This window comes from Pomacea canaliculata, linkage group LG5 (genome assembly GCF_003073045.1).
Source record: "Pomacea canaliculata isolate SZHN2017 linkage group LG5, ASM307304v1, whole genome shotgun sequence".
NCBI classification, from domain to species: Eukaryota; Metazoa; Mollusca; class Gastropoda; order Architaenioglossa; family Ampullariidae; genus Pomacea; species Pomacea canaliculata.
This window is the reverse complement of record NC_037594.1, coordinates 1-143,770: the sequence shown is the minus strand read 5'-3', so window position 1 is coordinate 143,770 and position 143,770 is coordinate 1. Positions and strand designations below refer to the sequence as shown.

Below are 143,770 nucleotides of genomic sequence, written 5' to 3'. Positions count from 1 at the left end.
ATCAAAAGAAAAAACATCTAAGACGAGGCATAACGAGGTTCAGACTTCCCGTCAGTCCATCAACTTTCACAAAGGCCTGAGATCCAATAGTAAGCAGCAGTGAGTGGTGCAGGGTATAACTTCCGTAACCGCTTTAGGCTACTTTCTGCACACTGCCACATGTCACTGACCCTATGTATATATCACTGCCACATGTCACTGACCCTATGTATATTTCACTGCCACATGTCACTGACCCCATGTATATATCACTGCCACATGTCACTGACCCCACGTGTAGATCACTGCCACATGTCACTGACCCCATGTGTAGATCACTGCCACATGTCACTGACCCCATGTATATACCACTGCCACATGTCACTGACCCCATGTATATATCACTGCCACATGTCTCTGACCCCATGTATATATCACGGTTTTTCTCTCCTTTCGGTCATGTCACTGTGATATGATAGCTAAGTATGGGGCGGTAGTGTGGTGCCGCACTCTTGCTTCCCCACAAGTCGACCGGACACGCGGCCAAACGAACCCGCGCAGAATAGATGAATAGCGACTGATCGTCCTTTTGTCAGTCGGAAGAAAGGATCGAACGGCCGGTATGAGGTTCCTAAGGGAAAATGGCGATGGACGCGTGTAAGCCGAACAGGTGAGGATCATAAACACTGCAGAACAAGACAGGTCTTGTCAAGTCACCAACCTCAGGTAACCATGCAGGTAGAAATGTGGAATAGGGGTGTGAAGCACGATCTCATCTCAGGCACGATTTTGGATCGCCACACCCCAACGGTTAGAGCCTGTTACAACTCTAGTGAGGAGTAGTTGTTTTGGGTTCGGATCTCGCCTGGGTTCTTTCTCTTCACGCGATAGGCCTGGATGCTTTTCTGTGACAAAGTTAGTTGCTAACTCGGCATAAAACACTAGTCCCCCTACCCACTCTTCTCCACACGGTCACGTGACCTTGTAGTTGGACATGGTAGTAGATTTCTTTCAGGCGTGGTGGGTCCAGCATTTGTTTGCACAGATGTACAATAATGTGAGAATTTCATGTACTTTTTTTTATAGAAATAATCCAAAAGGAACCCCATTTTCTATCATGGAAGACAATGGCCAGTGACATTTAAGAAAATTACTCCGCCTTATCCTCCCATATTTTTACAGTCTACCCACCTGTAAAGATCCTTCTTAAAGTACTAATGAAGTACAGTTTGTTTACATACATTATGACTGGGGAAAGCTCGGTGCAAGATACGGTTTCGATCAATGTGAGTGAAAACCACGTAGAGACCTGTCTACCCATATCATCATGCACAAAAAGAGGTCAAAATGTGTGTTCACAGATACACCTGCTTAGTATGATCCCACCTGCTCCACTGGCTGAGGCCTTCACAACGGAAATGTATCCTGCACTATCCTGACGTCTGTGATGTTGACTTCTTTATGTCTATGATGATGTTTGTAGGTATGTATCGTCATAGCAGAAAAATATGTCAATGCTTGACCACCAAGGCTTTTCAAGCTGACGCAGTTGTCATGTTATGTGAAAACTTTGCCAAACTTGATCTAACCTTCGTCCATATTAGTCCGGGGTAGTCAAGACTTCTGGTAACTGCAGGTACTACAATGAGTACAGGTAGGATAGCTGTTATTTTAGGACATGTAGGTACTACAGTGAGTACAGGTAGGATAGGACTTTATAACTGTTATTTTATGACATGTAGGTACTACAATAAATACAGGTAGGATAGGACTTTATAGCTGTTACTTTATGACATGTAGGTACTACAGTGAGTACAGGTAGGATAGGACTTTATAGCTGTTACTTTATGACATGTAGGTACTACAGTGAGTACAGGTAGGATAGGACTTTATAGCTGTTACTTTATGACATGTAGGTACTACAATAAATACAGGTAGGATAGGACTTTATAGCGGTTATTTTATGACATGTAGGTACTACAATAAATACAGGTAGGATAGGACTTTATAGCGGTTATTTTATGACATGTAGGTACTACAGTGAGTATAGGTAGGATAGGACTTTATAACTGTTATTTTATGACATGTAGGTACTACAATTAGTACAGGTAGGATAGGACTTTATTTTACTGTGCATGCCCATGCTGACACGTGTGACATATATATGACTTGCAGGTACTGCCCATGCTGTGACATATATGACCTGCAGGTACTACAATCAGTACAGGAAGGGTGGACATGGGAGGTTATTTGTCCTGCACTATGTGCTCCATCGCTAGGGTTGAAGGTCAGTGGCCTCCCCATGCGACTGCCGCCGACAAACCAGGTACAAATGATCTCACAAGGATGTCAGCTGGGGACAATGACCGACATAACAAGGCACGTGATCCTGTAAGAAAGCCAGACAATTGCTGACCTGCTATGTGCAACTTCTCCCTTATTTTCTCTTTCCTTTCTCTCTCTCTCACACACGCATTTCAAAACATTTTGTGGTAGCTGGTAGCTGGAACCCATGTTGGCCTTTATAATTCAGACGACTGCGGTATGTGGCTATTCCCATAACAAACAAAGAAAATCAGTAATAAAGAAAAGAAGGCAATTTCCAAGCCTACTTTCGTGAATACTTTTCTTTCGTCCAAGTCATCAGCATCTACAAGATGGCGCTGAGAGTACAAGGTGCATTGCCGCCGTGCCGACGTTGGCTGTCAGTCGTCGCAGGTAACACCATGCTGACCTAATACCACCGCGATAGGCAGGGTAGACTCATTCTCCATTCTACCCCAACCGCCAATTAATTAACAGCAAAAGCTGGGGATGTCAGCAGGCAGTTGGAGAGTTGCCCGTGGAGCATCGAATTAACCTGTACTGTCGTCAGCCAAGGTCAACACTGGGGGCGTGCCAGCAACGGGTGGGGGTAGGGTTGGGGGCAGGCCCGTTCTTAGCCCCCGCGGGGCCCGAGGCAAAGGGCATGTGCGGGGCCCTCACGCCACGGCTGACTACACTTCCATATGCCTAGTTACCATATCAATCAAAAGCGCGGGGCCCTAGGCAGATGCCTCGTCCGCCTGCCCCTAAGCACGGCCCTGGGTGGGGGCGTACGCCTTGTCTAGAGAGCTTAACCCTCGCTTCGTACCAACAGACCGACGCTTCACTGTACGAGCACCGACCGACCCACCAGTCAGCTTCATCCTACCAGCTCCTGCACAGCGAACTGAACATTCCCCAAGCTCCAGTAGACAGCTCCTGCACAGCTAACATTCCCCAAGCTCCAGTAGACAGCTCCTGCACAGCTAACATTCCCCAAGCTCCAGTAGACAGCTCCTGCACAGCTTACTGAATATTCCCCAAGCTCCAGAGCCTCCAGTAGACCTCTCTTTTCGTCGTCAAACTTCAGTAGATAGCTTGTTTCCTGGCTTGACTAGGAGAATGCCAGCGGCCCTGTTATACGACTTGTAATTTTCGGTCTCGGTATCAGCGTGTCCAGCTGCCCACCACTGCCCACCACTGCCCACTGCTATGGACATGTTTGCCTCTGAGGCTCTTTGTGTGTTCGGGTGGGGGATGTCTACCGCTGTCCAGTTCCTACGTGTGGGCGTGTCTGTCTGTCTTTGCCGATTTCCTACTCCATGTGTGGGCTTGTGTGTTTGTCTCCGCCCAGTTTTTACTTCAGTTATATCAGTCTGTTTGCCAGTCAGAGCTTATATTGACCGCTACTTCTGACGTCATCAGATTGATCATCGCTACTCCCTTCAACCCTAATGTCAGTGTCTTGGCGTGCTGCATCTCATGTCATCTGATTGATCATCACTACTCTCTTCAACCCTCGTGTCAGTGTCTTGGCGTGGTGGAGAAAGCGCCGCCACCCATCCTCCCCAGCCCCTCCTTCAATCGCTTTTCTCCAAGTGACTTGTGGGTTGTTGCGTTAATGATGTTGTTTGACGACACAATCAACAATCTGAGAGTTACCGGCCGTCATCGCTGTCAAAACCTTTCAGTCCTTCTAGAAATCAACACAAACATTCAGTCAACAGATCAAACATTCTTCAGACGCGTTTTCGCTTTAGTAACACCGAGGACTCGATTATGAGAAATCCTTCCGCGTAAATGACAAGAGATGTTTGTCCGAGCCTTCCGGTTTAGTTGATATATAGTTCTGTGGTATGAAGGAAGACTTCTGTAAATGACAAGAGATGTTTGTCCGAGACTTTAGTACGAGGGAAGATTCCATGTAAGGGCAAGGACATCTGCTGGCGACACCATTTTTGTTGATGACTGCTGCTTTCAGGAGTCGATTTGATATCTATCAAGTATGATATCTACCGTTAAATATAACAGTATGATTAAAAAGTGATATTTTACACTTACATAAGACATAATGTTTATGAGTAATAGTACGCATTTATCTCATACATAATAAAGATCATGAGTCAGTAACACATTACACGACGATTTTGAGCACAGTGCTTGTGTCTACATAAAGTGTTACACATTTATTGGGCAGTTTAACGTCTGATGTCACTTTGTCATAAGCCAGACTGTCAGAAGGTGCAGTGTTCACTGAAATTCCACAGGCACACCTCCCCGAGCTGTGAGCGGAAGGCGCCTGGCATGCTGCAGGTTATGTCTGTCTACTGGCACACAGCAGATGAGCTCTCCTGGCACCGGAGGCGCGGTGTATACATACCTGCGGGGCTGTGTTTACATTGATGTAATATGCCCTCTCTGTCTGGCTTGTAGAGCAAGCTGCTGGAGATGTGAGAGGCACAATCTACGCAGTATCACATCCATCGCGCAAAGACTTCCTGTAGGCCATGTAGCGCCTTGTCTGTATGATATGCTGCCTGACACATGGAGTGTAAGCTCACCTTCAATGAGGCTTTCTTCGGTGTTCCACGCTGGATTAAAAAAAAGTGAAATCAGTTATGTTCTCTTGAACACAGTGAGAGAACGAGTTATGTTCTCTTGAACACAAGGGAGAGATGTTTTACTCAGTGTTATTGCTGGCTTTGTCAAGACATACAATCGGCGAACTAGACACGATAAAACATCCACAAACACCAACACACTCTCTCTAATACATCCCACACATTAATCGATCATTTCTACGTCAGCAACCAAAACAACATTATCAAAGTATGTGTACCACCTAATGGCTGCAGCGACCACTTCCCCGTGTGTTTAATGTTATGAAAACGAGGCATTGACATTTCTAGAACTACACACACAAGTAATTATAGTTGTTGCAGAAACTTTGTAGAATCGGAGTTTCTTGCCGACCTCAACAGCTCTCCATGATATAATGTCTACAACATCATAGACCCCCAAAACAGCCCTTGCTCACTGGCACGACCAGTTCCCTGCTTATATACAACAAACACTCACCGCTGGTCACCAAACGGGTTAAATACTTCTGTAAGTCCGCAAGGCTCAACCATGAACTCCAAAACACCATTAACGTTAGAGCAGCGGTTCTCAACCTTTTACTCGTGACCCCCCTCCCCCCCCCCGACGAACAGATACGTCGCGCCCCCCCCTTCCCAGCAATGTAAGCTAATTTCACTAATACCGGTATAAGACACTTTAAAAAAATGACCACCTTCGCGCCCCCTTGTAAGCACAAACCTGTACTATCACACGGTCTACACGCTATACTTTAAACCAGATAACAGTTGAGAATTGTTTATCTAAAAACTGAGCTTTGTTTGTAGGCTCCTATCGGAGATTTGCCAGGTTTTTTATGGAATCTGCTGGATGATACATTTCTGTATTACTGTTACCTTACATTACTAAAGGAGCATTCGTGAGACTGCCCAGCATCCTTTGCATCATATCAAAAGGAGGCAGAACCATCAGCACTCGACTCCTTTCTGCTGACATCGACTTAGTGGCAGCAACAAAGAACAAGAATTGTTCCAAGCCAACCTCCGATGCAAGCTCACGTGAAGTAAAGAGGTCGTGAACTCAGAGAAATTGCAAACGTATGACTCAGAGCATCACTGACCTTCCCACCATCACAATAAATGGAGGTTTTCGGATATATGGCATCAACCCAGAAAAGAAGGACAACAACAACAGAGGTTAGAGTCAGAGTTGGACAACAGTTCCAGACTACATGGAATATGGAGAAACACATCAAAAGATCAACTTCGGGACCAACTGAAAACTGTACAAGAGTCTGGCATTGTCCGTGTGTTGGCAGCGAACCAAACAAAAAAATTATGAAGTCTTCAAGATGAAGTCTTCAAGATGAAGTGCTTCGAGACTCCCGAGCACAAGGCAGCAGAGCTCACACACAACCAAAAGTTGTCAGGGTTTAGTCATGTGATGCGCAACATGTTTTGCCAAGTCTTTCCTTCAAGGCACGTGGAAGAGATGTCAGGAAGGGTGGAAAACATATAAAATCTAGTGTGACACGGCAGTGAACACCTCAAACAAGGTGTGTGACAAGGGAGTGAAGACATCAACGACCGCGCTACTCCCTCCATGTAGCAGACAGCACAGCGGGGTAGACTGCCCCCGTTTGTCGGCTTTGTCCTCCGTGTGACCGTGGAGTGAAGGGACGAGCATAACGAGCATAACTAAGCATAACTAAGCTCTCACACTCACAAATCGATTGACGAGGTCGATGAAGCTTGGGTGACCTTGAGGCCAGATGACCTGCTGACGTCACAGGCAGGGTGTGGGGTACCCGTTATTGCTGCTTTGTTGAGAAATCTTCACAACATTGAGATCAATAACAGCCGTCCAGCAACTGGCACATCCTGCGCTGACGTCAGAGCTAATTTTAGAACCTTCCTCTCTCCCCTCAAGTCGAGTTCCAGTCTTGTAGCTGTGTGTGTGTCAGACGGTTGATGGCTTCTTTACAAGACTGGTCCAGCTGTTCGGACCGTTTATCTCTTTATCCCATTCATGCTTTGTAAACTTCTGACATGTTGGTCTCTTGCGTTAGGTTTTGTACATGTCAGACTCTTTATTGCAGCTGTATACACTGTATTGCGAGCCGTTTGTACATGTCAGACTCTCTTTATTGGAGCTGAGTCTGTGTATACTACAAGCCGTTTGTATAGTGAAGTCGTTTGTACATGTCAGACTCTCTTTATTGGAGCTGAGTCTGTGTATACTACAAGCCGTTTGTATAGTGAAGTCGTTTGTACATGTCAGACTCTCTTTATTGGAGCTGAGTCTGTGTATACTACAAGCCGTTTGTATATTGAAGCCGTTTGTACATGTCAGACTCTCTTTATTGGAGCTGTGTCTGTGTATACTGCAAGCCGTTTGTACATGTCAGACTCTCTTTATTGCAGCGGAGTCTGTGTATACTACAAGCCGTTTGTATAGTGAAGTCGTTTCTCAGAAAGCAGTGCACAAGTGAAATGTCACTACAGACATTTTTATTTAGGGAGAAGAACGCTCTATAGCTGGACAGGTTTTATTTTAACCATCGTTAAACAATTGTTTTAGCAAATACTAATTATGTTACCATCGGGACATATCAGTCTTACCCTGTTCGTATGATGGTTTATGATGTTCTGTCGACACTTTGTTCTATTGTTCTCCTTTTTCTCTATCCTACTGTCCTGCCTTTCTGCTTCTTACTGTCTTGGGACTCGATGTTACACCAAGATATTGTCAGAACACAATGATAATTCTTTATGTTTCTTACTGTCTTAGGACTCGATGCTACACCAAGATGTCAGATGCACGTGCTGGACCAGGTGAGAAGAAATGAGTGCTTTGTTGAGAGAGGAAATGAGCTTTGTACTGGTTGTCTGACCAACTCCCTCTTGTACTTGTCAGAGTTGTGCCGACTGCGCTGTAGCGAGGAAAAATAGCAGGTGAACTATCAGACCCAAAGATAAGGCGAAATCCTGTTTGTGAAAGTTTTTTCACAATCTTGTCGAAGAGCAAGAGGAAGATATTTCAGGCTTCTGTGGTCTTTGAGAAGCGCGATGGCGGAGTAGCGGCCCTGTATTGGCAGAGTAGCGTCCCTTGCTTTGGGTCGTTCCTCGCTTCTTGTCAGTCGGGCCTAATCTGATACCAGGGCAAATTTATGTTGTATAAATCTCTTGGCTTCTGACCCTAATACGTTCTGGCTTAGTCTGGCACAGCGACCAGCACAGAAAACGCCTGTCTTGTGGGCATTTCCGGGTTTTGCTCCAACGTCTGTATCCGTCACAACGGCTACGTCTGTCTTCAGGAGAGGCTTACACAACATCGCACAAGGTGGACACGTTTCTTAACACACACACACAACATCTCACAAGGGTGGACACGAGTCTCAACACACACACATCTCACAAGGGTGGACACGAGTCCCAACACACACACACAGAGCATCGCGCAAAGGTGGGCAGTTTCTGACATACACAAATCTCACAATGGTGAACACTTGCTAGTATGCACATCATGCACAAAGGTGATGTACAGAAATGGTTTCATTTCCCGCCTCACATGGCATTAAAACAAAGATGTGCAGTTTCTGACATAAATATTAAAATATTACAGATGGGTTGATGGTTTTGAACTAAAGAAAACTATAAACTATAAATTATAACTATATCGCCTGTAGCCATTTCCCGGACCACACAACGTCGACTAAAGGTGGACAGTTTCTGACAAAAACATCAAAATACAAAAGGGTTCACTTTTTTAGACATAAGCTAATGCAAACACAAACCATTTCTGGTGTCTTCAAGGACTCCTTGACACATAATTTGAGCAACGACCAACCGATTCTGATATGTACAGGCCGAGCAAGTGAGTTCTCTCATGCACACCGCACAAAGAGGATATAAAGTATCCCTAGCATACAAAGAGCCACCAATTTCATATCAAGAGCTGGTCTCCAAGTGTGAAAGAGGCGAACGACAACAACAACAAAAAAAGACAAAGAGCTGGAGCTGGAGGCAACTTCTGGCATGCACCAATTTGCCAGAGATATGTTTTGCAGAAAATAACAGATCATTCAACGGCCAGCCAGAGACAAGAGACAGTGACACAGGCAGAGACCTAGCATTTAGATACAAGCAGTAAGGTGGGATTGTCTTACATAGCTATCAAGTGACATGGGATGTATTTAGGTGTTAGCTATAGTGACACGACATGAGATATAGTTAAGTGTTAGCTGGTAGTGAAATGACTTGAGATGTAGTTAGGTGTTAGCTATAGTTACATGAGATGTAGTTAGGTGTTAGCTAGTGACAAGAGATATAGCTAGGTGTTATCTAATGAGTGACATGAGATGTAGCTTGTGTGTGAAACAAAAGATGAGACCAGCCCGGGCTGCAGGTGTGGATCTGATCCTACCGTCTGAAACTGTGATTTTCTGCGTGCGAGGTCCAAGCTCGGTGTCGTCAGATGTCAAGGCTAATACTACAGCAAGTTTCACTTTGAATATAGTCACAATACACCCAGTAACATTGCAAATGTGGTCAAACTGTAAGTATAGTCACACCGCACTCTGTAACACTTTGATAATCTGTTCTCATTGGAACGCCACTGAGCATGTAAGCGGACCACGGAGGTCAGCAGGTCACGTGGTCCACATCACTGACAGCTTGCCAGAAGGATCAGGACAATTAGTGTTGCTGAGGATCACAGTATGACAACAGTAACATTTAGTCAGATTTTACCTGCTGCTGCAAGTCGCAGAAATAATAATGACAAAGGACGACGATGATGATAGGATGGAAACGTTAACTGTGATGACAGACGACAACGAAGACGATGATGAAGATGACGATCACGACGACTCTTATGTGGTTGTTAGGCCACAGTGGGACTTGTTGCACAAACAAGATGTTTAGATGTGTCCGACATTATTTCTGAAATGACCTGCGCTGGGGACAACCGCCTGACATCTGTTTATCGCGATTTCTCTCAAAAACAAGAACTGCGTTCTTTGAAAGCCTTTATTAGCTCCTCTGCTTGACCACTCTGATATCTAGACTACTTTTTCTCTCTCTCAGTATGTGTTTGTATATGTGTTTGTAAGTGGGTGTGTTTGTGTACGGTTGTAATCTTTAATGTGTGATGTATGTGATGTGTGTTTGTGTGCACGTCTTTGTGTGTGTGTGTGTTTTTTTAAGAGCGAAAGAGAAAGAAACGCCAATTTAACTTTGGACTCATTTGTGATTAACAGTCTAAACTGTTATATTTTTTGTAAAAGTCTATACAATATTTAATTTGGCCGTCCAGGTTAAACACTCTCTAGTGACCTACCTTCCTGTTTCTCCCTACTTTGAGAAATCCATGCCACCCATATAATATGTAAAGCCGCACTATGTTTCAAGAGAAATGAGTTTTTCTCCATTCGTCATATTTTGTAGAAGGGTTGCTCAGTAAAAAGGATTACAGGTGCACGGACTCAGGTAAAGTCCGGCATCTCAGACACATAAAACATTTCTGGCATCAAACAAAAAAACTGTTGTATCCTTACTTCTAAGACACGGCACTAGCCTCATCTCCAATAGTTTACTCTTACAACAAACAGCAAACAGTTTCTTCAGAAGCAGTGTCACGAGCAGCCTAATGGTGATTCCTGGGTATATTGTATCTAAAGTTTACATGTGTTTAATTGCATCGTCAAACCATTACTCTTCCTTACTCAAATAATTACAGTTTCTAGTGACAATAACAAGCTTTCTTCAAGTGCACACACAGGCTAGACCTGAATACTAACCATTGAACTAATGTAACACTGCAGAAATAGCTGTATGTGCACCTGTGTCTGAGAGAGAGAGAGGCAGGGGGAGTCTGGTAAAATATCAATACGTAAGCTGAAATTAAATAATATAATCTATAAAAGGGAAGCTAGACACAGTACGTAGCACTAAGGCTGTCTGCTTGTTACCGAACTTTTCTGCTGGTGGCAAAGGTCGCACCTGCACGCTAGGATTATCATACCCTCCCGTTGGCTCAAACACAGAGGGAGACAGTTGGTGCAAGCATGCAAGTGCCAAGGTGCGACTGTTTGTGTGTGAACATTGTGCAGTCATTTTTACACGATAGAGTCATTTAATGAATGTCTGTGCAGTTTTCAATTTATGTCTGTACAGGATTCGCTTGTCAGATGTGTTATATTTCGTGTCAAACACGTCAAGATGTGTCGGGTGGTGCTAGAAACAAGAAAACACCGGAAGAGTCAGCAGGACGACATGGCGCTTCATGCCTGCTCTCAGATGACCGAGGTCAGTACAGATCTCTACACACCTGCTGGCTTTCTGAAGCTCGGGTGCCATTGCATCACTCCCGCTGGCAGGTACTCGCCGGCATCACATCATGGCGGCACCAGTGCGATAGCGCCCTCGTCATGACGTCAGCCTTTCCGAGAGCAGAGGTAAGAACTGCAGATAAGGCCATCGCTCCAGAGATTTTATACACAAGATGATGTGTACAGGTATTGCTCGTTCGTTGCTGTGCTGGATATAAGACTACCTCAGACGCAGGGATGGGAAGTAGCTGTAGTCTAGCTACAGCTACTGTAGCCGGCTACAAATTTTGTAGTTTGTAGTGTAGCCGGCTACAAATTAAAAAAAATAGTTTGTAGCCGCAGCTACATTTTAGAAAGTTGCCGTAGCTTGGCTACATGTTGGCTACTGTCACGACCATTCGTCGACAGCGTGTCAGCAAGACGACGACAGCCACTGCTCTCACTGCTCGGTGTGTTGACAGCCAGACACCCACGTGTCTCGCACGCTCAGTAACCGCAAGTACAGTGGAACCTCGGTTAGCGAACGCCTCGGATAGCGAATATTTCGGTTAACGAACAAAAATTTCGTGAAAAGTTTGTCTCGGATAGCGAACAAAATTTCGGATAACGAACAGCCACGTGAACCTCACGTGACCGACCACCATGTCGTCATTCGCGCTCGCGACACAGTTACGATCGGTCGTTCCTTGTCTGTGTGCATCCTTCTTATTTAGTGATTTTCGTGCTTTATTTTAATAAGATAATCCTCAATAAAGGCTCCAAAGAAGATTAAGAGCAATTAATAGTAGTGAGGTAATGACAAGGAAGCGGCCAACAAATGAATTGAAAAAGGAAATTATTTCAAAGTATGAAGGCGGCATGCGTCTGTCGGATATGTGATGTCGTATTACCGAAGAGTTTTACAAAAAAGGCAGAAGGAACAGACACTGGACAAGTTTTTACCTTTAACCTCAAAGCTACAGAAAAGGGAAGTCACCCCCGATTTTATGATGTCACGTGTGCTCATGGAGGGGGAATCAAAGCAGTAATTCCACCCCTTCCTCCCCTCACCTGTTTCCAACCACGCCTTCAAAACGGCAAGTTTTCTGATGTTTTAATGCTTTCGTTAATGTTTTTATGTTTATTTAACTCCATTTATATTGCATTCTAACTGTTCTCATTAAAACATACCTTTATAGCCTGTAACTTTCAAATATTAGCGAGTCAACAGGGGCTGGGAACCAATTAAATCTATTTCCTTTATTTCTTATGGAAAAAATTGTTTCGGATAACGAACATTTCGGATAACGAACAGCTTTCCAGAACGGATTAAGTTCGTTAACCGAGGTTCCACTGTACTGGGTCGTCCACGTGGCGGGAGCGATTTGCCAGGTATTTGGTTTCCTTTGAAAAACGAAGATGGACTTACCCATCAATTTCGAGCCTTACTTGAAATTCTTTACATTTTGTGAAGCAACAGAAAGTGGGTATACTTTCAAATGCAAGAATGGATGCGGCAGCACGAAAAAGTACTCAACGATCAAACACATCTATTTGCGCACCAACACCGTCTTGCCAAGCAGTGCTGCGGTTGAGAGATAGTTCAGTCTGGCAGGACTTATCATGACAAAGCTGCGCACTAGGGTGACAGACAGCAACTTCGAGGCCAAAGTTCTGGTCAAGTTCAATTCCATGAAGGACTGAAAGCATGTAGACTTGTTTTAACAGTATTCACAAATTATCAGCACTAAGTCAAAAGTTTGTTTTATACCTTTGCATTTTGTTGTTAATACAGTCAAATCTCCCTACTATGCCACCCCGCTACTATGCCACTCTCGGTATTATGCCACTTTTGCTCGGTCCCGACTATAAATTCAATGTAAAAAAACATTTACTATGCCACCCCTACTCTCGCTACTATGCCACTTTTTTTGTGACTGTTAAAAGACACAAGTTGTAAAATTCCGCGCTGTGCTCGATTACTATACTGTATGGTAGTGTGGGACATCGCAGTTAGTGGGGATGGAACATAGCACGCACACAGGAGGGTGGAGGCTGGCAATGTGGGGGGGGGGTGGTCGCTGGCGGGTGACAGCCACGTGACAGAGGGAAGGTATGAGGGGTCGACTAGCGACAGGATGCAGGTGCGCGGATGTGGTTGGGAGGGGTGGAGGATGAAAAGGTGAGGGGGAGAATGAGAGGAGACAGCTAGCGAAGCCGACGATTCTTGAGAGCTTTGGACCAGACCTGGGCAAAGGTCCTCTCTCTGACCGGCCCGCCCGCCAGTATATATATACTATACATACAGTATTGGGTAAACTGAGTTAACTATATTAGTCCGGCCCTCTAAAACCATCCCAATTTCTCATGCGGCCCCTTGGGAAAATTAATTGCCCACCCCTGCTTTGGACTGACAGGTAACCTGAGCAAATAAAGCCGTTTTTACGAACCCTCTCTACTATGCCACTCTCGCTACTATGCCACTTTTGCTCGGTCCCGGTAGGTGGCATAGTAGGGAGATTTGACTGTATGGAGTTTTTGGTGGTCTCAGATCAGAATAAAGGTCAATGTATATAAAAACCAGTTCTTGTGTTAGCAAGTAATAGTGTTTTGTGTGTATGTTTGATGTTTGTGTATGTTGCTACAGCCAGCTGGATACAGCTAACTTGTTATATAACATCACGCTTTTAAAAGTAGCCAAAAGAAGCTGACTACATTTTAAAAGTAGCCAAAAGTAGCTGGCTACTTTTTGGAAAATTGTAGCTGTAGTGTAGCCGGCTACATTTTGAAAAAAAGTAGCTGTAGTCTAGACGACTACAAATTAAAAGTAGCTTGCCCAACAGTGCTCAGACGTAGTTATGGCCGGAGAGCAGGCTACCTCGGAGGTATTATCTGCTTCTTCCCATACGGTTAATACGTCAGAGGGTACACGGACTTTTCGCCGACGGACGTTTCGCCGCCGGACGTTTCGGAGCCGGACGTTTTGCCGATCGGACGTTTCGCCACCGGACGTTTCGGAGTCGGACGTTTTGCCGACCGGCGTGTTCAACCGCGCCGACGTTTTCGGCGCGGGACACTTCATTTTCGGCATTTTCACGCGGGACCTTTAGCCGAAGTCAAGTGTGTGACGTCCCTTAGCTCACCACATTGTTCTCTCGCATTGTATCAATGTATCAGTGAACTCTCTCTCACTATCCCTCCTCATGTGAACCGTTAGCTCACACATTTCTCTCGCCATTGTATCAATGTTTTTTCTCAAAGCTGTTGCGCATAATCTGTGACAATCAAAGTGAACTGTCTGTGAAGTCTGTGTGTAAAATTTGTTTGAAATAAAGAATTATTGTGTAATCTAGTAGTTACTTTCATTCTTTGAGAAGTAAGTAAGCTCTCTCTCTCTCTGACATAATGCGGCGAAACGTCCGGCGGCGAAACGCCGGTCGGCAAAACGTCCGACTCCGAAACGTCCAGCGGCGAAACGTCCAGTCGACAAAACGTCCGGCTCCGAAACGTCCGGCGGTGAAACGTCCGTCGCCAAAACGTCCGCACACGACGTCAGAGACATCTAGCCCACTGGATGTTTCTCACAAACGTCTTCCTTTAACGATCAACCTGAATGGTTTGCGTTTTTTTCAGATATCGGTAGATAAAGGCAATATAAACCCAACCTGTCAATTTCAGCCTCCAAAACCCATCCGTTAATTAATTATTCGCTAGAAAAGTTTTTTTTTAATCACCGCGATTTTCTGCCAGTTTTAAAGGGCAACACGAGCGCAAATTTGTTTCTTTATGATGGGGTTAAGTTCATTTTAAAATAATAATCCACAAAATATAAGAACATAATTACGCTTGATTGTAAAGATATAAGTCTTCAAACATCGGCCTTTTCACCTGCCATTCGGAAAGCAAAAGAAAAGTACTCACCTACACTGGGAGTTCTGTTGTGTATAGATACAATACAACTTTGTTTATTCACAAGTACACTTCTAGATAGTACTTGTACTAGCAATACATAATGTTAATACATACATGTTGAAATAATTTCCCTCTCTCTCTCACACACACACATTCCCAGCAACAACAGATACAGAGGGTGATCGAGGGCCACCCCAGCCTCAAGATGACCACCAGTAGAGTTTATCAAGTGAATGTCACGTGGAATGAATGAGTTGCGGTGACGATTGGTTCTGCATACAGGCATCGGGTAGACTACAATATTGAGAACTCAAATGTCAACACTTGATGAGAAATAGTAAGAGTGAGAACTTACAGACCAACGCATGATCACAAATGGAGAGGATGCGAGATGCCTTCCTGAGGATTCGCTGATGACAAAAGCCGGCCAAGTCCCTCTGCTTGGTTCCGGTGATCTTGGAACAGATGTTAACAAGGGAGACAAGACTGTTCCTGATCCCTAGGGAGAGGCTGTGGAACCAAGAGATGAAAGAAAAAAGTGACGAGACTTTGGATGAAGGACTGATAGAACCGAGTGAGAATGACCGAGCAGACAGAGAAAGATCTGTTTCTATAGGAGATACAGTCGTTGTGTGTTCTAACGGAGGGTCGTGTCAGTGTTGATGTCCCATTTAAGCTTGTTATCAAAGATAATACCTAGACATTTGTAAGAGTCATCATCATGGATAATACTGATGACTGGCTCAGGCTTGTTCATCCAAAAGTCGAAGATCATTTCCTTAGTCTTTGAGGCATTCAAGACAAGAAAGTGTTCATCACATCAGCGGAGAAAATCGGGAAGAGCTCCACTGTGAACATTCTCACCATTATACAAAAGGGACAGCAAAGCAGAATCAGCAAACTTTATAATTTCTTTTCTATAGTGCCTCTACAACTTTTAGTATATAATGTGAAAAGCAGTGGAGACAAGCATCAGCCTTGAGGGTAACCTATACAGGTGACAACAGGATCTGAGAGAAGACCGTTAACAGAAATTTGTTGCCTGTTTGTTAAAAAGTGCAGGATCCAGAGAGTAAGTTGGTGAGACAGATGGAAGTCTGAAACTAGACTCGCCGCCAACAAGTGAGGTTGCAGAGTTAAAAGAAGAAGGAAAATCAGTCAAAAGAAAAAGGCCTGGAATGAGCTCTAGGTTTTTACAGATGTTTGTACAGGTAGTCGTCTACTTACAGCCACAACTATGACTGGTATGTCTGGCCCTCTCGACCAAGGAGTCTGATAGTATTGCATCTTTCAAGAAAAATCTTAAGACTCACTTGTTTAACATTATTTAAGTTATCATTTGACCTGCAGTTTGGTGGCTGCTGGGATCACCGCGCATTGAGCGCATCTTTGTGATGCGGATACTAGCGCGTTACAAAACTACATCATCATCATCATCATCATCATCATCATCATCATCATCATCAGCCACGACTGGCAAGGGAGCAAAGTGAGTGTTTCCGCGGTGGTCATACGAAATGTTTCTAAAATACCACAAGGCTTAAAGATGATTACAATAATTATGATCACCCAGCACAATATACGTATGGTAATTTAACATGGCCGACTTTAGACCGGCTCGTTGTAACCAAACGCATGGACGTGTACAGGTGGACTGCTGCGTCTGCCAAGACCAACGCTTGGCCTCTTGCGAAGTTCTCCGCTGTTAGAGTCGGCGAACCTAAACAAAGAATGTGAAGAAACCGGAAGCTTTGTCGTCTCATGCCTCGTTTTAGTAGTTAACTGGAAAAAAAATCGTCTGCCAACAGTCCAGGGTTACAAGTTTGTGCCAAACGCGCTCGTAAGTCGATGTGACGGACGCCCGCCCTCACAACAGCAACACCCACACGACGTCCATACGCGTTCTTACAACACACACAACGATTGCCTGAGGCTGTCCACATCATGTTATCAAGTTGCTCAGGACTTTACGACATAGAACACAGATAAATATATTTATACAAAAATGTCGCAACGCACAGTTCTTTAGGGAAGATGGTGAAGACCTTCTATGATACGTAAACGTACAGTAATGGCTCTCTACTCTTAATTATATAATTATGTATATCACTCCCTCAGTTCATTGCCTACAACAGTTTCCAATGTTCTAGTCCTCGATGTATCAGTTCCTAACCAAGCATACTGATTACTGACTCACCAACACACCCTCGGGGAGGAGAGGGGTTTCCCGCAGTCACAGCAGCGGTACTCCACGGTGACATCACGAGGCCGACGGTTGCCCTACCCTAGTGTCGGACCTGAGGCGATCGAGGAATAGTCTGGGGAGGTGATTCTTCCTCCTTCGAAAGGGCTCCACTCAATTAGCCCACACCGGGACGAAAACATGTAACTCGAATTTACACTATACTATTGTAGCGGGGGCGCTAGTTTCGGTCAGCGGTACCGCTGACAGTGCCCAGTCCCTCCACCCCACATCCCCTTCCACCCCACGCGTGGTCGCGCGAGCGGCACGCAGCGCGAGACAGGGCAGCAACTGCGGGTGACGTAGTACCCAAGCTGCCCTGTACAAAATGCGGGCGCACAGCAGCGTCCGCGCCTTTTCTCTTAGAACGAGAACTGGTCCTGCCGGCATGGCAGTTAGAACGGTTGGAGACTTGAGTTAGCGAGAAGTACCAAGGCGCTGAAATATGCATCTGGTCCGCTGGTAAAAGCGGCTCGCGACGCTCAGTCTCTCTCCTTTTTCCCTCCCTTGGGTGTTGAGCTAGGTGTTAGGTTCTCGATAGGTAGGATAGGGTAGTATAAGTTTTGGTAGTTGTTTTGCTGTTAGATGTGTATTTTGTAAATAAATTTATGTCTTAAACTTTAGTACTTGTGTGAGTGATAGTGTCAGCGAGTGCTAGTGTGTGTACTGTCCCGGTGTATGTAGGCGTGACACAGCAGCAGAAGAGAACACACGAGAAGGTCCGGCGAAACTGACACACCAACCGAAAGGACGCTTTACGTGCAGTTAGTAAAGCAGGGTCTTTTGTGGGCTCCTAGGTCGGCTGTAGCTCGGGTGCGTGCAGAAATAGGTTTAGAAGGAAAAAGTAAAGAACACAACGCGAGGCAATTACGAACTAGGCGACGCACCCGACTAACGAGAGCCAGAATTTTTGGTAGAAAGAAAATTCTCCTAGGGAACTCCGTCCTCTTCCTGTACCGACAAAAGAGGAACGGACTGATTTTGGCGCTAGGGTGTTAGAGATAGGGTGCCGGTCAGTCCGGTTACAAATTTATGGTGCCGTGACCCGGATCCTTTTCAATCGAGTGTGTCGGCCCGGTCTTCTCTGTGTTCGCTGGACAGCGGGCTGCCTGTGTCAAATTCCTGTAGAGGTAGGAGTTTTTCTTTTATCATGTTGTTAAAGGCTATTTTGTGTGCGCTTGTGTTTGCGCTAGGTGCGTTTATAGGTTCTTTGTGATTAGGAAAGAAAGCTGGTTTCCTCGGAAAATGGCTAAGAGCAGGAAAGAGAAACATAGGATTAGGAGTCAAAGGTCCCCCAGGCCTAGTGCACGTGGAAATAGCAGCAGTAGTGACGAAGGTTCGTTCAGCAGTTGCTATAGCCAGTGCTCTAGCTCCAGGAGTAGGAACAGAAGTGTTGCTAACAGCACATTTCTTAATCGTACTTTCCCAGGTAGTAGAAAGGAGAGAATTCCAGAAGTGTTTCACAGGCACTAAAGGTGATTTTAAGGATTGGCTCCGCCATTTTGAAACAGTCGCTAGATGGAACGATTGGGATTACGCAGAGAAGGGAGTGAACTTAGCCATGTGCCTGCGAGGTAATGCCAAACAGGTTCTAGGAGAGCTGAGTGTAGGAGAACTAGAGGACTTTGATGCTATAAAGACAGCTTTAGAGCGCAGGTTCGACCCTGCAGAGAGAGAAAGTCTAAAGCGTGTTGAGTTCAGGTCTAGGTTCAAAAAGAAGGTGAGAGTGTCACGGAGTATGGTTTCGTGTTGAACCGTCTTGCTGCTAGTGCGTACCCAACATGCCATTAGTAGCTAGAGAAACCATAGTTATTGACCAGTTTTGTAAGTGGACTTCCATCCAAGGACTTGAGGAGGCATGTTCAGTTCAATCACCCCTCGTCCATTCACGAAGCTGTGGCCCTGGCTAGCGAATTCGAGTCGTTTGACGAGAAGTTCGAGAGTAGGAAACCTGAGAACGAAGAAGCTGTCAGGAGCATTGGTAAAGACACGTCAGAACACGAACTTCTTAAGGCATTTCAAAACCTTAGCAAGCTAGTGTGTAGCACGCTGGAGCAGTTGTCGGAGAAGGTAGATAAGAAGAATAGAGGAAAGGACAGGAGTGGTCCTGTGACCTGTTATAGGTGTGGCGAGGAGGGTCACATTTCGCGGCATTGTCCAGACCCGGCGACCCGGGCTCACAATGGAAGCGCGCGAGGTATTTCGGAAAACTAGGAAGGGTTAAGAGTAGAGTCCCGACCTTGACCCGTGGAGGAGGGACAAGTGTCGGAATAAAACTTGCAGACACGGACCGGAGGAATGTGTTCGTACCCGCAAGCAAAAAAGAGAAAGGGTTAGAGGTCCCTAGATGTCAGGTTGATGTAGAGAGAGAAGATTTGTTCGTCCCTGTTACAAACGTTAAAGAAGTAGAAGCAGGAGCTAGCGGCAGTGCTTGGTCTGCTGATGTTGAGGTAGGGAGGAAGGAAGATGGGTTGTCCAGAAAACCCAGAATGTGTTGCAAAAGGGAAGAGAGTATGCAGTGTTGTGAGAAGCGAAGCAGGGTACTGACTCGTGCGCGTGGACAGGGTTTGACCGATCAGGTTACAGCTAGCGACATGCAGAGGAACTCTGACCTAGGGCTGTGTCCTAGGGAGGTGACGCCTGTTGTGCCTGACGGTGACGGTCGGAGAGACGCGGCGAGCAGGAAAGGTGGCAGCGAGGTCACGCAAAGCGAGCGGGCAGCACCCGCGAGTGATGGTACCTCCGCTGACCGGCCCAAGGGTAGCATGGAGGATAACATGTCTGGCACGTCTCTAGAGGGTAGAGAGATGGAGGAACAGTGTGAACAGAAGGAGGCTGAAGCTAACGAGGTAGTTAGCGAGGGCAGTTCTGTGTGTGTTCCTGGTGTGTCAGAATGTAATCTCTGTGTGTTAGAGGAACATAGTGGAAAGAAAGAAACTGAAACTAATGAAGTAGTTAGTGACAGTAGTTCTGTGTGTGTTCCTAGTGAGCCAGTGTGTAGTTCCTGTGTGATAGAGGAACACTGTAGACAAGACGATAGCAACACCCGTAATGTATGTCATCCTCCCCCCCACCTAATCACTCCACTTCACAGAAGGGAAAAGTGTGTCAAGCCTGTTCGAAGGGCTGGGCAGTCGGGTGTTGGTGAACGCAGGACCAACCACGAGTGGAACGCGAAGCCGCCACCAACCTCACAGTGTCCTGCGAGGTTACCAAGGACGCCACCACGCGACAGGCTGCGAAGTTGCTGAGACCTAAGGCGAGGGGCGTGCTACACGACTTCTGAACGTGACGGTGACCACTGGGTGGCCAGCCGTATATGGTGCAAGTGTTCTATGGACGCTGGAGAAGACTCTACAGTTGCTGAAGATGCTTGCCAACGTTGAGACAAACTTTGTCAAGATACTCGTGAACTGCAAGAAAAGTGAATGAACTGTGAAATGACTTACTTGTGCATTTGGACTCGAGCAACTGTTTTATGATTGAAATGTTTTAACATGTTTTTTTTTTTACTTTTAGAAATGTTTTGAAATGTGTAGAAGTTATTAGATTTGTTTGGACTAATGTACTTGCTAGTGAGTACATTAGGTCTGAGGACAGGGGAGTGTAGCGGGGGCGCTAGTTTCGGTCAGCGGTACCGCTGACAGTGCCCAGTCCCTCCACCCCACATCCCCTTCCACCCCACGCGTGGTCGCGCGAGCGGCACGCAGCGCGAGACAGGGCAGCAACTGCGGGTGACGTAGTACCCAAGCTGCCCTGTACAAAATGCGGGCGCACAGCAGCGTCCGCGCCTTTTCTCTTAGAACGAGAACTGGTCCTGCCGGCATGGCAGTTAAACGGTTGGAGACTTGAGTTAGCGAGAAGTACCAAGGCGCTGAAAATATGCATCTGGTCCGCTGGTAAAAGCGGCTCGCGACGCTCAGTCTCTCTCCTTTTTCCCTCCCTTGGGTGTTGAGCTAGGTGTTAGGTTTTCGATAGGTAGGATAGGGTAGTATAAGTTTTTGGTAGTTGTTTTGCTGTTAGATGTGTATTTTGTAAATAAATTTATGTCTTAAACTTTAGTACTTGTGTGAGTGATAGTGTCAGCGAGTGCTAGTGTGTGTACTGTCCCGGTGTATGTAGGCGTGACACAGCAGCAGAAGAGAACACACGAGAAGGTCCGGCGAAACTGACACACCAACCGAAAGGACGCTTTACGTGCAGTTAGTAAAGCAGGGTCTTTTGTGGGCTCCTAGGTCGGCTGTAGCTCGGGTGCGTGCAGAAATAGGTTTAGAAGGAAAAAGTAAAGAACACAACGCGAGGCAATTACGAACTAGGCGACGCACCCGACTAACGAGAGCCAGAATTTTTGGTAGAAAGAAAATTCTCCTAGGGAACTCCCGTCCTCTTCCCTGTACCGACAAAAGAGGAACGGACTGATTTGGCGCTAGGGTGTTAGAGATAGGGTGCCGGTCAGTCCGGTTACACTATTCTGCAATCCACATGTTTCTCTACAGACATTTGTCTTCTGCTTCAACGCTTGTCTTGGAAAAGATTGTGTATGGCCAGTATTCGCCTTTTCGTAATGAGGTGCGCGGAAAGAGATGCGCAGAAACGGGAAACCATTGCTACTTCCTGTTTACATTTCGCGAACATGGCTGAAACATCTACTCCATCTGTGTTCTCGCGAAATCTGCAATGCGTACCAGATTTCTTTCAAAGAAATTGAATTATTTAGTTCCAGAAGCTCGGCAAAACGCAATCACGAGCGTGGATACAATTATTTCGCCGAGAAATATATATTCGACGTTCGGGGTAAGCAGACACTTGGCAGAGTGAATGTGGAATTGTGATTCCAGCTTTTTGTCTGAATGTGCCATTGACTGTCAGTCTCATAATAAAATTGCAAAAAATTAAATATATTCTTACATCAGAAATATATTACAACATATACTGAGGTAGATTTTGGTGAGATAAAATTAATTTTAAGCAGTGAAAGGTAAAACGTGCATTGTTTTTTACATTTGCGGTAAACTGGTGTCTATCCAGGCTTTTTTTTTTACTTGTTTGATGTTGTTTTATATAAGGTATTTTATCATTTGTTGTCTGGTCCTGTGATGCTTTTTCTGCACATGGATGTATTATTATTATTATTTTTTTTTTAAATACAGTTGCACCGAATACCAACAACGATGGGTGTCGAGCAACATCTCGATGCTACAGGTCATACACGAAAAGTGGAATTCCCCACACACTTGAAGTTAGTGATGGTGAAAAAATTTCTTCTCGCTGAAATAATTGTTTAAAAGGCATAGTGAAACCACAATTTCACAGAGGACAGATAGTATAATAACTTTCTTTTCCTAATGCATTTTCTGAAAATTCTATGATAATGTTTTCATCAAAGTAAACACTGTTAAATTGAAATTGTTTTATTGTGGTTACCAGGTCTCAATAAGTGCCACAAAAAGCAATCTCTAATGGATGCTGCACGTGTGCTAATGGGCAAAGTGGGCACTGTGGACACATTGTGGGCTTGCTCTACCAGCTTGCTCACTTTAAGATAACAGGAGCAAACTACATTCCTGAGGTAATCTTGATAATGAAGAGGGATGGTCTGAGACTATTTCTAGGTGAAATATTTTTTTATCAAGTGTTTCTTATGTTCAAAATGATAGAAAATTAAGAAAAAAATTTGCCAGCAGGTATTACTTCTTTGCTATGTAATATTCCATCATCTACATCAGTTTCTCATTTGCAGGATGCTGCAAAAACATCACTGCCCCAGACATGGCACATCCCCAGAGGAGAAAAGATAAGAGGGGAGGCAGTGGATGAAATCAAAATCCACAGTTTTAAGTCTGACAAGAAGTCAGACCGTAGTATTTGTAGTACATACAGGTACAATCATTGTCTTCAGAGTTTCCATCTGCCCTTCACTTGTTGAGAGTTTAAAAGCTGCCACAGCTAGTAAGTTCCTGTTGTTTTATTAAGAATTTTATTTGTTGTGTTGTACAAGATCTGCATAACGAGAACTTTATGCTTTAACAAAAGAGACATTTATACTTGACAAGACCATACAAAAGATAAATTTCATTATTTGTTTATTCTGTAAGAAATGATTCCAGAACAATTTTTTCCATTTGGAGTAGAATAAGCAGTAATTTAGCATGCATTATATTTATACACACACATCTATGTTGTCATACATGATATAATTACTCTTGCTCATCATATAATAATTAATAGCCTCTTAAGACCATACAAAGATAAATTTCATTATTTGTTTATTCTGTAAGAAATGATTCCAGAACATTTTTTTCCATTCGGGTAGAAATTTAATTGCATGCATTTTATATATATATACACACATCTATGTCGTCATACATGATAAATTACTCTTGCTCATCATATAATAATTAATAGCCTCTTAAAATTGATTCTTCAGATTTCCAAGCCTTGTCTAAAAGACTTAAATCTTCAAAGACAAGAATGACACAGGCCATGAAAGATGGCATTAAAATGAGCCTCTGGCAGCTGAGGCATACAGTAATGTGAGTACACAGAAACAGCTACAGGACTAAATTATTTTCTAAAAGCACATATGCAGATCTGATTATTTATTTTAACAGTTACAAGAGAAATATTTAACAAGTATATTTAAATAAACTGGATCTAAGCACACCAATCTCTTATATTGTGATCTTGGTGTGATTTGGAGCTCTATTAATGTACACATGCAATTTAATGTACATGATGGGAAGCCTAAAATTTTAATTATACTCCACTATATGTACATATTCTATTGTTCTGGTCACAAGTAACTTAACTATTTTCATTATCTGTCTAGATGAAGGGAATACTGTCAACCTGTATCAGCAGGAATTATCATACACCCAGATGCATTCTGGTTGGCAGCAGTCCAGATAGAAAAGTGTATGACCAGTCCAGAACACAAGATCCCTTTGGACTGTTAGAAATAAAGTGTCCAAGCATGTCCACAAGAAGATCACTTGAGGAACTACCTATTTGGAAGAAGTCAATGGAAAGCTTCAGCTTAAAAGAAGTGACCGTTACTATTATCAGATACAAATGCAGCTGGCTGTAACAGGTCTAGAATGGTGTGACTTTTTTGTGTGGTCGTAGATGCTTGCCACCTGGAGACAATAAACTTTGATCAAAATTTCTGGAATGGGGTAAAAATGCAGTTGATACATTCTTTTTTACCTCACCTATAAGAAAACAGCTGGTTTCCGTGTTGATCTTTCTCGATATCATCCACTGGTAGTATACCATAGCCTACATTTCTTGATCAGGATCATCTGAGGCATTGGGTGCATATTTTGGTGACAAGAGGAGGGTTAAAGTTTGTAAGGAGAACAGCTACAGTCCATAACTGATTCAAGCTACCACATAAGGTCAAAGGAATCTTTCCGTGAAAAAGCCTATACTCTTTGACTCTGCGGATTGCTCGCTCCACATGTACTCGTAGTGAACTGATACTTTGGTTGGCTGTGACTTCACTTTCAGAAAACTGACCCTTTCCTGATAAAAAGCAGGCATGTTTAATGAAATATTTTTCTTTGCCAGGATATTTTGTATGTTGAAACCTTTGTCGCTCATTACAGAATCTCCAGGTTCCAGCAAGTCAATTAGGCCAGAAAGCTGCGTTATTTCAGAGTCAGACATGCTGCCTGAATAAAGTTTGGATACAAAGGTCACTGACCCATGTGGTGATATACCTATCAAAGACTTGAGTGTTGCCTGACTTTGTAGTTGGAGTAGAACTGACTGCTTCTCACTAATGAAGAAGGGTTCTGCATAAACAACTCAGTGCAGTCTACAATTATTCTTGTTTTTGGAAAAGTAGCCTTGAAGTCATCTGGCATATACTCGTCTATTTCTTCCCTAGATAGCCAGATATTCATGCTGCCAAGAATGGTATAACAAAAATTTGCCCACGCATTGATTTTAGTGCTCACAGAGGATGCGCTAATTGCAAAGCGATCTGAGAGATCTGTTATTAATAGACCCAGTCTCAGCCGCACAAGAACATAAACAGTTCATCAATAAGCTGCATATTTCCATTTGGACGTCTCATGCAAAGTTTTTCGCCTGATTTGCCATATGCCTGGTACATTCCTTTTGCATGTGGCTCAAGAAACATATAAAATATTTTTAATACTTTGTAACTGGGAAAATCCAGTGTAAAACTGTATTTTAGCATCATCATGTGCATACCGTTCTAATCCAAATTTTTCAATTTTGCTACTGCTCTCCAAAGTTTGTACATGTTGTTCCAACTGTCGTACCCTCTCTTCAAGAGCTTTATTTTTTTCTTTTTCTTTGGAGAGCTGCTCTTCAATAGAGGGGATGCTTACTGCTGCAGGCTCTTCATCTGCTGTTGCAGGCTCTGCGTCTGCTGTTGTAGGCTCTGCGTCTGCTGTTGCAGGCTCTGAGTCTGCTGTTGCAGGCTCTGCGTCCACGTTTTCACTGATAAAAAGGAAAATCATTTTACTACATGAAATGACTGATTTTGCACAATTCACTTAGCAATATTTGACAGGGGTTAACCTGCAGTAATTTCTGCAATCAGATGAGCAGAAGTGAACCTACTTAATTCAGTAAATGACAGATCACTTGCAAGATATTTTGATATACAGATCTTTTTTGTTCATCTCATGAATACACTAGGAATGTGAGTGTTTGTGTTTTTTTGTGATTTGAGTTGTGAGTTGTAAACTGAAAATATGTTTTGAGACTTGTTTAATAGTCAAAGTATCTGAATAATGATTACACAATTTCTATTGTTATAATGCAGTGGTTCTCAAAGTTTTTCAGACCGCGGACCACTTTACTTCAGTAAAAACTATGGCGGACCACCAAGGCCTAAGTAAAAAATATGGCGGACCACCAAGGCCTAAAAATCAGTCTGTACTATGTATTTCAAATTTAAATTGCCGCATTTGTCTCATTACAATTCAAAACTAAATGTACTTTTGTAAAAGTAGTATAGTAATAAGATGACATAAAACTGCGTACCTCGTTCTTTGTAATTAAAATGTTAATTAAAGGAATGCATCACTTTAAACATCACTTTGCTGACATATGACGACTGTCAGCCGGGGACCACCTGACTTATGCTGCGGACCACTAGTGGTCCACGGACCACACTTTGAGAACCACTGTTATAATGTGTTAATATTATTACATATTTTTTAACAGTGATGATATTAATTTGATTTGTAAAAATCACTTTGCATTTACCTTTTATTTCTATGTAAGATTTGGACAGCGATTTCCATGCACTACACATCTGAACTGATCAATACTTTTTTCTTTAAAATACGCATTCTCATCTTGTGTAAAGCAAACAGGTAGTTCACAATAAATGGGATTGAAAGACAAAACAATTCAGACAGTTGTAGCACAGTTGCATACCAATAAAAAAACAAAAAAAAACAAACCACAGAATGCAATATCCTTATAAAGAAAAATGATTAATTAATCACACTCTCTGTTTTCATTACAAGATCATTCATTAATACAATGCAACAAAAGTTTACCTCTGATTTGTGTTGGTATTTGCTTGTGAAATGGGATGACGAACTGCAGGCTGCTTTCTCTCTTTTCCACGTTGAAAGTTGTTCCATGTAAACAAACTTGGTACAGCATCTGATTTTAGTCTCCTTTGTTTTCCTTTTAAGGTCAAAGGGCGAAAATCTTCTGGCACAAAGTGCCTGCTACAAACCTTGTCCAATTTCTGACCTGAGAAAAAAACATGTAGTCATGTGTTGTTAACATAAACATTTACCAAAAAACATGTAAGATTTTATGCTTATGATTTTGTCTTTAAGCGTTTTTAAAATGATATTCACGACATTACTTTTAATCACTGTTGACTATATTGTGAAACTAATAATCCTTATGTTTAAATTAGTTTATGTATGATAGAGTGTAAATAAATGGCGACTGATTCACAATTAATTAGTCATGCAGCAGCAGCAAAGATATATAGGTTTAACTACAAAATAAGTTGTAATACTTGTAATATATGTCCACCTTTTTGAACATTTCTGGTGCATTTTAATATAATAACACTTAATAATACAATGTAATGCGTTTTCGGTAATACGAAATGGCTATGCCCACATGCTGTAAGTTTAAACTACGAACACAATAAGTATTTCTGAAATCAGAATTTTAAATCAATTAGAAAGATTAACGATGATTCAGATAGCATGGAAAAAAGTGATGTTGCGAAAGAAGAAAATGACTAATAGTGATAGGGAATTTGAAACCTCGATCATGCTTACCCGAAAGAGTGGTCCTTCGTCTCTCCGAATTCTTACAAGCCAAAGCTTCTTCATTTGTTCATCCTTCGGAAATATATGAAAGGATAATCCTGGGCATTTGTAGGCTTTAACTGTACACTGAGGTACACAGCAAAATCGACTATCATTGTTAATTTTAAGAGCCGGCATGGTCGAAGAACGCTACGTGCATCAACAGTAAACATCAAAACCGGAAGTGGTCTAGATTTTTTGTGGGGTGAAGGTCATCTGCATGCATAATTTTCCGAAATCGTCAATGGGTCGCATCGTCAGGAAGGCGACGCCTTGTTCAGAGTTAATTCACTCGGCGTGTGCACCTCGAGGGTTGAAAGCGGCTTCGCGTGAGTTCCGCCCGAAATGTCGGGGTCCGGTGTTCACATCAAAGGTTCCATCACACTATCAGTTGCTTTCAGTATTGAGCTGGATAAAGATACGACTGATGATGTGTTTGTGACTGTAAGTGTCATGATATTACTTGTAGATAGTGTAGAACAGTGATGCCCAACCTTTTTCGGCCTGCGGGCCATATACATTTCCGACATGCGTGTCACGGGCTGCTTCACCGCAAAAATACAAAAAAAGAAAAAAAAATAGAGCAGATACCACTTTTATTAGAAACAAGTTGTACTTACCATTAATTATGTAGTAATTAGTGGGAGTGTAGCACTCTAGAAGTGTACGATGAAATTGTTTAGTGTAAGGTTCGCGTCAGGGTTAGTGTCAGGAGACGCGTCACGAATTAGCCTAATTCGAGGCCAGGTAATTATAGGTAGGCGGGGATCAGTAACAGCGGACAGTGGGGGAAACCTTTTCTGTCCGTTTTTACGACCTGACAGGGCGCCGTGACTTATAGAGGGGATCGAGAACTAGAGCCGGGGGTGGCAGATGTAGTAGGTACGGGAATAGCGCAGTAGGCAGTAGTAGCGTTAGTATTAGAGCGATAGCGTTAGGCACAGGTAGATTGGGTGACGAGTAGTCACGTGTCTGCTTAGTATATAGTTAGAGGTAGATGTTAGTCGGGGCCTTTTCTTCCAAAACACATCACAGTAGCAAGTCGGTGGGGGGCCAGAGAGGAGGCAGGCAGCAACCGAGAAGAGTTGAATAAAGAAATTTCACGTGAGAAACCATCTTGTGTTTTTCCTGTTCAACGTAGCCCAACCCTACGTAGCCATTGACGTATTGGGTTACATTTCTGGCGCCCAATGTGGGGCTAGTTGTACAGGAGCAACTTTAATTTCTCGGCAGAACACCATGGCTGACTGCAGCACAAACAGCACCGGAGCAGCAGATAAAGACAGCATCATCGAAGACTTCGCCGCCAGCTAGAAGAGCTCCGGTCTGAAAGTGCTAGGAACGAAGTGACAAAGGCAATACATGTGCAATTACTACCGCCCGTTCCTCTCCAGAATTAAAAACATTTACAGGGCTTCCGCCTACATCGCCCAAGAGGTCACTTCGAGCAGTGGAAGTGCAGGCGCTCGAAATACAAGACGATGCACTGATCGAGGAGAAGTTCGCGTTCCTGAGACGAAGTCTGAAAGGAGGACATCTCCACACCAAGACAAACAGTATGGCGCCGTCAGCGAATTGGTTGCAGACGCAGGCGCTGTTCGGGGAGCTACGAATGCAGACGACATCTATATCGAATTGTGTCAGATGAGACCGACAGAGAGCAGTGCCTGTCACAATTCCTTCTGCAACTCTCCACGAAGATGTCGGGTGCTAAAAACATTAGGTGGCCTGACGGAGGAGGAATGCAACCGCAGGCTGTATTATATATTCTCCAAGGGAATCTCCGAACCGATGGTCGCCATGGACATTCGAAATAAATTTGGGATTCCTGGGGAAGGTAGACCCACCTTCCCAAAGTTATACTGCCATGTGCGGCAGATTGAGAGTTTGATCTCAAAATGTGATTCATCAAGTGAGAAGGGTGAGAGATGCACCAAAGCCCGTACAGAGGTGCGTGTCACCCATGTACAACAGGACAGACCGACCCGTAAGGTGAGAAGAAGCAAGTACTGTTTCAAGTGCGGGGAAGAGGGACATTTTTATCGTGAGTGCAACAATCCGGTGAATGCAGCGCTGGTGGTGCAGAGAGAGAGAGGGCGGCGGAGACAGGAAAGCAAGTGGCGGAAGAAACAGGGCCTCCCCGAACTGAAAGGGACCACCACAGAGGGGCGAGTGCTGGTCCAAGAAGGCGACCGTGAGACCCCAGCCGAGAAGGTGAGAAAGCATCATCATCTCCTTTCAACCGCCGCCAACACCATCGAACAGGGCCTGTTAGAACTACGACCAGTTCGGTTAAACAGTGCAGTGCTGGATATTCCTCCGCAGCAAACTGTGGAACTGTGTGGTAACCTGACAACGACTCTGAACGCACCTGTTACAATCACCGCGCGTTCACAAGAATGGTTACCGGAAAATATCACGGTAGTGTCAGCCAGTGTCACAGGGTCGAGAGTGCAGGTGGCAGTGAGAAACTCCTCTTCCAGACGACATGTGTCGCTGACCAGTCGAGTGGTGCTCGCGAATTACACTCACGGGCGCAGACCAAACAAACCTCGAGGCGTTGGTGGGACCGAGCTGCGAATCACCCATCCGCATCGACGGCGTGACGTCACGCTGTTTGATAGACAGCGGCTCGCAGGTGTCTATTGTGTCGGAGTCTTTTTTCCGCAGAAATATGCGACATCGACAGCTGGAAAACCTGGATTCTACACTGCAAGTGATAGGAGCAGGCGGTCATTCTGTGCCCTATATTGGTGTTGTGCGTGTGTCGGTGTGGTTGCCTAAAGATGTCGTTGGTGTGGACAGTAAAGTAGACACAGTGTTACTTGTCTGTCCAGACACAGAGTATTCGTCACGAGTGCCAGTGATAGCCGGCACCAACATCCTGAGAGCATACGCCCGACAGTGCGAACGTATGGCGGGGCGGAACTTCACCACAAGACTACCGCTGTGTGGCATGATCGCTCATGCCTACAGGGAGGCGACTAGTGCACCAAATGGACGCCTGTGCCCGGTGCGACTGTTGACACCGGACATAACACTGCCACCCCGCTCGGTGACCGATGTCCGAGGGATTGTGCGGCATGGCGCAATCATCAACAAGGACGCTGTGCTGATCCAAGAGCCGACAGTGGAGGCGTTACCGGACGGGGTGTGCGTGCTGAGTGGCAAAGTGTCGACAAACACTCTTCCCCGGATTAGGGTGACGTTGTTAAACACCACCGATTCACCAGTCATTATCAGAAGGAAAAGTGTGATAGCGGACCTGTTCACCATACAGAGTGAATATTCACTCCCCAGTGTGTTACAAGACCTGAACTGCGACTTACAAGACGCTGGCAGGACGCACTGTCATGCCAACCACGTCGAAGAAGAAAAGAACAGTGTTCCTGAACTATCGGATAGATTCCGTTTTGGTGCAAACGTCGACCAAACATGGAAAGACAGATTTATAAAGAAGCTGTTAACATTTAGTGATGTGTTTAATGAAAAAGAGTTCGATTTGAACATGACAGATGTTGTGCATGACATTGAACTGACTCCAGGCCCATCGATTAGAGAAAGACCGAGGCCTATACCGCCACAGGACCTGGAGGAGGTCAGACAGCATGTGCAGCAGTTGCTGGATGCTCGCATCATCAAGCCGTCGACCAGTTCCTTCGCCTCGCCCATTGTGCTAGTGAGAAAGAAGAATGGGGCACTGCGCATGTGTGTAGACTACAGGAGGGTGAATGCGCGGACAGTGAGGGACAGTTATTCGTTACCTAAAATTGAGCAACTGTTTTTAACGTTGAGTGGGGCTAAGGTTTTTACTAGCCTAGATTTGTCGAAGGCATATTACCAGGTACCTCTGTCCGAGCGGGCGAAGAAGATTTCTGCCTTTACCACCCCGTTCGGACTGTACGAATTCCAGAGGTTGCCATTCGGCCTAGTCAACGCCCCCATGACATTTCAACGGTTGATGGACTGTTGTTTGAGTGATATGAACTTGGCAGAGCTGATTATTTTTCTCGATGACATTTTGGTACATGGCACTAATCTCCAGCAACTAGAAGATAGAACAATTAGAGCTTTGGAGAGAATGCGTAGTTTTAAGCTGAAACTTGACCCTGATAAATGTATTTTTGCCACCACTGAGGTCAGACACCTAGGATACCTGATCTCCGCAGAAGGTATTAGGCCAGACCCTGAGAAGATCGAGGCTCTGACCAGTTGGCCTGTACCCAAAACAGTTCGCGATGTCAAAGCGTTCCTAGGGTTTGCAGGATTTTATAGGCGCTGGGTTCCTCAGTTCGCGCAAATCGCCAAGCCTCTGAACGACCTTACTGTTGGATATGTACCACATAAGCTTAAAAAAACAGCTAAGAAGGCGGGTGCACTCAATCTGTCGTCAGATATATCTCACCTGTGGGGAGAGCGAGAACAAAGTGCGTTTGAGTCCCTGATCAAAGCACTGACTGCAGAGCCGATGCTGGGCATCGCTGACCAGTCCCAGCCCTTCATCCTGCATTGTGATGCCAGTGGCACTGGCCTGGGGGCCGTGCTGTACCAACATCAACAAGGCGAACTCAAGGTAATCGCATACGCCAGCAGAGGGCTCAACAAGACAGAAGTGAACTACCCCGCACACAAGCGAGAATTTCTCGCTCTGAAATGGGCCATGACAGAGAAGTTTCACGACTACATCTTAGGCTCCCGCGTCACCGTGGTTACTGACAACAACCCGCTTTGCCATGTGCTGAAGAATGCAAAGTTAGACGCCGTTAGCCACAGATGGTTGTCATCCCTGTCACTGTACGACTTCGACCTCGTGTACAAACAGGGCTCGACACACACCGATGCGGACGGGTTGTCAAGGCGACCGCAGGACCCGCCAGAAGCAGATGAAGAATACAGAGACACCTTAGAGAAAGTTGGGTTCCTACTGGAGAAAGCGAGGAAATTTCAAGACGATACCCCACAAGTTGTAAATCGAAGTGCAGTTGTGAGCATACTGACAGCCAAAAGTGCAGGAAGGCCAGTACATTCCATTCAGCAGACAGCCCGGCAGACCACGCCCATGTCACGTGACAATGACGTCACTGACAACTTCACTCCAGCCGTCGAAGCTGTCGTAAGGGACCCAAACATGATTCCGGACGGCATCTTAGAGCCGGAGGGCGGGGAGCCAGACTTCACCACCCTGACAGTCGACGACTGGCGGAGGTTACAGCAGCAAGACCCTCACATAGCCGCTGTCTGCCAAGCGCTCAAAGAAGGAACTGACCTGACAGTGACGGGGCCAGAGACCAGGATATACGCCAGGGAGAGGAAGAGCCTGATGCTAGAACATGGTGTGCTCTACCGGCGTGTGTCTGACGCCACATCAACCCGGGTGCAGCTGGTGGTACCCCGCTCCATGCGACAGGAGGCGATGAGAGGTGTGCACGATGAGCTCTACCACACCCACTTTGACGATGCCATACGACACGCACGAATGCGTTTTTTCTGGCCGTTCATGGCGGCTGATATCAAGAGGAAAATCCAGAGCTGCGAACGGTGCGTTCGCAGTGGGACGCACGCGCAGAAAGCACCCATGTCAACCATCGTGACATCACACCCACTGGAGCTGCTGACCATAGATTTTCTCACCATTGAGGTCAAAGGGGAAAAGCAGAACATACTGGTCATTATGGACCATTTTACGAAGTTCGCGCAAGCAGTACTGACGAAAGACCAAACAGCACGAACGACAGCCAGGGCTCTGTGGAACGAGTTCTTCATGACTTATGGATTCCCGGCAGAATTCTGTCTGATCAAGGTCGGGATTTTGAGTCAAAACTCATCCAAGAACTGTGTAGCCTGGCGGGAATCCAGAAATGCAGGACCACGCCCCTATCACCCCTGCGGAAACCCTGTGGAAAGGTGGAATAGAACGCTGATCGGTATGCTGCGAACTCTAGAGACTGAACAGAAGAAAGACTGGAGGAAACACCTGAAGTCTGTGGTGCATGCCTACAACTCGTGCATACACAGCAGCACGGGATTCTCACCCTCCTACCTGTTCTACGGACGGCACCCAAGACTGCCAGTCGACCTGGCATTTGGCCTGGACATAGGGAAGCGACAAGGGAAGAGCTGCAGGCAGTATGTGCAGGACCTGAAAGAGAGCCTCCGTAGTGCATACAGAATGGCCACAGAGCAAATGAAAAAGGCCTCTCTTAAGAACAAGATAAGGTATGATGCAGGAGCTTTGGCAGCTACCTTAGAAGTGGGAGACAGAGTCCTGGTAAAGAAGATGGGGCCACGAATTACATCCAAAGTGGATGACCGCTGGGAGGAAGGAGTTTTTATCGTGATGGACAAAATGAACAATATACCGGTGTATGTAGTTCAACGAGAGACGGCTCCGGACCAAAACGGACACTCCATCGCAATCTATTACTCCCAGTGGGTGCATTAGGCTGGGCACCACCTTTGGCCCAGGAAAGAACCACCAGAAACAACAATCCCAGACAGCGCACAGACGAGGTAGCAGCCACACCCCCGACTGTGGAAATGGTGAGGAGGACGAACCGGTGCAATTTCCAGACATCGAAGTGGGCCTAGAGTTGAGGCCAGAGGCACCAGAGTTTATTCCAGCAGCGGTACCTGCAGAAAACCGGCAGGAGGAAGTAGAGCAGGAAGATGAAAGTGAGGAGATAGCAGAGAGCGACAGTGAAGAGGAAGATGAAACAGAGGAGATAGCAGAGAACGACAGTGAAGAGCAGCAACCTCTACGCCGCTCTGACAGAATCCGCCGACCGGTGGACAGATTAAATCTTATGCACCGATGTGCAAGTGGTAATCAGTCGGACAGGGCGAAGTTGCATGGTGTCCGACAAGAGATGGCAAATCTTTTAGCTTCTAGTCAGAAAGCTCCTCACCAGATGATGCAGTCTGTATGGTTAGCCATAAACGACGTAATGGAGGTGTTGGACAGGTGGTTCAGCTTACCTGTAATTGAAACTGATGTGTGATCGGTCGAACCTTTTTCTTCAGCAGCTTTATTTTGACAGACACCTTTAGGGGAGTTCTGAAATTTTGTTGTATTGAATTGATGTACATGGATGTGTAATACTTGTTACGCTATGGTAATTAGGTATATATGCTGCAGTTTGACTGTAGAGATTTGTTCACGGGGAAATCTTGTTTATGTTCGGGTTGATGTTTCCGTTTTTTCAAATGTAATTGAAAGGAAACGTTTTTTTCTTTCCCCGGGTAAGTGTAGCACTCTAGAAGTGTACGATGAAATTGTTTAGTGTAAGGTTCGCGTCAGGGTTAGTGTCAGGAGACGCGTCACGAATTAGCCTAATTCGAGGCCAGGTAATTATAGGTAGGCGGGGATCAGTAACAGCGGACAGTGGGGGAAACCTTTTCTGTCCGTTTTTACGACCTGACAGGGCGCCGTGACTTATAGAGGGGATCGAGAACTAGAGCCGGGGGTGGCAGATGTAGTAGGTACGGGAATAGCGCAGTAGCAGTAGTAGCGTTAGTATTAGAGCGATAGCGTTAGCACAGGTAGATTGGGTGACGAGTAGTCACGTGTCTGCTTAGTATATAGTTAGAGGTAGATGTTTAGTCGGGGCCTTTTCTTCCAAAACACATCACAGTAGCAAGTCGGTGGGGGGCCAGAGAGGAGGCAGGCCAGCAACCGAGAAAAGAGTTGAATAAAGAAATTTCAACGTGAGAAACCATCTTGTGTTTTTCCTGTTCAACGTAGCCCAACCCTACGTAGCCATTGACGTATTGGTTACAGGATATTTGAAGTTGTTTACCCGAAACCAACTTCTGAATGCCCAGCTGCATCGTAGAGACAACAAGTCGGAGCACTGAATCGAAATGTTCGTCCATCGAAAAAAAGATTGAGAGACGCCCCTACGTAGGGATAAATACTTCTTCTTCCCTTTTTTCGTTTTTTATGTCTTTTTTTATTACTAACATGCCGATTTCTTGCACTGTGGGCGGAAGTTTCTCGGGCCGGATGGCACCACGTCGCGGGCCGGATATGGCCCGCGGGCCGTAGGTTGGGCATCCCTGGTGTAGAAAGTGTCGATGTTGAACATCTCGTGATTATTACCTGCTGTCGAAGTTGGTTTAACAGCTCGTGCTTTGTATAGTCGGCACTGCTGTAGGAAGATCTCTTCGTTTTACTGAAGGTCCATTAAGCTAGCTAGTGTTGTGCTTAGTGTGATGACTGATGGCAAACAGAATACAACACTCCGAGACAGGCTGTTATTAGAAAACTCAGACACAAGAGAGGGGATCGAAACAAGGGACATAACTAGGATATTGTAACAGCTAGTACTGTATAAGTGACTGCATAACAATCGATTTTAAAATGTTTTGAGCAAATTCGTGGGTATGGTGTGGGGACAGAGTTCACACGGCACGTTTGAACACATAAGATGTGAGCTGTGTATATACATCTCTGAACAAAGTGAATCCACTGGCGCTTGTTGCCATTATCTCTAGCATTTCCTAAATGAGTACAAACTCAATCTCAGTGTCGAAGACAACATTCAGCAACAGCACATTAATTGTATCCTGATCTGTTGTCCTTTACCGAGGATGGCATCTCTTCTCTTCGAATTTAGCTTACGCGGACGACGCTATTTTTAGAAATACTTTCCTTTCGTCACTTCCTGTTTCTCGACAAATCCAGGAGAAAAAATATTCATATAAAATCTCTCGTGCCTCTTTGTCATAAAATACCACTGGAATATGTTTTTGTGATATTGTGTGTTCTATTTCCACCGATTTTTGCTGAGCACTTGTGTTGTCCTTTAAAAACAGAAGTAAAAAAGTGCGATTGACCCTCGCTAATTTTACTTTGACCATGGGGGTGTACAGGTGGACTGCTGTCTGTCTGCGAAGACCAACGCTTAGCCTCTTGCGAACTGATCCGCTGTTATAGTCTCTGCGAGCCTAAACAAAGAATGTGAAGAAACCCGAAGTTATGTTGTCTAATGCCTCCTTTAGCAGTTAACTGGATAAAAAAAATTGTCTGCCAGCAGTCCAGGGATATTAGTTCGTGCTTTGACTTTATTCCCCACTCCCAATGTAAAACATTCCTGAGTTAAGGTCCCATCCCCACAATCTCGATATGATCATGCTTAATACAAATGAGTTCTAAGAGAGTTTATTTCTGGGCACACCACAATGTAGCAATGAGGCAGCTATCATCCACAGATGACAGACGTCTTTCAGACTGCGGTCTAGTCAGGGAAAGTGAAACTAGTCCAGTTCCTGTAAGTGTAGGACGGGGAAATTCTAGTTACTATTTATAGACACAAGCCTACTTTCGTTTCTGTCTGCGCCCACCATCACCAGCAGCGACAATACTGCAAACTGACAGTCACGCAGGCAGTTTGGGGCGAATCCGAGGTAAGCTTGAGTTTCTAACGTCTATATATTAACATTGTATGTGTCACTGTTTACAGAAAACAGACGATAAAGAGGTTTGAACATAACTAGACGAGCTTTAGTCCATGAAATGTCTTCTCCCTGATCGCCTTCCCGCCACACCAGTCAAGTTAGTGCTTGCTGCTTCCACTTGTTATCTAGTGGTCTATTTCCACAATAATTCACACGTTCAGAACTTGTCTTGCAATAAACGTACAATACTTATGACATAAAAGGTGCATTCCATCACTTGTAACAACCTGAGCGACAAGAGACTGTGCCCTGCTGTCTCACACTAGGTGTCAGTGACTATCTCTCCACCTACAGTTGTAACTACAGCCTACTTAAAGCTGCAACATATAGGTCTAATGTATGTAAATTTGTATTGTGTATTTGAATTGAACTATCTCAGTACCTTTAGATTTGAAAGTTAGTGTCGTTCCAGACACATAATGTCTCTTGAATTGGAAGTGTCAAAAATAGTTTCAACATTTGGAAAGTTGGTGGTGAACTACAGTCTGTATGCCAGTGTGATTTATTGATGCAGTTGAAAAAGTGCACCCTGCTGTTACCATTTCAGATATGGATGGTGTGCGCATTTCTGGGATAAAACAAGACATCACAAAAGAGTCTGTATGGAAATATTTTAGTGGTATAGTAGGGACATGTGGACATGTCTCCAAAGTATATTATCCTCTAATGAACAATGATGCAGTTATCATCTTCTCAAATACAGAAGGTATGTTACAGTCCTAAAAGAATATTAATCTATATTATTTTCTTGAATACACATTTCGAATTATAAGAGTCATAAAAAGGTTATTTTCTCACCAAACCAGCATACTGAGGAAAAATGTTTGTGAATTTAGACTGCCAGCAGAGGACAAAACTATGAGTCAGTCATCTGTCAGTCATTCATCCCTTGACTGGTATACATAAATAAAAGGGGCAGCTGACAGGGCTCGGAGCTATGGAGAGATCGTCTTGGAAAATATTTCCAGAGAGTAGGGAAGACAACATAGAGAGGAGGGAATAATTAATCAGGGGCTTTCTGAGATGCCAGTCTTCAGAGATAAACATTTGGTTCTACAATTTGCTGTTCACACTAACTACTTCAGTGTTCAGAGATAAACATCTGATTTATAAATTGTTCATATTAACTACTCTTCATTTATTAGCTTACTTTTTAATGTTAAGACTGTTCAAGTTATGTTTTAACAATTAGTTGTTGACGCTGTTTATATGTTTTGAGATATAATGTTAATCTGACATCATCTTACTTCTGCCTTACTTTTGTTGTTAGCATTTCATCCTTCACTTTCTTTTCAGCTGTTCAAAAGCTACAGTCTCAGAGCCATGAAATGTACACTGTTCATCCTCTTCCTCCAGAGGTATGTGAAAAACAATCATCGGACAAAGTAAACTTGCTGCTGGTTGCAGGTCAGCTGCCCAGGTTCCCTTACTTTACTCTAGAACATGTTATACCCTCCCAATTAACATTTTTACATTTTATTCTCACAATTATCTTTACTGTGGGTTACCTCGTGAGAAAAACGTTGTCATATCATAAGTTCATCTACACTCAAATTGTCTTTTGTGCTATGTGGTTTTATCAGTTTCTTGTCTGACTGATTTTATTTTCATATCCTCTATCACTTGTCTTTTAATGTCTCTCAATTGTCAAATCTCGCTGTCTTCTTTTTCATTTTGTTCCATTAATTTATTTGCCAACTACACAATGCACTACCAGCCTGTAATTTACCTTTTTGGCATATTACCCTTATTTTAGATAAGGTCCTAAAATCCTGTCATTTGCAGGTGTTCACCAAAGTACAGGTGTGGGTGGACAGTAAGATAGCAGCGCTTCTGTTAGCATCAGGAGTTAATACAGATGAACTAACAAATGGAGGGGGTGTGCAGATTGGGTGGGATGAAGCAACTCAGGAAAATACCCTAAAAGGCAAGATGTACGAGGTGAGTGTTAGATGTCAAAACAAAATGTGACATTTACATGACCTAGTTGTTTGATCATGTTTGGCATGTTTAGTACACCGGGTATATGAGATATGCTTCAGTGTACAGATGTGCATGAAGTGTATCAGTGTACGCTGTCTGTTAAATGGAGGTGCTTGTATCAAATTGTGCTTTCTGATAAAACAGCACACTCTAATGCTTCATTCATAATATTATTTGGATATCATTAGCAAGTTAAAAATATGTGTTTATTACTTTCAGACCTTTCACAAAGTGCTACTTCAGAAAGGGTTGAATTTGGACTGTAAAGTTTATAACTATTCTATAAAATGGAGAAATATCGAGTTTTCTGGTGACACTGTCAGGGTCTTCTTTCTAACCCTAATCCTTACTCTAACCCTAATCCTTGTCTTCTACCAGCTAACACGGATATTCACGAGTCAAGATTCTGACAGGATGATCCTACTGCTTGTAAAAAAAAAATAGCCATATAGCAACATTAAATTATGTTCAGTGGTGTAATCTTAAATGAGTGATATTTTATATCCTATTTCCAGGTGGAATGGGCTCAAAAATATCTGAGTGACAAATGTGACAATCACAGCCGTATGCACGGCACTCTTGTGAGCAGCCTGATTGCAGGTAGAGGAGGAGTGGATGTTATTCATGGTGTAAAGTCTCTTCAACTCACAAATGGAGACCGAGTAAAAGATATGTCAGCAACAGGTGAGCAGTATTCACAGCCTACAGAAGAAGAATGGAAATGGAGCAGAAGTAACGAAAAAGTTGCCTGTTGTAGCCATGATTGTCATTCCCTCAGGTTACCAGCTTCCAAGCCATCCTTTTCTGCACTTTCACTAGAGACAGACAAACCCACAGCCACTTTTGAGAATGGAAGTATCAAGCAAAATTCGTCATTGACAAAAGAGGAAATCAACTATTCCATGTACCATAATGATGGAGAATCCAAAATCCATAGCAGTGAGCATGGAGATATGGAGAAACTCCGACAACAAAATTCTGATGATGCTTCCCAGTACTTAAAAAGCAACATTGGAGCTGAAGGCAGCCATCTGCTACATGAAGGCTCAGCCAGAACTCATTGGCTAAAGGAAGAGGAAGATAAGAATATGCTGGGTGTTTCCCAGTCACTGTTACCATCAACAATGGCCTGTGAAATCAGTGGACCCTCCACTGACCACAGGAGCAAGGACATAAGTGACAAGGTTATTGGTGCTTATGGAGGAGAGCTGAGTGATGATGAATTAAATGGTGCTTATGGAGGAGGGACGCTGCTCGGGTCAAAGAGCACGGCTTTGTTCCTAGCATCTCCTGTAAGTGCTGACCTCATATCCAGGAACTTTTCAATCAACAGTCAGCTGAAACTGAAGGTGAATATTTTAACTTTTTTACATTCTGAAAGGTTTTGTGCTGTGAGAAGGACAGCTATTGGGGTGAAATAACTGTGTTCATTGCCACAGCAGGAAATTTTCAAATTGCAAAATAAAGTAATAGTCACTTTGATTACTGAATTCTTCTGATCAGAAAGTTTAACTCTTTAGACCCAACATAGCTGATACATTCACAGGCCATATTATCACCCACCCATGATCCACAAAAGATTGACTATTTTAATCTCATCAGATTAATTTCACAAAAGTTTTGTCAATGATGAATACTAGTTACGTGACTAGTGATAACTACATAGTCACACGACTAGTTCATGTTCATTGGGTAAGAAGTAAGTGAAACATGCTGTAAACATTCATGGCAAGAAAGACCTAATGCAAGAAAAGAAAGTGTAATGCATGTCTTTCAAGGACACTATACTTGCCTCCCTTGAACCATAAACTTTGCAAAGCAGGCGTGAGAAGTATCAAGTGCATTAAGGACAATCAGGGACAGTTAGGAAGCAGAATCATCAAATGTTCTCGTTGCCATTAATGTGAAGGTTGTCGGGGCACACTTATTGATAAGAGGCACATCATGATTTTCTCCAGATGCTTTTGCTAGTTGCCCTTTTATGAATCCTCTGCCTGTAGAGCAAAATTAGAAGCATTATCCTCCAAAATAAACCAACTAGCAAAGACAAATATGACATTTTAAATGATCTCTCATGTTTGTTTTAGGTCTTGCTGTGTGCAAGTGTTACTGAGAGGTAGTCATTAGCTTATAGTAGAGCACTTTTGTGAACAGATATACTGTGAAGATATTGTCAGAGTACAAACAGATGCAGTAGTGAGCCCAGCCAACTCACATCTGCACAATATTGGAGGTGTTGCTCGTGCACTAGAGTATGCAGCAGGACCAGAAATGCAAGACGAATGCTGCATGATTGTCAGGAAAATGGGCCGTCTGATGACAACTCAGGTAAGAGTTCATTTTCAGATTTTTGAAAATTTCTTCTTTAACAAACAGTTTGTGCCAGCAGATTATGATGCATTTTTTCATTCTTTTATCTTCAGTTTCTGGCTTGCTGTTTAAATGCGTTTGATATTCTTCTGTGATCTACCATGCAATTTTATATGTACAGTGTGATACACTTATGCTGTGGAAAGTACTTTATTTCATTGTTCACAATAATAGAATAAATATAATGCATTACATCCTAGTATAAAGTAGCTCATTTTAACATTAAATTCTTACTTGTGCTATTGTGTTGGGTGCTCAATGGTAATAAAGGGAAAATAAACACTGAAAGCTATATTTTTAGCTGTCTTGTCAAACCAAAGCCAGTTCAGAAGAAAACAGTCCTAAATTTTACAGAATCTCTTACCCAACAAAGCATCTATCATTATGTTTCTTGTAACTATATCTGAATGTGAATGTGGTACCCACTAGAAATGGTCTGATGTGAAAGTCCTAGCAATAATAATGGTCTGATGTGAATGTTGTACCCACTAACCTGATGATTAGTGTGTTATCTGGAGCAGATGCTTGCTGGTCTGAGGCCTTTCAGGTCTGTGACCAGAAAACCTATCCCTGCTCACCAAAGAACACAGAATAAGTTGAATGCCTGTTTTATCAGGAAAAGTAAAGTCATTTGTGGAGGATAGAATTATGCTTTTCGCTTATGTTTCCTAGGCATGGTGAACCACTTATGTTGAACTGCCCTTTGGCTATGGGGTAAAACCAACCCTTAATTTTAGGAATGAAAATGTAGCATACGAAGGGAACAGCCAAGTAGTCATAGCAGTGGTGTCAGAGACGGAAGCTTGCACAGTGTTTGGTTAAATGCTGGTGTGGAGCAACATGCTTCCCTAGTAACTAGCTTTTGAACAGATGCCTGATCTCTTAAAGGAAAAGGTGGGGAAGGTGAGGAAGCATGGGGGAGAATATGGTCACCGCCCTCACAGAACTACTTAGTGCCAAAATAAGCATATTGTCTAGCACCTCACCCTCCATTGAGAGAAGGATCACAGGGCTACATTTATTTATGACAGTCTATTTTGTTTATTGCATTCCATCAAGGGTAAATACCAAGATAGCATAACTAATGTGTTTTGTCCTGTGCCTCTGCTCATGACACTCCAGCTACCCTGGGCATGCCATAGTCTGAGAATGAAACAGTACCATGACTGTCCATCTAATATGTTTAAATATCTGTATATTCCCAGTTGATTGTGTGAGATCTCAGCACGTCAAGCAGTCTTGCATGTTTCAGGTTGTAGAAACGAAGGCCTGTGGAAGACTAGGGCATCTGAAGTATGTGTTCCATGCAGTGGGGCCCATTGTCAGTACTGATGTTGAGCAGAGCATTTATGAACTGTCTGAGACTTTCTTCAACTGCTTGGAGTTAGCTGAAAAGCTGCATTTGAGGAGTCTAGCATTTCCCTTCATCAGTACAGGTAGGAAGACACAGCATATAATAGTGCTGTGTACCTGAGTGGTTAGTATTCTCAACTTCAGATCAGAAGGCCATGGCTTGGGCTAGTGATGAGAAAATTCCTTCAGAGACTTCCAGACTTCCAGACTTCTGACACCCAGCAATGAAATAAGTACTGGGTCCTTTGAGGACCTTTAAAGTACCATGAAAAGCATAAAGGGATTCCCTATCAGATTCCATGCCCTAAACACAGTGAACACCTGTGCATGGCCAATAGATCATTAGACTGCATAGCATACAATCATTTCCATCGCTTATTACCTGTCTCTCTCACACACATATGCATACACACACATGGATGAGCATTTAGCTTTTGTTTTTGATAGTCCAAAGTGTTTACAATTAAGAATTTCCCTTCCTCACTTCACTATCACCAGTGCAGGATATGACTCTTTCTCATCCTGTTAGGTATATTCGGCATGTCTACTGACCATTGTGTGCTGGCCCTGATCACTGCAGTACTGGCATACCCAGAAATGTGTTCATGCATCAGCCTACAGGAAGTTCACTTTGTGCACAATGACGTCAATGTTGTTGGTGAAGCAATCATCCTGGCTGACCAGCAGCTCGAAAATGAAGACAAAGAGAGCGCTAAGCAACGCTTGCAACAGGGGAGGCAATTAAACAGGCTGTATGATGCCTATCCACATAGCCTTAGGTAAGTTAAATGATTTATTTCCTAGCTGTATGTGGGCTGGTTTTACTGAAATTGTCTTATTCTTTTATACAGACATTGTTTTTAGATGAATTTGAATTCGTGCTCTTTGAGTTGCTTTGTGTTACTGGACATGTATTGGCTTGTCTTTTGATGTGGCAGTCAGAGTTATCCTTGTTCTATCAGCTTGCACCTAGAAAATAGTAAATTCCATGGCAAATATAAGACAAGGCGAAGCTGTATTTTTTCAAACATTCTGATCGCGAGTGCCTTGTATTCTCTGCATTTTTTCCTGTAGTGGGTATGTGTGTGTGTGTGTGTGCTGTTACATTACGTTAGTTACTCAGGAGTTGTCATTTCTTCTCTTCTCTCTCTGAACAAATATGGCCGTTCAGCTACGCGTTATCTTGAATGAAGGGCATGAAATACTCAGGAAGCATGCTATGGAACAGCTCCCTCTCCATCTTAAGCAAACGAACTCCCTGAACTGCTTTCGACGCCATCTATCTAAATACTTTCAAGACAAATAGATGAGGCCTGTAGAGATTCCTCCAAACTCCAGGAAACCTTGTAAATATATACATATACATATTTGTGGTACATATCCACCTACCTTTATGTTTATTACAATTTATTCTATAATTATTAAGTACTTAATTTATGTAGTTAATTTTCATCCCTGTAAAGGGCGAGGGCTAAATGGAAAAAGCATTTTCTTGCTTATTTTACCTCGTAAATAAAGAATTGTCATTGTCATTACTATCTACAATTAAATGATCATAGAGCAATTTGCTATCACCCATAATAGGCAAGAGTTGCGGTCCCTATCAACTGCCACGTCTATCTATGTGACCCCCCAAACCACAGGTGGCGGTCAAGGGACGACTGACTGACTGACCGACTGTCACGGGCAGAGGCTCCTGGGGACCTTCCAGACCGGTGACAAGCTTGCATACAAAGTCGATCATTCGTCTTCAGCTTTCTGAAACAGATCAGTAGGAGTCTCCTGAAGCATTTCATTCAAATGCCTTGTCATGAATTATTACTCAATTATTTAAGGACTGGAAAAGTGGATGAATCATGCTTTTTGTTACAGCTGTCCTTTCTTTGGATATATGAATTCTTTCTATAGAAATGCAAATTACTTGATATACTTGTTGCAGTTTCGCCAGCCGCAGTTACAGACCAGATGACAGAGGCAGACAGAGCATGTCTGACACTGACTACAGTAGTCTCCCCTCAACTGTATTACCCAATAAGGAAAATTATCCTTCTTACTCTTACTCAAGAGAATCAAGTTGCCAAGATGATTTAGATATAAGACAACCGCTCTCAAGCCACCACATCTGGGCAGACACGCCGAAGAAGTGGTTCTCTGGACAGACCTTTGACCTTTGACCATTTAATGACACCACCATTTGCTCATACCAAGGGGTAAGCCATCAATATTGAAAAATACTCTGGGTCGTTAAATTGTTTAAATAACAATTTAACGTATCCAGAAGAACATCACACATTGTATCACAATCAATATTATTCTGGTACATCAGTTTTGAGACCTACATTGCCTAATTTGAAGGCTCTGTACCGTTATGGTGCACACCTTGTAGTGCTTGGACTTGCCTTCTGGTGTTGGTATAAGTTTTGCAGAAGAAGAGTACATGTACTTCATCTTCTATTTCTACTTTACACAGGGACAGCGTCTCGTTGGCCCACATGATTCCTGTATCGTAGCTTATGTGTTGTGGTATCAGATATTCCAAATCTAAAGCGAGTATAAGCTATCATAAATTAGTTCAGTTGGTACAGGTAAATGTGTCTTTCAGGCTGGATATAGCTTTTATAGGATGCATACACTGCTAATCGTGAACTGTTCTCCAGCTCGGAGTGCCAGTTCTGGGCAAAACAATCTCCCAGTCGTTGTCGGAGTGCCTATCGCTACGCCACGCGAAGGGCCCACGCGGCTCCATGTCAAGCCTTCTAGCTGACGGAGCAGCGCATTCCCGCGAATCAAATTTTGCTTTGGTTTGTAATGCTGTGCGATAGAAACATTCTACTAATATCTTAATACAAAAGTCACCGACTGTCAAGTAACCAGTGTCACTTTCTTGCCAGCAGCACCAGCAGTCTGATATCCAAGAAAAACGAATCATCACCAACACCCCGACCATCAGGCAGCCTGGCTTCCAGACAAAGTGTAACTCGCGCTCACTCTTTCACAAGCCGTGTAGAGGATGCCACCTTGATGAAGAAGACTGCTTTTACTGATGTCAGGCCAAAGGAGGAAATCAAAACCAAGAAGTCACCTCTCCTTAAACAGACCATTACCACAAGGAACATCAAACAATCTGTATGTGAACCTCTCAACACAAGGACTGTCAAGAAATCCGCACCTGAGTCTCTCACCAACAAGTCCAGCCGTGTTACACAAGAAAGCAGAAACAGCAGCTACTCTAGCTCAAGAAAAAAACCTGCAGAGATGGCTTCCAAGAAAGGTAGGACATATTTTTGCCTTTAGGATATGGATGGTTCAACAGCTTACAGCTATAGCTAGTCGATAGAGATGAGTGTGTGAGGGAAAGAGAGAAAGTGTCCCTGTCGTGTGAATGAGGTGAACGAGTATCACTAGCGCGAGAGAGATTTGTGTTGTCCGTGTAGTGGTGACACAGCAGAGAGAGAACACACGTGAAGATCCGGCGGAATTGATGCACCGAAGAAAAGACACTTTAGTCTTTAGTCAGAGAGATAGTAAAGCAGGGTCTTTTGTGGACTCCAAGGTTGGCTAAGTGCGAGTGTGTCGTGGATTGAAGAAAAAAAAAAAGAAGAACACAACGCGAATTTTAGTGGAAAATTCTCCTTGGGAACTTCCGTCCTCTTCCCTGGAACACCCGAGAAGAACGGATTGACTTAGCGAGGGACGTCGTCAGTCCGGCTACACCATTATTTATCAACAGTTTAGTAAAACAACGAACTAATATCCCTGGACTGATGGCAGACGATTTTTTTTTTCCAGTTTACTACTAAAACGAGGCATTAGACGACATAGCTTCCGGTTTATTCATATTCTTTGTTACGGCTCGCCGAGATCACCTCGCAAGAGGCCAAGAGTGAGTCTCGGCATACAGACATCAGTCCATCAGTACACGTCCATGAGTAAAACTGCGTGAAATGTTTGCAGAGTCTCCGGCAGTCGCTATGTTTATGCATTTGTAACGGCCGCCATTGCTGGAGGATCAGAGAGAGGCCGACTACCCGAATTGTGCGCGGAATCCGCCGGACAATATTTCGTTCCTTCTGTAAACGCCTTTGTAGAAAACAATTCCGACTGCCCGTGTAGCGGGATGAATCGTTGAGCAATATGAATCGTTGAAGCGAGGCATGCTCATGCGTAGAAACTATGGATCTTCTAGGGTTGTTGAATGAATTAGCAGACATTTTCGTGGTATTTTACTAAATCAAAACCAATAATAAAGCGTGAGTTGTATGTGTTTAGCTTTTTTCATGTTGTTTTATTTAAATTTGACGTGTATTTACTCTTAGCAGACGATCAAACACCCACTCGCGCAGCGGATATCAAACAAAAATAGTCCACTATCCACATCACTTGCAAGCGATAATAATTTGAACCTAAACGTTTCATTTGTTTATCAACTGTTAAATTTAACTTTTTAGTATTTTATTTCTTGTTAGGTTCAGTACATTCTCTTCGAATGCCTCGCTTCAACGATTCATATGGCTCAACGATCATATTGCTACATCCCGCTGCTGGAAGACAACTGTGCAAGAGGGGGGGGGGCAATAACGCGCCAAAAACTGCGCGCAAGAGAAAGAGAAAGATGAAAAAAGGGAGGTGGGGGAATGTGAAAGGGGACGGGTGTTGTCTGCGAAGACCTTGTGTATCGTGCTGCATGCTTTCAACTTCTCAGCACCGGACACTGTTGAAGCTTTGGTTTAACATAACACAATAGGGCTGACTCGCCAACCCAAAGGGTACTGATCTAAGGAAAGCCCCCCCCCCCAATGTACCCCCACTACTAATCACTACACCTTGCGAGCAGGCGACGCATGAAGACAAGCGGGTCAGAGCCTTGGGGTTCTCGGGACGGACAGGGCTACACACGGTAGAATGTCGCTTGATGCCACGCGTTTCCCTCATCCGAGCGCACACACCCAACGACAGGCCGGCAAAATATAGGAAGCAAACACAAAAACAGCAAAATAATCGCTGACACGCTACAATCATCAAACCATATGGTAGTGCACCATTTTAATCATTAAGGTTGGTTTTAAGATTCCTGGTAGCTCCTCACCCTAACCCTAACCCAAACCCACTCTTCAAGAAGTACTAAAAAATGAGTGTTTCATGCAGAAAAGATGAATGCGCTTTTTGAGGTCTTTCAGTCTTTGTGTCGGATAGATATCTGTCATGTCGCAGGGTTGCTGTTTATTCTAGTGTTTGCCGTACAGGGAGATATTGCAAGTCCTGCAGCACAAGTGACTCAGACACAAGTGAAGCTGCAGATGGTGAGGACAGCGATGACATCTGCCCTGTTTGCTTGCAGAAGTTGCAATCGCCCAAGAAACTAAAATGTGGCCATGTTTTCTGCCTTGAGTGCATTGAGCAAGCCATGAAATTCAAGCCTAGGTGCCCTAAATGCCAGTATAATTATGGCATACAAACTGGAAGTCAGCCTCAAAGTGGACGCATGACCCACAGAATCAGTCCACTTCAGCATATTCCAGGGTTCCCACGTGTTGGGTCCATCATTATTGACTACGACTTTCCATCCGGAGTTCAAGAGGTAAATCTTATTTTTGTTCGAGAGAGTTGGTGGGAGAGAGAAACAGAAATAGATTTAGAATCAGATAACAAAGAGCTAGTGCCTGAAATAAGCTTTACTTTTGGGCATATTTCTTGCATTTTGATTAACACTGAAGCCTTTTGTCCACTCTGAATAAAAATAGTTTGGCTGACTGTGAGTTGAATCAAGCTACACAAACTGCAGCTCATGAAAGGATCGTGTTCATTTCTAGACCATATCCTGCATCATAAATTTTCTTTCCATTCCAATGAATGTGATAGAAAATAACTGCAGATCTGAACCTAGAAACAACCTAGCATTCCAATTGCCATGTTAACTCATTCACACACTTTAGTGTATCATGTCACATACATGTACCTACTCACGCTAGCAAACTGCACCACAGGTCAAATCTGCTTTTAGCATCTTATTGAACATCCCAAAGAGGACTTTTATTTTCAGGCCAACACTACGACGAGCTGCACAAGTCACTATAATTATGTCGGTGACATTATAACTAACTTTTGTTATTGGCAGACTTCACTCTTTTCAAACAAAACACTGATGGAGTGAAGGTGACTGTTACTGCAGGACAATTCCCAGTCAAAGAAAGTCCATTAAGCATGTGCAAGTGCAGATACAGCATGAGCATTTGCTTTCTGAATGAACTCTGAAGGAAGAAAATGGACAAATGGAATCCCTGTACATTTCCCTCCAGGAATAATTAGAAAGCAACCCTGTTCCTAGATGTGATCGGGATGGTTCTGTAATCCCAAAGAGTTCATAAGATGATCCTAAGGAAATCTTACCATAGTAAAAGAGCAGCTTGAATATGTCTAGGACTTAACAAGATGTGTGCAAAACAGCGCAGGCTGGAGTAAGGAAATAGAAAAGGGATCGAGTGATGAGAAGATAATTTTGAAGTGTACACATATACCTTTTAAAATTATGTAGGAAGTCCAATCTAGTGGTCTCCCTTATTTTGAAATTTAAAAAATCTTTTTCAGGCATGTCATCCAAATCCAGGAAAATGGTATAGTGGTACTCACCGAACAGCATACCTGCCAAATACACCCGAGGGCTTAACATCCTTCAGATGCTTAAGAAGGCATTTGATCATCGACTTGTGTTTACCATCGGAGACTCACGAACAACTGGCGCTAATGATGTCATCACATGGAATGACATCCACCACAAGACCAGCATCTATGGAGGTCCAGAAAGGTGAGTGAACATAAAAAGAGAGTGTGTGCGAAAGAGAAAGAGAGAGAGAAAAGATAGATGTGCATAATCTTGAACTATATGTAAGTCCTATATGTACAAAGTTTGGATTGAGGATGGAAAATACATTTTTGCTGTTTCAGCTTTGGCTACCCAGATGCTGGCTACCTGATACGAGTGAAAGAAGAACTCGCTGCAAAAGGCATTACTTCTCCCTAATCTAACTTAAAATACATATGTCATCAGGCTTAAAGTAATAAAGGCTACATATAGGCATTTATTTAAATATTATTTTCGTTTTAGACTGAGGGTACAAAGGATTATCACTATGCAAAGGCATTGTGCAAATGAACTAACACTAGGCTAATAATAAAACTAGTTGTTGTACAGTTTGCAATCATAGTGTTGCTAAATAGTTACTTGATATAAATAGTTGCATGATAGTGGTTTTCATCATCACTATCCCGTTAATGTCTTTATTGTTTAACTATATATATATGTGGGTAATATTTTTGTGATTTTATATGTGTATGTATTTAATTTTATTCTTTGCTGCTTAAAAATACTTATCATTATAAACATTACTGATCGTTGTGAGAATATTGTAGCTTTATGTTTGATATTCTTTGTTTTTGATATGTATATACATCATATTACATTGTCCTTGTTTATATAAACATTGGGACAGAGATATAAAAACAATTCTTTGACCTAAAGTTTGGCATGTTTTATCGGGAATTGTAGAGGTGCTTTTTAAGTACACGTTTAAAGGATTCAATAGTGGGTAGGTGGCGGATATGAAAAGGGAGAAAGTTCCATTGTTTCACTGCAAATGACTAAAATTCTGTGGCCATATGTTATTGTTCTGGTGACAGAAAGAGTAAGAAGACGATCATCAGACGAGGAGCAGAGTTGTGTAGCTGGGATGTAAGAGAAGAGCAGTTCAGAGAAATTAGCAGGGCAGGAGCCAGCAAAGAAATTAAAACACAACACAGACAGTTTGTACTGGATCCGAGAACGGATAGGTAGCCAATGTAGAAAACAAAGGAGGGTGGCGTGGTCCCGTTTCCGAGCTCTAAACACCAGGTGTGCAGCAGAGCTCTGTAGTTTCTGAAGTGCAGAGTAATGCTGTGTAGTGCCAAGATGATTTTGCTGTTGTCTGTGGTTTTAGGGCATAGTGCCAAGATGATTTTACTATCGTCTATGTTTTCAGGAAGTGAAGCACACCATACTATAGGAGTGTACACAAAGTGTAAGAAATGTACAAAGGATGGATTCCCTTTGACGGCTGTGCTACACAAATCTATATTTATGTTGTTGTTGAAGTCAGTTGCACAGAAATTATTTGATTATTATTTTGACATTAAATGGGAGATTCTGGAGATGTCTAAAAAGCTTATCATCAATACAACCAGCGTCAGGTAATGTGGGCTCCGATTACATCGTGGGCATGCTATTTTCCTTCTCATCATCTGCTTAAAGGACTGGCTACTGTGATATCACATGAAAATGCTGGTTTGTTATAATAAATCAATATTTCTTCTCATCCTATCCCTTTGCAAATAATATGACTTTGTTTTTAGTTCATGGTGTAATAAGAATGTATTTTTCCCATTTTTGAAATTTGAATCATATTGTACGAAAATATATGTAGTGAATAAACATTTATTGCTAATTTTGTCACAGATTCTATTTTGTAGGCAATTCCTCTTTACATGAACTTCATAAGCTTACCTGGATAATCCCAGGACATGTCTCTATATGAACACTGTATTGACCATACTGCTCACTGTGGGGTGCTGCTGTGCTCCTAACTTGATCATTTAAAAATTGCATGTGTGCACGTGCTCACTATATCGCACATTATTTATCTATCATCATCATCATCATCATCATCATCATCATCATCATCATCATCGTCATGTGCCAGTTATTGTAAAATACAAAACCACGATGGAAGTTCCAACATTTTGTCATCAAGGCTGTTCTGTTAAACCATTAACCTTTTTTGCAGCCAGTATTTTAGGCACCCATAAAATGGGACAAGTGGGTGCAGGTAGAGAGTCTGGATGAGAGAAACCCTAACAATTTCATGCCCCTGCAAGTAAAGTAACAGTAAATAGATAAGCTGGCAGAGAAGGGAGATTTTTTTCCAGATCTGACCAACAAAGGTATGGAAGATTTTACAATATCAATCAAAAAAAATAAATAAATAAGTAAAAAGAACTGACTGTCGTGAACTCCGGGGAATGACCACGCGAAGATGGTCAGAGGTAAAATTGCGATGCCGCTGCCCCGGGCAGATCACTCTCGACACCTCTACCAACTCACACCGACAACTACACTAAATTGATAATTATACTTCAGGGCTTCTGCTAAGGCTAAATTCTTTGGGGTCCCAGGGACCCTTTATTCAGATTTCTAAGGTGTCCCAGGCTAACTCTAAGGGGTCCCTTTAAAAGTTGAAAAAAAAACCCAACATATCAACTACTTTGTTCAACTGCCTTTCAGGCACACAAAGCACTGTAATGTCTAGTCAGAAACGGCGAGATTTCTGTGCCATGAAGAGTGTGCAAGCATCTGTGATGAGCTTATGAGCTCACTGTACTTGTGGTGCTCACTTTCTTTCCGTTTCTGAGACGATAATTTTAATCACGCTGTCAACGACATCTTGGAACTCTTCCCAGTAAGGGAAATAAACTCAGTGCAAGGGAAGTAACTCTCACCTTGTAGCAGACGACAAAAATAGATTTGGCTACGATGTCAGACACTACACTTACCTAATTTTATATCTGTTCTTCGCCCAAATTCGAAGGGGTACCCTGGGACCCCATTGACAAAAATTGAAGGGGTCCTCCGAACTTGTTATGCGTACTATACGCAATTTTTTGCGTAAGCAGAAGCCCTGATACTTTAATTGACTCAGAGCCCCCAGCGCGCATCCACAATATCCAACACAAGGCAATTTAGTGTAATAAAGAAATTATTAATAATCGAGAGTTTTCCAAATCAATTCACAAGATGATACAATCTCAAATATGGTCGTTCTCTAGGCATCCTGTTACTTCTCTATCCCTAGTCCAGATATTGTGAGCCACTAATTACATTAACTACTACATACAATTGTGTGAGTTAACTCACTACACTCGTGTAACACACTCGCCACTCAAAAGTCTCTTGCCCCGTGAAGGGCCCTCCGATGTTGACGTCCGAGAATCCGTTGATGTCGATCGTAGCGGCTTCCATCACAAGCGCTGAGACTCTGGCACTGCCGTGTGCCACCACGTGTCCCTCTCGTCCTCTAGGCCGGACTGCTGTCTCAACAAAGACCAACACTTGTCTACCAGCCTCAGCCTCAACAGCTACTGGCGATGAAGCGTTGTACACTCTGGGATAGATCGAGTGGGTCTTCAGTCAGCTGTGCTGGAGCTGTCACGATTCCCAGACAGACTCCGATGGAGCATCTGAACAGCCTTGGACAGACCTCTGTTACAACCTTACTCCTCGAGAGCCCAGTGCGAAGACCACAATTCTTCTCCGGTCACAATGCTAAATCCTCATCTGCGAGGATCATCCTCTCTCGTGATTGGTCAAGCATACTTCCAACTATTCTGCTACCTAGCTAAACCAGTTACTACGTAGCTAACACATGATGGACAGGTGGTCACTTTGACTTATTCATGCCCACACTGCACCCCCTTCTCACCCCCTCTGGCAGCCTGTCTTCCTTTGACTCGTGGAGGGAGCAGAAGTGAGCACCAACACTATGGCCCTATTCCTAGTTATCATAAGACACTGACCACAATAGACAATCGTGGCGGCCCTGTCAGATGCCACGTCTATTCATGTTGTTCTCCCAACCGGGGACGACAGGTCAAGGGACGACTGACTGACTAACCTATATATGCAGCAATTGAAAAGTCATTCACCTTGATGAAATTATGATGTTGTGTTGGTAATGACAATAGCTTGACTTTGAGACATTGATTCCTGGGGTTTTAAAAGAACCTACATAAACATTGTCTTTGGTCCTTTGCTACGGTTGTCGCTTTTTGCTGTGTGACTTTTTAAAAGCAAACAGGAATAATAATAATATGTTTAGGCTCGCAAGAGGCTATAAGCGTTGGTCTTAGCAGACAGACAGCAATTATTCCACCTATATACTGTACGTCATTGCTCTCATAGTATCAAGGAGATAAAATGTCTATAATTATATCGATCTGCTGATCTAGCAAACCACAGCAGCAGACCTATTGAGCGCATAAAGCAGAACTCCTTATAGATACTCAATAACATGGAAAGAAAAGGGCAATAGTTTCATGGCCAAAATGTGACCACGAACCTTTAACTAGTAATAATCGCGATTTGGTATTGCGTGGGACGATTTGGCCATGTCGGGATCGGCCCAACTCTGGCGCTAGGTCGACATGACTGGGGAGACGTACGTGGTTCGAGGTCCAAATGACCTTGATCCTCATCTTATTGTGCTTAGAGCATCTTGCTGCCTTTCATCCACCGATGTTAAAACTGATTCCGAAACCTTGCATGTTTGCTTCTATAAACTGTTGCTGCTCTTCAAATATCTGCCTTCACTATTTGTTGCACTTTTTTATCTGCGTCATTTCTATTTTTGTGATAAGCTAATTGATCGACATGATACCGATAAAAGTATTCATCTAATAAAAGACCTATAGAATCGATAAACACTGCTTAAATACCGTAAAAAAATCTTTATTTTTTGGTAACAGAAGCATTATTCTTTTTCGGAAACAGTCTACTCATCGATGACAAGGTAGTGACTAGATTTATAATACAAAAATAGATATCGGGAAAACTCCAATCATTTTCATGAATTTCAACACGAACCCTTGTAGAACCTCTTTGGGTGGTAACTTCCGGTAAGCTGTCTAAATCTGTTTTCATTCTCAAAGAGTCAAAAGTGTGTACAAACAAAATGATGAATTCGCCACTTAACAGGGTAATTGTATTAATTATCAAGATATTTTTGTATGCAGTTGTATGTGTGTGTTTATAGACAAAGATTGAAATGTAATAGTGCCTAAAGCAAATTTCCCATGTTAAATTTAAATTATTCATTTAAAATTAGTTTTCTGTGCAGTTTTACATCTCGAAATCTATTGAATAGACAACTTATATTGCGTCTTGTAGGCCCATCAGCAGGCCAGAAGAAGTGACAGTCTCATAAGATCAGGAACATTTGAGGAAGCCATAGCCTGTCAAAACAGAGCAGCTGGTAAAGTACTTTCAAGTAAATCTTCGTATACTTCAGTCAAAGACATGCATACTGTCGACAATTTTATTTCAGGCTACTTCACTCCTTTGAAAAAAATGAACTAAATAAAACTAGTCTGTCATAAAATTTTATAAACGTAATCTTTATTCACCTAAGGTCTGATAATAATATAACAATAATAAAGTAAATTTTGGAAATTGTTTTTGCACTTATTAATCCTTGTAAACATGCTAACGTCACTTCTTTCGGTTGTCCTATTATTAATTTTTTAAAAAGCATACTGCATTTTTTATTTGTTCTGTAATGTATATGTTCTGTTTAAAAATTCAGCCAATTCAACACATTTTCAGCCATATTTTTATAGCCAGTTGTGGTGAATGCATATGATTAATTCATAAAGGTTTACATATCCAACTGTAAGTATAAATAAAGTACTAATTCATTTCGATAAATAATTTCTAGCACTTGTTGCTTAATATGTCCAAGGCTAAAGAACTGAGAATCAATTTCTACTGGAAAAAAGCACCAACCACCCCACTTATATTGGTGGTGGGTGGGTTGAACAGGTGGATTCTTTGAAGTTCTTTGTCTCGGCTTTTGGCATGGGGCGTCAACAATTCATGCATAGTTATTTCATGAGGCTACTCAAACAGTTCAGATTAAGTAGTTCAGTTCTTCAGCAGTTCTGTGGTGTCAGGGTTAGGTTATTCTAAGCTTATTTGTGACTGTCTGGGTCAGTGGCACAGAGTCTAGCTAGAGCACATTAATTGTTGCATCTAAGGCTGTCAGCTCTGAAGTCTCATCTGCTGGCTTCCTCTACCATGTGTGCCTGGTCCACAAAGCTAGGAATGTCATTCATGATCCACCTTACTAAGTCAACCATTTGTTTGTGTTACTCCAATCAGGTAGGCATTTCAGAGTTCTGCACTTAGGATTTCTCACTGTTGGCACTGTTTCTGTTTGAGGTTCATTAATTTCATTGCCTGCAGGATGTGTTGTATGTGTGTTTGATTCATGCTGTGATACCCCAACACAGACATGCATGTGAAATTAAGTCTAAGTAGTTAACTTGGGTGACAACAGGCCTAGACTTATGTAACAAGGGCAGAATTTAATTGTACTTTTATTTTGCAAAGAACATCTTCTTGAAGCTATGCAGGAGACTACTTCACCTGTTGTCCTGGAGTCACTACAGTTACAGCATGCTCATCATCTGAGTCAGGCCACTCGTCTCCAGAAAAGACAACTGTTACTTGAACAACTTGCTGCACGGCAAAATAAAGCAGTGGCATTAGTTGGAAAGGTCACCCAGACTGAAAATGTCTCTTTGATTAGTGCAAGGCGAGAAGGGAGAGCAGAACGGTCACTTATCAACAGACAAGTAAGTCACGATAGTTTGGAATCACTCCTTAGGGCTGACCATCAAAGATGGTGACAGGGTTCACATTGGGGTGAGGGTTGAGTAATAAATTCATTTTTGAGGACAATAAAGCATGAGTGTGGTTCTGTTTTGTAAAGTTGTGCCTATTTCTTACACATGTTTTATTCTGTTAATCTTATGAAAATAATTAAATTTCTTGCTTTGTATTGTTTCTAAAACATGTTCCTATTCTCTAGGTAGTTCTTCTTTCGTAATTTAACATGTAATTTTAATTTTATAAAAAATTTGATTACATTTAAGGCAGCTGAAAACTTTCTTCTTTTACTTTTTTATACAGTTTGTATTCACCCAGGATTTATTTTCTAGGACATCCATGAAACCTTGAGAGAGACGGATACACTGCTACAGTTTCTGTACCGCAAAAAAGAAAATGCTGAGCATAATATTCCATTGGCATCAGCCTCTTCAGGGTCTGAAATGTACAGGGAAGGTATCAAGATGCCAAAAGATGACAAAGTGATCATTGAGGAACTGGGTGCCACTATTAGTGAACTGAGGGGACACATTATGCAATTGATGGATGAGCTTGAGGTAAGTGAGGTAACTAAGCAATTATTACAGCAGATGAAGAGGAGAGTAAGATAGCTACATCAGGCTCCCACAATTTGAAGATGGCAGATAGATGAGGAGCTGAGTAAATTAACATGGCATGTGCTTAGGATTAGAGGATGATATTATTTATGTGCTAGGATGGCTACAAATCAGTGACAGACTTAAGTCTTTAAGTCTCTGGCCAGTGGTAGAGCAGGTAGCTTAAGTTTAAATAGGAATATATCTGTTAAACAGGATACCATGAATCTGACCTCTTTCTCTTTATCGTTGATCACATTTATATTTGAAGACTTCACACTATGGGAGAGGAGGTAGGTTATTGCTCATTTTGGGATTGATATCTTGAATTTGATGCAGTCATCATGTGGTCATGTAGATTAGTTGATAGATTTGTAATGTTTCACATCTGTTAATTGATCCACTAACATTTTTTTTCAGGTAACGCGACAAGAGAAGGATGAGTTGGCAAAATGTTTGAGGACAAAAGACAAGCTGCTTGCAGAATCCCTATTTTTTGACCATAGTACAAGTCAAAATAGTGCCATCTTTGAGTTGCCTCCTCTTGAAATGCCAAAGTTTGACCTTTTAAGGCCACCACCCATACTAGATTGTGATAACGAGGAGCTCCAGGCAGTAGTTCACAATAAAACTGCTACCGTTGGTGGACAGTTAAAGTGATAAATTGAGGTGAACAGTGCTCATACAATGGACACTGATGTTGGACTGTGAAAAGGAAGATCTTCGAGAGATGGGTTGTTAAATAATAATAATAAAAAAAAGAGCTGAAGCTCCATAAAAAAAAAAAAGGTTTAAGAACTTTCACTGGCAGGCTTTGCACATAAATGCTTTGAAAGACCGTCATACAAAAGACTGTGCTGGACTGTGACGGTGATTTTTCTGATGGCTTGCCCCCTCCTAGGCTAGGAGTCTGGGTTTATGGTTGATGTGAAATTTGACACATTCTTGTGTGTGCACATGCAGGCGTATGCTTACATGCCTGCCTTATCTATGTGTGCAAGCATGCTCACAACCTAAATATGTCTTCAAGAAAATGTGGCAAGATTGTGAATTACTGAGATGAGAGTGTGCAAAGTGTTGATTTCCTAATAAGCCTTCAGTATTTCATTGAACAAGATTGAACAATAAGGAATTTTGATTTTTTTCACCATTCCTTCTCCACTGTAGTTTTGAAGTTAATGAGTCAAGTCTGAATTGTATGCAGCTAAACAAGTCCAGGCTGCAGAAGTTAGGTGTTGGAAGGGCTTTGGTATGTATTTTACAGTCCTTGATTGATAAGTTATTTTAGAAAATATGTAACCTGCTGCACACTACATTCCATCAGAACTATATACAAGTTTTTTCACACTGGATGTATAAAAGAATATTTTTTAAGCATAACTGAGCACAATTTTTAATTGGCACAGCACCAAAGGACCAATAAATTGCTGCAGAACCATAACAGGCCTTTTTGTCAAAACTGCATGGCAAGAATCAAAAGCAGCATGGTTTCCTTATGAAGAGACTGGCACAGTAAGCACTTTAAGAAACAGACATGAGTGCATTTTTCACACTTGTGGACTTCTTGTTTCACTAGTAACATTGTGGATGAGAGTTTAGCATTGGTTATTGCTATATTTTTTCTGTTACAAATATTAAATTTTACTCTTTAAACATGGAGAGAATAAATGTTTGAGAAGCATATGTCATATTTGAGTTTTGTTTAGTATATATATTTTACCTCATAGTAAGCAGGGATGCATTATACCAGTGGTTCTCAAAGTGTGGTCCGTGGGCACAAGTCAGGTGGTCCACGGCTGACAGTCGTCATATGTCAACAAAGTGATGTTTAAAGTGATGCATTCCTCCCATTAACATTTTAATTACAAAGAACGAGGTAGGTAGTTTTATGTCGGCTTATTACTACATACTACTGTCACAAAAGGACATTTAGTTTTGAATTGTAATGAAACAAATGCGACAATTTAAATTTAAAATTCATAGGACAGACTGATTTTTAGGCCTTGGTGGTCCGCCATATTTTTTACTTAAGTAAAGTGGTCCGCGGTCCGAAATACTTTGAGGACCACTGCATTATACTACAGAACTTTCATTTCTGATTACCATACTTTGCACAATAAGGGGCATCTGATCACCTCTGTTTTTGATTAACCTACTTTGTAGCTTGCAGAAAGAGATATGGAACAATAAAGAGTGCCCCACTTTAATTAGTTCATGAACAGGAACTGATTTTATTAGTCTAGTTCTAAGCCCTTGTTATGATATTTTACATTTAAAAACATTAAGAACAAAACAATGCCAAGCTGGATTTTGAGCCCACTTGAACTTTTCCTACTTAGACATTTTGATGATGACTGCATTCTGTTCCATTTCTTAGTTTAGCCACTGAACTAGAAGCATTTTGCTCCAATCCTCCAGGAACTGGTAGTTTACTGCATAATTGTGACCGCTATTGCAAAACATACTTTGACAAAAGGTTGAATGCTTGTAACTGCACACTGGGCAGTGTTTAAAATATAAATGGCTATGCCTTTAGAAAAATGAAAGGAATGTAAGGTTAAAAACAAAGTGAAAAATGTCATGTGATCCATGGTAATTGATTTCAAAATGTAGGTATTGCATGGTTGACTTAGGGATGCACATTTCTTCTTAACAATTGGGTAAAGCTCAGTACTATTTCTCTAAATCTGGGTGAATACTCTATTCTTGAGCTACACACCCATATCACCATGCATAGAGAAAAAGTCAAGACATGTCAGGACTATGCATGGATGTGTTTATTTGTGAAGGCCTTTGCATTTGAAAGCTGGGACCAGATGTTAATTAGATGTTAGTTACCAGTGTGACATCACACTTTAGACTACTTAGGACATATTCCCCAAAATTTTGGGAAATCATGCAGGTTTATCCAGTTATAAGAAAAGACTGCAAATATCTTGAACTGCAGTTCGTACATAGCTGATTTAAAAATACCGAGTACAGAAGAATGGCATATAAGTTTGTTCCCTGGTGCAGTGCCATTGTTCTGTTTGTCTTTACCAACATGTCAAACACACAGTTGACACACACTGGGACTCTAGCACACTTTAGATGATGGTTGAGGTCATGGTGGACAGAGGAAGAACTGTAAGATGGATGTGAAGGAGTGGACTGGTCATTCTACACTAGAGCTGCTCACCACCAAAAACAGCCTTGAAGTATGTCTTGTTAGCCATGTCTGGCCAGGTACCCCCAACAGCAGGAACTGGCAGGCCAACTGGTGCTCAGCTGGTACCAATCAAGGTATAAATATTGATGACTTCAGGCTACTGTTAGGACATACATTTTCTTTCAGTCCAGTTTGTTCAATTTAGCCCAACTTTTCTTCACTATTTTAAGTTTCAACAATGTAGAGACTAAAATAAATAGTGCCAGTACTTTAGTGACATCTCTCAGCATGATAAATAACTTCACAAAAGAAGCCTTTTTGGGGTTGACAGAACTTTTTTAGATGATTTGCTTAAACAAGTCTGCTGCAACCCTTTAACTCTAAAGCCATTGCAGATGTTTTCCTCTCATAAACACTCAGCAGTCTCCATTACACTTCCTCTTATCAAAAACACCTGACAATGATATCTGGGTGCAGCTTACACTCTGGTTTAAATTTAACTTTTACCCTCCAATCAGTCTGCCAAAAAAATTACATCTATGTTCTCCACATTAACTGCTGTTTATTCTAAATCAAGACAAAATCATGGTGGTTCTTTAGCTAGAACAGTACAGAGAAAGTTGTCATCAGCCAGTTTCTTTTGACAAGTGACCACTCATGATGGATCAGTTGGTAAATTCAGATATTTTGACTGGTCTTTCACAAAACTGGCCTAAGTCAATGGCCCCTTCTCCTGCATTCTCCTTTCAACTTCCTTTAAAAAACAACAGTAAGACAACCATATATCAAATAAACATGCAAATGCAATGTTACTCAACCTTCATATTTAATGATAACAGTCTAAAATTTCAGCACAAATTAAATCATCACAAGATACTATGCATTTGGATTTCAACACAAAAATACGCTGCTCAGTGGTGGTAAAGAACCTGTGTGTGCCTTTCAGTATTACCTGTCAAAGAGTCTTTGCTTGATGAAAAATAGTTACTTATGTGCCACTGAGAGGCAGAATCAAGAATGGGATGGTAAGTGTAATCTTTAAAATAATGTTGATATTTCGTGCTAAACCTAAAAATAATAACTAGTGAAGACTATTTCTCTTGAAAGGGATACTAGTACAAAGACTAAAGGGTAAGAGTTTATCTCTAGAGGAAAGTGAAGACTACTTCCTTCGGTGATTCTAAGTAACAGGAGAGAAAGTGGAAAAAAAATTCAAATGGAGGCACAAATGAAAAAAAAAAAAAAGTAGACTAGGGTACGAAAAACCTGCTATACAGGCTTGATACAGATTCACTTTCTGTTACCTAAATAGCTACATCTATCATACAATTTAATGATAGTGTATCTCTCTTATGACCTTACTGCCGACTGATGAATGGGTAATTCTGAGTTCTATGTATTACCAGAAAACTGCATCTCCATGAGGTTTATTGAAGACACAAATATTATTTCATAAAAGAAACAACAGCACAATTGCAAATGAAGATCACAGCAGCCTTGTCAGTATGTTTCACATTCTCTGTAAAGATGGAGCATCTTCACCACTCTTAATTCCTCATTAACACGTGCAAAAGAATTTGAAATTAAACATCTTTAAATGAATGATTCCTGTGATTATCACATCTGTAAGATGGAAAAATCTGACAGTCTGGTCAAATGATAAATGGCAGATAAAAACAAGTAGTTAAAAGCAGGTTATGTATCATTAGCAGTGCTTGCTTCATGACTGCGGGAGCGAAAGGATGGCCAACGGCAAATGGGGCAGAAGTGATGATCACCACTGAGCCAGGCGATGATGCAAACATGGTGGAAAATATGTCCACAGGGAAGACCACACAGTTTCACACATAAGAAAAACTCTTCCAGACAGATAACGCACTGACTGCAAGCCAAATAGCCATCAGGAAACTCTGTAAGGGGTGGGGTGTGAGTCTTGCATTCAGGGGTACAAGTACTATGATGATGACAAGTGCTGCTTTCTTTGCTTTGCAAATCCTGACGACTAGGATAATGATCTTTCTGATTGGGACACTCTACACTGTTTGAACTAACATGACTGCTGTCAGGCTCACAAGTAAGAGAAGGGACTGCCTTGTTATTTCTCCTACATTCTTTAACACTGCCTTGACACTCGCAGTGATAGTTTCCATCGAGCAGGTCAAGTGCTGATGTATAACAAGTACATGAAAGACCTGAAGACTGACATTCACTGTCTGGAGTGGTTTGACAGGATACTAGGTTCAAGTTATCAGGGACTCTCTTTGCACCTCCAGTATGGCATGAACACGTTGAAGCTGCAGAGTGCTTGCTGTAGCAGGTGGTAACAGACTTGGTGACACACCCATAGTACCAGGTAGGCAGAAGACTAATATAATGGGTAGAAACAACAGGCCTCGAAGATAGTGTAGGTATCAACAGGCGTGATCCAAATAGTTCGATTCTTCCACTCAAATCATACCCACTCAAGTGCATCGGTTCAAAAAAATAATTAGGATGAAGGTGGGTCAATGTACGCATTTGGCTAAAGTTAAACCATGACTCCTCCTCCTCCTCAAAGCGCCCTCCTGTGAACCAGAATGCAAGTAAGCTAAACACACAGCAAACAGATAGGAAGCTGGCTGCAACCAGCCCTGGGTGATGTAAGTAGAAGAAATAATCACGGCGCAAAGCAGCACCTAGACAGCTAGTGGCCAGCACACGCCCCACCTTGAGAGCAATGTATGGGAGGTCTTTTAGAAATGGCAGCTGAAAAATTGCAATAAGTGGGAGCCAAAGCATAATAACAGCAGAGTTGTATTTTGCAAAACACCACAGCATTCGACGAGTTCGTCTAACTAACCTACCTTGTGCCAAAAAAACCTCAAAAACTGACAAAATGTTGGCAGCTGCAAAACTAATGATAAAAATGTCATTTAAGCAGGATATAAAAACTTTAAAAATCTCTCCATGCAAGCAAAACTTAAGCATTCCCCATAGTTGTTTCCATAAACATAAATCTTTTCTTTTGTTAAAATCAAAACTGTAGGAAAAGTTTTATTTATTTCTATGTTGAAGGCTTGGGTCCACTCTTTAGACAAATCACTGTAATTGTTCACCACACCAAACCTAACCCGACCTGGGAATTTGACACTCAGTGCAGAGAAAAACATAGGAAATACTTCTTCCCTTGAGAAAAGTACTGCACGTATTTCAGAATCTTCCCATGCACTTCTGAAAGTCAGCCATTCATCTTTGAATTGGCGAAAATCCTGAATGGTTTCTACTTTTTCCTGGAGCTTTTGGCGAATCCACTGTGAAATGAGATGCTGCCGCCAGTTTCCAGGGTATGTATGGGTAGCTACATTAGCCTTCTGCTGGTGAACTTGAGGTAGGGCCAGCAACAGGCGAGGTGTGTGCCAACCCCGTCCTTCACACCACCTGTCACACAAAACAGAACCTTCAAAATTGTAATCTGGCATCAAATCCTATTTGATTCAATCAGGTCATTTACTTATCTATGGGTTTCTTTAATAATTTGTCAATGTCTGCACTTACACACATATCGTCATATTTATAGAGAGATGCAGTAAGAAGATCTCAGGCAATGCAACCAATTATATTTATGATGCTTTTAGAGTACATTATCTGAATGTGACTATCTGCTCATATTTATCTAAATTTTGCATAATTTCCTTCTTATATGTTGATTTGAACATGGAGGAGATCAGTCCACAGAGAGGCGAGACAGCTGGCATGACATGGTCCCGTTGGAAAGGGACGCCCAGAACCAGGTCCGATGGCGGGGTGTGGTTGCGGCCCTATGCTCCACTGGGGGCGACTAGGATCAAGAAGATGTTGAAGTAGCAAGTAATTATATATGCTTGTAAGGTACACATTTTTGACTAGTTACCTATGATCTAGCTCACAGTCCAGAATGCCAGTGTGTACACCAAACCTGGTGACTTTTTTCCGTATAGCTTTCCATTCTGTGTCTGGCAATAAAGGCATGGTATAGTGGCTTTGTTGACTATAAGCCAAAACCTGCACAAGCCACACACTGTCCTTAGCATCCTCTACTTGCTCATAGAAGTGAGTGCCAGATGTGAAGTTCGTGTCAGATGAAATCAGGTCCTCTGACAGCTGCAGATTCTCAACTTCATCTGCATCAAGCTGACCTATTTCAAACAACACAAAAGAATTGATAACCAATACAACAAGTAACACAAAGTTAGCATTAGACAAAACCTAGTTCTCTGATCTCGGGGTACTTTTTACTTCAGTGACTTGAAGTGTTAATAATATACTCTCTACTCTAAAGAAAAAGAAATTTAAAGACAGATGAACAAGTGCGCAAGATGCTATAGCCCATTCTGGCAGCTGCTTAAGAAAATAGCAACTAACCCTTTACAGCGTCTTTGAAATTTTGCCAATATAATAATATTTTCTTGCTTGGTTGGTTAGTTGAAGTTTTAGGCCATATCAGCAACTGAGGCTATATAATACAATTTTACTGATCCCCAGGGACAATTCAAAATAGTGCTTGTACTAGCAATAATATCAACATAGACATGATGTAAAAAGATAATATAAATGTACATGCTGAAAGTGTCTCTTTCACATATACATTCTCTCTCCCACACACACACATTCCTAACAGCAGACAGAGTTGGTGCCCCAGGCCACCTCATCCTACATACAAGATGACAGCCAGTAGAGTTTATAAAGTGACTGGCACATGGAATGAATGAGTTGCGGCAATGATTGGTTCTGCACACAAGCACTGCGTATCTACAGCCACCCCGCAATAGTGAAAACTCACATGACGACACATGATCAGAAAGAGAGGATGCGTGATGGCTTCCTGATGATTTGCTGATGACAAAAGGCTGCCAAATCCCTCTGCCTAGTTCCGGTGATCTTGGAACAGATATTAACAAGGAAGACAAGGCTGTTCCTGTTCCCTAGGGAGAGGCTGTGGAACCAAGAGATGATGAGACTTTGGATGAAGGACTGATAGAAGCTAGTGTGGATGAGAGAGCTGACAGAGAAAAATCTGAGTTTCCGTAGGAGGTACAGACATTGTTGGTTCTTATGGAGGATCATGTCAGTGTTGATGTCCCATTTAGGCTCGTTATCATAGATAGTACCTAGATATTTGTAAGAGTCAACTACCTCGATGACATCATCATGGATAATACTGACGACTGACTCGATCAGCCCTGTTTGTTCGAAAGTCGAAAATCATTTCCTTAGTCTTTGAGGCATTCAAGACAAGAAAGTGTTCATCACACCAACGAGCAAAGTCGAGGGGGGAATTGGTGTTTTACGCTGTGCCAGCAACTGAGGCTATATTACGGCAAGGCAGCCAGCCCTGTAAACAGATGCCACGTGCAGAGAAAGAACAGCGTGCCCGAGACGAGAAATGAGCTCTGGGCAGCCAACCTTCACTGTATTGGTGACAGGTGCTAACCTTTGCGCCACCGGACCGCTGGACGAACAAAGTCAGGAAGAGCGCCACTATGATCATGCTCACTATCTTACAAAAGAGACGTCAAGGCAGTGTCACCAGCAAATTTTACAACTGTTTGTTTGTGTCTAATGCCGCGCCAGCAACTATGGCTATATCATGGCAACAAAAGTAATGTAAGCTTTAAAAGTTTAGGGACAAAACCTCCAAGTGATATAGCCATAACATTCTTTTAAAAGTCAACACAAGAAGTATACAAAATGTAAAAGAGTGGATAAAGCATAAAAAGGTGTGGTGAAGCCCAAAAAGGCCACCAACAAAAAAAAAATCAAAAGAAAACTATCAGGATATAAAATTTCTTAAATTTGATGATAAAGTCCTATCCTCATTAAAAATGTAAAGACTGCTGCCATTGGGACAGAACTGAACAAAGAAAACGAAGAATTTTCTGTAGAAAACTGGTAATGTATAGTCTGGAGCTCAGGAAAAACAATCATAACATGTACCACACTAAAACTTCCCCTACACCATGGACAAACAGATGGTGGTTCACCTCCTAATAGGTGTCCTTGTGTGGCATAGGTGTGTCCTAACTTTAATCTAGCAAGGACCACCTCCTCCTGCCTCAAAGGATGGCATGAAGGTAGGTGGTCAGTAAGACAGGGAAGAGTGGCATGTAATTTTTTTGGCCCAGAGTATCCCAGTGGCACTGCCATAGGACTGAACGTAGGCCGAGAAGAAAGGTTTACAGTCTGATGATACCAGCGACTGTAATTTGCCAGGAGACTGACATGCAGCCTAGGCAGCCTGGTCTGCTCGGACATTGTCTGAGATACCAGTATGGCCAGAAGCCAAAATAAAAACAATGTCTTTGATTTGCTGAATGAGTGCTGCATGAATTTTATGAAACTGGATCACAAGGGTGGTCAAAATCATTGGAAAGGAGAGCTTGGAGGGCAGAAAGAGAGTCTGAAATAATCAAAAAGTTGTGCTCCGAAAAGCGGTGAACATGATGTAAGGCAAGCAAATAGAAGTTTGGCTTTTTGGAAACAGCAATAGTTATGTCCCCTAGATTCTGACAGGAATAGGACAAGTTTATGAACAGTGGAGCACCATAAGAATGCGACCACACTTTATACAATATAAGTACTAATAAGCACCTCTCCTTCTTTTTTTATAAGGACCTGACTGCAGTTTATAAGTATGTGTAAGGACTACAAACTTATAAACAGAGCGAACACAGTCCTCATAGGTGCTTATATAAGTTTGTAGTCATCTTCAGTGCATCAGGGAGACCATTCAAGAACAGCTTTATATCTCGTTCAGTGAAACTAGAAATCACACCGCTACATGATCCCCCAGGTATTTTAATTGATGGTAAATGGTGAATCGAACGGTAGACATAAATCTTACCTGTAATTGCCCTTGTGGATTAATAAACTTGTTTTTGGAATAATATGACCGACATCGTACTTTTACAGCTCTCAGGCCGACCAGGAATTTTGTAATCATATTATCGTTAGAAACAGTAAGCAAAAATTTATGTGCTAATATACAAAAATGAAAGAATACATGGTACATACCAGATCCGTCAACGAGCTGACACAACTCTGACTTTTCCACCACAGTGTCGTAGCTCACTCCTCTCTGCTCTAGCAGTGCTTTCAGCTTCGCAACCGAGAGCGCCATAGGATCCAGCAAACGTCTAGAGAGACTACCTGTTTCGTACCATGTCACAGTCTCTAGAATGCGAGCCAAAAGAAAAAGAACTGTAATATATATTAACAGAAGACACAACTTTAGCCACATGGTTGAAAGATGAGCGAACAGTTCACTTGCAAATGATCGAGGTGTTCTCACAGACGCGTCATTTCTTGAGTATGTGTCTAACAATATACCACTTCAATACATTTGTCCATTGCACATAAACATCGTAATTTACTGAGATATTTCTTGTGTTTTCTCTGAGTTACTTGATTTAAACATTAAAATGGGAGTGAAAAGCCAGTATCATGACACTCAGCCGAAAGTGGCAATGGCCGTCCTGACAAGCAACGTAAACAGCGGAAGTAAATAATAGCCACGTGACGCTTCCCTGAGGCACCTAAAAGGAGGTTGGTACTCAATCTATACTGAGTAATGATGCATAAACCAAATGTTTATAATGTAAAATGACATTTCACGATGGCTTTAAGGGGATGAACATTTGAGAAATGATCTCGTATATATTGGGATGTTCTAATATATGCCAGAGAGAAATTAGACGTGTGCAATTTATGCGAATTTTCGGAAATCGGCTACTTTCGGTTTCGATCTTGCTTTAAGTATATAAGACCCTGCACTTTCAGATAACGCAAACACACAAGCGAAAGGCAAGGCGGTAAGAATAATATTATATTCATTGTTGTATGCGTGATTTGTTGTATTTCAGTTTATTATATATTGCTTGTATAAGCTTTATTATACGTATTAATTCCCCCAAGTTCGCCCTGCCGATAGCGTATATACGTACAATCTTAGACAAATTACAGATGAACAACAGGCCACGTCTAATATAAAACCCGACAGCGCCATTTTGTCATCGCAAAAGTTCTTGCCTTTGACTTTAAACTTCTCAGTTATACGCGCAGTCCCATCCGAAAATGTTGAGGCTTTGTGGGGTTTAATTACTGTTCATCCCATGTATAATTTCCAGTGAAATGCATTTAAAAATTGAGTGTAACTGGAGAGACAGAAGCAAAAGCATAACATTAAAAAGAAGCACTGATGCCTTTTTCATCCCTGCTTTTGATGCTGTATCTCACCATGCAACCCCTTGGGCACTGGATGTGTGGTCGTGAATTTCAGACATCCTGATCCAAATATCGTTGGCAGGGAATTATAAAGATTATAATAAGCTTTTTATTATTGATCTTTCCAATGACTGTATCACTATAAAACATTTGTCTATGAGATATAAATATGGTAGTATATGAAAAAATGTTCATGTTTTCCCTAGATTAAACCTTGGAATTGGGAAATACTCTAGCAGTATGAACACAATACACAATATACTAAAACCTTTAAAAAAGTGTGAGTTTAGGCTCCTTGTGGTGCTGCTGATTTGATTGCGGATTACTTTCGACGTTCCTTTGCTTAGGTGACTGGTTCTGTAGTTTTCGTGCTGTTTAATGCTGTTTCTTTTCTTTGGAAGGGTATGACTAGTGATTGCATCCATTCTTTGCGTTCCCAGACTTTTTCACACAAAACAATGAGGGTCTTTTATCGTTTTAAACCTACCCTTCCTGAGCTGCACAGCCGGGGCATTGTCATTGCCAGGTAACTTTCCTGCCTTCAGGCTGCATACTGCTCTGTTGACCCCTTCTGTAGGGCTGGTAGGTCTGCAGGTTCACTGGTTCTTATAAGAGAATGAAGGCAATCATTAGTCATACCCCATCTGAAGAAAGGAAACAGCAAGCAGATTCAGAACTACTGAATAAGCCTGATCAGCCACCCAAGCAAAGTCATGTTGAAAGTAATGCAGAATTGCATCAGTACCAATGAGGGACTACTATAATAGGCGAACAGGCTGCTTTCAGATCAGGTAGGATCCCAGTTGAGCAGGTCTTAAACTGTCACACTCTGATAGAGGAACATCTTCAGCATCTGCAAAGCATCACAACTTCAGAGACATTATAAAGGCTTTTTACTGGCAGAGGAGCTGTAGCAAGTAATGTGAAAATTCAACATTAAAGAAGAGTCTTGTCCAAGTCTTCAAAACATTATAATAGCTCAAGTAGTGCAGTACTGCTGGATAACCACATGAGAGCTTTCTTTCACTAGACAGTAGGCATACATCAGGGGTGCCCCCCTATCACCTTCACATCTTCATGGAGAACATCATGTATCAAACCCTCAGTGACCATCACACTTTCTTTTTTCATCTGTGAAAGGCCAATTTGCGACCCATGCTTTAGAGGCAACATCAGACTGATTGTAGGCATTAAATGAGAACTGCAAGACCTTACCAACAAACTGACAGACAGTTCAAATGTTATGGAAAGGAGACCAGCATTTATAAGAGAAAAGAAGTGGTTACCGGACCCAAGATAGGCATGAGTGGTGGGCCTTAATGTCAGCTGCCTCATCTACCCATGTGCTCCCCCAGTGACTGGTACCAGTCAAGGGGTGAATGACTGCTTGGCCTACTTTCCTAGCTGCAGTGTTGTGGGCAGGATAGTGATACCAGTATTTGGGGGCAATTAGGTGTAGGTCAGGCAGAGTAGAATGTGGGGACACACGCATGTACCTATTCGAAGAGGCACATGTACACGTGGTCAATGTACATATTCTAATACACATGGTCAATGTACATATGCACTCAGATTGCTCTTATAGCTAGCAACCTCTTTTTGCAACAGTTAAGTGGCATATAGTTGCCTGGTTTTAACATGTGACCTGGCAAAGTGCTTATACTAAAAACATACTTCAGAACACCTTAAGTGAAGCTAATGTGCTGACTGACAGAGAAAGAAGTGGTTAGCAACTATATTGAAATGGATTTTCCATGCTCTACCTTCTTGCTACCACTCATCAAAGACCTGTACAAAGTTTTGCAAGCTGCTGCTGTGTCCTTTCCAGTTCCCACCCTCAGACAGTAAAAGTCAAGAGATTGACAAGCGAATTGAGGACTAAGTTGCTATAGTCATTATTTTTTTACTTGAAAATTATTATGACTTTTTCTCATTTACCTTATACCAAAGACAAATATATGTGTGTGTGTGAGTGTTTAAGATTAAAATTGCTCTCTGTAGGCAAAATTTTATTCAGTACCTAATACAATACTCAGTATGATTGTCACAAACCTGCTGAGATGTATTTTATAAAATGTTTTTTTTTTAATTAGTAAAAGTAATTGTTCGGGTGAGGTGGTAAAGACAGCTATCACTGGGGCTGTTAGTGTCAACAGTCTGAGGCGTGCCGCGCCATACAGAGATGGCCGGCCGGTCTTTGTGTAATTAAGTTCTGTTGATAGGTTGTTTGGTGTGTTACTTGAACACAAGGAAAGAGTGTGATAGTGTGTTGGATGTGTGTGGTTTGATTGGGGTTTTTCCTTGACGGGAGCGGGAAGAAGGGACAGTCTTCTTGGTGTTGGCAGTGCGTCCGGAGAGGACGGCTATTGCTTTGTAACCAGTCTTGACGGACTTGGTGTTGTAGACCTGTGTGTACAAGTCCTGACCAGACTTGGATTGTGTATAAGTCCTGAACCGACTTGAAGTACCAGACTTGTTTGTACTTTTGTTAACATTGAACCTGTTGAAGTTTTCTTGTGAAGTTTTCTTGTGGATTTTTACTTTTGGATTTACTTTTGGATTTTCTTGTGAATTTTCTTATGGATTTACTTCTGGATTTACCTTTTGGAGTTACCTTTGGATTTACTGTTGAGGTTTACTTTTGGATTTTCTTTTGGATATAACTACAAGACGAAGTGGAAACTTTGTGTACTTTTTCACGTGGATATATAGTACATGTTAGAAGTGAAAACATTGTGCCGTTTCAAGTGGAGACTTTGAGAGAAACTGGACGAGAGGATTGAATACTTTTGAAACTGTTGGAAGAAACGTGTGTACGAATTGTGGGGTTGGAAAATTAGGAATCGTTTTGTATTGTGTTTATTTATTTTTTTGTTTTCTTCTTTTATTTTGATTTTTAAATTATATTATATTTCTAAAGTTTAAACTGTTGTCTGTGTTTTGATTTTATTAATTGTCTCGTCTGAAAGGCGCTGTAGAGTGCAGGTGACAATATTAATGGGGGCTCTGTCCGGGATTTTATAGGCAATATATTGTCGTTTCAGACGAGGTTAGATTTTTTTTTTTTTTTTTTTTGTATTGGAACGCAGGGTTTTTTTTAAAACTGTTTGAATATTGTGTGTGATATTTTATTTGTGTCATGGCTACTGGATTTGATCCAGAGGGGGTTAAGGAAACTGATCCTACTTCAGAAGAGATGAAGGGAATGCCTTTCCAAGAAAAAATGTCTGTGGAAATAGAGGGGCATCTAGGTAAACTTCAGAGATGGACGTCTGAAGCTAAGTTACTCGCCACAGAGCTTGGTCTGACAGGGGATAAGTTGGTCAAGTTCATAGCGGCGGAGTTGAGAGGTCGTCGCCAGGAAGAGAGGGAGAGAAAGAAAGAAGAGGAAGAGAGAAATAGGAAATTTCAGCTAGAAGAAGAAGAGATAAAAGAAAGAAAAAGAGAAAGAGAACGGAAACTTCAGTTGGAGGAAAAAGAGAGAGAAAGAAAACTTCAGTTGGAACAAAGGAAACTGAGGTTAGAAGAAGAAGAGAGAGAAAGGAAACTTAGGTTAGAAGAAGAAGAGAGAGAAAGGAAACTTAGGTTAGAAGAAGAAGAGAGAGAAAGGAAACTGAGGTTAGAAGAAGAAGAGAGAGAAAGGAAACTGAGGTTAGAAGAAGAGGAAAGACAACTAGAACTGAAATTGAAAGAAAGAAGGTTTGAATTAGAACAGGAAAGAGAAAAAGAAACTCATGACCGACAGCTAGAGAATGGAGTGGGCTCAACCCCATCTAACCCATGTATCAGTACTTACAGTGTGAAACTTCCTGTGTTTGATGAAGCTGTGGAAGACTTAGATACTTTTTTAGGACGCTTTGAGTGTGTAGCTCAGCTACAGAGCTGGGATGTAAATAGCTGGGGGGTCATGCTTGGGGGTCAATTGAGAGGCCGAGCAGCGGAGGTGTACCTGTCACTCACGGACACTGAGAGACGAGAGTACGAGGCTGTGAAAGTAGCACTGAGAGAAGCATTTCAGCTGACTCCAGAGTCCTACAGGTGTCAGTTTAGAAATGAACGAAGACTCGACAGAGAAACATTTCCTCAATTTGCCACCAGACTGACCCGCTATGTAGAAAGATGGCTTAGCTTGTCTCAAAAAGAGAAAAAGTATGAAGACTTGCTCGATCTAGTTTTGCAAGAACAGATGTTAGAGGTTATAGGAGGAGAAATGGCAATCTATCTCCGCCAATGTTCTCCAAAGACAGTGAAGGAATTAGCGATGCTGGCGGAGCGCTATGCTGATGCACGTAGGGCTGCCAAACGTTCACCAGGAGTGCCAGGTCGAACTGACTGTGGGCAAAAGGATAGAAATGAGTCGACAGAACAAGCTGGATCGCAGGAAATCACTTGTTTTAATTGTGGGAAACCAGGACACATAAAGAGAGACTGTAAAAACCGAAAACAAAGTTTTATTCCTGGAAATAGTTCGAAGGTGACTGTTGTTAGGTGCGCCGACCAGCCAGCACAATCCGAGACAGGGTCCTACAATCCTTATTGTCTGGCTACTGTCGGGGAGAAGACAGTGAAAGCTTTACGTGACACAGGAGCTGATGTGTTTGGTAGTGGATGCAGGTTTGGTAGCTCCAACTGATTTGCTACCTACACACCGCAATATAACCATGGCTAGGCAAGAATGAGTTCGCTCATGTCAACTGCTTTAGTGCGATTACAAAGTCCATTCTATTGTGGTGAAGCAATAGCTGTGGTACTCGCCAATCTGGTGGTGCCTGTCATCATAGGCAACCACATCGAGCGGAGAGATGGAACCAAAGTGCCAGTGTGGGTTCATCCTCCATTACCACCAGTGCCGCCACCGCCTGTTGCAGTTGTGACTCACGCACAAGCTAGAAGAGATGTACGAGGTTTACGTGTCATAAAACCTTTTAAAACGACCAACTCTGAGAGGAGAGAAGTCGACAGCCCTAAGACAGTCAGAGTAAACATGAGAGAGAAGGGAGGTGGCTTTGTGACTGTAACTGTTGGCATTTTTTGTGCCAGTTTATTACTGGAAAGGATAATGTGGCTGATTACCTGAGCAGGTTTGCTCCGTAGAAGTTTAAACCAAGCCGTAGGTTGGTTTGGTGGGGGCTATTTGTCACAAACCTGCTGAGATGTATTTTATAAAATGTAATTTTTTTTTTTAATTAGTAAAAGTAATTGTTCGGGTGAGTGGTAAAGACAGCTATCACTGGGGCTGTTAGTGTCAACAGTCTGAGGCGTGCCGCGCCAATACAGAGATGGCCGGCCGGTCTTTGTGTAATTAAGTTCTGTTGATAGGTTGTTTGGTGGTTACTTTGAACAAAGGAAAGAGTGTGATAGTGTGTTGGATGTGTGTGGTTTGATTGGGGTTTTTCCTTGACGGGAGCGGGAAGAAGGGACAGTCTTCTTGGTGTTGGCAGTGCGTCCGGAGAGGACGGCTATTGCTTTGTAACCAGTCTTGACGGACTTGGTGTTGTAGACCTGTGTGTACAAGTCCTGACCAGACTTGGATTGTGTATAAGTCCTGAACCGACTTGAAGTACCAGACTTGTTTGTACTTTTTGTTAACATTGAACCTGTTTGAAGTTTTCTTGTGAAGTTTTCTTGTGGATTTTTACTTTTGGATTTACTTTTGGATTTTTCTTGTGAATTTTTCTTATGGATTTACTTCTGGATTTACCTTTTGGAGTTACCTTTGGATTTACTGTTGAGGTTTACTTTTGGATTTTCTTTTGGATATAACTACAAGACGAAGTGGAAACTTTGTGTACTTTTTCACGTGGATATATAGTACATGTTAGAAGTGAAAACATTGTGCCGTTTCAAGTGGAGACTTTGAGAGAAACTGGACGAGAGGATTGAATACTTTTGAAACTGTTGGAAGAAACGTGTGTACGAATTGTGGGGTTGGAAAATTAGGAATCGTTTTGTATTGTGTTTATTTATTTTTTTGTTTTCTTCTTTTATTTTGATTTTTAAATTATATTATATTTCTAAAGTTTAAACTGTTGTCTGTGTTTTGATTTTATTAATTGTCTCGTCTGAAAGGCGCTGTAGAGTGCAGGTGACAATGATGCTGGGGAAGCTGGGTTGGGAGGTGGATAAATGAAACATTGTCAGATGCTTAAAGAACTTTTTTTCTGTTCCAGCCATTGAATAAACGAGTATCATGGAGAAGTCCAAAGAAAATCAATTTAGTGATCGTACAAGTGATTTGAATTCTGCAGCAGAAACAGAAGCTTGTGTACTACGCAGTGGTAAACAACTACCTTCTGATACACCCAGAATCTCTGTAGATGATGCAGCTGCAGGTCAAGGGACTCAAATGATTCCTAAGGATTATTCATCAGCAGACCACGACCCTGACAAAAGCAAAATCTCAGCTCTACAGGAAGCTGATAAGGTGATGTCAGCCATCAGAGCAGAATCAAAGGCAGCTGCATCATCTACTAGAACTGAAAGTACCAAAGAGGTATTAGAACAAGTCACACAGACAGAAACAAGCCCGGCTGCATTAGATAGTGGAGAAGAAACAATCATAGGTGCAAAAACAAGCAAATCGGCCTCAGATATTAAGCCTAAAGCAAGCACATCTGTGTCATCAAATGAAGAAACAAGCAAAGATTTGTCAGGTACAGAATCAGAAACGTATGAGCCTGCATCAAATACCAAAGAAGAATCAGACAAACTTGCAGAAAATGCTAGTGAAGAAATAAGCACAAACAAAGCAAATACTAGACAAGAAGAAAATATATCTGCATCAAATAATAAGCAAGAAGTAAATCCACCTACACCAAATACTGGTGAAGAAATAATTGCAGATGAATCAAATACTGGACAAGATGCAAGCTTAAATGTGACAAACACTGGAAAAGAACCAAGTGGGCAAAAATGTAGCACAGTTGTATCAAACTCTAGATATGATATAAGCTCACCTTTGCTGTATAACACACAAGAAACAAACAAATCTGGTTCACATACTGGACAAGTAATGAGCACAGATGTATTAAATACCAGGCAAGAAAGAAGCACACCTGTGTCCAATGGCAGACATGAAACAGACAGAGGTGAATCAAACACCAGGCAGGAAACAGGCACAGCTGTATCAGAAAATAGACAGGAAACAGGCACAGCTGTGTCAAATGGCAGACACGAGGCAAACATGGCTGAATCAGCCAGAAGATCAAGCAAAGACACATCTGAGCTGAGAGGTACAAATACTACCGGGAATCCAAATCTGCGCAGAATGTTGGGTATTTCCAGAGTTGAAAAAAAACTTCTGCTTATGAAGAACATAAGAAAAGATCTTGTTTATGAACTTTCAAATACGGGCAGTGAAGTAGATAAGGGTGAACTTGAAAAAGGCCGAATTGTTGTTGTACGTGGAAATGCAGATGATGTGTGGAAAATTTTCAAGTCTAAGGTAAAGACAGAACGTGTAATTGTGAATACATTTATGACAGACGTAGAGCGTCGGATAGATGATATTGCCCAGAAGTTTTCAGACTGGTTGAAAGTTGACCAAGGGAGACAGTGTTATTATTTTGCATTCCACACAGATATTGAAGCAGAGGTATTGCCAAAGATTGCTGACTTACGTATTGTTGTCAGATTCTATTCTTTACCAAGTTACTTGGTAAGATACATTTGCTGTTATCGTCAGGGCATCACGAAGGCAATTCAAAAACAGCTATCTCATTCAGTGAAACTAGAAATCACACCAATACATGATCCAGCAGGTATTTTAGTTGAGTCTGATGGGTATCCAGATATTGAAAAGGTTTTAAACAGGCTGTTTTCAGATTTACAATACACTGAGTTTGAGATTCAGACTGAAACTGCTGTATTTCTCCAAACTGTTCTGGGTAATAAACAAGTAAGAGACATTGAAAACAAGTATTACTGCCAAATCAGAGTTAGGTCTCCAAACCACCAGGTGGAGCTGAGAGCAGTATCTCCAAGGAAACGCCACTTGCTGCTATGCCAGGGTGATGTAAATACACAGACTGTCAAGTATTGGTACTACCCTTTCATGAAGGCCAGACTGAGTGGTGCCCTCAGTACAAGAAAATCTTAGAAAGAGGTATGTATGAGAGTAAGTATGTGTATACTGAAAGAGGATGGCTAGTTAAAGATGTGAAAAAGGGAAACTTGAAGAGTGGTTTTTGAGGGTTAATCAATTAAGTGTATAGAAACTGTTGTGCATTTCACCATCTCTTGATGTCCTAATGATTCGTCTCATGAAGTCTGCATGGGGAAAACAGCATAGTAACTAGAACAGATGTAGGCACTAGCTGGCGTGATAGCTGTGTAATGCAATGGAATGGGTATTTGACTCAGGCTTGATGAAGGTAAAATAGCAGAGGAGAGGAGATAGACTTTAATCTCTCAAAACAAGTGAGGGTTCTAACACGTTTCCTATCACCATAAGGTTACAGGACAGCTTTTATGCTACCATTGAGATTGGGCTTACCATCTGGCTTTCTCTTATCAGAATGCTTTCATTTAAGTGTCACTCTGATATGGCCCTGTTTGTTTTTTTCTATTCTGACCCCCCCACCCCCTTTTTTTTATAGCAATAGCTTATAGGTGACATCATCTTTCTGTTTCATTTGGATTTCTGACCTTTGTTTGTCAGAAGTCGACATGCTGTAGTTTCACTAAATTCACTGTTTGCTTTTCTTAAGTCTGTTTGTCCATCTTTTCTGGCTATTCAGTATCAGATCTCATCAGTCAAAGTTGGTATCTCTGAATTCAAGAGATTGATAATTGAGTTATACCAGTAGCTTTTGGTAAGTTTTTTTGGCCATTTTTTTTCTTTTGAGAAAAACCAGAGAACATGTCATAAGTTCATATCACTGTGAACACCTTCTTTTCTAATCTTACAGAACTAAACTGAGAACCACTTGTGAATCATGATGCATAGGTAGTCAGTCCTACCCCTTACCTCTGCCCACTCCCAACCCCCCTGGTGGTCCAGTGGTGCAATGGTTAGCACCTGTCACAAAGCTCTTGGGCATGCTGTTCTTTCTCTACATGTGGCATCTATTTACAGGGCAGACTGCCTGCCCTGATATAGCCTTAGGGTAAAACACCAGTTCTACACAACCCACCATTTCATGTTTTTGAAGGACAATCAGATCATAGGATGTGGAATCAGCTAAGACTTCAGCCTCTCTGCTTAGGTGCAAATATAAAATTTTTGTACTTTAATTAATGATATTGCGAATGCTGTTTCTTATTTCTCCTATCAGATATCCACTAGCTTTATGAAGTTAGAAAATTCTGAAGGGCGTTAAGCTGTCTATGCACAAACTTTTAAGTAATTGGCTGTTCTTATGAATCAACATCTAATTTAGACACATTTGTCTGATGAAAGAATTCATTTTTACGATGGTGTTTATTGTTGGTTTTATGCCAGTGTATTATGGAGCTAGTTCTGCAACTATTCCTGTAATTTTCCTCTCTCTCTACCTGCAACCAGTCGTTGGGGACACATGATGAGCAGCAATGGTGAAGGTATGCCATTGGGGCCTATTCTTCGTTCCTTTCAGTAGGTCTCCCATCTTGTGGTCTGTCCACTCCATGATGTTGGTCACCACTACTTTTTCTGTTTGCCCTGTCAACATCCTTCCTATATCCATTGAAAGAGACATCACTGTTTAGTGAGAATAGCTGTGGGTTTCTTATCACCAGTGTAAGTCTTCACAGTGATCATCTAGGGCCTGTGAATGGTTGAAAGGACAGCCATCTCCTTGTCGACCCACCGCAGCATCATGGTTTTCTTTAGGCACCTGAAGTCCTGTGGCAGGCCCACTCTGCTTCTCTGAACTGTTCCATTGAAGCCTGGCTGTTGGAGGTCCTTGATGAAAGGTAAACTGGTGTAGTACCTGTCTGTGTACAGGCAGTAGGGAGGTCGACGTCGCAGTGGTCATAGGAAGAACTAACTTACGAAGGTCAAAGACTGGACTGGTCGTCCTGTACAGGACTTGCTGACTGTCGCCCACAGTAGACAAGAGTGCGGGGGGAGGGGGGGCCCTGTCAGCTGCAGTATCTATCCCTGTGACCCCCAACCATAAGGGACGACTGACTGAGCCTGTCTGCTCTCTGTCTCATTCTGTTTCTTATTTTTTTGTTTCTAGTAATAATGCAGACCCAGATGAGTTTATAGATTACGATTCTCAAGCTATGAGTCATTATTGTTTAAACATTTTTAAATAGGTCAGTGTAGGATTGGACAACCCTACTTTTTTCTATAATAAGTTTGATTTCAAATAATTACGAAAAAAAAACTTATAATCATATTAAATGCATCCACTTATTCAAAGGTACACATATTGTTCTTGCAAACATTAGTTTAGTATGCTTTTTATGTAATAAGCTAGCAAATACAAAATGAGAAGTAATCAATCGATATGAATATATCTAGCATTTACAAAACTAAATGTCACTGGGTTTCACTTCTCATTTTAACCACAAAGATCTAAGTGTAATATAACAACAAAAAGACGATTCTTTCCCCTACATGGTGTCTCCTTATGTATGTGAAGGAAAATAATTACTTAGCCTGGTCTGTATTTGAATTAAATATATAATCCTCAAAATAATTCACTACACAATTTGATTATTCCAGAAGTGAAATGTTATCCTTTTCACTGATTATTTCAACACATAGTCATTAAGCCTTTTGGGAATTGTCTTTCTTCTATTGTTCTTCTGGTTTCCGGAGTTGATGTATTTTTTATGTCTTCGGTCTGGCTAGGAACTGTTTCTGGTATTTCATGTTCTGCACTGTATTCTTTAGTGTTATCATCCTCTTCTCACCTTTTCTCTGTGGTATGAAATGTCTTCACGAACGAAGAATTTCTGGTATATACGTTTCTCCCTGCGGTGATTTCACAGTTACTTTTACTTCCATTGTTTTTGATCAGCTTGTGCTGTTCAGGAAAGTAGAGTGTATCTAGTTTCTAACTCTCTTTTTAGTAACATATCCGCCACCTACCCACTATTGAATTCTTTAAACGTGCACTGAAAACGCACCTCTTCTGTAAACATTATTCTTAACAACCTTTATGCATGATTATCTTGATGCCTTGTGATAGGCATATTGCTAATTCTAGGTTTTATGGATGGCAGGGTTTGATCGCTCTTTCATAGTCAGTTTACCTATAATATGGTTATTTTTTGGGGTTAGTTAATCAGTTTCTAGTTTTTCTGATCTATCTTTTAGTCTAGTTCATCTGATAATTAGGTCAGTGTCGATAGACGTATTATTTCTAAATATTGCATCAATATTCGGTTGAGGCATATACATGTCAGCAGGTGTCTACCAGGGGCTATAAAAATCCCCTGTCTTGATTAATTATACATGTGCACTAATTTTCTTGTGTGCAGTAAACCTTAGTGAAGCTTGCAGTTGGTTAATTATTCACTAAGACAAGCCTACCATGCGCATATGCACATGCATATATATGTCTGTGTGCATGCATGCATTTGCCTGTAAGAAAAGTGTTATAACTTCATTTCCCAGTTCCAAAATGATAATAAGGCAATAATAACTTGTAAAAGAAGTTAACAACTGGGAGGCAGTATCTTTTTTTTTAAAGAGCAGAATGGAACTGATGAAATGATAGAAATACCATGTTTTGTGATGATGATGTATGTATGCCTCTGCTTAATCAGAATAACATTTTAGGATTTTTTTTTCTTTTTTTATAGGTTTTCTTTCAACAGAAGTCAAGCCTTATGCGGCCAAACTTAGACCGTCTCCTTCACAACAGTTTATTTTGCCATTAAGGCCCACAATGGAAGAGAAGGAAAAGCATGTGGTTGTGATGTATGTACCAGAACCCACCTCAGATAAAATGAGAGACTTCATCTTAGCTGCATGCACCCAAGCTTTTGACTTTGCATCATCTAAAAATTTAAACCTGGCTTTGCCTGTACAGCTGAGTGATGGTTTACAAGTGAAAACGTTTAAAACAATGCTGTGTGCCATCTGTGAACACATGGAGAGAGAAGACACCTTTAATGATATAGTGCTGTACATCAGTGATACATCCCAGCTGAAAACTCTGATGGACATCAGTAGTAAATATCTGATGCGGTGTGAAGGATGGTATACTGATGTCATTTTCAGAGAGAGGCGTAAGTGTGTATCAAGTTCTATGAATATAGTTGACTACCCCATGTATATGTACCCAGAAGTTTGTAATGACAAGGTTTCTTTGAGACTTAATCTGTACATTGCCCTTTCTCCAATAGGTTACCCCTCTTAGGCCCTTTCAGTCTTTCTCTTCTCTCTTTTTCTGATTACAGTTTCTTCTCCATCCATCAACACTGCCCCTCTTCCCCTCACCCACCCACCCTTCACTTTCCTGTTAGTGCGTCACTTCACACATGTCGCCTCAACATGCCTTCACACCGTCAGATAATGGGGCTTTCCTGCAATGCATGTACTGAGAAACTCTGTGGTGAAGTGAACCTACAATCATAAAAAAAGGTGTCCTGCAAATGTCATTCTATGAAAATGATATTTTCCCCTAACATTATGCTTTTCAAAAAACGACTAAAGGCCATTCTTGCGCCCCCTCCCCTTCCGTGACTGCGCCCTAAGCGAGTAGCGACAGCCTAGTTTCCTCATGGTAGAACCGCCCATGTATGTAATATATTTTCAGGTGCAGATGATGTCTTGAAGTTCAGATACACTATATGTGTTGCTAATTTTCCTATAGTAAATTATTTAAAGCACATGTCTTGCATCATACAAATTCTCAAGCTATTTAATGTGATGAAAATTAACAATTAGTTTAGAACAATTAGCTCGTGTGACAGAATATATAAAAACATCTAAATATCTGACCATCTAACACTGAACACATTATTTCATACTACTCAAAGAATACAATGCACGCATTTTCTGCACTCGGTATAGTAGCAGGCTTGTTGTGCAGTATAAATAAAATGTTTCAAAGTGTTTCACAAATTTATTTAAGGTGGTAACTGTTTTCAGCTGAGACTACGAGTGGTACCTCTCATCGTATAAAAATTGCAGTTGACGAGCTTCAAAAATTCAAGGTATGCCTTCTTTCTTACCAGACCTCTTAAAAGGTAGGGGTATTAAACAGTAATATGAATATTTTAATGAACAATAATTTTCATTCGGATGTGGGGATCAATCTACTTTTTCTGCAAGTACAGCGGAACCTCGGTTAATGACCACAGTCCGTTCTGGAAAGTTGTTCATTGTCCGAAATGTTTGTTATCCGAAACAATTTTTCCCATAAGAAATAAAGGAAGTAGATTTAATTGGTTTCCAGCAGCTGTTGACTCGCTAATATATTTGAAAGTTACAGGCTATATAAGTATTTTTTTTAATGAGAACAGTTATAATACAATATAACTGGAGTTAAATAAACACAAAAACATTAAGGAAAGCATTTAAACATAAGAAAACTTAACGTTTTGACGGCGTGGATGGATGGAGGTGTGGGGAGTAAGGGGTGGAATTACTGCTTGGGTTCCCCTTCCATCAGCATATGTGGCATTGTAAAAATCGGGCGTGACTTCTTTTTTCTGTCGCTTTGAGGTTGAAGGAAAATCTTGTCCAGTGTCTGTTGCAGCAGTGTTGCTTCTGCCATTTTTGTAACACTTTTCGGTAATACATCACATTATCATCGAACATATGTTTAGTCTCCTATTGCCTATCGCACTGTTAGGGAAAGACTTTTCTACAAACGACTGCGATTTCTCCCCCCTCCCCACTCACACACATTTTTTAATCACAAAATTCACTACATAAGAAAGATATAACGCTTGGCCGATCGTAACTGTGTCTCGAGCGCGAATAATACTTGGTCTGTCATGCTGGTCAGTCACGTGTGGGTGACGTGGCTGTTCGTTATCCGAAGTTTTGTTCGGTAACTGGAGCAAATTTTTAACGAAATTTTTGTTCGTTATCCGAAATGTTCGCTATCGGAGGCGTTCGCTAGCCGAGGTTCCACTGTACTTGTTTTGTTGGACAATCAATCAGTAGTCCCTTGACGGCCACCTGTTGTTGGGGGGATCACATGGATAGATGCGGCGATATTGTGGGCGATAGTCCGTAGGTCCTGTACACGACGACCTGTCCAGTCTTTGACCTTTGTAAGTCAGTTCTTCCTCTGACCATCGCGGCGTCGACCACACTCCAAGGTACATTGAAGGACAGTTCTCGACAGGGTGTCGTGTCGGGTCACATGACCAAAGAAGACCAGCTTACGTCGCTTGAGTGTTGAAAGTAGAGGTTCCTGGTGTCCTACGAGTGTGGCCATCTTCTTTCGTACAAAGTCATTGGTTTTATGTTCTTTGTATGAGATCAGGAGCAGCCTCCCTCCTCAGCCACTTGTTCTCCAATGTCTGGATTCTCCTTTCCGTGTCGGCGAGCAGAGTCCACGCGTAACATCACGTAACATCCGTAGAGCAGGATGGGCACTATCAGGGATTTGTACAGCTTGTCCTTGGTAGTGAACCTTATCTTATGGCTAAGCCAGATCCTGTCTAATCTAGCCATTGCCGCTATTGGTGTTGTGATCCTGATGAGGACATCTGGCATGGAGCTGCTGTCCTTGGAAAGGGTGGCTCCCGGTACACGGACGTTTCGACGCCGGACGTTTTGCCGACCGGACGTTTAGCCAACGTATGTTTCGTCGACGGAGGTTTCGGCGCGGGGCCCTCAGCCGACGGACGTTTTGTCGACGAACATTTCGGCATTCATTTCGGCATTTCACGCGGGACCTTTAGCCGAAGTCAAGTGTGTGACGCCCCTTAGCTCACACGTTGCTCTCGCCATTGTATCAATGTATCAGTGAACTCTCTCTCACTATCCCTCCTCATGTGAACCGTTAGCTCACACATTTCTCTCGCAAGGGTGTTTTTTTCACTTTGGCCAATGTCTTTGGAGAAACCTCCAGTCGCTTGGACTACAAGATTGGTACTTGGAGCCAGAGAACTCTCTTCTCATCAAGATCATTCAGGCCTTGGCTTTCGTGCCTCCTGACGACGTCATCGAGGCGTTTCAACAGCTAATGGATTCGCTGGATGCCGACACTGACGAGACGCTTTCAGACTTCCTCGCCTACTTTGAAATTACATGGCTGGGCATTGTGCAGCGAGGAAGCCGTCGACGCCCGAAATTCGACGTCGCCATGTGGAACGTCGACAATCGTGTGGGAGACAACCTGCCCAGAACTAATAACTCGGTCGAAGGCTGGCACCGTGCCTTTGATAAGCGAATGTCTGTCACGCACCCAACACTTGGCAGGCTTGTCAGCAAGTTACGCAAGGAGCAGGCAAGCACCGAGCTTATGATGGAACAGCTTGCCATGGGCGTCATGGTGCGAAAAAACAAGCAGTACGAAGTAGTCAACACACGACTGCAAGCGCTTGTTGCAAGGTACGCACAGGAGGAGGTTTGAGTTTTTCTCAAAGCTGTTGCGCATAATCTGTGACAATCATAGTGAACTGTCTGTGAAGTCTGTGTGTAAAATTTGTTTGAAATAAAGAATGTTTGTGTAATCTAGTAGTTACTTTCATTCTTTGAGAAGTAAGTAAGCTCTCTCTCTCTGACATAATGCGTCGAAAAGTCTGTTGGCTAAACGTCCGGTCGGCAAAAAGTCCGGCGGCGAAACGTCCATCGGCAAAACGTCCGCACACGGTGGCTCCCAGACACTTGAAGCAGCTGACGTCTTCGAGTTATACCCCATTCATAGCGATCTCTGCTTTGCCGCTGCCGTTGACCATAACTTTTCTCTTTTTTAGGTTATTTAGCATTTCTGATTTCGTTGAGCTGTTATGCAGCGCTTCTGTGACTTGAACGAGGCCGCCTTTAAGGTTAAAATTTTCGCATCACATGCTAAGGACCCGTCGTGCCAGACTCAAATGCCTTTTAAAAGCCAATGAAGTTTTAGTAGAGGTCCCGCTGATGCTGAAGATGCTTTTGTACTGAGAATGCGACAGTTGACGATCCGCTCAACTGTGCTTCTACGTGGTCTAAAGCCAGCCTGTTCTTCTGCTAGCAGCTCCTCTGCGGTTGTTCTGATACACTTCTGTATGTCCTTCGGCATACCTTTGCTTGGGTGGCTGATATGGCTTATGGTTCTGTAGTTTTGACACTGTTTACTGCTTCTTTTTTTGGGGGGGATGGGTATGATTAGTGACTGCGTTCATTCCTTGGGCCAATCCTTGCGTTTCCAGACTATTTGACACAGGACATTCAGGGCCTTTGTAGTTTCTTCCCCATCCTCGAGCTGCTCAGATGGCATATTATGAAGGCCTGGCGACTTTCGTCCCTTCAGCCTGTACAGATCATTCGACCTGTTCCTGTAGGACTGGTAGGTCTGCTGGTTCACTATCTCAAGCCTGGTAAGTAGTAATTATAGACTTTAGGAGAATCAAAGATGATTTTGTTGCTCCCAATTTGATACACAGTAAACCTGTTGAAACTGTTAACTCTTTCAGGTACCTGGGAACTATTTTTGATTCCTAACTCAAATGGAATTTAAACACCGAACACATTGTTAAACGTGCCCAACAAAGAATGTACCTTCTGCGTTTCGTATGAGGGTTTTGCAATCTCTCTGTCCATGATAGGAATAGTCTAAACAGTAATGTCCACATCTGCTCTATGATACTTGGTATCAAACATGGGGACTTAGATTCTTTCTGTGACCAAAAAGTAGTAAGGAAAGCTTCACTCATTTTGTCAATACCTGAACAGGTACTAACGAGAGAATTTTTATTGCTAAGCTCAGGTAAATGTTATTCCATGCCAACATGTAAAAGTAACAGACACCTGCAATCGTTTGTGCCATCTGCTGTCCAGCTGCTCAACCTCAGATGATGTGTCAGTGGTGTGTGTGATGTTCTAGGTGCGCACATGAGTATCCTTGATGTAAGTTTGTTGTTTGCATATATATATATAAAATTGTCACTTGCCTTCTTTTTTCATTGCTAGTATTTTTCATGTTGACATCTTTTAACGCTGCACCTTGCAACGAACTTCCCTCTTACTTTTGTTTTTAAGTTTTACTGGAAGTTGTCCTCATTCTCGCAGTACTCGGTGGTTGAGTACAGCATTGCTTTCTGTGAGAAGATGGCCATTGCAGTCTTCATTGACTGAGGTCTTGTGCTGATCTGTCTTAGTGAGGGTCTTTTGAAGTCGGTAGGCCTTCTTGCTGTCACTTCATGTCATTCCATCCACTATGTCCTACCATTGGTTTTCGATCCAGTTCTCTCTAGCTGGATTCATTTTCTTTTATATGACAGTTCACTTCTTTGTATTTGGTAGCTGCTTATGGTTGGCATATCATCTTTCTCTTCAAGGACCTCCTTTGATCACAGAGATCTAGAATGTCATTTGTGACCTATGGCTGTTACTTATTTCTTTGTCCTTTCTTCAAAAAAGGCGAATTTCGGGGATGTTTGAGAGCCGCTTCGCTTTCAGACTAGGAATCTGATGCCCCTGTCGTTGGTTTCGCCGAGATCTTGAATGTCATTCGTGACCCATGGCTGTTTTTTTTAAAAGCCATAGAACCTCCTGGGTTGTTGACAGTAGGATCTCTTTGATGGTTGGCATCTCTTTTCTCTCTTCAATCCCCTCCTTTGATCACAGATATCTAGAATGTCATTTGTGACCTATGGATAATACTCATTCTTCTGTCGTTCTAGAACCTCTTGGGCTGTTGATATTAGCACCTCTGATGCGTTCACTTCACCTCCCCGATCTGATGACTAGTAGTTTATGATCTATATATATACTGTGACAGCCTCAGCTTCCTCGTATATTTCTTCAAGGTACACCGCAAGTTTCCATGTTTTCGTCGCAAATAACGAAATCGCCGAAGTTGAATTCAGATGCACCAGAGGTTACTCTGTCCCAATCATCTTGTCGAACTTCATTATTCCGGCTCACCACGTCAGTATCATCACCATCATGCACGACGTCCGGCACAACTGGCTGAATCTTGAAACCAGCCTTGGCTTAGCATTTTGGGATAGTTGACGGCTTAATTGTAGTCCATGGTGCATGCACAAAGTTTAGCGCTCTTAAGATGTCAAGTTTCATGTTCGAAACATCACGCACGCATGGTCACAAGTTTTTGCACTATCTTTATACGATAGAAATGCTTGAAATTCCGGATGATCCCACTATTTAGAGGCTGCAGCTAGCTAGTGCAGCCTGCAGGAAGAAACACAATCTTCCCATTTTAGAGTTGTATACCTGGCGGATGCGCAGCGCAATGGTCAATGAAGAGATTTAGTTTTCGAGAACAAATTCTCATTGTTGCGTCTAAAGACCTCAGGAACTGGACAAACTTCTGTTTGGTTTGCATACTTACAAAAGGGTTGCGAACGTTTTTGAAGGCACGTGGCTTCTTTACCTTCCCGATCACCAAGGGCTCAAGCTTGTCACTCCTGTCCGCATTACAACACAACAGAACCGTAATTCGTTCTTTAATTTTATTCTTTTCCTTGACATTTTTCTCTCCGCAAGTTCAGAATTTTGTCAAGCAACAAAGCAAAAAAAGAAAAAAAATAGTCAGTTTCGTCACTTGTTTGTAGCCATGTAAATGCTGCGGCAGTGTCACAGTCTTCCAGTGATTCACAATGACTTGATCCACGTTCGCACTCTCACCTGCAGCTGCATTGTACGGTGTTCCATGCCGTGTTTTGAAATTGCCAATCCAACCATTGGATGCTTGAAAATTCTGGATACTCAGGCGATCAGCGATTGTTTTCGCCTTTTCCTTCAGGATCGGTCCACACAGGGGCACATTTGATGATTGAACCACTTGAGTAAACTGTCCTCAAGGTCAGCAAGAGGGGATTCTTTGGCATGCTTCCTCTTTTTAGATGAAACTCTTGCAGCTTCCCTTATGGAATGGGGTTGGTCATTATCGTGTTCAGGGTGGATGGCGGCAAGCCAAGACGTTTTGCCATGTCATTTCTTTTCACGTTTCTTTTCTGCAAGCGAAAGCACTTTACCTTTTGTTGCCATGGTTGTAGGGCTGTACGCAAGAAAGCGCTTGCATAGCAACAAGCAAGAAAGGACTACATCCAAAGACGGGTCTCGAGTTGGGATGTTGGTAGGGAGGGAGTTGTCGACGGCGTGATGACAGCACGTTAGCTGTAATTACAGTGGCGGTACATGCACAGTATACTGTACTGGAATAAAATGCAGCCGCGAGCGGTGTTGGGGGCATTTTCTTATTGAAAACGTTAAATCGGAGACAGATTAAATCAGGGTTAGATATATATGGGAAGGAGCAGGGGAAAAAAAACGTGAAACCGAGGAAACCGATAATTCTAGGAACGTATAATTAAAGATTGGAAAGCATTGGGTATATGGGGCTTTCTCCGGGACCACCTAAAACGAACGTTATAGTGAGGAAATTGTTACATCAAGGATAGCAAAATCGAGGGTTTACTATATTCATCTAGGTCCAAAAGACGAGTCAATCTCCGATGACAGGAGTAGTTATCAACCCGAAATATTATCAACAGAGACGTGTTGTTTGAACACGTTCAGCCACCATCTTACTGTGCAAAGATGAGTGCTTGGCAATGCACATACAGAGAACAAATTCCACGATGGCACACATGATTTTCTTTTGAGTCATTGGGATATTTTGTAAGTTTTGTCAACATTATTGTAGTTTGGAGGTACGTATTAAATATATCTGTAGATTTTTGGCTAAAATCTCACAAAAATGCATTTTCTCTTAATTTGGTTTTTTAAAACACCGTTGTCATCAGTCGATAGTGTTTCATTAACGACCTTTTGCGTAAGTCTCTTGTTTATAAAAATAAGATTTCTTTTGCCAGATGTTTCTTCTCTATTGTGATTTTCTTCATAAATCACTTAAAAGTACTGTGCATTTTAAGAGAGAATCTGTCTACCATGCACTTGTATATTATATGTGCATTGATCGATTTCTCTTACCTGAAGTTTTCCTATAAATGTTCAACCTAGCGCAACAGTGACAAAATCAGTTATTATGACCAAGCGAAAGCAAAAATGACAAAGGAAAGCATTGTGAAATGGTTGAAGGGCTTTATTTTTTACATTTAAATAAGCTTGAATTTATAGTTGGTTGAAGTCATGGGTCATGGAAGGAAAGCAGGCTGATCAATTACCATACTAAGACCCCTCTCAGCTATTTCAGGCTGTTCCTGAATTCTGGCAAGTCATAATAGGGAGATTTTATAAATAGTGATATAACATTATATAAAAAGTGTATCAGGGAAAGCTTAATTGATTGTCCACCTTTCAAGCAGATCAAAGGCCAACAAAGGACCTACAAGCTAGAGCATAAACAAGACGCGAAGAAGCCAACTGACATATGAAATAGACAAAGAAAATAAATGATAACAGTGGAGTAAAGATGATGATGATGATGATGATGGCATTGAAAAAAGAACTTTTGCAGTTGATGATGACATTATTGCATCGATGTTTGAGATTTATTTTTTTTATGCATGTGTGTTTCAGGCTGATGTTCTTGTCAATTCTACAGACAGAGGATTGGAACATACACATGCAGCTGTTTCAGGATTAATACTGCAAACTGTTGGGCCACAACTACAAGAGTTATGCCATTTGTTATATCCATCAGGAATAGAAGACAGGATCTTGGCAGTGACTCCTTCTGGGATAGATCAGTGGAAGGAAATATACCACATTGTACTTCCACAGACCTGGAAGGATCAGGTGGGATCAGAGGAAAGAGAAGTTTTATTGAGTGTATTATAAAAAGGAATTACAATACAAATAACCATAAAAATCTTGATTCCATATAAGAATTTGATCTCAAGGAAAGAAATCCTATAGACAGATTTCTTTTGCTTTTAAATGTCTTTTCTAAACAATAGTTCTTTAGTATAAAGTTTTTAAAATAACTGGTAACTTGTGATTTGTGCAAGAGGTATGCTCAGTAATGCAGCATGAGGGTCTGTGTGCATGCTTCCTCATGGTAATGTAACTTCTTCCTGCTTTTTTCTCCTCATGCTAGTTTTGCTTTTAAAAATAATATCTAGAGCCCCTTCAATGAGACTAAAAAGAACTTTGTGAGGTATAGAGAGAGGTGACGCTTAGGGAATTTCTGCTCTTTGCTATGTGTCTTTGATTCTTGTCCTCTTGCTGGCATTACCTCTTTATCTTGAAAAAGTCCTTCTTGCTGGGCTTCTTCAACTGTCAGAGCTGCTTGGTGCATCAGTCTATTGCCTTTGCAGTGCTCTCATCTGCATTGAAATGTTTCAAGATGACAGAGAGAAAAGGCTGTATTTTGTGAAACAGTGATCACTGGTTCGTAGTACCAGGATAAAACTTACTGTGTCTTTATTCTTAAATACTTTCCAGTATTCTATAGCATCCACATCATGCCCCCGTGGGCCCGGCTTCTCGTTCCATGTGGTGAACACCCAGCCTTCCTCTGACTAAGCTGGCCCACCCCTTTTTCTTATGCTTTTCCTTGTTCTCCCTTACCTGGCCCTTTCATCTATATTCTTTGTCTAATTAAACATCTCCCTGTCATACTACAGCTTTATCTTTCCTATCTTCTGTCTGCATACATCTTTCTCCTGTCTTCTTGTTTCCCACCATGCCTTTCTTTAGATGTCATTTTTTTCTCTGTGGCCTCCTTTAGGCCTCCTGTGTTTGCTGTGCAGAGCGACCCGTGTCAGAGGAGGATGGGATCCTGGAGGTTGAGGTCCCTGATGGGTTGCAGCCCATCATACCAACACATCTCTCTGGCCTGGACTTCTCTTAAACAGGAGGTTGGTGTGGCCACACCAACCAAGCGACTGGTCGTGTATTGCCCTAGCTTTGCTTGAAGGCTGTCGCTGGGGTCAGTCTGGTCTTCATACTTGGAAGGGCAGAGTATATTGCTTATGTATCCCTGGTGTGACCCTACTGGAAATGTTGTAAATGGTACCGCTCGGTCGAATCCCCTTGTTGGATTTTGTGGTGCGATGGAACAAACCAAATTCCTTTAAATCATGGCACAAAAAACAACAACACAGAACCTGCGAAAAAGCACCAGAGAAGATAAATCCTCTGACAGTGAAGATGAAGTGAGAGATTGAGTGAGAGAATGAGTGAGAGAATGCGTGAGAGAGAATGTTGAAGAGGCCTGGCTCCATTTTCTGCTGGTGGAGGGCGCAGAGCCGGCGCGGCCGCTCTCGTCCCTCTCACTTTTTTGCAATAGCAAAAGGTTTTAGAAATATATCTACTCAATGTTCTGCTGTTAGACATCTGCGCTCTGGACAATTTCTTGTCCAGTGCGCAAATCAGATAGCATCTGAGGCCTTCGCCGATGGAAGGGGAAACAGTTTATTGACGGGCTCATAAAGGTGACTCCACGTCGATCCCTCAACTCTTCAAAGGAGGTCATTCGTTGCCCTGTCCTTGCTGGGATGTCAGAGTTTGACATCAAGTCAGAACTGGCACGCTGCTTTCACTGCACCAATACAGATCATGCGGCAACTGATTGTTCTGAAAGCGCCAAGTGTTCAAACTGTGACGGGTCTCATGTCGCTTCTTCTAGAGACTACCGGAAGTGGAAGGAAGAGGCAGCCATTCAACGTGTACGTGCGGAATCTGGCGTTTCATACGCCGATGTTCGCCGTCGCGTAGTGGGTGGCTACTCAGAGCACTTTCTACTTCAAGCTCCATTTCCTACTCATCAGCTGTCACAAAACGACTGTCCACCTCTGTGTCTATTCAGACGTTACATGACATGGGCCTCTTTTGAGGGCCCTGTCCCAGTCCTCCAGGCTATTCTTCCTCCTCCTTCTGCAAGCTGTGGAGGCACCCAGTCATCACAAAAATATCAAACCACATAAGCATCTCAAGCCACACAAGCATCACAAGTCCAAGCATCCCCTTTCACCAGTCAGAAACCTCACGCCAACAAGTAAGCAACACAAAATCACCAAGGAACAAGAATACCACACCGCAGACAGACAAGAACACAAAACAAAAAGATCGCCAGAAAAACTCAGCAGAAAACATCTTGGACTACCACAGCAGCACAGTCAATCCCTATTTCTAATCGCTTTGCTTCTCTTGGCGAGCAGGTTATGAATGTGGATGAGCGACGTTTTGTGTCACTTTCTCAATCCCGCCGATCCCTGCCTACTTCTACTCCACCTGTTACTGTGAGGCGCTCTGCGTCTTTTCCTCACAGATAAATCATGTCTACAATCCTTCAGGGGAACTGTCGAGGGATCCGAGCCAGTTTTGAAGAGCTCCGATGCCTACCATCTCGTTTCTCCTAATATTTTAGCACTACAGGAGACCCTTCTCCTACCTTCTAACTCCTTTTCCTTCAAAGTCAGAACTCGCAGACAAACGTCCCTTCAGGTGGGACTGCTCTTCTCATTCGCTCCCACCTTTTGTTTAGCCAGATACCACTTTTCACTCCTCTTCAAACTGTTGCTGCCCGAGGTTACCCTGGACAAGACTATCACTATTTGTTGTGTCTATCTTCCTCCTTCAGCTCGGATATCCCGGCAGGACCTTGTGGGTCTTTTGACCCAACTTCCTGCTCCCGTCCTTCTTTTGGGGGACTTTAATGGGCACCACGTTTTGTGGGTTGGGGCTTCGACTGACCCTAGGGGAGAGTTGTTAGGATTTTTATTTACCTCATAAACGATGGCACAAACAGCTTTTGTCGTATCAGCAGTTGATTTGTAAGTGGTCAGCCCAAAAGTACTATTAGATTTTAACTGGATTATACACGGCGACCTGTGCGGCAACGATCGCTTTCCAATAATTTAACGATTTTTAACTACTCTGGGGACAATAATTGTTATATAACAACGGGTGAAACCTCACTAAGGCAGACTGGCCTTCTTTTCAGGCCCGTTGCACCACCTGTTTCTACTCTAGTTCCAGTTTTAATTGAGATAATTGTAGTAATCAAGACCACCCTTAAGATTTTTACTACCGTTCTAGCTGAAGATGCTTCGGCAACCGTTTCGAAGAAAGGGACACAGAAACACCCTGGTTAACCGAAGAGTGCAGGATAACGCAGCACGACAGAAAGAAGACTCAGCGACTCGCTTTCTCCCATCCCACACCGGAAAGTGTGCTACATTTAAAACGCAGCCGAGCACGTGCTTGCTGCATTTGAAACAAAGCAGAAAAGTTGCGTGGCAGAGGTTTGTGTCCTCATTATCCTCCCGTACCTCCTTCCAGGCGGTGTGGGCGGCCATGAGGAGGATAAAGAAAAGGTTTCAAGCAGGCTTAATAGGTCATATGCATATTGGGGACTCGCTCCTCATAGAGGTACAGGATGTTGCTAACTCATTGGCATCCACCATTGCTTACAATTCTTCCTCTTCCCACTATTATCCGGGATTGTTATGGAAAGTGATCTCTGCCTTTTGAACGACGGTTCTAACACCCTTTGCCGTCCTCACAGTAGCACAGTGTCAGCAGTCGATTTATCAGTGGTCAGCCCTGACTGTAACTAGATTTTAACTGGGCTGTACATGACGACCTGTGCGGCAGCGATCACTTTCCTATAAATTTACAATTTTTAACTAATCTGGAGCGGTACAATAATCTTTATAACGGCGGGTGGAATCTGACTAAGGAAGATTGGCCTGCCTTTCAGACCCTCTGCTCCGCCCGCCTCCTCCCAAGTTCTAGTTTTAATTTCGAAGTAAAATACCTTGGCGATGATCCCACATTGCATCCTGCTAAGCTCTTCACATCAATTTTAAATGAAATCGCCTTGGAGACGATTCCTGCACGAAGGCATCGTAGTAACCGTCCACATGTGCCTTGGTTAACAGAGGAATGTAGGGTGGCCCAGTGCGCTCGGAAAATCTGTTCAGGAATCTTCTGGCTGTGACTTTTCCTGCGATAACTCTGAAAAGTACAATTTACCCTTTTCTGTTTCTGAACTGCAGGAGGCCCTTCAAAAGTGCAAGGACTCTGCACCAGGCCCAAACAATATTTCTTATCAACTGCTGACTCATTTCCCACATGTCTCTCTCCTTCTCCTTCTAGACATATTTAACTTTATTTGGGTGTCCGGCTGTTTCCCTCCCTCGTGGAGAGAGGCAGTCGTGGTGCCCATACCAGCACCTGGCAAGGATCCCTCTGATCCCAACTCTTACCGTCCTATCGCTCTCACTAGTTGTCTGTGCAAAACTCTTGAACGCATGGTGGATGCTCGGCTCACCTGGCATCTCGAGTCTCAAAGTCTCCTCTCCAACCTGCAGTGTGGCTTCAGAAAATGCCGCAGCACCCTGGACCATTTGGTTCGCTTTGATAGTTTTGTCAGGGATGCGTTTGTCGGCAAAGAACATGTTTTATGTATCTTTTGAGTTGGCAGTGTTGTCCATAGGAATGGGAATCCCATGGGAATCCCATAGGAAACGTCCCATGGGATGGGATGGGACGGGACAGCACAGACTTGTATTTCCCATGGTAGTCGATACTTGATATTGCAAAAGAAATTTACTGTTATTTCATTCATCAAGGATTTAAATCTTTCCTCTGAATCATCTATTGTATGTGAAGTAGCAGGAATTATAGAACAAAAGCCGAAAAGTGGTTTTCAGTGTTGTCCATAGGATTGTTAATACCATGGGAATCCCATGGGAAATGTCCCGTGGGATGGGACGGGATGGGACAGGCATAAATTGCCATGGGATGGGATGGGATAGAAAATATGTCCCATGGACAACCCTGTGAGTTGGAGAGGGCGTACGACACTACATGGAAGCAAAGTATTCTGTTGGACCTTCACACCCTTGGCTTCCGGGTCGTATGCCACTCTTCATCAAGAATTTTCTTTCGCATCGCTTCTTTCAAGTGCGAGTGGGGTCTATCCTGTCTGATACTCAGGAACAGGAAATGGGCGTCCCTCATGGAAACATTCTTTCTCCAACTCTTGTCAACATTAAAATAGATTCAATCTTGAAATCTATCTGCCCAGGTTAGGAGGCCTCGTTGTATGTAGATGACGTAATACGTTGATGACGTTATATTTAGATGAAGTTACATGTAGATGACATTGTATGTAGATGACTTTGCTCTTTGCATCCCAGGCCGATTTCTACCGTGTCTAGAACGCCGGCTACACCTGTGCGTAAACGCTGTATAAAGATGGTTGACAGAAAGCGGCTTCAAATTTCCTACTTGAAAGTCAGTATGCATCCACTTTTGCAAACTGCGAGGTATGTTTCAAACCCTACTATTTCTGTTAATAGCAAGGTACTCAAGTGATCCAGGAAGTAAAATTCCCTGAGGTCTTCTTTTACCGTAAACTATCCTTTCTTCCTCATATCAAATCTCTCCGCCTTTCTTGTCAGAAAGCCTTGGACATTCTTAGAATAGTTGGCATTGTCAGCTGGGGGCGGACCGCACGGTCCTGCTCTGTCTGTATCGCATCCTGGTCCGCTCCAAGCTAGACTATGGATCCATCATCTATGGCTCTGCTCGAGAGTTCTACCTTAAAATTCTCGATCCTATTCACCACTAAGGGCTCGGCATCTGTTTGGGTGCCTTCCACACCACTCCTGTACAAAGTTTGTACGCAGAAGCTGTTGAGCCCCGACTTTTTGTCGTCTGAAACTGATGCTATCATATGTCTGTCGTTTAAAAGCTCACCATGGAAACTCTGCCTACCGTGCTGTTTTGGGACCACAGGTCCGTTCTGTCAATGGTAACAGGCCCGACTGACGTATGGCTGCTCTATTTTTGCCGCGTAACTTCACGCCATCTTGCTAGCTTTGCAGCATGTTAACTGCTTTTCAGATCAAAACGTTTTCATTATTTCAGACTCTCTTTCTGCCCTCCAAGCTCTTTTTTTCCGGTCGTTTTTACCACCCTTTATTTGTTCAACTACAAAATTCATGTGGCTCTCATTAGTCACAACAAGTACATTGTTTTTATTTGGACCCCTGGCCATGCTTGTATTACTGGCAAGGCCACTTGCCAGTTTGCGGGTCAAATTCAATGACTAGTATCATCTAACTTTGCACGCACGTATATAAGTGGATTGCTCTCTGCCGAGACCAACATTAAGCCTCTTGCGAAATTCTCCATTGTTAGTCTCGGCGAGCCTAAACAATGAATGTAACTAAACCGGAAGCTTTGTACACTTTCCTCGTTTTAGTGGTTAATTTGAAATGTGACTAAGCCGGAAGCTTTGTTCACACCTGCCTCGTTTTGGTAGTTAACTGGAAAAATCGTCTGCCAGCAGTCCAGTAATACAAGTTCGTGGACTGTGGCTATCTTCCTGGCCTATGTTAAGTCGTTTGGACACACCCATGGGCTACTCTGGGCCCGAACAAACTACACACCACCCTTTCTTGTTCTTATGACCACCTACCTTTGTGCCGTCGTTTGTGACAGAAGAAAGTAGTTCTCAGTAGAAAGTGGTTAGGATACACCTATGCCACGCAGTCGCACCTGTTAGGTCAATTCCCACTAGGCTATCCCTGGTGTCGTGGAATTTGTACTGTTGTACATGTATTAATAAAATGTACTGGTCTCCAGAGTACCCGACAGAAAGTTTTTACAGCAGATTCTTATGTTCTACCTGTTTAGATCCGTATCATCGGCAGGTATTTTATTTCACTTTTAAAAGGAATAGGGTTTTACTATGAGATTTAAGTTTTTTATATCCTGCTAGATATTGTTTTTTACTTCTTGGTTTGTTGGTGGCTTTTAAGCCACAACACCCCTTTTCTTAGACATCACCTATTATTTTGCTTCCTTGAGTTGGTTTTGTTACTAGGAGTGATACTGTACAACCTGGGGTATTAGCCTCTCAACCTTTTAAAGTAATGTTACTCTTTCTTGCCGTGATATGGCCTTAGCTGCTGACGGTGTAAAATACAAACAAACTGTCCTGCAGCCTTGTGATTCTTAGATGCTGACCTTGTCGGGGTCTTGAGACTGTGATTGCCATAAAAACATTTTTACCTGCTAGGTTACTTTAATTGCTTTAATACGTTCATTAGCAGAAAGGGTATAGTTCTACTCACAGTTACATTCATCAAGGCAGTAGCAATGACAGATTTGAAACGTAGATTGACACCAGTAACTCATGAGCTGTCTTTATGTTCAGATTCGTTAATATAAGTGAACATTTTTCTTGCCTTTCTTTCAGCATGAAAACTATTTGTTGAGTGAGCTGAGGAAACGTGTTCAAGGATGCCTGACTGTTGCAAGTGCAAATAACCATGAAAGCATTGCATTTCCCACTCTGGGAACTGGGAAGCTTCTTTATCCCCCAGAAAAGGTGGCCCACACCATGTTCAATGCTGCCAGAGACTTCTTTGCCTCCATGCCACACTCTACCCTGAAGAAGGTCACTATAGTATGTTTCCCAAAGAATACCGAGATAATCAAGGTAACATCTTAGATTGAATATTACATTACATATTTTAAGAAGCTGACAGCAACATTTTTTCTTTCTTTTCAGGTTAAGTTCATTTTAAAATAATAATTCCCAAGATAATATAAAACGTTCTTTTTCATTTAGCTGCATGCAAAATTTACTAGAAACTTGATGGTGAAATATAATTATTGTGTAGTTTGGCAGGGGGATAAGTTGTGCTAGTTTATATGACTCTCAGATGGAACTAACAGTCGAGAAGTGCTGACAAAATTTAATTGAAAAGTCACTCAGCTGTAGTAAATGTATTTAAACATTTTTCCAAGGTTTTCAAAGCAGAAGAAGCACTTCACATTTTCAAGGTGGACAAATCGTTAAATCAAGGTATGTAATCCTTTCGCACCCATCCCTCCCATCTTCATTTCCTCTGTTTGCTTGTCTGCCTACTGGTCATACATTTTTCTTTGTAAATTATTTAAATGATGGGTCAGACTCCAACAACAAAATAACAATAAATTTATTTATTAGTTAAAGGCACATACATAAAAAAACTCATGCACACACGTCACTCCCCATCCTAGAGGCGGCTTTTGGGGTGGTGACTAGGGCAACCGTCCCATGCTCCCTGCGCCTGAGGGGGGCCTCGCGTTAGATTCTTTTGTCACCATCAGCTCCTCATACACATATGGGGGGAGGGGTAATTAGTGTTTTACACTGAATCAGCAATGAAGACTATATCACTGCAAGGCAGCCAGTTTGAATACGAATAACACAAATCACACTTGTGATCCACTCGAAGCGGTTTTTCCTTCCCCGAGGGTTAGGAAACTCTTTGGTCGCTCCGCGTAACTCAGCGTCGGAGGACACTCCAAGGCTGTACACACTGGCCGTGTCGGGGAGGGATGGGTTGGTCACTGTTTAGTAGGCAAACATTGGCATCCTCTATGGACCCTTCCACTATTTTCCCTCCTTTGTCTACTTTTGGTTTTCCCTATCCCAGCGTGGGTTTTTAGCATTAAAGTCTTCCAGAATTAGGCTCACTGATATGAATAGTTTTGTTGTCTTCTACTGTTAATGAGTTGTATTTGGATAGGAGGAATATGTCAGTATTTATCTTAAGTTTTTTGCATAATGGAAGGGTGATATCTGCTTTAACATCGTCTGTTTCAAGGTTAATGTTAAGATCTGTTTCTGAGGCTGTTAAATTGCTTTTTATGTAGAATGCTACCCCTCCTCCTACATATGGTTTGGGTCTTGATTGGCTCTTTGGTGAAGTTTACTTTTACTTCTTGTAGGGATATTATTTCTGGCACGTTATTTTTTTATGAAATTAAGTAGTTCGCTTTTATTGCTGTTTAGTGATATACGGTTCCATTGTAACAGTCTTACACCTTGTTTACACATTTTTAGTGATAATTTTCAGTAGTCCTGAGAGCGTGCTTAGCACTTCTATCAAGCTCGGTGTGTCGAATATCCGTATGTCGTTGACTTGTGCAAGGTTTTACTGTAGTCTTTTATTTTTGTCATGAGAGTCATTATTTCTTTCATCAGTAGTTCGAGGTTGTTTGGTGGTGTCTTCTTGTCACCAGTTGCTTGTGAGTTGTTATTCTTGTTGCGTCTGTCTTGTTTCTGTCTTAGTTTCTGTCTCTGTGTGGTCGTTTGGTGGGTTTAGGTGGTCACTTTGTACAGTGGGACTCTCTGATGTGATGGGTAGGTCTGGGGTGGTCTGTTCTTCCTCTGTTGATTCCTGAACAGGTTCTTGCCTTTGCTTTATAAGTTGTTTTTCCTTATGATTCCCGAAGTTTGTGAAAAATGTTACCAAAGCTGTTGCAGTTATAGCATTGTCGTTAGGTCTGGTTGAATTGGTATACCTCATACACCTGAAAACCATGTGCATGCATATTTCTGTATTTGGTACACGGACGTTTCGCCGACGGACGTTTCGCCGCCGGACGTTTCGGAGTCGGACGTTTTGCCGACCGGCGTTTCGCCGCCGGACGTTTCGGCGCGGGGCACTTCATTTCGGCATTTCACGCGGGACCTTTAGCCGAAGTCAAGTGTGTGACGCCCCTTAGCTCACACATTTCTCTCGCCATTGTATCAATGTTTTTTCTCAAAGCTGTTGCGCATAATCTGTGACAATCAATGTGAACTGTCTGTGAAGTCTGTGTGTAAAATTTGTTTGAAATAAAGAATTATTGTGTAATCTAGTAGTTACTTTCATTCTTTGAGAGGTAAGTAAGCTCTCTCTCTCTCTCTCTGACATAATGCGGCGAAACGTCCGGCGGCGAAACGTCCGGCGGCGAAACGCCGGTCGGCAAAACGTCCGACTCCGAAACGTCCGTTGGTGAAACGTCCGTCGGCAAAAAGTCCGCACACGCTGTATTTGACTTACATGTTTCTGCTTATAGTGGATTGTGTATTATTATTATTGGTTGGTGTTTTTTATGTTTTTAGAAGCAAGGCTTGGTGTGGAAAACAGACTGGTACAGATTGTTGTCCCGAACACAGAAAAAGAAGAGATTCCAGATATATGTGACATTGTGTATGACTTTATACAAGGTAAGACTTTGGGCATATAGTCGATAGTTTTGTCTGAGGTAAACCATCAGTTCTTAGTATGACTATATTTTGGGCCGGATAGCATTCTTGATGTATTGTTTGGTGTTGTATGTTTCTGTAGTCATTTATGATGCTGACTATGTGGATTTAGTTTGCAACTTGTTAATTTTTGTGGTGATCTATTAAATCACACATTCAAATAGTTACATATTTGCTAATTTTTGTAACATCAGTTTCAGTTTAGTTTGCTTTTTAAGAAACGATTTATCTTTAGTTCAACGTAAAAGATACAAAAAAAAAAAAAACGGTCACCACAGACAGTGTAAGTTACATTTACATGCTGCTAAGATAGTCTTTCCAATAGATACCTTTGACGATACCAATAGATACACATTCTCTTCTTCACAACTGCTGGAGTTGGTTAACACCTACGTGTATTTGGAATTCACCTTAGCAATAACAATGAGCTTCTATCAGGGAGCAAAACGGGAGTTTAAGGAAAGAAAGCAACAGTGTATACATGTAAAGAAACGAGGCTCAACTTGTGACATTGGCAGCAGTGGCGAGGTACCAATAAAGAGTTAACATTTGAGTGCATCCCCTCCTACATAAATATAGCTAATTCTTTCTCATACATCAGTTGCATCTTGATGCACTTTTTGAATTTCTCCAACCAGCATGGGATATCCTGTCTCCATTTTACAGTTTTCCTACTGCCTTCCTGGTCATGGTCTGCACAAGATGGTCTAGATTACCTCTCTGGAGCAAACACCCTACCTGTCTCTCTCTGGCTGGTGACAGAGATGGCCTGCCTACTTCTCTTCCTTATTTCTGCCATCATAGATTTTCACCTGTATTTTTCTCTGACAATCGCTTCCTCCTTCACTGGTATTTTATTGTTTTGCTATTTGTAGTTTCTGTCTCTAATTACCGTTCTTATTTCTTCCTCTCCCTGTGAAATTGTATCACCCCATTTCTTTTCTCTTTCATTTATTTGATGTGCAGGGTTATCTGGTGTCAGGGCAGGGTTATTTGGTGTCGGGGCAGGACAGGATCATGGAGGTTGAGGTCTCTGATGAGTTCCGGACATCCTTGGAAGGTTAATGCGGGCTACGCCAACCAGTTCACTGATTATGCACAACCCTAACTTTGCTAGCCTCAGAGGGCACGGCTTCTGGGTTCCTGGAGGTTGAGGTCCCTGATGGGTTGCGGTCCATCATTCCAACACACCTCTTTGGCCCGGAATCCTCCTAGTCGAAAGGTTGGTGTGGCCCACACCAATTAACAGGGATGGTCATGTATTCCCCTAGCTTTGCTAGAAGGCTGTGATGGGATCAATCGGGTCTTCATACTCGGAAGGCCATAGTATATTCCTTATGTATCTCTGCTGCGACCCTGCTGGAAATACCTTAAGTGGTACCGCTCGGTCGCATCCCGTCCATGGCAATAGAGAAAGGGTTTAAGAATATTTATACAAACTTCTCTGCTATTAAAACTCTACGATCTGGACAATTTCTTGTCCAGTGTTCAAATCAGGAAGCTTCTGAGGCCCTGCCGATGGGAAAATAGTTCGTCGACCGACTCATAAAACTAACTCCATACTGATTCCTCATCATTTCAAATGGGGTTTTTCGTTGACCTGACCTTGCCGGGATGTCAGAGCTTAACATGAAGACAGAGCTAGTATCCCAGGAAGTCTCAGCGGTGCAGAGAGTCAACCTGAAGAGGGATGGAAAGTCTATCCTTACCAACATACTCTTCATCGCTTTCTGTTTGCCAAAATACCTGATTTCATTGAGGTCGGGTACAAGGCATCAAATTCCAAGCATCCCTCTTCACCAGTCAGAAACACTGTACGCCAGCAAGCACGCAACACAAAATCCCCAAGGATCAAGAATATCACACCGCAGACAGACAACAAGCAGCACCATCAATCCCTATTTCTAACTGTTTATTTCTTTTGGCGAGCTGGGTTAAGATGTGGATGAGTGACATTTAGTGTCGCTTTCTCCATCCCGCCGTCCCAAGCCTTCCTTTTCTTCCTCTCCTCCCTCTGCTTCTGTGAGGCGCTCTGCTTTCTTTCTTAACAGGTAAACTATGTCTGCAATTTTTCAGTAGAACTGTCGAGAGATCCGGGAGCCAACTTTGAAGAACTCCGATGCCTAGCATCTCGTTTCTCTCCTAATATTTTAGCACTACAGGAGACCTTTCTCCTACCTTCTACCTTGTTTTCCTGCAAAAGCTTGTGAGTTTTAACTCAGGACTCACATAGAGACGTCCCTTCAGGTGGGACTTCTCCTTCGCTCCCACCTTTTGTTTAGCCAAATACCACTTTCCACTCCTCTTCAAACTGTTGCTGCCCGGGTTATCCCGAGCAAGACTATCACTATTTGTTGTGTCTATCTTCCTCCTTCTGCTCGGATATTTCGACAGGACCTTGAGGGTCGTTTGACCCATCTCCTTGCTTAATGGGACTTTAATGGGCACCACTTTAACCCTGAGCTGTACAGGACGACATGTGCGGCAACGATTACTTTCCTATAATTTTTTCAATTTTTAACTACTCTGGAGTAGGACGATAATGTCTTTCAGGGCGTGTGTAATCTTAGTAAGGAAAATTGGCCTACCTTTCAGTCCCTCTGCTCCTCAGCCTCCTCCGTAATTCTAGTTTTAATTTCGAGGCAAAGTACCTTAGTAAAGATCTCACCTTACAGTACACCCTGCTAAGCTCTTTACCTCTAATATAAGTGAAACCACTTTGGAGACAGTTTCTGCGCGTAGGCATTGTAATAACCTACCACGTGTCTCGTGGATTACAAAGGAGTGTATGGTGGCCCAGCGCCTTGCCTCCACCACTCGACTCCTTAAAATGTGATAAGTTTTAAGAGCAGTGGAGTTCAGGCTCGTTATGTTTTGCAAGGAAACTTGCGTGGCACAGGTTTGTATCCTCATTGTCCTCCCGCACCACTTCCCAAGAGGTATAAGGGGCCAAGGGAAGGTTTCAGGCTGTCTTGATAGGCAGCTGCTGACTCATCTTTTACAGGTCTCTCCTCATCGTGTTCGACATCTTTAACTTTATTTGGGTGTCTGAATGTTTCCCTCCCTCGTGGAGAGAGGCAGACATGGTGCCGATTCCAAAACCTGGCAAGGATCCTTCTGATCCCAACTCTTACCGTCCTATCGCTCTTAGTAGTTGTCTGTGCGAAACTCTAGTACGCATGGTGAATGCCCGACTCACTTGGCAACTAGAGTCTCGAGGTCTCCTCTCCAACCTGCAGTGTGGCTTCAGACAATATCGTAGCACCGTGGACCATCTGGTCGGTTTTGAAACAGGTCAGGGATGCACTTGTTAGAAAAGAACTTGTTATAGATTTTTTTTTAATTTGGAGAAGGCGTACGACACTATCAGGAAGCAAAGTATTCTGTTGGACCTTCACGCCGTTGGCTTCGGGGTCGTATGCCATCAAGAATTTATTTCGAATCGCCTCTTTCAAGTTCGTGTAGGGTCTATCCTGTCTGATCCTCAGGAACAGGAAATGGGCGTCCCTCATGGCAACATTCTTTCTCCAACTCTTTTCAACATCAAAATAGATTCAATCTTGAAATCTGTCTGTCCAGGCTTGGAGGCCTCGTTGTATGTAGATGACGTTGCATGTAGATGACTTTGCTGTTTGCATCCGAGGCCGATCCCTACAATGCCTTGAACGCCGGTTTCAACTGTGCGTAAAAGATGTACAAATGTTTGTGACAGAAAATGGCTTCAAATTTTCTCCTACGACGTCAGTATGCGAGGTATGTTTCAAACCCTACTATTTCTGTTAATAGCAAGGTACTCAAGTGGTCCAGGAAGTATAATTCCTTGAGGTCATCTTTGACCGTAAACTGTCATTTCTGTCTCACATCACATCTCTACGCCGATCTTGTCAGAAAGCCTTGGACATTCTTAGTGGTTGGCCATGTCAGCTGGGGGCGGACCGCACGGTCCTGCTTCGTCTGTATCGCGTCCTGGTCCGCTCCAAGCTAGACTATGGATCCATCTTCTATGGCTCTGCTCGAGAGTTCTACCTAAAAATTCTCAATTCTATTCACCATCAAAGGCTCGGCATCTGTTTGGATACCTCTCCTGTACAAAGGTTTGCCCCTAAACGTCATAAAATAAGTTTACTTTATGTCGCCGTGATATAGCTTTAGGTGCTGGCACGGCGTAAAACACAACCAACCAACCAATCAATCAACCCCATCTTCAGAAATTGGGAATGGACCTCCAAACGAGAGCAACATTTGCACTAACCAAGAGACCAAACATGGCTACTTTCTATACTGAAAATTTATTTTGATCTCTCCAGCTTAAAGAAATCGGAAAACCCTGATGTAGTCCATGTGCAGCATATTAGATAGTCATGGGCTATCCAGGATTTTGTCAAATATACAGTGATGGGTTAAAAAAACTGAAAAAAATGAACCATAACAGCTGCAATAGTAACGACGATCACCTCCACACCAGCTCTGATATTTTGCCTGGAAGGAAATAGCTCCATTTTTATCTGTGGAGCTGAAAGCTTTACATCATATCAGCACATCTAAAGACAAAACACTCCATGTTTCCTAAACTATTTGACTGCATAACTCAAGAATCTCTGAGCCGACGAGAAGGGATTCTAAATAGGCTAAAACCTAGACACACTTTTGTCACTCACCATTTTTTACTCAAATGAGAAAGTTCCCCACTCTGTCTTCACAGCTCAAACTCTCACTAACCTTTATAGCAAGTCTTCTCTAAAATGTATTCTTTCATATTTAAAATCTATTAAAATGTTCCACCTGATAAAGTAGAACCTGTTTTACTCAAAACCTTTTATGTTACTTAAATAGGAAAAGAGAAATATGTATACCCTTTTTAATATCATTATGTCAATCTTTGAATGGTCATGTACATCGCTTTCGCCATGAGATAGCTCTAGCTGCGTACTTGGCGTAAAATACCAATTAAGTAACTGATGTAATGCAGTACTACTGATTGATTTTTTTACGGGTATTAACCATAGGTCAATTACTATTAGCATGCATTTCGTGATGTAAACAATAATTATGGAAGATTACAAACAAACTTAAGGCAATTTTCATTTTGATTGTCATTTTAGTTTTGAGCGCATACAATTTGATAAGAAATAATTAATTTTATTTCAGTAACATGACTTTTGTAAAATTTGTTGATCCAGTGTTACTTGTTCCGGCAGCAAATGTGTTCTCCAAAAGATTTCCTTTACAGCTATCTCATTTTTGTTCTTATTAAAGTCCACTCTACCGGGAGCTTTTTTTGAAGATGACCAAAGATGGGTGACTAAGCTGGCCCACCCATCATCCTATTCTTTTTCTACCTCACTGGCCCTTTCACTCATACTCTTTTTCTAACCATCTTTTCACACTGCAGTTTTATCTTTCCTGTCTTCTATCTGCACAGGTCTTTCTTCTGTCTTTTTTCCAGTCATGCTTCTCTTTTGATGTAGTTCTTTTTCTGTGGCCTCCTTTAGGCCCCTTCGTTTGCTTCACAGGGCGACCCGTGTCGGGGGAGGATGGGATCCTGGAGGTTGAAGTCCCTGATGGGCTGTGGGTTATCATACCAGCACACCACTTCTCCTAGACAGGAGGTTGGTGTGACCCACACCAGTCAATTGGCTGGTCGTGTATTGCCCTTTGTGGCTGGGGTCATTCTGGTCTACAAAGTCTGTCGGTCAGAATATATTCTTTCTGCATCCCTAGTGGAAATGCCCTAAGTGGTACGGCTCCGTCGCATCCCTCAATGGTGGGTAGGGAGCATAAGAAACGAACCATGTTCCTTTCATTATGGCACACAAAAATCAAATGGAACTCTCTCCCTTTCGATATCCGCCACCTATCCACTATTGAATCCTTTAAACGTGCACTGAAAATGTCCCTCTTAAACATTATTCGTAGCACTTCCTGTCAAATGCTCCTTGGACTTTTCCTGTTCTGGAGATCCGTCTTGATCCTGCAGCTTTTTAAAAAGGTAACACCAATGACCTCATTTTTCTCAGACGCTTTCAGTAACTTTTCTCTGACTATCATTGATTCTGTTCTATCTTTAAAGGTGCCTCCAAAGTTCCAAATGGTGGCCCTGTAGCTGCGGCAGCAGTTTCGTCCTGCCAACCGCAACGGGCTGCTCTAGTCCGACTGGCAGACAGCTGCTGTATTTTCTAATGGAACTTTACACGATCTTGCCAGCTTTGCAGCACGTACACCACTCTTCGGAGCACAACTAAATTATTTCAGATTACCTTTCTGCCCTCAAAACACTTCTTTCTAGTCGTTTTGACCACCCTCTCGTGATTTAACTTAAAAAAAATTCATGGGGCTCTACTTCGTTGCAATAAGAACATTGTTTTAGTTTGGGCTCTGGCCATCCTGACGTTCCTGACAATGTCCAAGCAGACCAGGCCACCATGGCTGCTTTGGCAGTCTTACTGTCAATTGAAATCACTAGCATCATCTGACTGTCTATCTTCACGGCCTATGTTCAATCCCTGTGGCAACACCACTGGGCCACTCTGGGCCAGAACAAGATACACTCCACCCTTACCTATCTTTCTTTCAGCCTTTTTTCGTGCTATCTTGTATGATGGGATGAAGTAGCTCTCAGTAGACTTAGGACACCTTTGCTACGCAGTCGCACCTTTTAGGTGAATTCCACCAGGCTGTTTATGTTGTCGGCGAATTTTTACAGTTGTACATTTATTAATAAAATATACTGGTCTCCAGAGTACCCGACAGAATTTTTTTTTTACAGTAGATACTTTTGTTCTACCTGTTTAGATCCGTCCCATCGGCAAGTATTTTATTTCATTTTTAAAGAAGATAAGGCTTTACTATAAGATTTAAGCTTCTTTATATCCTGCTAGATTTTGTTTTTATGTTCTGGTTTGTTGGTGGTATTAGGCTTCAGCACTCGCTTTTCTCACATATTACCCATCATTTTATAATTTTGCTTACATTTGTTGGTTTTTGTGACAGAGAATGTTATTATATTAGCAGCTCAACCTTTTAAAGTAATGTTACTTTTTCTCGCCATGATATTGACTTAGATGTTGGTAATATGTAAAACACAAATTCAGCAATGTTCTCGACGTAAAATACCTTTAGTTGCTGGCATGGCCTAAAACACAAACGTGTTACATTAGACATAAAGTAGAGGTTATATTGTTTTAAAGTTAAATTTTATATCACAATAGTATATGTTTTGTATTATCAGAAGATGCACGTAAGAAACAGAAAGGATCATTTATGAAAGACAAAACGAAGACGAAGTCTCTGATGGTGATTTTCAAGAAAAAAGACAAGAGAGAGGCTGTTTCCTTGCAGATAAACCTAATGAGAGCAGGTATATTTTCAGATGTTATTTAGATTAGGTTGTCTGTGATGAATTCATTGTAGCTTAGTCACAGATAGTGTTTGTGGAGCAGTTATTTCTATTTTTATAAAATTAATTGAAAAAATATTCTTGAATGACGTGAACTTATATCTGTTGTTTTCGAAGGAAACAGGTAGTTTGTATTTTAGTAAGAAGTTTATGCAAAATTAGCAGCTTGAATGATGTTTAACAATATGAGTTCAAATGTGATGTCCAGAAATAAAGTAATTTAAAAGAATTTGGCAAACGCTATTTCTGAGAGACTTCAGGAAGACAACAATGGCTGCATTCTCCGCAGAAAGCACTAAGGTTCCAAACTGATGAACTTCATAGTGCAAAGACCAGTGCAACGTCCAGCTACAGATAGATGATCACATGCATGAACACAACCAGACTAGAACTAACAAGAAGAGTTTCATTTAGCTTTAGCTTTTTTCAGTAATCCATAGCCTAACATCTGAAACGCAATCTCGAATGCTCTGGACAGCAATATGTGTCTGAGTGAGAGAACAATAATGTATAAATATCATTTGTGAAAGATTAATCAGAGACAAGAGTTTGAACAGAGAGTGGTTTGGTATACATGATTAAAGGATAGAAGTACAGAGCTTTGGGGGACTGTGTAACGTTTCGAGGAGAGTGCGTTACGAATGTATGCGAGTTTTGTAAACATCTACATGTAAACTTCGCTCGCCGCACTCTTCCACCTTTTTCAACAAAAAGGTCCGGCCAACAATTAACACATTTAATGTTTTTTAAAAAGAAATGAATGGTAATGAAATGAGAAAGAAAACACTAAAACTGTTATATTGCCTACTGTCTACCGTCCGTAGAAAGTTAATAACTTCCCGACATTCGACACTCCATTCATCAGGTAATCCGATACGAGCAGTCCAGCGACTCGTTTTCCACACACACACTATATCCGAATGAATCCCAAGCCGGTTACGTCCAAACGTGTCCAAACGAGCGACATATTAAAGCTGGAGATAAAAAATGTTCGAAGTCCAACGCAACACCCGCTGTATCCCTTGTGCTGGTGTAGTCGCTGTACTCCTCGTCGGTAGGAAGGTGTTCAGGTCTACCCTTCGGTAGATAAGTTTTAGCGACCGTTATGTATAAGATGCCAATGCGTCCAAGGTTTGTCCTCCACACAGATACCCGCTGTATCGCTTGCGCTGGTATATTTGCTATACTCCTAGTCTATAGGAAGGTGTCGTTCAGGTCTACTCTTCAGCAGATAAGTTTTAGCATCCGTTGTAATGTGATGCTAAAACTTCGTGAGTCTGTCCACAACACAGATCTCCCGCTGTATACCCTCTCGTACCAACTACACTCCTCCTCAGCAGACAAGGCGATGATTCAGCTCGACCTCTTATGAGGATGAACGTTGGCGTCCGTTAACAATGTCGCGCTATACTTCGGAGGTCTTAATCCTCAAGCTGCTCTTCTCTCTCTGTCCAGGGCAACGTTAGTTTGCCTAATTTAACTTTCTCCTCTACCTCATTTGACCAATCAGGCCATTAGCAACTAGGTAACTTAGCGATTCTTCGTGGGGTCCATGCTGACCAATCATAATCTCTGTGCTGTGTAGTCGGCATGGCTCCCACCTCAGCTGGCCGCAGTCGCCGTAGTTACGCCTATGACAACTTTCCCTACGTCAAAACACATCGAATGACGTGAAATAATCCGCGTGGGGATTGCGTCAGCATTCGCGTGACTGCTCTCCCCTGGTACTACAGAGCAAACAATTAGAACAAAAGAAATGACATTCGCTTTGAATCGCGAATCGTTACAGACTGCAGAGTGAACGGGAACTGATACAGACATGCAAGTATCTACTATAAGAGTCCTGTAAGAGAGATATGACCAAAACCAATCAATTAGGGGACCAGAGATACCATAGAAAGTAGAAGGCCTTCGAATGAAGGTTGAAAGATAAATTGTACAAAAAGCAGCAGAAAAGGGCGATACGCACTGTGATAAAAATAGCAAGTTTTCAGGGTTAAGACATGACAGTAGCGCAGCCAAGACAACAGACGCCATAGTTGGAATGACGTCACAAGGTTAGTTTGACCTGAAGAGAGGAGACATGAGCGCAGAACAGGTCAAGGCGTCGACAATAAAGGTCATGACTTTTGCTGGCGCTGGTCTAGAGTTTCACTGAGTGCGTGGAGGAAGCCTCACAAACATCACACCCTCACCACTCGGTTCCATTACAAGTATTTTATGTCAACTGTCTTTCTGATTCTGATTTTCTTGTTCTTCCTCAGTCTGCTTCAATCAATGAAAATATTATCCATGATCAAGTGATGTACTTAAGTTGTATAAAACTTTGAAGAAATAATGTTACTCTACAGGTTCTGAAGATTTAGCAGACATTGTGAAAGCTGTGGGAAAAAAGCTAAGCAAGTGTCTGAAATGTCTTATTGTCATCATGGCTGTTGCTGATGTGAGTAGTCTTCGAAGTGTATGTGAAGAGTTTCAAGCTCAGCAGAAAGCAAGCTCCTTTTGGAACCCTTTCTCTTGGTTAACTGGTGAGAGAACTTAATTCAGTTTTGTGAATGCAGCAATTGAAATTGGATTTGAGTAATAGCACAATTTCCTACTGTGCAGTAGAACATACATCTTCATGATTTCAAGACATAAATACATGATTAAAGGCTAGCATTAGTGCAAAGTCATTTTTGTTTTGTTTAATTTGATGCAAAATATTACTTTGTAAATTTGAGCGAATAAAGGACACAGGATTTTAAATTCCATGAACTGGCTGAATCCTCTGCCTCCACGGACCTATCTTCTTGTGATCCTTCTCTGGGTGGATGTTCAAAGTGCCCCACTTCTTTCCTTCTGTTTTTCTTTACTCTTTACGGGCATGTCATCCACATTTTTCCCACAAACTCTCACCCTTCTCAGCTAAGTTTTCATCTTGTCATCATATGAGTAAATAGGTATCCCTTCGTTTTCAAAGTCTTTCCCCCATCTTCCTTTTCCATAAGGCCTTTCTTTTGATGTATCTCTTTTTTCTGTGGACTCCTTTAGGCTCCCCTGTGTTTGCCGCGCAGGGTGACCAGTGTCGATGGAGGATGGAATGGTTGAGGCCAAGATCCCTGATAGGTTGCGCACCTCTTTGGCTTTGACTTCTCAGAGACTGGAGGTTGATGCGACCAACACCAAAATAATCGGTCGGTCGTGCATTGCCCTAGTTTTCTAAAAAAAAAAAACTTCTTCTTGGGTCAGTCTGGTTTTCCTTTCTGAAGGCCAGAGTATATTTCTTATGTACCTCTCATGTGACCCTGCTGGAAATGCCCTAAGTGGTACCGCTCGGTCTCATCTCTTTTATAGACTCTCTGTTGGGTGGGGAGCAGAAGGAAAGAAAAAACTTCCTTTCATTATGGCAAAAAAACCACAAGGGAAAAGCATGTGTGAGTATGAGTCTTCGGACAGTGAAGATAAGGCAATAGAGTGTGTGTGAGCAAGAGCATTGAGGAGACCTAGCCCCGTTTTCTTGCAGTGGAATACACAGAGCCAGCCTTGTCGCTCTCGTCTCTCTCCCCTTTCGACATCGCTAAGGGTTTGAAGAACATTTCTTCCGGTTTTTCTTCAGTAAAGTGTTTGCACTCTGGACAATATCTCGTCCAATGCGCAACCAAGAAAGCCCCTGAGGCCCTGCAACGATGGGATAGAAAACAGTTCGTAGACCATCCAATTAAAGTAACACCACGCCGATCTCGTGACCTTACTGGGATGCTGGAGGTCAACACACCATTTGTGGGTTTCAGCAGCCCGGCAGGTCTATCTATTCCTCTTCGTGCATCAAGTTGCACATAAGGCCTCAACCAGAGTCCGCCAATGATGTCGATCGGCTGAAACCCGGTCCATGCGACCCCATGTCCAGCCCTTTCCTTTCATCTCCTTTTCCACTGTTCTTCTCCAAGTTTCCTTTAGCGGCCTGGTGGCGCAACGGTTAGCGCTGTTAGCGCCTGTCACCAATACAGTGAAGGTTGGCTGCCCTGAGTTCATTTCTCGTCTCGGGCACGCTGATCTTTCTCTGAACGTGGCATCTGTTTACAGGGCTGGCTGCTTGCCGTAATATAGCCTTAGCTGCTGACACGGCGTAAAACACCAATTCCCCCCCCCCCTCCAAGTTTCCTTTGGGCGGCCTCGTTTTCTTCGGCCGTCTGGAGTCCATCGTAGGGGCGACTCTGGAGAGGTCTGCTGTCTGCTGGCGGAGCACATGTCCAATCCATCGCCAGCGCCTTCGTTGAACCTGCGTGGTGATGGACTCGGTTTTAGTTCTTCGGTGGAGTTCTTCGTTGGTGATGGTTTTGGCCAGAAGATGTTAAGTATGCACCTGAGGCATCTGTTTTGGAAGACGTCAAGCTTGTTACTGATGGTTTTGGTCATCTTCCATGATTGTGATCCGTAAAGGAGGGTGCTGATCACATTTCACTTGAAGATTCTCAGCTTGATTTTCTGGCTGATGTTTTTTGCCTTCCATGTGCTCCTGAGTGAGGCGAAGGCCTGGCTGGCTTTCGCCAGTCGGGCTCGAATCTCCACCTCCGCATCCCCAGTGTTTGACATTTTGGACCCAAGATAGGTGAAACTGTCAACTTCCTCAATCTCTTCTCCATTTAGTTTGATGCTGTCTTGTTCTCTGCAGTTCACTGTCATACTGTTAGTTTTCTTTGTACTGACCTTCAAGCCAAGGTTTCCAGCTGTTTCTGAGAAGGCATTTGTTTTTTCCTGCATGTCTTGGTAGCGGTGTGACAGCAGGGCAATGTCATCAGCAAAGTCCAAGTCTTCCAGTGCTGTTGTTGCTGTCATAGTCATGGTCCATCTGAGCCCTCTCCTCTCACTGTCGGTGGAAGTCTTCATGATCCAGTCCATGGCCAGGATGAAGAGGAACGGCGACAGAACACAGCCCTGCTTCACCCCGGTACTGACGTTGAAGGGGTCTGTGAGCTCCGTGTCACAGACAACCTGGGATTTGAAATCGCTGTACAGCATTGCAATGACCTGAACAAGTTTTGCAGGGACTCTGTAATGCCTCAGGATCTTCCTTAAGGACTCTCGGTGAATGCTATCAAAATCCTTCTCCGATGAAACCGATGTACAGTGGTGTGTTCTATTGATTGCTCTGCTCCAGAATTTGTCGCAGAATGAAGATGTGTTCAGATCAGGATTGCCCAGGGCTAATCCTGCTTGTTGTGGTCGGAGGTCTTTCTCAAGAGTTGCCTTCAGTCTTGACAGAACAATCTTGCTAAAGACCTTGCTGGTGAGGGAAAGAAGTGTTATGCTCCTCCAATTATTGCAGTCTCCAAGATCTCCTTTCTTGAGTAACTTGAAGATGAGCCCTGTCTTCCACGCAACAGGGACCTGCCCTGATTCGCAAATTTGCCTGAAGATTTCAGTCAGCTTGGGAGCTGTCACATTCACATCTGCTTTCAACATCTCTGCTATTATTCCATCTGCCCCTCGTGCTTTGCCGCTCTTCATTGTCTTGATTGTTGCTGTCACTTCTTCCAGGCTTGGTGGGTCTGTGCAGATGTCAAGGTCTATAGCTGCTGGCTGGATGTCTGCAAGCTGAGGGGGATCTGGTCTGTTCAGAACCGACTCAAAATGTTCCCTCCAGCGCTGTAGTTTTCCTGCCTCTCCCTCGACCACATTGCCGTTCATGTCTTTCACTGGCTCATCACTGTTCTTAAACCCGTTGTTTAGCTGTTTGTTTATCGTGTACAGTGTATTCAGGTCATTTTTTCTTGCTGCTTTTTCTGCTTCATCTGCCATGTAGTCTCTTTTGTCGGTTTTTGTCATCCTGTTTACCTCTTTGTTTAGTTTTGTATATCTTTGTCTGTGTTGTTCCTTCAGGCATTCAGATCTAGTGCTGTTGATTTTTTTGTTTGGCTGACTTTCTCTCGTCTACCTTCTTCTATGTCTCTTATCCAATCCACTGTTCTTTCTTTTTCCGTTGGAAGCCCAGGCAGGTCTATCTAAAAATAAAAAGATGGAAAATCAGTCGCATCCCCTCATTGGACTCCATGGTGAGTGGGGAGCATCTCGTTTCTCTCCTGATGTAATAGCGCTACAGGAGACCCTTTTCCTACCGTCTACCTCCTTTTCCTTTAGAAGACGACACCGATCCTGCACTCGTCCGAGCTGCTACGATCGTTCCCCTCAGATTCTAGGTCGGTGGCCGTTCCACAGTGTGTCTCCAAAGCTGCCATCAAAACGACGGTGGAGCACCTTTGCCCTACAACCTACACCCGGCGACACTTCTGGGTCTCAGCAACACAGCAGCAGCAATAACTGTAGATTGTAGCAATAACACCATCATCAATAACCCCAGCAACAACCTGGTTGTTTACGATCAGGCTTAAATATCCGCTCCTGCTATCTATCTATCTATTCCTCTTTGTGCATCAGGTTGCACATAAGGCCTCAACCAGAGTCCGCCACCGATGTCGATCGGCTGAAACACGCTTTAGGTGACCCCATGTCCAGTCCTTTCCTTTCATCTCCCTTTCCACTGTTCTTCTCCAAGTTTCCTTTGGGCGGCCTCGTTTTCTTCGGCCGTCTGGAGTCCATCGTAGGGCGACTCTGGAAAGGTCTGCTGTCTGCTGGCGGAGCAAATGTCCAATCCATCGCCAACGCCTTCGTTGAACCTGCGTGGTGATGGACTCGGTTTCAGTTCTTCGGTGGAGTTCTTCGTTGGTGATGGTGTTTGGCCAAAAGATGTTAAGTATGCGCCTGAGGCATCTGTTTTGGAAGACGTCAAGCTTGTTACTGATGGTTTTGGTCATCTTCCAAGATTCTGATCCGTAAAGGAGGGTGCTGATCACATTTGACTTGAAGATTCTCAGCTTGATCTTCTGGCTGATGTTTTTTTGCCTTCCATGTGCTCCTGAGTGAGGCAAAGGCCTGACTGGCTTTCGCCAGTCGGGCTCGAATCTCCACCTCCGCATCCCCAGTGTTTGACATTTTGGACCCAAGATAGGTGAAACTGTCAACTTCCTCAATCTCTTCTCCATTTAGTTTGATGCTGTCTTGGACTCTGGCGTTCACTCTCATACTGTTAGTCTTTTTTGTGCTGACCTTCAAGCCAAGGTTTCCAGCTGTTTCTGAGAAGGCCTTTGTTTTTTCCTGCATGTCTTGGTGGCGGTGTGACAGCAGGGCAATGTCATCAGCAAAGTCCAAGTCTTCCAGTGCTGTTGTTGCTGTCATAGTCATGGTCCATCTGAGCCCTCTCCTCTCGCTGTCGGTGGAAGTCTTCATGATCCAGTCCATGGCCAGGATGAAGAGGAACGGCGACAGAATGCAGCCCTGCTTCACCCCGGTACTGACGTTGAAGGGGTCTGTGAGCTCCGTGTCACAGACAACATGGGATTTGAAATCGCTGTACAGCATTGCAATGACCTGAACAAGTTTTGCAGGGACTCCATAATGCCTCAGGATCTTCCATAAGGACTCGCGGTGGATGCTGTCAAAAGCCTTCTCCAGGTCGATGAAATTGATGTACAGCGGTGTGTTCCATTCGTTGCTCTGCTCCAGAATCTGTCGCAGAATGAAGATGTGTTCGGAGCAGGATCGCCCAGGGCGAAATCCTGCTTGCTGTGGTCGGAGGTCTTTCTCAAGAGTTGCCGTCAGTCTTGACAAAACAATCTTGCTGAAGACCTTGCTGGTGAGGGAAAGAAGTGTTATGCCCCTCCAATTATTGCAGTCTCCAAGATCTCCTTTCTTGGGTAACTTGAAGATGAGCCCTGTCTTCCACGCAACAGGGACCTGCCCTGATTCCCAAATTTGCCTGAAGATTTCAGTCAGCTTGGGAGCTGTCACATTCACGTCTGCTTTCAACATCTCTGCTGTTATTCCATCTGCCCCTGGTGCTTTGCCGCTCTTCATTGTCTTGACTGCTGCTGTCACTTCTTCCAGGCTTGGTGGGTCTGTGCAGATGTCAAGGTCTATAGCTGCTGGCTGGATGTCTGCAAGCTGAGGGGGATCTGGTCTGTTCAGAACCGACTCAAAATGCTCCCTCCAGCGCTGTAGTTTTCCTGCCTCTCCCTCGACGACATTACCGTTCACGTCTTTCACTGGCACATCACTGTTCTTAAACCCGTTGTTTAGCTGTTTGTTTATCTTGTACAGTGTCTTCAGGTCATTTTTACTTGCTGCATTTTCTGCTTCATCTGCCAGTTTCTCTATGTGATATCTTTTGTCGGTTCTTGTCATCCTCTTTACCTCTTGTTCAGTTTTGCATATCTTTGTCTGTGTTGTTCCTTCAGGCGTTCAGATCTGGTGCTGTTGATTCTTTGTTTGGCTGACTTTCTCTCTTCTATCTTCTTCCATGTCTCTTCTCTGATCCACTGTTCTTTCTTTTTCCGTTGGAAGCCCAGTATTTTCTCTCCTGATTCCTGTAAGACTCGATTGAAGTCGTCTAAGGTCATCTCTTGTTGGTCTCCTAGTGCCTGGAACCTGTTCTTTACTTCCATAGCAAAGGCCCTTTCGGTGGCTGGATTTTTTAGTTTGCCGGAGTCCACTCTCTGCTGACGTGCCTGTTTTCCTCGTGATCGACGCAGCTTCAGAGAAACTGTGGCTATCACAAGAGTGTGGTCACTGGCAATGTCTGCTCCTCTGTAGGCTCTAACATCTTGAAGTGAGCTCCTCCATTTTCGGTTGATGATGACATGGTCTATCTGGTTCTTTGTGATCCCATCTGGTGATGTCCATGTTGCCTTGTGGATGTCTTTGTGTGGGAAGAGTGTGCCTCCAATCAGTAGGTTGTTTTCTTCACAAAAGTCTGCCAGTCTCTCTCCGTTGTCATTGATGGTTCCGATTCCATGTTTGCCCATGACATGCTCCCTGCAGGTGTTGTCACTTCCCACCTTGGCATTGAGATCGCCGATGATGAGCAACATGTCGTGGGCTGGAACGCTTTCTGAGGCTGCCTGGAGCTGATCGTAAAAAAGCATCCTTGTCTTCTGCCTCAGAGTCATTTGTTGGTGCATAGCAGGCTAGCACTGTCAGCTTGGTGTACTTGGAATGGAATCTTGCTCTCAAAAGCCTGGGTCCATAAGGCTTCCATTCCAGCAGTGCCTTTTCCGTTTTCTTGTTGAGGAGTAGAGCTACTCCTTCAGAGTGCTGAGCGTCTGATCTTCCTGAGAACAAGATGGTATGTCCTGACGCTAGTCTCCTCTTTCCCGTGCCGGTCCATCTGACCTCACTGACTCCCAGGATGTCCAAGTTGTAGTTGTCAAACTCCTTGACTAATTGGAGCATCCTGCCAGTCTGGTACAAGGTCTGGACGTTCCAGCACCCCACCCTCAACTTCTGCCTCGGCTTCAGTAAATCCGCTGTCGGGGCGCCAGCTCCCTTTCGGGTTTGGCTGTCGTCCGTCATTAGTCCAGTCTCCTGGTGTGCTTCATTACCTTCGCCATCTGTGACGAGTTCTCTGGTTTTAGTTTCTGTAACAGGATTTTTTTTTACATGGTGGGGTTGTTAGCCCTACCACAACCTATTTTACCTCTAGGTGAGGTGTCCACCTTAGTCGCCTCTTACGACATGCCTGGCTGGATGGCAGGGACCCTATTCTTGCAATGCTTGCTAGGCAAGCATACCCCGGGGTCCCACAGGGGATCCGCTCCTGCCCACTTGGACAAATGGTCGGCACGGTCTGAACCGCACGTGGGGCCTGAAAAATCCAAGACTCACGATTTCCACTCGAGGCAGAGGCAGAGCGGTAAGAACACAGGTGCAACTCTACCGGCATCCCATCTCTACATGACCTGACCTTTACAGAAAGCTTTTGACATTCTCCGAGTAGTTGGCCATGTCAGCTGGGTACGTGCTCCAAGGTAGACTATGGATCCATCATCTATGGCTCTTCTCGATTGTCCTATCTCGAAATTCTTGATCCTGTTCACCACCAAGGGCTCCGTATGTTAGGATGCCTTCCCCACCACTCCTGTACAAAGTTTGTACACAGAAGCTGGCGAGCCTCCACTTTCTCTTCGCTGTCTGTTATCCTATGTCGCTTGAAAGCTCACCCTGGAAACCATGCTTACCGTGTTATTTTTTTTACCTCAGCGTACTGCCCAGTCAGACTCCCTTACTGTTTTCTAAGCTTATTTCCAGTCGTTTTGACCACCATATATTGGTTTAATCATACAATGCATGCAACTCTACTTAGTTGCAACGAGGATATTGTTTTCATTTGGGCCTCTGGCCATGTTAGCATTCCTGGTAATGTCCGAGCGGACCAGGCCGCCAGGGCCACTTGCCAGTCTCCTTGTTAATTGCAGTCACTGGTATCACCTCAATGTAAATCTTTCTTCACGACCTTTGTTCAGTCCATGTGGCAATGCCACTGGGACACTCTGGACCAGACCCTTCTCCTTGGGGTGAGATGGGAGGATGTGGTACAAAGCAGACATAATATGGGGCACCTATGTCATAGAGTCCCACGTTTTATGAGGCTAACCCCTACTAATTCGTCCTTGGTGTCAGGGAAGTTTTACTGTTGTATATGCTTTACTACTTGTCCTGGTCTCCAGAGTATCCACCAGCAATGTTTTGCAGCAGACCCTTTGTTTTTCTCGTTTAGATCCATCCTATTGGCAGCTATTTTTTTTTAAAGAGGATAGGTCTTTATCATCAGCTTTAAGTTTGATGTCCTGTTAGATTTTGGTTCTTTACCATCAGCTTTAAGGTGATGTTGGATTTAGGTTCAAGGTTCTTTAAGGTCCTGTTGGATTTAGGTTCAAGGTTCTGGTTTGTTGGTGGCTTTTTTATGCCACAACACTTCTTTTAATTTATCACTTACCCTTTTATATTTTTTTTTCTTGGGGTTTTTTGTTTCCTGCCATGGTGAAAACACCAACAAACAAGCAATCATCCAGTGGAATTAATTTTGTCACTTTATTCTACTTCTTGATTGTTCTGTTCCTTCGTGTAGTACTCATTAACCTAGTTTTTTCCTCAAAAAGTTAAAGAAATATATAGGAAAACAAAGTGCGGTTTATTGGAAATGCCAGCTTTTTACACTGAAAATATTAGTACATGTGTGTAATATATCTATAAAAATTTAAAGGTGGTTTAATAGAATATTCATGTAAAATATAATTTATGAAGTATTTATGTTTAGTTTCAATGATGAGAACATTTAAAATATTGCAGGAGGAAAATCAGAAATGAAATCACCAGTGAATCCTTCATTTTCAAAAAGTCCTCCTAAGCAAGAAATTGGAGTCATTTGTGTCTGTGGAAATTCAGGAGTCTTTGATAAGGTCAAAGCTGAGGTACATCAAAACTTTCTTTTTAATGTCTTTTATTGATTTAATTGTCCGTTTTTTTTTTTAAAAAGTGATAATATAAATAAGGACTTGAAATGTCTGAAAAAGTAATGGTTTAGTTCTTCTTTGATCAGGATATTAGCAAACCTATTTTTTCAATAATAGTTTAAGTTGTCAAACTGCCCAAATTTTATATGCTCTTAAGTCCTCCCCCAAGTCAGTGTACCTTGGATTATGCAAGCCAACTCACAAGACAAGCTCAAATATTAGCGTTCAGGATTTTTACAATCCTTCATAGGAATTTGGGTGTGCAGATGTGGAGGTCTTTCTTCCCACACAAACACTCACCTAAGTAAGCCTGTTCTACACTGTTAAGCAGAAGAACAACAGAATTGGGAGTGCTCAAAATAGGGTTCAAAAACGAGAATATATCGTTGGATCCCAGTTGTGAAATAGACATAGACAAGCTCATACAAGATATGGTAGGAAGCAAAATGTTTTGTAAACTCGATCTCAAGATGGGTTATCATCAGCTTGAGATTCATCCAGATTCCCGAGACATTACCACATTTGTGAGACTGTCGGTTATTCCACTATAAGAGACTGGTGATGGGAATAAACCCTGTGGCGGAAATATATCAGCACGAGATACAACAGGTGATACAATGTATACCGGGCACAGCCAACCTTTGTGATGATATCATGGTACGTGCACGATGGGAGAAGAACATGACAAACGCCTGCAACTGACACTACAGACACTACAAGATGCAGGTCTGACCTTGAATGCAGAAAAATGTTTATTCTGGAAGAGAGAACTGGGATTTCTGGGTCATAAATTGACACAAATGGCACAGATCCCACAAAAGATGAAGTGGAAGTGATCTAGGTCTGGTGAATTACTGTTCTTGATTGATCCCTAATTATGCAACCCTCACAGAACAGTTACATTGTTTGACCAAGAAGCATCAACATTTTGTGTTTGGCCAAGAGCAGAAGGAAGCTTTCCATTCTTTGAGTAGTACAGAGACTTTGAGATATTATGATTCCAAAGTAAGAATTCAGATTATCACAGATACTTTTCCAGTGGGAATTGCTTGTAAAACTTTATTCTCAAACCAAGAAAGAAGCTCTTGCTATCATAAGGGCATGTGAGAAATGTAACCCCTGTGTATATGGTCATAAGTTTGATCTGTTAACAGACCATAAACCATGCACTACGTGTATAATACTAACAATAATGGGTACTTATAACTTGCAGCACCACAACCAAGATAAGTCGCACTCTCTGCGCACACTAGTAATGATTAATGAAGAGTATATAACAGCCAATGGTCCGTGAGATATGCATAGGCACACAGCCGCACACTGAACAACATACAGATGAAGTACAAGAGTGGACTGTAAAGCAAAGGATGAAGGGATATAGGGATTGTAAACACTGTAAAGATGTAATTGTTACATAATGGTTCACATGACAGGTAGCATTGCAAAAGGGGTTAAAGATAGTAATTCAGGGATACTGATTTGTAAACAGATATGTTTTCAGAGATCGTTTGAATGTAGCCTTAGAGTCCGAGTGGCAAAAGTGATGTGGAAGAGAGTTCTACTACTTAGCAGCACTGAGGGAGAACGTCCGTTGTCCATATGTGACTGTCTTTGTGGGAGGGAGGGATAGAATGTGTGAATCCATAGCAGAGAACTCGGAGATTTTCAAGTCAGGAAAACGAGACGAGCAGCTGAGTTCTGGACTTTCTGAAGCTTGTGAACGAGGTATTGCGGACAGCCAGCAAGAAGAGGTTTGCAATAGTCTAGTTTAGAAAAACAAACAAGATGATGAGAATTTTGGTGGTTAAGATGGACAATCTATGGTCCTCGTTTCAAACCAAGGACCCTACTCTGCTTGCCAATACAGAGAATCCAGGCATTTGAGATTAAGTGTGTGAGGAGGCTGCTCCGGATCTCTACAAGGAACATAAGACCAATGATTTGTATGAAGCATGATCACAACACTTGTAGGACATCAGGAACCTCTGCTTGCAGAAGTCTTGTCGAAGACTGTCCTTCGAGGTACTTTGGAGGATGGTCAACGTCACTGCCAGATGAAGACCTAGCTTACAATCTTCAAAGACAGGACCTGCTCACTGTTACCCAAAACCGGTGTAATTGGCAGGCCTTGTCACCTGTCATGTCTACCCATATGCCCCCCCTTCCCCCAATGACAGGTACCAGTCAAGGGATAATAGCTTCATTTTGAAGTGTATATTTGAGGTTTCACCACTTCTTGATTTTTACCCATTTGTCCTTTAAAAAATTTCATTGTCTTTTGTTATAATTTTGTATTTCTGATTATTGCATATGTGTATATTTAAGTTTTGTTGTGTATGGCAGGAGAAGTGGCAAAGGGCTATATTGATATGCCTACCAATGAATCATTGCAGTACTTTTTGTTTCTGTTGAAGATTATAACCTTGAGTGTGTCCCTAGGTGGGAAGGTTCTGAGACAAAATATAAGTATAATTTGTTGTATTGTTTTCCAGATGAAAAAGATTTTCATCCCAGAGAAGTATAGGCAACTTGCTGCAGAATTAAATGATGGCGTTTCTGTTGATTCAGGTCTGTCTTCTTTAGATTTCAAATCTCACAGTGAGCAAGTAATGAATGTAAAAAGATTTTTATAGGGGTAATTTATAACAAGGATTTGTGAACTAATAAATGCCTAAAGTAGGATTCATACAGTTTTGAAAGTTTGGAAAAGCTTAGAAATTTTGGAAGGGCAGCACAATGTATTTGAGTAATTTCTCCAAATCAAAACTGAAAAGCTATCACACAGAAATAAAATTAGTCAAAATAAACCAAGTGGCATTGTTAACGTAATCTAGATACTGAACATTAATACATTATAGCGTTGATACAGAAAATGCTGTAGTTAAACATGCACTTCTCTGCACCTGCAATAAATATAACTCTAATTGTTTCACAATTACTCGAGAAAGCCCTCAGAACAGCAGCAGGCAGAACCAGATGGAGGCCCCTTGATACCTGATGTGCCAGATGGCACAAAAAGGGACTGATTGATTGTTACAGAATTTTCAAGAGCATTTCATAAACTTTGTTTTATTCTGCATAAACCTTCTTCTCATGCACATAATCTAAGCAAAATCAGAGACCGATAAAAATTGTGAAAAGAATTGGTAAATCATGAACTTCTTCCAAAAAATATGTTTACAGTATACACAAATGGTTTATGGATAATTTATTAGGAAAGGCAGAATTTCAATCAAGGAAGACCGAGAAACAGTCTTAAATACAGTAAAAACTGTGATAGGCAGACCAGCTGACCAATTAAAACCTCGAAAGTTGACATATTTGCTTACCATGGCTCAGATTTCAACACAAAAGCAACCTCTGAAGAGTGAACACTTGCTATAAAGGTAGAACTTTTGGTGACAATTTTAATTCCTCTGCCTGTATCAAACAGTTTTCCCACCAGTTTTGTGAAGATTTCCTGCTTAACAGAGCTACCATGCATTTCCTTCAGTATGTCGCGTCCGACATTCTTCCTGAGGACCAGTTTGGTTTTCATGCTAGGTGCAGCTTCACATACATGATTTTCACTGTCTTTCAGTTCCACGAAAAAGTGCCAATAACAGCACCATGACCTCTGTATGACCTTCATTGACCTGACCATGGCATTTGACATGGACAACAGGGATGGTCTCTGGAAAATAAGGGAGAAGTGTGGGTGCCCACACAAGTTCACTTGACCTGTCTGTCAGTTCCAAGATAGTCTGATGTCAAGTGGGCTCTGCGTTTGCCAACAGTCCTTCAGCATTATGCTTTCATAATGGTTTTCTCTTCATAATGCTGATGCTATGACATCACAAACTGACTTGAACACCCAGCTAGTGGCGCATGGGAAGAAAAAGTGTGATATGACTACCTTTTCTTGACTTGAGAACAAGTTCATGGTGGACCTCTGAACTCTCTCTGATATAGGGCATAATATGCAAAGGGAACTGTATTGTTCCCATTACAATGGAGATGTTACAGGAGATGAAAGAATAGCAGGAACAAAAAAGCAGGACTTCTGACTTGTTATTCAATTTCAGTTTACTAGAGGCCTTCCAGTTCTTTAAATTAAATGCAGTATTCCAACTTTTCAATATTGTTGCCAATGTCAGTGTTACTACATGAGGCATACAGTTGTGTCATCAGGAAATGACTGGATGGAACTGGCATGACTGTTAAAAATGAAAGTTTAGAAACCACTCTTTTTGTCTGGTGTACGTGATAAAAAGGACTGGTCCAAGAACATACCCATGAAACTCCAAATGAAAGAACAGATTAGATGAAATATTATTAATGACAACTTACTGAGATACCAGTCAGATAGCGTCCAAACCAGTGTAGAATAGTTTTTAAAAATATTGGTGTCTGAAGGAATCAAATATCCTCAGAAATCAAGAAGAGTTGAGACAGATTGATCAAGAGCCAACGAGATGTCATTTGCAGATTAGATTCTGTAGTTCATTTTACTTCAGTGCTATTATGAAAATCATCATCACTACACCAATAATGTATTTATTTATGCTGCCAGTGGATAACAAGGTTAAAATAGGTCTGGAAAAGTTAAAAGATGGTTTGAAGAAATTTATGAGCTTTGTCCAGATTCATTTTTTTATGAGCATTAATTCATCATATGTTATATGCATATTTACTTTGAAAGTATAAAATTAAAAGCTCGAATTTCAATGGAAAAAGAAGTCACTGTGCAATTAAAATTTTTTTAAAGGATAATTAAATGATTGTTAGGCTTATTCTGATGCTTTTGCTACGGGTATGGGCTATTTATGAATGCAAAATAACAATTGCGGGACTAGATAGCATGTGCCTTATGCAATTTAGAATTTTGCATTCTGTTATGCTACACAGAATCTTTTGCCTGCTGTAAGCTATGCACTTGTTAATGACTGTTAGTAATGATTGCAATAGCTGGCTCCATTAATGCTTGTGCAGTTGACTGGCAGTGGATAGAAGTGACTTAATAACTGTAGAGTCTCAGACCACTTATAAGTATTTTAACAGATATCTTTCTTTTGCAGATCTTGGTGCAGTAAATAATGTGGTAAACCAAAATTTTGGACAACCTAAAAAAGAGGTAAAACTTTTGTGATGGTTTGGTGGTTTTTGTATAGCTGATGAAGGACACTGAATCCTATAGTGCAGCGGTTCTCAACCTGTGGGGAGCGACCCCCTGGGAGGGGGGCGACGTGCTTACAAGGGGGGCGCGAAGGTGGTCCTTTTTTAAAAGTTTCTTATACCGGTATTAGTGAAATTAGCTTAGATTGTGTAACCGAGTGGTGAGGGCGATCAAACTCCAAATCTCTTCTCCCTATTCAAGTACACTGTCTCGGCATGCAGTGACTTTTCACTTCCAAAACTCAAACCACAATCCCCCTCTCAACAATTAAGCCTCCAATGTCCCTCCTCTCGCCTTTTGCCCTCTCTCTCCCCCAATCTCTCATCGCTGACTCCCCTCTCCCTCTCCAGTCACCCCTCTCTTTTTTTAAAAAAACATCTAAAAGGCACGCATTCAGGAAACGTCCATCATTCACACCCTTTCGCCCTTGCACGTGCTCAGTCCCAGTACTCTAGGTCTCTGACAGAAGGCCATGACCAGACAGTGCGGGGTGGGGGATAAAGAACGACCGATGGCTGCTGCTAAATGCTAATGGCATATTTATCGGACATATTTGAGAAGCTGAACGTTGTGAATACTTCTCTGCAAGGGAAAGACACCACCATATTACAAACAACTGACAAGATGAATGCTTTCGTCCGAAAAATTTCGTTGTGGACGCAAAAGATACTCCAAGAAAATATTTTTGATATGTTTCCGTGCTTGTGTAAGTGCAAGGCTGACAACTTGAATCTTGATCAGGTGAAGAATGTAATTATTGCCCATCTAAACGGACTGCAAGAAAGGTTTCAGCATTACTTCGCTGAAATTGATGTGACTAAATACGATTGGATTCGTAATCCATTTCTGGCTGATCCTAGCACAAGCGGGTTGTCCAAGGAAGAAGAAGAACAGCTCATCGACCTTTCGAGTGACCAATCCCTGAAAATGGTCTTCCAAACAACACCAGTGCCAAAATTAGCGTCAACGGTGCTTTCTGAGAAAGCAATGAAAGTTCTTCTAACATTTTCAACTTCGTATATGTGTGAGCAAGGATTTTCAGCATTGGCAGCACTGAAGTCTCAATACAGAAATCGTGTGGACGCAGAGGCTGAGCTGCGAATAGCAGTGGGTACGAACATCGCACCCAGGTTCGCTTCTCTATGCAACAGCAAGCAGGCTCAACCTTCTCATTAATCAAAGTGAGTGTCCAATAAAATAATATTTATTAGCACCGCAGAATTTGCTTTAGTAAAATTTCATTAACAGTTATACTTCTTGCAGATACGAACTTTGTTCTTCCGTTGTTGATTTCCTCGACGTGGCGTTCGAGGTTAGCTAAGGCTCCCCCCCCCCGCTCTTCCACCGACCTCGCTGGCTAAGGGGGGTCGCGGACGTACCGGTGTTCGTCAGGGGGAGCGTCACAAGTAAAAGGTTGAGAACCGCTGCTCTAGTGGCTAACATAACATATAATAGAAAATCATAAGAGATGGTTTAAAAATATGACACATTAGGTGCTTTGAAAATACATTTTAGCTGCTTTCTTTTAACAGTTTCGAAATTTGCACTTTTTACATCTAACAGAAATCTTCAGTCACTTATTCCTGTTTGAGATTTAGAACAGCAGTGAGAAACCACTTGTGTAGTAATACTGAAAAACTAAAAGGCCAGTGGTATGTGAGCTTACACCTCTAAGCAAAGGAACCATTTGTTGTAATGCCAAGGCTAGGGGCCATGACTTCACAAGTGGGAAAATATTACCCACATTGGCTGGGTTTTTTTTAATCATTATCAGTATACATATGTATAGGCAATTGCTGCCAAGCAATATTTGTTGTCACATTGGTGCACCCAGAACCTCCCTAGCTCTTCATCACTATATGAAACCAGTCAAAGTTAAACTACTGCTCCTGAGTAAAATGCATCATTTCATGGAAGTAACTAGTTTTGCATTACAAACTACCAGGGTGTTACCATAAATTAAGTACATTTTGAAAGAGACTTGTTCATTGGCATCTGCCTGTGTACTAGCCCACATCAGTCAATGACAATTCATTTACAATCCCTTGCAGAAGTCACATGTTTATGAAAATAAGATTCATGTGAACGACTATTTGTATTCTATTTGTATTCCTTTCTTGCAGAAATCAAACTAAAACATATGTATTTTCAGAGAGTATCTTTGTCTTCTATGGTACATGGTAACCAACACGTAAGTCCCTGATGGTTACGTAGGGGTGGGCTAGTCGCACAAGAACACAACAAAGATGGAATTTGTCACATAACTGTAGATTTTATTGAGAGCTTCATTTAGCGGCTGGCTTGCAGTCTCTCCACTCTCACTTCCAAATCCAAAAACCCCTCTCAACTGTAAAGCTACATTATTTCTCCTATCCCGTCAAACATTCCAGCAACCATTTCCTCCCCCCTTTTCTCCCGGATTTGTCATGACCTTTCCTTGCCCCTGTGATGAGAGTGGTCACCTCCATCCCGCACTGTCTGGTCATGGTCTTACCAAGTGGGTCAGGTGACTTTCGGTGTAACAATAGGTCCAGTTACCAGTAGCCGTGGATGGACATAGGCACCTGACATGAGAAAGGGACAAACCTTGGAGCTGTTCGACCCCTACCCTCTACAAAACAAAGAAAACTTAGTACACTACTAAAGTGATACAAATGATTCACATAAACTGATATGCATACATTAGCAAGAAAAACATTGTTGTAAAAAAAATGACACCTTAATGTATGTGGTGAAGTATAGCTTAAATGCCAACTTAGATGTTGTGTTGCTGTGAGGTTAGGCCACACGAATGGCAAGGCCCCTCAGTATCAGTACCACAGGAGACAGCATCATCTCCAAGTTTGACTCCAGTATTACCAACGATGAGAACCTGGAAGATTTCTATACCGCCTAGCAACAGAATGAGGACAGCATTTAGTTGCCAACTTGAAGAACTATGTTTGAAATAACTATGAAACAGATCTCCAAACAATGCAGCAGAAGTTCTGTGGCATATATTTTGGAACCAGCTCATGCAACCACTCTCTGACAGAAGTGGGCACAAATTCAATTCAGTCAAAACCTTTGATGAGATGAAGCAGGCAATGCATATAATCGAGCACAGTTTGGATCATCACCTTACAAAAATACATATCTATGGCAAAATCAGTGTAGTCACTCAACAAAGTGACTAGTTTAACAACACAGTGGTGGCAGCCACAGTGCAAATTTGTAGCATTAAAATGCTAGTCAAAGACAGCCCACCCCATAGTGTGGGGGGGGGGGTCAGCAGCCTACCAGACAGCTCCTCCTACCCCACTCAACGCATCTATGCCATTCATTCACCTGCTAGAGGTAGGGAAAGGGCTCAAGAAAGCCCAGCTCCTTAGCATGTAGGGCCCGCCCACATCTACATCTGCAATTGAAACACCAGTTACTTTAGGCACTGTCTTGGTCAGAAACAGACCCACCACCCAGCCATGTTCTGCCAGAACAACAGGAATGTAGAATGACCCAATGTTGATCCAAGATGTGATGCCACAAAAAACGGTAAGTGGGGATACGGCTTGCAACAGTGACACTAGTGGTACCAGCACAGTGTAAGAAAATCCTGTTTTGAACATGAAATAATGGCTGTCCCTGTGCAAGTCAGACACTGTCATCAGCACTCTGCGAAACAGTACCTGCAGCCAGGCACATGAGGAGGAAGATGCTGCCAGCACATTATCTTTTCAAACGCAGATGCTCTCATTCCAAAGGATACTGAGGATGAGGAACCAAGATGCCACTCACAACCTAGTCCAAGAATCAGCAGGACTGAAACTGCCCCAGCATTTTGTGTTAAACCAGCAGCAGCCGATAAATCAGTAACAGATACAGACAAAATGTAAACTGTGTTTATACTTTTAGAAAATATGAACAATATACTGGACCCTGTATTCAATTTCTGGTATCAGTATCCTGAAGATGCAGAAATAAATTGTAAATTTATTATTTCAATCATTGGTAGGAGAGTCAGTGACCTCAATTATTAACCCAACTTCTTTTTAATTTATAATCCCTTAGCTTTGTTGTTGCTTTCAGCTAAAGATCAGCTGATATTTCCTGCACAGTAGTGATTCACTAATAATGAATTTTGAACTGAATGTTGATAGTGGATACCAAATAAATAAAATTGTGTCATTTCAGCTACTACTACTTGAAAGTGTCAATGTATTCTTTTTTTTAATGTGTTTCCAGGAATGCATTTTGACTATTCCTATGGCTGACTTGCCTGGATTGGATGAGAATGCATTTAATCCTGTCCTGAATCCTGTCACCAACCATAAAAAAGGCTGTTTGACATTTTCTGTCCCATTTAAAGATCTACAGGCAGCAGTTGATGATGTTACTGCAGTAATTAAATCTGCTGATAACATTTCACAGAAAGCGGATGTTTCTACACTCAGACAGATTAAGCTAAATCCTGTTATAGAGAGAACAGTAGATTGTCTTGAATATGAAGCACTTAAGTACTTGTTAGGGGAACCATTTATTCTCACAAAAACAGATGAGAAAGATGGAATGGTCACATTCTCTATACCAGCAGACAGAAGTCCTGAAGATATTGATGACAAGATAGGCTCATTAAGGCAAGAAGTTGTATCACTTGAAGGGGCTAATATGTCAAACATTGAAAATCCCATTAATACAAGGTCTGAAGGAGTGGAAGCTTTCATGAAAATCATACAGCAAGAAAGAAAGGTGGTGATATTCTGCTTTGACTACAATAACATGAACAAAGCCAAGCATTTGTTGCAAGTTAAGACTGGAAAAATCAAGACTACAAGCAGAGCAGCCAGAAAGTTTGGCGAGGGACTAGCCTCAAGTACCTCACAGCAGCCATCAGCTGACAGCTATTCAAAGCCTGCAGATCGCCTAGAGCTGAACACAAAGTCTGGCATCAAGATATATGTGTACAAGACAGACATCACAAAGCTGCCTGTAGATGGCATTGTGAATGCTGCAAACAATAATCTTCAGCATGGTGGTGGGGTAGCAGCTGCTATTGCCAAAGCAGCAGGTCCTAGCCTAGAGGAGGAAGGTGATGACTACATCAACAAACATGGTCCTCTGAAAGTTTCACAGGTCATATCAACATCCTCTGGAGCTCTGCCTTGTAAGACAGTCCTTCATGCTGTGGGACCACGATGGGATGACTACCAAGACAAGAGGCAGTGCCAGCAGGACTTGGAGCAAACTATCTTTAACTGTCTGGAAACAGCCCATAACATGAAATTAGGATCTCTTGCTGTCAGCTCTATTAGCTCAGGTGAGAATATAAGTGCGAATATTTGTGTGTTCATCCACATCTTATTTTGCCAGTGTACATACACATGCATATTATGACATAAAAATTAATCAAAATATAACACAACTTTAAATGATTATTAGTGTTTACCTGTTTCAGTATGTGTATATATGTCTGTCCACATATCATGAGAGAATGAACTAATTTGTTTCTTGGAGGTGCATAAAAGATACAGTATTTTTTCATTCTAAATGAATGTCACACACAAATCTGTACAGATGTCCATCCTTTATCTTGTAATAAAAGCTAGAAATGTCTGTTTGAACTTTCCATATGATTATGATGCTATGTCTGTTGTTGTAACCAAAGTTTATATTTGTCTCAGCATTTTTCTAGCATCTTTCAGCTTGAACCTTAACCCATGCTGACTAAACATGTTGTCACCTCTCTCACATAGTGTCCATTGATCTTGCCACTTTGAGGTCTAATTTTTCTGATCTGAATATTGATAGTGACAGCTTGGATAACCAAGTATCTTTAAAACTTTGGACTGGCTCCATATTGCTTAGGCAGGCTGCTCTTGCTGTTCCTGTGCTCTCTGGCTCACCTTTGAGAAGACAATATAAAACTGGCACCTTAGTGAAAGCTGATAAAGAAAAATGGTCCAGACAACCCAGAGAGAAAATTTCATTCATCACCAGGAGACCACAAAACATTTGATTATTCCTGCAAAGATTAAACACACCAATAAACAGCTTTAACAGTGCATGTCAAGCAGGGATCTGTTTCAGAGTTTTGGCCATGTGATTGGAAAGCACAAGTGCAACTCCACTTTGCACTACTCAATCCCTATAGAGCAGTGATGCCCAACCTTTTTCGGCCTGCGGGCCATATCCATTTCGGACAGCCGTGTCGCGGGCCATATCCATTTCGGACAGCCGTGTCGCGGGCCACTTCACCGCAAAAATACAAAAAGGAAAAAAAAATAGAGCAGATACCATTTTTTATTAGAAACAAGTTGTACTTACCATTAATTATGTAGTAATTAGTGGGATATTTGAAGTTGTTTACCCGAAACCAACTTCTGAATGTCCGGCCTCATCGTAGAGACACCAAGTCGGAGCACTGAATCGAAATGTTCGTCCATTGAAAAAAAGATTGGGAAACGCCCCTACGTGGGGATAAATACTTCTTCTTCGGTTTTTTTTTTTTCGTTTTTTTTAAGGTCTTCTTTTATTACTAACATGCCGATTTCCTGCACTGTGGACAGAAGTTTCGCGGGCTGGATGGCACCGCGTCGCGGGCCGGATATGGCCCGCGGGCCGTAGGTTGTGCATCCCTGCTATAGAGCAAACAGATTCATCTGGAATTCTGAAAAGTTTATATGGGAAAATGAAAACGAAAAGTTTGTATGGAACAATTACCTGATATATTCTGCAAATATTTTTGTGGAAAAAATCCCCCACAATCAGAGCAGGGTTGAATTAACAGAATAGCAGTTCTGGTATTGCTTTTTCCTCTGAAATACTTTTAATAGCGTTTATCCCAAGTAAGGGAAATTATCAGAAAGTCACTGAAACAAATCCTAGTCTTTTTGATTCTGACCCATCTTCTAGAGTGCCTTATTGTATGTTTCCAATTATCAATTGCATTATCATCAACTCCATCTTCACTGCCACTGTATGCTTATTGTACATGTGTTGTAACCATGCTATCACCACTCACCTCTTTAAAAATCATACTTGCTGCTAATTAATAATCTTAAGAACTAACCCAGGCAGCTCCATGGCAGACACCCACATCAGGACCACGACAGTGGTAATGACCAGGGTAGACAGGATCTGGCATAGTAACATCATCAGGTTTAGTACCAAGTGCAGTTTGTACAGGTCACTCATAATTCCAACCCTACAGTATGGATGTGAGATTTTGACTTTACTTCCTGACAGAGAAATGAAAATCCAGGCATTTGAGAACAAATGTATAAGGAGGCTTCAGCAGATCATGTACAGGGAACATAAAACCCAATGACTTTTTAGGAACACAGTCGACAGCCTTGCTGAACACAAGGAACCACTTTTCACAGCAGTGAAGTTGTGCAAGCTGGACTGCTGAGCCATGTTAGCCAGCATGACTCTCTTTTTCACAAATCTGACATTGGTGCAGCCTGTGTCCCAACTACTTTGAGCTTTGCAGGATCAGACACAACTGACCCTGTAATGTCTTCTCTCAAATATGCAACTCAGGTTTTAATGTGTATACAAATAACCTTTATTCCGACACAAGCTTGATTGACTGCATTATGTCTCCTCAGTTCTTTAATTGTCCATCTCCCAGCTTCATGGTTTTAGAGCCCCTCTATTAACAAAATCGAGATGCAAACGAGGTCATAGATGACTACTGTCTAAATATAGTTTTACTGTAGGATAGGACAGACCCTTCCTTTCAGCTGCCACCATTTATAAGTTTGAATTATTTCAACGGGATGACTGAAACTTTTCTACTCATCAGTCTCCATAACTGCCAGCTGGAAAGCTTTAAACAGTTTGGGATAATGTCACGTATTGTCTTCTGCAGATGAAAACCATGTGACATTCCTCCTTCATGAGCTACATTGGCTGCCCAATGTTTGGAATTCCCTACCCATTACTATTACTGTTTCAACTGTACCTTGAAAGCTTTCAAGTCCATTCTCAAAACCTACACAGTGTCCATGCTGTTACTTTTCTTGTTACTTGAAGCAGGCTTTCTGGTTTTCATTCATTGTTGTCTCCCCAAAGCCTCTGTCAGAAATTCTCTCAAAACCATCAAACTCTTCCACCCATTATTTCCGTTTCATTCATACATTTTGTTCATGTTTTCCATGTTTGTATGCTGTTGTGTGTTTAACTGTGGTCAGCTGCATAAACTGCTAGGTTAGTCTTTTTCTTAGTTTTTAATTAGAAAAACTACATCAGTAGAATTCATTTTTTATTTCAGCTATTTTTGGAGTTCCCAAGAATGTGTGTGCTGAGATGTACATGCAAGCAGTACAAAGATTTGATGACCATCATGGTGCTGCATCTTGTGTGAGGCACATCCACTTTGCTGATATCAGTGATGAAATGGTCTCTAATATCCAAGCAGTCTTCACACAGAAAATGAATATTGTTGCATCCTGCCAGCATGGAGATAGTATGAAGGCAGTCAGATCTTTGGATACAGCACAGCAGAACTCATCAGACAAGATGCAGGAAGATCCTACTGTAAGCAAAAAACAACAGAACAAAGGAGAGACCACACATCCAGACAGTTCTGTTAAGGATGCACAACAAACTGCAAAAGACAAGATTCCATCAACACCAATTGTAGCTAGTACTCAGCAGAACATGGCACAGTCAGTCACACGTGTTGACAGCACACAGCAGAGCACACACTCTACAGCATTAGCCCTGACATCTGGCCTAGATTTCCACAGCACAACAAACCTTAACAAAGAACCAGCTGTTAAAGTAACTCAGAGCAGCGGAGTATTAGGACTTGAGTGGACAATTTGTTTTCATGAATTGGAGTATTTTATTGGGCAGCAAGACATTTCTCAGATAACCACTGATGCTATTATCTTTTGGCATATTGATGGAAGAGTCGTTGATGAAAGATCCTTAAAGAAACTGGTCAAAACCAGTGAGTTCTCATCATTTAAAAAAAAACAGCTGGCAGAAGGAAAAATACATACTTTCCAAGGAAGCAGATGTAAATGGCTTGTATTTGTTGTTGTGCCACCACTTAACAGAGGTAGCTTGGAAAATGTGACATCAATAGTAGAAAAAGCTCTACAAAAGGTTGATAATCTTGAAGCAAAATCAGTGGCCTTGCTCCACTTTCCACATTCAAAAGGTGAGTAGCATCGACCACTTCACAACTTTGACTTTTTCATTCAGATCCATATATCACCAGTGCACAGTATACATGTATTTCTACAACAATAATGAAACTTTAATTGCAATTTTATTGATGACAAGGCTAAATTTGATGTGACTTTGTGACTAGCTCACCGGTTCATCTTGTAATGTATTTTGGCACAGTAGTAAGGTAAAGGATAAGAGATAAGACTAAATGGATGTAGCAGCCAACAAAGTTCACCACTGAGGCCTCTACATGACAGAAAGCATGTCCAGCATATAAAGTTCTGTCCATTGCTTCATTTCAGTGTCACCTCCCTGAAAGATGCCCTGAAGGATGGTCTTAGAGTGTTAATCCAGATCACTGGGACAAAACCAGCTAACACTGTTAAACAGTTTCCAAAAGGGGTTTCTAAATCATGCTATATGCACAATCATCATAAAATCCAATTGAATAGTTGGTTGATTGTGTCTAAAGTTGCGCCAGCAACTAAGGCTATATCACGGCGAGAAAAGGCGATCTCACCTTAAAAAGTTTAGGGACAAAACCCCCAAGAGATATAACCAAAACATCTTAATAAAAGCCAACACAAAAGCAAAAACAGTGTAAAAAACAGTGGGTTAAATGTGAAAAGGGGTCTAAAGGCAAGCGCATCCTCAACGCAAATGTAAAGTCAGTCCTTCTACATGGATCTGAGACATGGTGTGTGACAAACACTATCACCAGCGAGATTCAGATATTCGTCAACAGATGTTTGCACCATATCCTCAACATCAGATGGCTAGAGAAGATCTCCAATACAGACCTGTGGGACAGAACCGACCAAAAACCTGCTAGCCAATTGACATCAAGAAGCGGAAATATGGCTGGATCTGTCACACCTTTTGCGAAAACCTGCCAACAATTTAACAAGACGAGCTGCGGGCTGGAACCCACATGGGATGCGCAAGGTTGGGAGACCCAGACAGACATGGAGGAGGTCGATCCACAGCGAGGCGGAGGAAGTTGGCATGACATGGTCCCAATTGGAAAGGGACGCCCAGAACCGGGTCCGATGGTGGGGTGTAGTTGCGGCCCTATGCTCCACTGGGGGTGATTAGGAACAAGAAGTGCCTCCTTGATCATTTAGAAGGCTCCATCCTGCTCTATCACCCACAGCCCTGTAATATCCAAGGAAAGTCTCAGTGTGGCGTTACTCTGCAATTTTGACTTACACTTCGACTTGCTGGAGACATAGCCCATAGTCAAGTCGTTCAAAGGCTTTACTAACTGTGAAAAATCTGGGATAAAACTGCGGTAAAAACCCTGCGAAACTCTTTACTTCTTTCGCTATCGTGAGTTTTGGCCACGAAGTGACAGCGGATATTTTGTCCGGATCAGATATACATCCTTCGGATATGACACATCTCGTAGGTGGATAAGAGGAATGCAGTCACTGGCCGCTTCTTGACCGTGAAGTTGCTATTTAAAGGCTGGGCAGCACTGGCCCTGCACTCTCTCACCAAGTGTCCATGGCCTCCGCACCCGTAGCACGGCCCCCTTAATTGATGGGAGTAGGTCGTCTCACTTGGCGGTCATGTGGTAATCCCATACCTGAAGAGATGGAAGAGGCTTGCTGATACGGTGCGGGGTGGTGCCATGACTTCAGCTTCTGAGCCACCAGTGTAGCTAGTTGCTCTAAATCGCACTCGAAACGTCCCTCTCTCGATACACTCAACGTTGACAACGTTGCTCTCCCTTTCTCTCACTTGACACAACGCCTTTGATAGATCGTGCTCCGCTTGGCCCGGGGCTCCAAAGTTTTACGTAGCTACAGCGCCAATAAGGGCTGGGTGTCCTTATGTTGTGCGAGAAGAGCGTGATACACTTTCCGGTGAATCTCTTTTTCTTGGAACTTCCCGCTCCTCACCAACCTGCCCCATAGGATAGCAGGAATTCCTCGCGGCTCCTTCCCCTTTTTGTGGCCTCATGCCGAGAAATTCGACAAGTTCATCTTCCACGCACTCGCGGTTCTCGTATATTCCCTTCAGGGTAGCGATGATCTCTCTGCTGTCTGAGCAATGCTTGACTAATTGCTCTAGGCCCACACCTCTCAGGTAATTGGCTCGCAGTCTTTTTACTCTGATCTCTTCTCCGTCGGTGCTTAAATTTTTTTCCTGGTAGGCGGTTAATTTTTGTTTGAAGAGTAGACTGGTTGTGCCATGCAGGACCTGCTTACGATTACTCAAGACAGGCATGAGTGGTACCAGTCAAAGGACAAATACGACATTACTGACTTTCCCCAGTAAAACAGACCTTTTGGTTTTCATCTGTTATAGCCTCTGTTGTTGTCGTGCCTATTCACGAGGCTTCAGTCAGCTGCACAATGTTTCAGTGATAATGCTCCATTATGAAATCTGCAGCTTTAAGTTTTATTTTAGATGTCTTGGAAGATTGATTGTAAAAGACTGTTGTGAGTTGACTGTACATTACATAGTATTGTTTAACATAACAATATTTGTGTTTATTACAGAGGTCAGAAAGGACAATGAACATCAAGCAGAAGTCTTCTCCTCAGCATTAAAAAAGCTTGCGGGAAGACCCCAAAAATCATTGAAAAAAGTCTATATTGTGAATTTGGAAGAAGAATTTATTTCACTACTTGGAAAAGAAGTGTTAGCTTCTATTCAGAGGTAAGAAGATCAAAAGAAATTACTGCCAGTGAGAAAGACCACCTTAACGCAATCAGTACACACTAATATGCTTTACTTTCTTCTACCCACCCTAGTTTTATGACGTTTTAGAATTAAGAGGACTATGGGAACCATGAGACTGCAAGAAAATAGCAGATGTGGGAGCCTTGTATTGAAATATGAAATCTTTCATAAAAAGCGTATTATAAGTGTATGTGATTATATTATAAGATCAGTTATCACAGTATTATTGCAACATTTGGATTTCAGGAATGATCATAGAGTACATGGATATCTGAGCAGAGACCAGGAGCAGCTTACTGCTGAAAATCTGACTGAGGCTGAACTTACACCTAGAAATGAAAGAGGTGACACAGTTGTTCAGGAGTCTGCAGTGTAGCTAGAGTAAAAGGTACAGAAATGCAGGCCTGCTTCTTAAGGAACTGACAGAGTTCATGAAACAGAGAGCTGATCTGTATATTGTGAGCTTTAACTGCCACTAACTGATATATATACATATGAAAATACCGATATATAGTCTTGGAGATAACGGGACACAATATTTTCACTGGTATTTTAATTCTTTTGACTTAGAAAAAATCGAACATAAATATAAGAAAGCTATGTGTAGAGAAATAGTGCTGAGATTAATTGTTTAGGTGATTAAGTGTTCCCTAATGTTATGTTCAAAATCATTCATCTGCATTCCAATCCTGTGCAGTTCCATCATTTTTGCAATGGGTGGAAAATTTTTTAAAATTGTTATCTTCTTTATGACATCCAGTTTGTTTTTATAATGGATGTGAAAAATGAAGAGACAAAAGAATGGTCACTCCATGTGAGGTCCTCAGATAAAAAATTTCATAGTAACACAAACAGCTATATAAATACCTTTTTGTGCTTGAAAGATGTATGCAGAAAATTGTGGTAGGTACTTCCATTTTACTTCCTTGAGGTCTGGATGTAGGAGGGGGAACAACACCAAGTGACCCTCACAACACATCATGCCCTTAACAGTCCTAGTATGTGCATGCAAACACACACAGAGAAACACACACAGCCTAAAATAATGTAAGCGCTTTATGTGTCACCAAGAGTGATATGTGTAATAACTAGCATACTGTGAATATGCAGGCATTTACAAAATCTGAAAGCTGTTAAAGACAGAAAGTGTGGCTCATTTCACAACACTCAGATCTCATCTTGGACGTACTGTTCTTTCTCTGTATTTGGCCTCTAAAGAGCTAGATGCTTTGCTGTGATATAGCCTTAATTGCTGGCTAACAACATTCTTCTACCCCATCAGTCACTCAAGTTATGAACTAGTTAGGGAAAGGTCTACAACACTCTCATTTATAAACACCCATGACAAATTGACATGAATTTCAATACTTTGACAGTCAATGCAAATGACAGCTACTAAAAATGTGCTTGTTTTTATCTGTAATTGTATGCCACTCATTAAATTAGTGTTTAAAATGGGTTTAATGCTAGAAAACGATACAAATACTTAATGCTCACAGAAATGTTTTATCAAGAAAATCTCTTACTAAATGCCTCATTGCCAAGCTCTAAATGAGACAACAGTGTTGTAATAAAAGCTTTGCTAGTGCCTGATGACCCAAGTAATTAAAGGGCCTCAAATATCCCACCTATTAGCTCTTTCTAGCTCTGTTGATTGCTGGAGAATGTCATATGATGTCATTTCCAGCTTTCCTGTGAAGTATTCTCCTTGCCTAAGTAAAGCTTTTTAAATTTGTCCACATAAAAGTTTATCTGGCACATGGCTGCCCAATCAGCAAACAACATGATGATCTAAAAACATTCTTTACATTGTTAATAACATTACTGAAAACATCTTTTAAATTTTGTATTATTAAACAGAAATAACCATTAGTTTTAGTTTTTGCAGTTTATCTAAATATAATACACCACTATATGTGCCTAATAATTATGTTGTAATGCACTATAACTATTTCAAAGAAAATTTCGTTGTTAGCACGATTGTAACCATTTCTCTGCGACTTGAAAAGATGGGAACTGAAAGATGTTAAACTGAGCTTAAATGAGTAGTGCTTAAACAAATTATACAATTTCACAATTTGTAGTTTAAGCTTTTGTTTGATAAATATTATCCATACACCCCTGTTCAGTCTGGTATTATTACCAGCATTTTAGTTTGGGAATATGGTAAACTTTCGATAATTTCTATCATACATTGAGAAGTTGTATTGTTGGTCCTGTGTACATGAGGGTTGGGGAGAGCTATGTGTGCTGGTATTATCTTTTCCATTAGAAGTAGGGCAGTAAGAAGTTTGGTAATTGTAAGCTTATGCTTTCTGGACAAATATTGTTGATTGTTACATATATTATTTGTGTACATGAAATAATTTTCCACTAGATGTTTAGAAAAGCTGGTGAATTGGTTAGCAAAGGAAGACTAGAAACAGGTTTTTGTTAAAACTAGTATGGTAATATGTACTGTGGTCTGATATTTGTAGAATACTTGACTAATCCTTAGAAATATGAACATTGTGTAGGACTTGCTTGGTGATGCCCCATTCTAAATTCAGCATCTGTGAAGTTTAATTCAAATGAGGTAAATGATATTCCATATTCCCAATGATAAAACTTGTAATTCTATATTTTACTCAATATTTTTATAAATTGTTCCTTCTCTTTACTTCCATTTATTTTCTGAAACAAGTAAATAACTTTAAAAGGTACTCAAATTAAAATATATAGTCAAATCTCGCTACTATGCCACCCCGCTACTATGCCACTCTCGGTATTATGCCACTTTTGCTCGGTCCCGACTATAAATTCAATGTAAAAAAAAATTTACTATGCCACCCCCTACTCTCGCTACTATGCCACTTTTGTGTGACTGTTAAAAGACACAAGTTGTTAAATTCCGTGCAGTGCTCAATTATTATACTGTATGGTAGTGTGGGTCATCGCAGTTAGGTGGGATGGAACATAGCACGCACACAGGGAGGGAGGAGGCTTGCAATGTGGGGGGTGGTGGTCGCTGGCCGGGTGACAGCCAGGTGCAGGGCCGCCGAGAGCCAGCCCGGGCCCCAGGACAGACGACCTCTCCGGCCTCCGGGCCCCTTGTACTTGTAATCGTAAATTATTTTCCCAGTATATAATGTATGTTTACAATTCTACAGACTTGAAACTCAACTTCTGCATGTGTAATGCTTGGGTGTTCTGTCCTTAGACCTTTCTTTAAAAGAAAAAGAAAAGGAGAAGAAGAAAACAAAATCCACTGACCAAGGCCGGGCCCCCTTGACAGCCGCAGGCCCGGGTACACCAGACCCCCTGTCCCCCCTCTCGTCAGGCCTGGCCAGGTGACAGAGGGAAGGTGTGAGGGGGTCGACTAGCGACAGGATGCAGGTTCGTGGATGTGGTTGGGAGGGGTGGAGGATGAAGAGGTGAGGGGGAGAATGAGAGGAGACAGCTAGCGAAGCCGACGATTCTTGAGAGCTTTGGACCAGACCTGGGCAAAGGCCTCCTGTCTCTGACCGGCCCGCCCGCCAGTATATATATACTATACATACAGTATTGGGTAAAACTGAGTTAACTATATTAGTCTGGCCCTCTAAAACCATCCCAATTTATCATGCGGCCCCTTGGGAAAATTAATTGCCCACCCCTGCTTTGGACTGACGGGTAACTTGAACAAATAAAGCCGTTTTTACGAACCCTCACTACTATGCCACTCTCGCTACTATGCCACTTTTGCTCGGTCCCGGTAGGTGGCATATAAGCGAGATTTGACTGTATTCTGTCATAATCTTGATAAATAAAATTTTGCACTAGTTTTTGGAAAGTTTTTATTTCTGTGATCTTTTGTGTTTGATGTGCATTTGCAGGTAATGAATCATTGGTAGACACATGTGTACACAACATTTTTTATCTAAGGTGTTTAGATCCTACAGCATGTACATCATCTGTAAAGAAATGGAGATGATAACATGACATTCATCATTAGAAGTGAATTGACTGTTTAACGGTGATTGTCAAGATAGTAAGAATTCAAGAGAAAGTATTTTGTTTGTAAATGGCATAAATGCATGGACTTGTTTCGCTTGTCTGTTTTTACTTCATCATTAATAAATAACTGAAAATTCTACTATTATATTTTTTTAATGTCTGAATGTACTGTCTCAATGTCTACTGAAAAGCTGTTTTTCACACTGTTCATATGGCTGTACACATCTCAATTTCTAAAGGTGGCTTGTCACTAGGTTGACTGAAGGAAGTCAACAACTAATGATAATGTTCTTTCAGTGGTGCTTTCCAAAGAAAAACCCTATATATTCACATAAAAATTAAAGGCCCACATATTCTTGAAGGAGATGATAAAATTCCTGCTACCCTAGTAGCATTGAAAGAGGAACCCATATGGAACTCATGTCAGATTTACCTGGGATTCATCTGACAAATCCATGTGGGTCCCAGGCCGAAAGCTGGTAAAGCAATGGACCCATATGTGTTTTTCCATATAAAACACAGGTAGATCCCAGATAAATCCCAGTCGAATTCTTGATGATATTATTGGTATTTTTAGGTATTTTGGCATATTCTGATTTACATTGTTTTAAATCAGAATTTGCCAAAATACCAATTATATCAAATACATCAAAATAACCTTATAAATGCCAAAAATATGGATTTCTTCTTCTTCTTCGTCGATCACTCAATAAAATATGGATTAATAAGGAGTGTTTTGCCATGACTACATTAATTAAGCAGCAAAAAAAGTGCACAAAAATTGCAAAATGTTACAACAAAAAAAACAAACATGATTTGTCTTTTACTGACGTTTATTGAAGTTAAAATGTCTGTGAAAATAAGTATAAAAAGCAAGGTCATGAAAAAAATAATTTTAAATATACAACAGTTGTGAAGCATTGTCCCATTAAAATGCATAAAAAATGTTTCCTCACGACATGTTAATGCAACACTCGTTATTTGATTATGAGTTGTAGAAGAAGCAAAAACAAGTATCCACTGACAAAACCATTAAAATTAAATTGCAGTTTTACATTACTCTGATTTTTTCCCAAAGAAAAGGTTCAGAGATCTATTACAATATATCAAATGATGAGCATGAACTGAATTGCTTTCAAAAGGGAGTGATTTAAGCTTCAACAGACATTTCTTATAATAAATAAAATCCACGAGATTAAATATAAACGGTTCCAAGCTGGATTGCAGATTCTGGTATTAACTACAAACATTTAAAAAAGTATGCAAATTTAAAACTTGTACTTTTATAAATAGCTGATAAAAAAAAATCTCGTGAAACCTAGCAGTCTTTTTTTTTTCTGCAGGTAAAGTTGTACAGCTTTACTCGTCATCCACCCCATAACAATTTACTGACTTGTACAGGCTGTGCTCAGCCCCTTCCCTTCTGCTATTCTCTCGATCCCGAGCACCAGCTAACCAAATTGATGTATACACCTGCAGGTCAGCATCTGTAGCTTCAGGATAACTTTCCTTGCAGCATCTAAAAATAGAACAAATATAAGATATATGAGGTCCGCATAAAAAGTAATCACTTAATTCAGGTCACCGACCCTAAAATCCAGAATATAATGAGAAAAAAAAGGAAGGTACAATAGAATCAATATAGATATGTAAATTCCATAACAATTTAAGCATTATAATCAGAAAGAACTACAAGTGGAAGCTGCATTAGAATTTCTTTAGGCAGGCAACTGATTTTTTTAAAAATCCCAATACATGCGAAATGTAAGGATGTCTATCAATTGTTGTGTTCATGTCCTTTCTACACAGTGTTAGCCAGCTGGATTAAAAGACTAGACACTGCATAAACATGTGTCCATATTTTTTAATTTTTTCAATGTAATTGGATCACAATGAATGAGTAGGAAAAGTTCGCCAGGCTAGAGTTGTCTCCTGTAATGTTTTTTTTTTAATCTCATGAAAACACAGTCAAATATCTTTAAATCCTTACCCTGAACTGTTTGTAAAATAAAGGAGTGGTTCTTGAGTCCCTTCTTCTCTTCAGACCATTGAAGTACGTAACACCGGCTGAGTCACTTGACAATAGCACAGATAGTATGCTCCTCACCACGTGCTTTAAAGTGAATATTCCACCATCGTCAAATGGCATTCCTGGAAACAGACAATTAAGCATACATCACTTTTTAAATAAAAGTTGCGTGGGCAGTATCATGATACATTTATGAGACTAGTATTATAAACCAAAATATGGATGAAAACCATTAAGGAGTTTCCCATTTTTCTCTGTAACCAAGCTGAAGTTGTTACAGAAAATTTTATATCAGCTGTAATCCATGCAACATAACAATGCCTTTGTTACTTTTTAGTACTGCAGACATGTCATTTCTTCTATAAAATAAAATGCTATAAAAACCTTTAAAGGAATAGCAAATTGACTCCCTCCTACTAACAAATCAGAATACAGCACATACCGAGTGTGTCCGTTTCCTGGTCAGTCTTCCAATCCCACTCCAGACGGTCAACATCCTCTGAAGATTGTATGAGAAACTGGAACCTCCTCTGGCAGTTTCCTCCTGTCAGTCCTTTTCTGGTGTTGTTTCTCCATCCTTGAAGCTCCTTTTCACATCTTTTATATCATCTCTCATCTCTTCCAGAAGAGACAGTTGCTGCTGTCCAAGTTCTCTAGTTGAGCTGGAACCAACGAACACAATAGCAGAAAACCATATAAGATGTGATCTTTGCTGGCTTCACTAATTCACAATGCTTGGAAAATATAACTACTCTTGGTTGCTTTTATTTGTCATATATCTATTGATATCTGGATCCATATTTATTTCAATTTTTTTTTCACTATGGCAAAAAAGAAGCTGGGATTTTCCACTTCTGGCTATATTTCACAAAAAAAACACTGTTATAAGTCTTGGCCGAGGTAAGAAAAACAAACTTTTAAAAATGATTATATAACAAAATGACTTCAAATTACCTTCCAAGGGGGTTGTGGTCCTATGCTGGCAGGATGAAAACCGGAGAATGACTGTTGGAGATGTGAAGGCAAAGGTGAAACAGTACTTTGTCGATAGCTGCTACTTGGGGACACCTAGGGCTGACAACTACTGGCGGCAAGAGAGTATGGCAATGGTGGTGGGACACTGCTGCATTGAATGGTCATCACATAGTGATTCCCTCGGCATTTCTCTCTCCTCGCTGTCTGTTAGGCTGTGCATCCCTGTTGTCTCAAATGAATATATTGCATAAACTTATTTAGCTCAGTAAATTTAAAACTATAAGCGTGTTGATATGTTGTTTTAAAAACTTTATTTAAAAAGAACATTTTATTATTTTTAAAGAACTATTTACAGTGCACATGGGGGCTATCGATCGGAGGAACAAGTCAATTTGTTTATCACTTAAATATGCTATTTTACCAGGAAGTGACACAGCTTGTGTCCTTACAATGTCCCAAAAGAATCCCACTAAAATTAAGAAGAGAAAATGAAACAGACGCAAATCTTAATCGAGTTACCGTGCCTTGTTTTTTGATTGGAGATTTGTGTCATCATTCTCTCACCTCGACATTTCTTTCAGTGTCTCGCAGATTTGGCTAGCTGCTTTGCAGTTACCTTCATGGATAAATATTAAAAAAGTAGCCAAAATTAAATTCACCAATCCAGACCAAAAGTATATCATAATTTCCCTTAACAATACTACAACTTTATAGTGCAGCATAATAACCAAAGTTACAGTACCTGTTACAGTGTTTCCAACAGTCCAGATATATCTTTTTAATCTCCTTCCTTTGTCCTGCAGTACATAATGGTAAAGCAGTCATTGACAATTAATGCTCACAGGGGCACAACTTCATAAATTTTTCTGGTAAAATTAATTATGAATTAAAAAATTGCACCGCTTACTTAATGATTGTGCAGTGTGAACTGGATGCATGGCCATGAGGAATCTGGTGTTTAATAATGAAGCTTGCAGATTTTGGTGGCGCAGTTGCCCATACTGCGACGCACTGGAATCTTTAAAAATGCTAGCAGCCAGTCTGTCTGGAATTTCTACTGATAATACTAATATGCAAATGCCTATCTCTTTGTAACACACTGTTAATGTGTAAAGCAGCATAAAATAAAAAATATGTTATGTACAGCATATTTGCACTGATAGTCAAATGCAAGGTGTTAAACACAACACAGCCAGTACATTCTTTCTCCTAAAGGGCCCTTACCCATGAATTTTACCCCCTTTCAAGAAATTTTAAAAAGTAACTGAACAAGATAAAGAACAATTCAAATTGATAATGACAGATCAAAATGTGTTGAAGTGGAACAGTCTTACCTTAATCTTTCTTAAGAACATACTTTTATGATAATCCAACCAGACTAATTTAGACAGAGATTCTTTAAATTCCAAAGTGAAAATAATCCAGAACTATTTTCTACAAGATTAATGTTAACTTGCGGTTTTCAACAGTGTTCGGACAAAAAAATGCCCCTTTTTTTGGGGGGGAAAACAGGAATGGGGGGGGATGGGGGTTTAAAAAAAATTTACGTAGATACTCAGTAAATGAGACAAAGCACTAAATGTAATGTTAGCATTGGCTTCCAGTGCAAATCCTGATACAAATGCTTTTCTGATATGCGCTTGGTATTCTGTATAATTCAGTGTCGCGTCCTGTTTCACTTGAATTCCTGATCTAAATAATCAAGACAAGAATTCATTCATTACATCTGTTTCGTTTTGATCTTACCTGACAGGCATGCTACTGTTGGTGCTCAGGCCTG

At 42.0% G+C, this 143,770-nt stretch overlaps 7 protein-coding genes across 14 annotated transcripts; 6 read left to right on the top strand and 1 right to left on the bottom strand.

Annotated features, from left to right (window-relative positions):
• Nucleotides 1-629: 629 nt before the first annotated feature.
• Nucleotides 630-11,566, top strand: LOC112563765. 5 transcript variants are annotated; one of them, XM_025238077.1, is made up of 5 exons: nucleotides 630-649; nucleotides 1,341-1,462; nucleotides 2,189-2,370; nucleotides 7,651-7,694; nucleotides 11,037-11,566. In XM_025238077.1, exons 2-5 carry the CDS (start codon nucleotides 1,441-1,443, stop codon nucleotides 11,098-11,100), a joined length of 312 nt encoding a protein of 103 aa, XP_025093862.1. In that variant the 5' UTR covers nucleotides 630-649; nucleotides 1,341-1,440; the 3' UTR covers nucleotides 11,101-11,566. The 5 variants fall into 5 exon arrangements, with proteins under 5 accessions (XP_025093862.1, XP_025093860.1, XP_025093861.1 ...); XM_025238075.1 differs by lacking the exon at nucleotides 630-649 and having other exon boundaries at nucleotides 1,090-1,462; nucleotides 2,155-2,370; XM_025238076.1 differs by lacking the exon at nucleotides 630-649 and having other exon boundaries at nucleotides 1,090-1,633; nucleotides 2,155-2,370.
• A 25,355-nt stretch (nucleotides 11,567-36,921) lies between these two features.
• On the top strand, nucleotides 36,922-45,843 carry LOC112563762. 3 transcript variants are annotated; one of them, XM_025238067.1, is made up of 10 exons: nucleotides 36,922-37,054; nucleotides 37,653-37,811; nucleotides 38,402-38,463; nucleotides 38,891-39,046; nucleotides 39,604-40,437; nucleotides 41,243-41,416; nucleotides 42,711-42,894; nucleotides 43,341-43,590; nucleotides 44,751-45,021; nucleotides 45,706-45,843. In XM_025238067.1, exons 2-9 carry the CDS (start codon nucleotides 37,655-37,657, stop codon nucleotides 44,983-44,985), a joined length of 2,052 nt encoding a protein of 683 aa, XP_025093852.1. In that variant the 5' UTR covers nucleotides 36,922-37,054; nucleotides 37,653-37,654; the 3' UTR covers nucleotides 44,986-45,021; nucleotides 45,706-45,843. The 3 variants fall into 3 exon arrangements, with proteins under 3 accessions (XP_025093852.1, XP_025093853.1, XP_025093854.1); XM_025238068.1 differs by having other exon boundaries at nucleotides 45,703-45,835; XM_025238069.1 differs by lacking the exons at nucleotides 44,751-45,021; nucleotides 45,706-45,843 and adding an exon at nucleotides 43,983-44,675.
• LOC112563867 (probable E3 ubiquitin-protein ligase DTX3) lies at nucleotides 45,833-49,829 on the top strand. The gene is made up of 5 exons (XM_025238282.1): nucleotides 45,833-46,082; nucleotides 48,041-48,111; nucleotides 48,249-48,389; nucleotides 49,429-49,613; nucleotides 49,754-49,829. The coding sequence occupies exons 1-5, from the start codon at nucleotides 45,833-45,835 to the stop codon at nucleotides 49,827-49,829; spliced, it is 723 nt and encodes a 240-aa protein (XP_025094067.1).
• A 4,539-nt stretch (nucleotides 49,830-54,368) lies between these two features.
• LOC112563764 (nuclear receptor-binding factor 2-like) lies at nucleotides 54,369-58,563 on the top strand. 2 transcript variants are annotated; one of them, XM_025238070.1, is made up of 5 exons: nucleotides 54,369-54,588; nucleotides 54,780-54,864; nucleotides 56,001-56,245; nucleotides 56,612-56,836; nucleotides 57,296-58,563. In XM_025238070.1, exons 1-5 carry the CDS (start codon nucleotides 54,565-54,567, stop codon nucleotides 57,533-57,535), a joined length of 819 nt encoding a protein of 272 aa, XP_025093855.1. In that variant the 5' UTR covers nucleotides 54,369-54,564; the 3' UTR covers nucleotides 57,536-58,563. The 2 variants fall into 2 exon arrangements, with proteins under 2 accessions (XP_025093855.1, XP_025093856.1); XM_025238071.1 differs by lacking the exons at nucleotides 54,369-54,588; nucleotides 54,780-54,864 and adding an exon at nucleotides 54,995-55,769.
• A 2,002-nt stretch (nucleotides 58,564-60,565) lies between these two features.
• LOC112563611 (E3 ubiquitin-protein ligase RNF103-like) lies at nucleotides 60,566-67,547 on the bottom strand. The gene is given in 4 exon segments (XM_025237735.1): nucleotides 60,566-62,941; nucleotides 62,944-63,440; nucleotides 63,913-64,177; nucleotides 67,053-67,547. Coding segments are annotated over 4 exon segments (2,211 nt in total). The 5' UTR covers nucleotides 67,279-67,547; the 3' UTR covers nucleotides 60,566-61,718.
• A 3,853-nt stretch (nucleotides 67,548-71,400) lies between these two features.
• Nucleotides 71,401-72,894, top strand: LOC112563863. The gene is made up of 2 exons (XM_025238273.1): nucleotides 71,401-71,512; nucleotides 71,972-72,894. The coding sequence occupies exons 1-2, from the start codon at nucleotides 71,401-71,403 to the stop codon at nucleotides 72,892-72,894; spliced, it is 1,035 nt and encodes a 344-aa protein (XP_025094058.1).
• A 3,335-nt stretch (nucleotides 72,895-76,229) lies between these two features.
• Nucleotides 76,230-137,763, top strand: LOC112563610. Its single transcript, XM_025237734.1, has 16 exons — nucleotides 76,230-76,365; nucleotides 80,001-80,429; nucleotides 81,295-81,359; nucleotides 88,813-89,031; nucleotides 96,455-96,697; nucleotides 97,009-97,066; nucleotides 99,140-99,244; nucleotides 106,512-106,640; nucleotides 109,031-109,207; nucleotides 117,843-117,964; nucleotides 120,499-120,574; nucleotides 123,064-123,119; nucleotides 127,383-128,454; nucleotides 131,413-132,309; nucleotides 134,828-134,987; nucleotides 135,258-137,763. The coding sequence occupies exons 2-16, from the start codon at nucleotides 80,087-80,089 to the stop codon at nucleotides 135,385-135,387; spliced, it is 3,852 nt and encodes a 1,283-aa protein (XP_025093519.1). The 5' UTR covers nucleotides 76,230-76,365; nucleotides 80,001-80,086; the 3' UTR covers nucleotides 135,388-137,763.
• Nucleotides 137,764-143,770: the final 6,007 nt, after the last annotated feature.

Excerpts from the sequence above, each read along its gene's own strand:
- LOC112563765 (XM_025238073.1), top strand. The coding sequence starts at position 2,144 with ATGACTTGCAGGTACTGCCCATGCTGTGACATATATGACCTGCAGGTA. Across the intron at positions 2,371-7,650 it reads ATAACAAGGCACGTGATCCT|GACTCGATGCTACACCAAGA; the intron begins GTAAGAAAGCCA and ends TTACTGTCTTAG. Across the intron at positions 7,695-11,036 it reads AGATGCACGTGCTGGACCAG|GATTCGCTTGTCAGATGTGT; the intron begins GTGAGAAGAAAT and ends ATGTCTGTACAG.
- LOC112563762 (XM_025238067.1), top strand. The coding sequence starts at position 37,655 with ATGGATGGTGTGCGCATTTCTGGGATAAAACAAGACATCACAAAAGAG. Across the intron at positions 37,812-38,401 it reads CATCTTCTCAAATACAGAAG|CTGTTCAAAAGCTACAGTCT; the intron begins GTATGTTACAGT and ends CTTTCTTTTCAG. Across the intron at positions 42,895-43,340 it reads ATTTCCCTTCATCAGTACAG|GTATATTCGGCATGTCTACT; the intron begins GTAGGAAGACAC and ends TCATCCTGTTAG.
- LOC112563867 (XM_025238282.1), top strand. The coding sequence starts at position 45,833 with ATGAAGAAGACTGCTTTTACTGATGTCAGGCCAAAGGAGGAAATCAAA. Across the intron at positions 46,083-48,040 it reads AGAGATGGCTTCCAAGAAAG|TGTTTGCCGTACAGGGAGAT; the intron begins GTAGGACATATT and ends TGTTTATTCTAG. Across the intron at positions 48,390-49,428 it reads TTCCATCCGGAGTTCAAGAG|TGGTACTCACCGAACAGCAT; the intron begins GTAAATCTTATT and ends AAAATGGTATAG.
- LOC112563764 (XM_025238070.1), top strand. The coding sequence starts at position 54,565 with ATGATGAATTCGCCACTTAACAGG. Across the intron at positions 54,589-54,779 it reads TGAATTCGCCACTTAACAGG|GCCCATCAGCAGGCCAGAAG; the intron begins GTAATTGTATTA and ends TGCGTCTTGTAG. Across the intron at positions 56,246-56,611 it reads GGTCACTTATCAACAGACAA|GACATCCATGAAACCTTGAG; the intron begins GTAAGTCACGAT and ends TTTATTTTCTAG.
- LOC112563863 (XM_025238273.1), top strand. The coding sequence starts at position 71,401 with ATGGCTACTGGATTTGATCCAGAGGGGGTTAAGGAAACTGATCCTACT. Across the intron at positions 71,513-71,971 it reads GGAAATAGAGGGGCATCTAG|AACAGGAAAGAGAAAAAGAA; the intron begins GTAAACTTCAGA and ends GGTTTGAATTAG.
- LOC112563610 (XM_025237734.1), top strand. The coding sequence starts at position 80,087 with ATGGAAGAGAAGGAAAAGCATGTGGTTGTGATGTATGTACCAGAACCC. Across the intron at positions 96,698-97,008 it reads AGAATACCGAGATAATCAAG|GTTTTCAAAGCAGAAGAAGC; the intron begins GTAACATCTTAG and ends CATTTTTCCAAG. Across the intron at positions 117,965-120,498 it reads TTGATAAGGTCAAAGCTGAG|ATGAAAAAGATTTTCATCCC; the intron begins GTACATCAAAAC and ends ATTGTTTTCCAG.